This window comes from Sphaeramia orbicularis, chromosome 15 (genome assembly GCF_902148855.1).
Source record: "Sphaeramia orbicularis chromosome 15, fSphaOr1.1, whole genome shotgun sequence".
NCBI classification, from domain to species: domain Eukaryota; kingdom Metazoa; phylum Chordata; class Actinopteri; order Kurtiformes; family Apogonidae; genus Sphaeramia; species Sphaeramia orbicularis.
In genome coordinates this window covers 36,155,698-36,299,876 of record NC_043971.1, presented here as the reverse complement: position 1 = coordinate 36,299,876, position 144,179 = coordinate 36,155,698, and the positions used below count along the sequence as shown (strand labels likewise).

The window sequence follows — 144,179 nt, the reverse complement described above, 5'->3', positions numbered from 1 at the left end:
CCCCTGCCCACTCAATACAAGCAAGGTGATGTCAATAAACCAAGGAAAGAAACGGTTTCAGCGGTATGTTGATATTTTAGATGCTGAGCAGAGAGATATACTATTTCAATCATGCCAAAAGAAAGTAGTGGTAGTAAAAGCCTCACTACCTAAAACTTTATTAAATTCACCCCAAAAACATTAATGAATGACAGACAGACAAGATTTTATCACCCACACCAAAATCATTGTGAAATAATTTCTTTCACAGCCACAACTGTCCTTGACATGTGACATAGTTAAACACAACAGTATATAAACACAGTGTCAGTGAATGGCTTAGTTACAATGTAAGTATTTCAGGTAGAACTGATGAATTGTTCAATCTTATTTTACTGTCCACTTCCATCAGTGGCACTCAATCAAATATGACTAGGCATGCTCATTCATTGCATTTCTTATTTAAGCTTCTGTATTTATTCATTCATTCTTTATGTTCTTTGTGGACACCACATCAACGTAAGTTGATATTTCTGAATTGATTGCTGTCTGCATATTCCTTTTCTAAGTCCTTTCTCAGGAAGGACGGGTGTGTGTAAACTTTGTGTTAAGATATAACCTGTGTAAACCAATTGTATTTGATTTGCAACACTAGAAAACAAACATGTCCCAGGGGCATGGTGTTAAAGGGACATTACAGTGTGTGTTACAATGTGTGTTATTTGCTTTGAACAACTCTACATGTCTAAAAGTGACTGGCTACAATGTCTTAGACCCTTACAGTGATTATAGTAATTAAATTGTAGCTACAATCAAAATGAAATTTGTAGCAAACATCTCCCCTTGTCAAACACTAACTACTGTCTGTAAGAAACCCTCAAGCCTGTCCCCTCAGGGGACAATTTCCACAACACCTTAAGGAGAAGCAAGCTACACACTCATACAAACATCAAAAGAAACGGTACACTTGCACTCACCTTTACTCTGTGGTGAGAAGTTTTCAGTGAGCACCCTGCACAAGTTAACAGCAGAACACATGTAGCATTAGTGAAATATACACGGAGATCTTCCAACGCCGCAGACAGGTGACATAGTTCCAGTTGTTCTGCCGTGGCCAACACTAGGAAGACCCCTGTTCGACCAATCACGACATGACAACACGATCCACGAGGAAATGTTTGCAGGGTACAGAGGAAATATCAAACAGCCACTGGGGAACAGTTGCATTAAGAATTAATACCTGTTAAGGAATTTAGTAGATTTAACTGAAAATCTTAGGGGCAACATGTGACACATGAATACAATATGTGTTCATCCTTCTGCTCTGTGCAAACATAGGGCACTAGCCAGGTAGCGGTAGGTTACTTACTAATTACATGTAAGGTATGTTTAATGGCTTAGCAACATAGAGAGGTTATGAACTAGCTTTGGCAGAACATTTAACTGACGATATTTTTCCAGAAGATGTCAACGTACACATATTATTGATATTTACTTTCACTCACTACTGAACAATGAAGCTGGACGTTAACGAGCCGCTGTTTCAGGAAGTGTCATTTTAAGCTAGCTGACTAACGCCTTTTACCAAATTAGTTACACGTTGTGGTTAAGAGAGTGGTCAAGTTCGTCTCACCGGTTGTCTGCCTTGTTTTGGGACGCCTTTCTCATTTTGAGGATCAGACCGGAGTCATAAAATCTCAGTTAACGCCGGTAAATAAATAAGAAGCGGCGATGCTAAAAACATCCCACGAGCATCGAGATCCCGCCTGAGACGCATGGACAACGTATCACGAATTGCATTGTGGGACTTGAAGTGAAGTCTAAACGGATAGTCCACCTAAATTCCACTCAAACATTGCATAATATGACAAAACAACTTTGAGAATAATAGAAAAATGTATATTATTCAGTGAGCAAACATTATGGTTTAGGTACTAGTGCACCCATAACGTTACTTACGTTTCTACTATCTTTTACAGAAAGTCTGCAAACGAAACGTCACCATAACTCAGCCTACTAAAATATTACAACAGAAAGAACGTGATCATTTCAGTCTCTGTCATATTTTTGTTCACAGATGTGTAGACGAAAAATACTTGACTGCAAACCTCATCAATCCACAATTACTTAAAATTAAATAAATAAACACCTTGCATAGAGGAAATAAAAATGGTGGAAAAAACTTATATAGATCACACAGTAGATTTCACAATAGGATGACCATATGTCCATCTGTATGAGGGACTGCACTATATTTTTTATCATTTGTCCCATGTTCCACATTTTAATTAGATCAAAATCAGGTCGGTTGTCAATTAAATCTTAACTGAATTTTTAGAGAAAAAAAAAAAAAAGGGGGAATTTATCCACCACCGTTGTATGAGCTGCACAGAGCCTCTTTTGTTGTGCCTCTTTTGCTGGCCAGATCACAGATTATTTGCTCCTTAAATCAGAGAGAAGTTGAACAGCTTCCCTGCCTTTACCTAACTTTCATCTATTTCATTAATTTCAAACATCCCCATTAGAAACCCTTAGTGTTGACTGAATATTTGAAACTAAATTTGTTGCCTTGTTTGCTGCTAAACTTTAATGTTTTACAAGATAACATCTATTTTGTAGTTGTCAGCTGTTAGTGACATGTATCATGTGTCATATATAGTTGACAGCACAATTCAGATGGTATCAGTGCATTGTTTTTTCCCATTTGCTGCCTTTCCTTGTTTTCTACAGATAAGTGCCATGGGGCCACAATAGAAGGGCCCATCCCACTTTGTCTCTCTATAGACTAATATATACTACAGGTGTATCAGAAAAAAGGAGACTGCGAAAAAACAACATAAAACCAAAATGAGAAAACATTTAGAAAATCTGGTCACATGTGTTTATTGACCATGTAATTCTCCCTTGATTGACATCAGTGACCTGGGTCACTTATCATGCTTCAGTGAACAACACTAATTTGAATTGTGCATAATAAAAGTCTTTTGTGCATGCAAGTGTAAGGGTTAATATGAGATCTGCCACCATGGGTGACAAGTTCCATTGGTCGTTTACTTGCATACATAAAACAGGAAAAAAATGTTAACCCCCTACCATCAATACGAAGATTTGACACATCAGTGAGAAACTGAAAATTAATTGCAAAATTTGCTCAATGAGTCAAGATTTGGTTTTACACTTCAGGATTTGAACTGAAGGCACACACTTCCGTTACTCAAAGGACTCCAGCACATTTAGTCTTCCACATGGGCCCCATTCCTTCCCATGCAAATTTGTGCCCTCTTCAACGCCTCATCATGCCCCTGCCCTGCCTCAGGAGTTCCACTTCAGCTGTGATGATGCAATGAATTACATATGCTGACTTAAATGTTTAACATTTCAAATGGTCAGCTCAAAACAGGCTTAAAAAAATCCTCATCAGCATTAACCCCTTGTGTTTGGCATGATAGACTCAAACCTGTCATTAATGTGAAATCTTTCTTTCGATGGTAGGGGGTTAACATGTCATTATTTTTTTCCTGTTTTATGTATGCAGGTACAAGACCAATGGAACTTGTCATCCATGGTGAGAATCTCATATTAACCCTTACACTTCCATGCGCAACAGGCTTTTATTTTGCACAATTCAAATTAGCATTGTTCACTGAAGTATGAAAAGTGACCCAGGACACTGCTGTCAATCAGGGAGAACTGCATGGTCAGTAAACACGTATGACCTCATTTCCAAAATGTCCTCACATTTTGGTTTTGTGTTGTTTTTTCTGAGTCAATTGTAGTAGATTTGCCCCCCCCCCCCCCTTTTCTCTTCTGGTCATGGCAGATGACCATCCTCAAGGAGTCTGGGTCTGCTCGAGGTTTCTGGCCGTAAAAAGGAGATTTTCCTCGCTACAGTCACACTGAGTGCTTGGTCCTGGAGGACTCATTAAACTGGTTTTAGAAACTGATTGGTAGATTCAGTTGGACTGTATATTTTAAAAATTTGAAAAATTCATTAGATAGCTGTAACAAAAGTATCACTGGGTCTTTATGGGTCAAAAAATTACCACCAAAAGTTATAATCAATAAATCATTTTCATTAAAAAAAAAAAATCACTGAAAGTATCGGTATCGGGTAGTGAACAGGGTGATGTCAGCTAAACTTTTTGGGTAATCGCTAAGGAAAATTTTAAAAAGCAATGTATTTCACTGAATTTTTTTTTTTTTTTTTTGGAAATAAGGAATATTTTTGTGTAGAACTGATGAAATCAAATAGAACTGTTCAGGTCCTATAGCTTTTGAAACACCAGCTGTCCCACATGTTTCAGATGAGCTGTCTTCAGGTAAAATGGGCCATTTGTTCAGCTAAAATGAGCCACTGAAGTTGCAAAGCACAATAGAGTAATGTTTAACAGAACAATCAAATTAACTTCAATGTTAAAACACAGATGACAAATTATATTAACATATTATCATACTTCAGTCATTCATAATAACTTTATACTGAACTGAATAGTCTGATAACATTGTGAGTGTGTGGATATGAGGTGGTGGTGGGGGGGGGGCTCCTCCTCCACTGGTCTGCACTGGGGACTGGTTTTGACAGGCAGTCCTGAGAGACAAAGCCATTGGCGTCCATGCCCTGGGTTGAATACCCTGCATGACCAGCCCCTAATCTGGTTCTGTGATTCATATGGAAGGCCAGCTGTATGTAAGGCATGTAAGATATGCTCAAACACATTCATATATTATCAAATTAATGCATTTTAATGAATGAACCATCAAAATATTTGTTAAAACACAAGTCTGAGGGTGGCTCATTTTAGTTGAAATGCATGGCACAGTTTTTCTGAATACGTAAAGGTAAAATGAGCCACCTTCAAAAAGAATTTTTTCATCAAAGAACTTAAATAAGCAAAAAATGTACATTATATCGTATGCAGGCAATCACAACACATATGATGCATAAGTTTCTTTTATAGACGTACACCTATTTTCTACTGATTTATCAACCTGATCACTTCAAAGTCAGATTTGTCTGCCAGGCCACTTTCCTCACAGTTCTCCTCAGCAGGCTGGATGTGAGGCATTGATACACCCACCACAGAAAACACACTCCAGTCAAATCAATTCTTTTTTGTCAAGTACAGATGTGGCAACAAATCAGAGATAATTTGCATTCATTGGCTCTTAAAATTTAAAGAGCTAGGAGGCTCAAAACTTAAATGGCTCATTTTACCTGATATCACCCTATACATGCCAAATAAATGTAATATCTATGTCATCCTGGGGACAAGTAAAGTAACAGGGTTGTAATTTTTGTTTTTTTGCACTGAATATTTGTTCTTGTGGGAAAACAGCATGCCACCACCTTTTCTGTGTATTCAGGACCCTTTTATTATTATTTATTTTAAAGAATAGCCTTTGCAATGGACAACAGGACTGAGATTGACTAAATAAATCTTACATTCATCAATGTTTCTACCATTTTTCTACACAAGAAACTAATCTAGATCTAAAACTGAACATTTGACTGGGACTGAGCTTTTCTTGGCTTTGGCATTTTGCAGTTTTAATGACATATTTTCATGAATGATGCTCTATGAAGCAATTTTTCTTTGATACACACACATATACAAGCTACACATAATGCATTTCACTAGTATGTTGTATTTCATATAAAAGACATTTAGTAAATCCCCATAAGGAAAAAAAATGTTAAAAATGACTGTATGTCAACAAAATCATTTCAAACTACATGAAAATGCTTGTATTTTTCAAAAGACAGACCTTTTTTACCTTTAAAAATGCAGTATATGGATACATTTAATATGTATATTTCTTGTACTCATAAAACATAATGGTTGGAATGGCAGCCATATAGAGAAACAGATGTGTTTGACTGGATGAATCCTGAACAGTCAGATATCACTGGAAAGACCAGGATGTCCTCTACACAGCACAGTAGGTTGGATCTTTGTAGACAATTTTGTTTCTAAAGTAACCTTTTGTCCAATACAAAGAACACAAATGCATTGCTAGGTCTTATATTCAGCATGTGTGTGTGTGTTGACGAGTTCAGTCCATTGGTGGCTTTTATAAACATTACACAATTTAATGATAAGTATTCTTATCTATGACAACAGCCCCTATTATCTCAGGTAAGCACTTCTCATTTACAGTGCAGTCTAAGTGTGAGGCATATTTTTTTGTTTTTGCATATGACTAAAATCATTTTTCATATGTTCCCACAAGGTGGCGCTTGTGATTTAGAGCAAAATCAGACACGTTACAAGGAGGCAAGGTTCACAGAAGAGATATCATCACAGTTTTGGCTTTTACATACACTGATTGAGAAACTACATTCATTGACATATCTGTTGTTCTGTAAATTGGTTGTGATTTACATAGAATATATAAAGAATTCATACAGTTTTATAACCTATCTGATCAAACTTTGGATAATTCTAAACGTATTCCATCTTAGAAACATGGAGGCTGTGCTTATGGGCTTATTGTGAACATTCCCCAGATTTGTGTCTTCATATAATTGTCTCTTTGCTTTACAGTGGACCTTTCCTGATTATGTTCAGTGAATTCAGTAGATTAAAAAAATGAGAGATGAAATGTGCTTAAGACTCAAACTGTAAAGTTTTCAGACCTCTTAGGTTTTACACATTTTGTTAAGTTAACGGTCTTAAACAATTCAGCACATCATCACTTTTCTTAAATCTACTGAATCAGAAAAGCACATCACAAAGTCAAGAGATGTTTATGTGACGACACAAATCTGGGTAATGATGTAGGAAAATTTCAGCATTGGGAGAGCCCACATGCACGGTCTCCATGTTCCTCAAATTTAATATTAAAACAAGTGGTGCCAGGCACAACAAACCTCACCCTTGCATGTATTTCTCCCATTATAAATAAACAGGAAGATTTTCATCCTAAAAAATTTGACCTACCTTTCCCAAAATGTAATGACATCAATTCTTGGTCACTGGCAATCTATAACTCAATCTGGTATGAACTGAACCAATAGTTTTCCTGCTAAAGTGTTAACAAACAAAGAAACACACTGAACCAAAAACAAAACCCCTTGTGCCCCCTTCAGGGAGCAGGGTAATAGTTCTCCTTGATCTGTATGTAAAACTGAATATAGCTGGTCAGCCAGACAATTAAAAACCCTATTGATCAGTATGAACAAGTTCCTTGGAACAGCAGCTAAACACCAAGAGAAATAAAATCCTCCAGTGTGTGATAAAATGAAGGCTGAGTTATTTGGCCACTTTCCTCAACAATGTGTAAAGGGTGCCAACTTATTGTTGTCAACAGTAAAGTTGAGAACAATGAGTTGAATCAACTTTGAGTCACCTTTAAGTCAGCCTGCTGCTTAGCTATTATATTCACACAATTTTAGCTTCAACAAGTTCCAAAGAAAAGGTTGTTATGCGTCAAAGACCATCAACAAAAAATAATCACTAGAAATTACAGCAATAATAAGCAACAAATAAAATAAAAGAGCTGATTTAAATGTCTAACTAATATAAATAAGAAAGTAAAACTGAAGACAAAGAATAGACAGAATGCAGGCGTCTGAAAATGACAACTGTCAGCATTTAGTCTGAAAACAGGACAGAAGGACTAGGAGTCAGACTCTGGGGATGATCTAACATCCCCTGCAGCCAGAATCTTAGATTTCACCCTTAGGTTTCACTACAAACATCCACTAACTAAACTCTTTCATCCCCACAGCCATCCCACTAATGAACACCATTAGTGACAGGTAATACCTGCTCACCCAGTCAATTAAGCATTAACCATCTTATTAACTAACACATTTCAAATCAGATTTTATCCTTGTATTCTATGTTAATACTTACTACTACTAATAGTAAAGTAAAGTAAAGTAACTTAATGTAAGGTGAGTGTGTGGGCTTTATACTGAACTCAGTGGGCAGCATGTGGTCACATAGACTGATACAGTAATTTCTTTTGCCTCATAAGCCACAGATCTGTCCCAATGGGGGCACAAGCCTCAGCTGAACCTGTCATCTGTGATTATATTCAAACAATGTCATTTAGTCTGTTTTTAACACATTTATACAGCAAGTAACTGAAACACTTGCTGTAAATGAATTAGATTAATTCTTTGTCGGTGCTTAAAAAATAACTGCACATTTTAGTTGAAACTATGTACCTCTTTCTCTCTCACCTTAAAAAAAAAACACTTATAAATATGACTCTTAATAGACAAATGAACTTTAAGTCTTAAGTTTGTATGGAACATTTAATATTTATTTCAGTATTCATATTGTTTTCATTATTGGTGTGAATATGTTGAGTTTGTTAAAGCTGAGGACGTGCTGTAAGATAATGTATAAAGGGTAGGCAGAATAAGGAGAAAGCTTCAGCCTACTCCTTTTCAGCCTGACTGTATAAATTAATTATTTTATTAGTGACGTTTGTATTGTAAATTTTCATTTCATGAAGTGATTGTTGGATCTATGGATTGGATGAATTTGTGGACTGTATTTGTTCTTCAGATTGAAATAAAACAATTAAACTAAACAAACAGCTGGGCCTTGATTTTTACTGTGCATCTGAACATTCTCTCCATGTATAACACTATCCTTCACTTCATCCTAATTCTATCTAAAAATCCATCATGAATTCCTCCAGTGTTTGAGGACATATTGAGGACAAGGTAGTTACATCCAAACTTTTAACAAAGGCTGAGAGGATACCACCATGGCAGAGAAAACAGAGCAGTGTCATGTGAGAAGTTTACAAGATGACATGCCTCTTGAACAGTTCTGAATTTGTCTGTGTACAGTAGGAAAATTAATCCTCACAATATCTCATGGCCTATCGGCTGATGAGTTAAAAAACAAACAAGGAAGACAGGACACACCTGGGAGGAGTCAAATATGAAACCAGACAGAGATCATTACTACCATCCAACCAGTCAAAAAAGAAGCAGGTTCATCCTGTGGGAGTGTTTTTCTGAAAAAGGCTCTGGGAGATGATGAACACATTAAATACAGAGCGGTTCTGAGGAAACCTTTTCTTGAACGACAACAGCCTGAAGCATTTGACCAGCAGTGACCTTTGGAAAATGCTGTGAAACTCCTGCTTTGCTTTGAACTTGAATGTAATAGAGCATCTTGGAAGATATTTGTAATGTCTGTGCACTGGATGAGACTGAACTATTCGGGACGAATTTTGATGGAAAAGTGTGCCTCGGGTGTAGGATTCCTAAGACGACTCCAGGCTGCCAGAAGTGTTTCAACTGAATATTTACATGTGATTTTTTCATTTTTTTTATCATGAACAAACCACGTCATACTTTTTGCTCTGCTATGGTGGAGTACTGTGTAGACAGATGAGAAAAAATAAACTGAAACCACTGAAAAACCTTCCAAATGCACTGTAAAAATGCTCCATCCTATGCATTTGCTTTAGATAGTATATGGTTTCAGCTGGCATTGTGTCCCTTTTAGAAATCTTCAGGAAATGCCTTGTTGCACAACACCACAACTCTTCACAATGCCATCTAATTTAAGTGAAGCAGAAGTGCATCAGTTTCAGACTGCAGGGATGGCAGACTCACAGAGCAATGTGGACCCCCTCCTGCAGATTCTCTGGGACTGGCTGAGGAACCACCACAGCCTGTTAACGTCTCCATTTTTCCCTGTTTTGTTTTCACTCAGTGTTTATTTGAGCTGCTGTCTTCCTTATTTGTGTCTGGATATGCTCTGCTCCAGAATAGCTCTGGTACGTCGCTTCAAGATCCAGCCTCAGAGCCAGGTGACATGGCCAGAGGCTCGGAGCTGCCTGCGCAACATTTTCCACAACCACGCTTGTTTCATTTTCCCTCTGTCTCTCCTGCACTGGTTCTGGAAGCCTCTAGTTTGTCCAAAAATGGCTCCTGACACGCTCTCTGTAGTCGTGGACGTCCTGGCGTGTCTCCTCCTGTTTGACATGCAGTACTTTTTCTGGCATCTGCTGCATCACAACGTGCCCTGGCTCTACTGTTTCTTCCATAAGGAGCACCACTACTACACAGCGCCCTTCACGTTGACCACACAGAACACAGGGGTTTGGGAGCTGCTGAGCCTCAGCTTCTTCACCACACTGAACCCTGCACTCCTGGACTGTCATCCTCTCACTGAGATGCTCTTCTTTGTTGCAAACATCTTTCTGTCGGTGGAGGCTCATTCAGGCTATGATTTCCCCTGGTCTCCACATAGACTGGTGCCTTTTGGACTTTATGGAGGAGCTCGGCATCATGACCTCCACCACCGTCAATTCAGAGTAAACTATGCGCCATATTTTACGCACTGGGACAGACTTTATGGGTCACTGCAGGAAGAAAATATGAAGATAAAGAAATGAAGCACTAATGATGAAGAGTGACTTAAAGTTAATTTAATCCTTTAGCTCCTGACGTGTCTGTGGTGAGCGTTCTGAATGTGTGATTTATTTTAAATATTCCAAAAAATTCAACCGTTTGCTCAAAAGGAATGGGGCGCAAAACACAGAGCAGTGAGTGATACCGACTCACTGTAAAAATAGACAGTTATTTTTTTTATAAAAAAAAACAAAACAAAACATTTTTACACCGTTTTCCTTGTTTTTTGTTTTTACTGTTGTTTGTAGTGTTGTGGTGATTTCCTCTTTTTTTTTTACTTTACTGTTAATGAGTTTCGACCGTGTAACTGCTTTTTGGAGTTCAACCAGGTACCAAAAAGCAGCTGGATTGTTTTAGAAAAAAGAGCCCCAAAACAAAAACTACTGGACCAAAATACAAATACTTGTTGTATGTTCAACATCCTAAATCTCCTGATCTATTGATGTACATTCTGAGTGCCGTATTTAGTAAAAAAGTGTAAAACTTCAATTCTTACATAAGCACATAAGCACAACAGCTTTAATGACGCTGAAACAGACGCAAATTCACAGCATCACTGAAATAATGTCTCAGGGGTTAAAGGGTTCTCAAGACACATGCACAGATGTTGTTTGTAGAAAATTCCTTGATTCTGAGTATGAAACATATGCACATTATTCATTTGTTCATTTATTAACTAAGATGTGATTCTCACAAAACAAGGAAATGCTAATGTTTTTAACCCTTGAAGACCTAGAACTAATTTTATGGTGACTTTCAAGCTAGTCTTCTGTTACATTTAACTTATACTCAGTGATTTATCACCGTTTATTGCTGCCAATGAATGTTATTCTGTGCATTTTCATGTATATAAGTGACTGACCATGTAGATGTTCAGAAAAGCTTAAAGTAAATTCAAAGGTTATGATTTTTAAGAAGAAAAATTGACTTTTTCAACAAAATTTGTGTCTACACCCACTGTAATTTGTAAACCACTACTACTTTAAGAGGTAAATCAATGTTGCAGAACATGATGGTGCTTTCATGTTCACTACGGAGCTTCTGAACATCCAAAAAAGACACATCTGATGCTGCCATAAAGTTGAGAAACTGAATTTGATCTGAATTATTCAAATATATTGATAGGATTAGTGCTTCAGAAGTTATTAAACATTTAATATGAGTAAATGCTGTGGTTACCAGCAGCTGTTTATGTCTTTGAAGGTTCAAACCCGTTTGAGATGTAACCTACTGCTCTGCTGTTCATCTACATGTTACCAAATATTATGGCCTCATTCTGTTGTTACGCATAAATTATTTCCCTGAGAAATAAAATATGTAATAAAATACTTCATGTCTATGATAATATCATTATCAGTGATTACAAGTGAATCAAAGTCAGAAAATATCAGGTATCGCATGAATATTTTCATTCGTTCACGATGAGTCACAGCTGAAATTACTGAACACATACATAGTTTGTCTCTCTCTTTTTTTTTTTTTTTTAGCACTTTTTATTTAGATTTTTGCACAATATAAAACAGAACAAAACATCTGAGACAAGACATAAATAAAAATAAATAAATTACACCACATAGTATTATTATTGTTACAAATATTATACTACATCTATAGATACATTGCCAAATATCAAAATATTCATATATTTGTATACATATGCGCACATCTATATAAATACAAAACACCTCATGCCAGGGCTTATAAGAGCAATTCTCGTCAACAACCCAAAAAGTTTAATTATACAAATAGTATTCGACCATGTGCCATCTCCGCTTAAAAAGATCCATTTTCATTTGTAATGATGCAGTCATTCTCTCCATAGTGTGCACTTGTTTCAGTCTTTGTTTCCATTCTATTACCATTGGTGATTTGACACTCTTCCAATTTACTGTTACTATTTTTTTTCTCTCTTTTTTTTAAAGTTTTTTTTTTTATTAATTATATTTTACTATGAAAAGAATAATAAAGATTGCATTATGCTTCATACTTATTTCATTTTTTGACACAAAATAAGTTTAAATTTGCAATAACCGTGAGAATTTGACTCTTATGCACCTAATAAGACTTGTATTCTTATGACATATGAAATACATCAGCATCCAAAAGCAGAATATCACACAAAAGTATATTTTATGGCGCACACAGTTTTTCAGACTGTGATTTCGTTTTATATCTGAAACAACTTACCTACTTTACAGTAAAAATAACACTGAACAAGCAAAAGGAAAGCAGCTGTTAACCTGGCCTTCATTATAAAGTATTACCAAATGTATTTATACATTTATTTACTGAATTTAACAGTTATTACCACTTCAGAACAATATGGGGACGATATTGTTTCTCATAATCTCAACATGCATAATAGTCACTGATGTTGCAATTCTGGACTGAATGATGAGAAATGAAAGCAGACACAGTAATGAGCGGACCCAACATACCCAGACTGAAAAAGTTTACTTCCTTCCTCATGGATTTACTATAAAGCAACACAATGAAACAGACAAAAATCTACCACCAGCTGTATGCTTTTTTAATATGTCCTGTAAGATTTCACTATAAACTGCAGCCAAAATCCTGGTGAGGGTTGGATATTTCATTAGGGCACCTATAGTTTAGTGATTACGGGTCCTTGGTTTGATTCCCAGTCCCAACTGTCATCCTTCAGTTCTCTAGTGAATTAAGAAATAAAGGCACAAAGCTGCATTTATCCATATTGCATGTTGAAAAGGTAGTTTTTCATGTAGTTTTTTTTGCAGAGGCAAAGAGGTCAGAAAAAGAGGAGGAGAAGGTGATGATCAGTTGGCATTAAGATCATTAGTCCTTCATGTAGAATAGGTTTTAGTAACACAGGATTTTAATTAACCCATAAAGACCCAAACATCCATCACCAAACAAAAGTTGATCTAAACTGTTTAATACCTGTTGATCCACTAATTCTATCAATATGTGTAAATAATTAGTGTGAAATCCAGTTTGTCATCTTTTTATGGTCATCAGATATGACCCAATTGGACGTTCAGAGGCTCTGTAATGAACATGGAAACACCGTCATCTTCTACAACATTGATTCACCAGTAAAACTCATGATGTTGGGTCAATGACAGTGGATGGAGACACTGGGTATGTTCAGTTAATGATATATTTTAATGAAAAAGTCACATTTTCTTTAGTTTTTTGTGTTTTTGATAGAATTACCCTTAACTTTAACCCTTTCATGCACAGTGGTCACTCCAGTGGACAGTTATTCTCCAGCTGTTCTTTTATATATTCATGGGTTTTGTTGTTTTAGTTCCATATCAGCCAACACAGTGGATGCTTATGCATATGTAACTTTGCTGTTCTTGATAAACGTGATCTGCAGTAACATGTGTGAGTGTAAATCAATTGTTATTAGACTGTAATTATCATTTTTTCTTTAACAAAATGGTTTTTTTGTATATTATCTCCATGAAGTGAGTAATAACTAGTATTAGAGTATGTATAAATATGAGAAAACATCAGATTAGTAGCATTAAAAGTGTTTATATTTCATAGTTTTCACTGTATATCAGTAAATACACGTTTCTTTGCTTCAAAAATTAAACGCATCGTATCCATTTGAGTGGACATTTTTGCAGCTCCATGAAAAATAGGTTCATAAAAAGCTGTCAACTGCATTTTTTTTTTTCATGCCTAAATAGGAATAAAAACGGGGGGAAAAAATCATGATTAAGGTTCTCATAATTCATGCATGAAAGGGTTAATTTGAGTGTCAATGAACATATATACATGATCGGTAAATGAAATACAGGAAAACACCTGATTTTCACTTAAAAAAGCAAAATACAGAGCATAATATTGGAGTATATGATGATAAATTACATAAGAAAAGTTAAATATAGAGAAAAAAACTATTTTGGAATTGCCACAAAAGTAACACTGGGTATTTCTGGGTTAAATCCTCAGTAAGTTCTAGTAGTTGTACCAATCATCAAGCAAAACTAATCATTTATATTCAGAAAAAAAATGGAGGAGACACACAATCACACAATATCACTGTAGATGTAGCTGTTTTTCTCAAACTTTTTTTTGTCTTGTTTCTATTGTGGTGCCAGTTGTCAGAGTGAAATACATGACAATAGTATAATGTATTTTTTAATTAAAATAGAAGTGGGTTCAGAGGCTCCATAGTGAACATGGAAACACTGTCATCTTCTACATTATTGATTCACCAGTAAAACCCATGGAGTTGGATCAATGACGGTGGATGGAGACACTTGGTTTATGTTTAGTTCATGATTTATTCTGCTAAAAACAAAACAAAACAAAACAAAAAAAACGTCATTTTTTTTCTTCCGTTTTCTCTGTTTTTGATATAACCCTCAACTTTAATCTGAGCTTTTATGAACATTTTCATGATCAGTAAATTAAACATAGGAATATATCTTATTTATACTGACAAAATGCAAAATACAGAGGATAATATCATGAATGGTGATAAATCACTTAAGAAAGGTTTGATTTAGAGAAAATTTAATTTGGGAACTGACACAAAAGTAGTGCTGGGTTTTTATGGGTTAAGAAAAGAAACTCTTCATCACGTATCATATTATATTATTCTCTGTTTTTCTTTTTTTTACCCTGACAGTGGGTAACCCAATAAAAACAGTTCCGCAGCCCATTTTGGGACCATGTTTTTCCTGACCCTCAGTTAGAGGAAGGCAGCTCTAGAACACTTCTACATCCACCTCATCTGCACCACCTCAAGCATCTTCCCAGAGACTGTCCTCAAGCCCAGCCAGCAGAAATAGCACCAGCAGCATCTACAGTACCATGGAGGAGACCGACCCAGGTACACCAGGTACACTAGACACACCTGTATTCATCCCTTTCATAGACCCACTCCACCCACTTGACCCCCACTGTATTTACTGTGGAGTATACAGTCAAGGACAAAAGTTATTAGACCACCAAAAGTCATCAAAAACAACAGTTATGTAATCAAGTACTAACTCCTGTGTGTATCATGTGACTAAAACAGACAGAAAAGAAAACATGGAATGCCTAAAAGCATTGTTTTTGTCAGTACAATGCCATAGATATTGATGTAAAAACTGAAGTGATTTTGGTTATTATCAAGAAAACATGGAAAATGGATAGATATCAGCTCTGAAATTAACCCTTTCATGCATGAATTATCAGAACCTTAATCAAGATTTTGCTTTTCCTGAGTGTTTTTATTCCTCTTTAGGCATGAAAAAAACGTGATTGTTTTTTTGTTTTTTTCTTATGAACCTATTTTTCATGAAGTTACAAAAATTTCCACTCAGCTGAACACCATGCGTTTAATTTTGAAGCTCAGAAACATGCATTTACTGACATACTGTGTGAAAACTATGAAATAAAAACATTTTTTATCTTCCTGAGACCCAGCAATGCATTTCTGTCCTCTGTAGGGGACAAAAGTATGACAGTTTCACTTAAAAAATGCTGTCCATTGTAATGGACATTCCATTAAAATAAATAAATAAATTAAAAAAAAAAAAAAGTATCAAACAAACAAACAAACAAAAAAATAGTTGTATTATGCGGTTTCCAATCAAAACAATTGTTAAGTGGAAAAAAGCTAAATTTTTCACTTTCGTGGGTCTCGGGAAGTTAATGCTGCTAATCTGATGTTTTCTCACATTTGAACATACTATAATACTAGTTATTACTCACTCAGATAATATGCAAAAAAAAAAAAAAAAATTTCCGTTAATCACAGTCTAATAACAGCTAGCAATTGATTTAGATAAAAGAACAGGAAAGTTACAGTAATGGTTTGAATGTCAGTGTATGGGATGATGCACAAGTGTCCACTGTGTTGGCTAATATGAAACTAAAACAACAAAACCCATGAATATACAAGAGAACAGCTGGAGAACAACTGTCCTTACTCTTATGAGCTCTTTTTGTTGTTATCATTATATTTGTCCAAACAAATGTACCTTTACTTGTACCAGGCATTAAAATGAACAAGAAATTGAAGAAAACAAGGGTGGTCTAATAATTTTTTCCGTGACTGTAGAGTCTGTCTCAGTAAACTGATACAACTGACAGGTGAAACATCCCCAGTAGAGATGAAACGTTATGGCCCTCCAGCAGTTATGAAAATTGCATATGTAAATGGTTAATTCATGAGGATAATATAATTTACTTATGGTTTGCTAAAATTTAGCAATTTTGTAGCTAGTTCCTGTAGTTTGTAAGTATTTGTTATAATACTAATACTAATAAAACTACTAGAGGGTCAAAACACAGTATTCAAAATCTCTCTGACGGGACATTTTAGAGACAATTTGACAGATTAGTGTTGCTAAATGACCCACATTTTTACTTTTAACCTCCTAAGACCCACTGTCCACATTTGTGGACAAGAATTTCACAACTTTATACAAAAAAAAAAAGAAAAGAAAAGAAAACTGTCCACCACAAAGGACATTCCATAAAAACTGTGTCATAAAATGTCATAAAAACTGCATGTGAAACAACTGTTGCATCGTGATGTTTCAAATATAGGCACTTATTTAATAAAAAAAAAAAAACAGAAAAGCTTGTACTTTGCTGACATGTCCTGTGTCTTAGGAGGTTAAATTCATTTTTGCTTAAGTTGGACTATAAGGGATTATCCAAAACAAGGAGCTACTTTATATTGAAATAAATGTGGGAATGGCAATCAATTAAAGTTCGCTCTCTGATGGGACATTACTGTGTTTTGACCCTAGAACAGAACAGAATAGCTCTGTTGTCATTGTAAGGCAGATAATGAAATGATTGTACATCTGTGGATGTTAAAAACACAGACCCACAGACTTAACAGCACAGAACAATAAATGTGACCTGTAAAAAATAGAAAATGTACACTATACAGACGTCTACTACTACTACTATAAATATGCAACATACATAATCTGAACCATGCATGACCTTTTGTTGGTTTCAGGAGGATCGTGTCATGGCTGTATTTGTCTCCTCTGGTTAGACGATGGTTTGCCTCAAGAGGAAGCTGACATTTCAAGCAACTTTCACTAAAACACTTATTCAAGGAGGAAATTACTTAAATGAAAATACTTTGTCAAGTACCAAAATGTCCTCCGCTGTTTATTTGTTCTCTTCCCAGTACCTCGTCTCATTCTTATTTATCTTCCAGTAACATTTCATGAATTACATGGTAAACTTAATGACTGTTTTGTTGTGACCTGAATGAGCCATGACGACACATTCAACAACTGCTTTTAATAGTCATTTATTTAGTTCAGATACAGAATAAAAATCTGTCTTAAAATAATTACTTAACAGAACAATGCTATTCCATCACTTTTTAAATGAAAATGGTAATTGCACTCCTGTAGCATTATATAATCTTGGCAATAATTTCACATATTAAAAGGTAAATTACACAATCTATTTTTTTTTTTTTTTTTGCCAAACAGAAACAAAGAACAACAAGCCATGCATCAACCACATATCATCTGTATCAGGCAGTTGTATTACATTATACTGTAACCTTTAACTGGCTTCAAGTAAACAAGCATAAAAATCCAACACACATACTCTCACACAACAAATACATTCATATGACATTATACAATGTTGAATTTTACATCTTAAAAGTGAGAAATTAACCTGAGTTCAACTTAAAGAAAAATACATATAAATGTTTTGTAAACAATCTATGCCAATGGTAAAGACACATGACATTTTAAGGGCTTACTATGTACAATCATAATAATAATATATAATAACACTAATAATGTGGCTTAAACACAAATTAGTGCGTCAAATTGTATCATGTTTAGTTCAAGGTATTGAAGCAAAATGATGCCAGTTCAAGTACAAGCAAAAAGGCATACTAAATCCATATTTATACAATTAAGACATCATGTAAACATCCCAAACTGTACAATCACAGTAAAGGTTCATATACAGCAGGCAGACAATACTTCCTAATCAATGTTCACAACCTCAGCAGGTGGATGTGAGCTATCAGAGTTGCCAACACTTAATATTTCCATTACTCTCTCTGCTTTGCCCTTTTTGCTACTTTTTCTTAGACGCTGAATCAGTTTCCTCGAGGCTTCTCTCCCCTCTGCCTCTGCCCAGACCCCAAGGAGGCGTATTGTCCGCTCCTGACTATCTTGACGATAGTCCAGCTCAAGTGACTCAATAATACCGATCGGTATGTTGCTACCCATTGCTATGTTCCTCATGTCCGTCCATCCTATCTCTGGTGCAATGTCAGGGATGTAACGTTTCAGATTTTCATTGACTGTTGATATGAAATGTGGGGAAAGAAAGGAATTAATACAAAGAAAAACAGAAATGCACTGATCAAGCACAATTAAATAGGCTATATGTAGTATTTCTGCTTTCAAGTGTTACAAAAACAACCTAAAATTATCACTAAAGTGTTCAGAATAAGGAGCTATAAAGATAACTTTAAGATACTAATGTACTGGATCGTAGAGATATGAACTGAAATATTCACACCAACTGTCTGGTAGATTTATGTGACCACTAGGAGTAGTGAGTTACTCTGTGGGTGTCCCGTGGTGAGGGAAACTAACACCACAGGGCCTTTGACAAAAGGCTCAGAAAGTGACAAGATGGGATGAGAAGCACTAAGAAACAACTTTTAGAGTCAAAGAAAGTGACAAAGTAATAAAAGCTAGAAGCACTGTTGTTTTGACCACTGGACACAGCTGTAAATAGGGTTTGATGCTGAAATAACAGCGTTTCTTCTTCACAGGTGAGTTTAATTATGAGTATTATGAAGGTATAAAGTTATTATATGATGTTATCTTTCAGTTCACTGTTTGTTGATTCATGGTTCAGACTAAACTGTGATAGTTCTGACCCTGTTTGGATGATTCCAAACAGATCTTTAGTGAAGCTACTGAACACAAACCATGACAAGTGTTTGTCCTGGAGGATTCTGTTGGGTTCTGTAAATTGGCTTGAGAGCCTGGTTTTGACCAGCTCTATATGTAAAGTGTCATGAGAACTTTTGTTACGATTTGGTGCTATATAAATAAAATTTGATTGATTGATTGAAACCATACAAAAAATGGAGGTGATCTGTGGTTTTACTCTAGTGGCTGGTTTCTGTCTAAAACAGAGCTAAGTTAACAGAGCTAAACTATCTACTGATGCAGCATTTGGAGATTATAAGAGTGTTATTTATTTGTACAGCTGTCACTGTGGTGGCTATAGTGGCCTTCTTAATATATGTCCAAAAAACCTCATTTCAACCATTTCAACCTTGGTAATGAAGTTAAGTCTAGGTTTAGGGCCTGCAGTTAAGAACAGAGTAAGAATGGGCAGGGCAGAGTATTCAATATGCAGTTTTATGCTACGTTTCCGCTGCGTGGTACTGGCTCGACTTGACTTGGCTTGGCCTTTTTGCGCTTCCATTATGAAAAAGGACCTGGAATCTGGTACCCGGTACTAGAGGAACTAGAGGTACTAAACCGTGACGTATAACACTAAAGAGCACTGATTGGTCAGACAGTTTTCTCTGTGACCCGCCATTTTTACAAAAAACAGATACGGAAGTGGACAGTAAATATAGAGGTAGGTTAATCCACATGATAACCGCCCAAAACTACACCATGGTCGGTCGAGGAGATTCAGTCTTTGGTGGCCAACGTAAAAATTCAGACGAGTGAGTTTATCAGCAACTCTCTGAGCAGATGACACGGAAATAATGCGCCGCATTGCTATGATGTCCAGGTACTGTAATCAGTAGTATCCTGTAATGCAAACGGTCTCCAGGAATACCTATTTGAGCCAAGCTGAGCTGAGTTGAGCTGGTTCCACGTAGTGGAAACGCGGCAATAGTGGTCCATCTTCAAAACAGTTTCATAACAGCACTGTAACATCTGTTTAGTCAGATTCTCTTAACACCTTTCTAAAGCCATTAGGAATTCTGCTTCACATCGTTCCTTGACTTTATAACCTCTTACACTTAAGTCAAGGACAAATGGTTGAGAAAAATAAACAAACAAATGTGACAAACTCAAGCATAACATTTAGAGAAAAACATTAGTAGAATGACGGTGACAATAGTCTGTACACAAAGATACCACTTCACCTGACAAACTGATATTCTAAAGTCTTACCATTAAGATGTTCCATCTCCTGTAAGAAACAAATGCAAAATGTACATAAGTTTACATCTCCATGGGTGAAAAATCATCAAATAATTTCACACTGCACAGAGATATAACACAACGGTACCAACAGAGAGCATGCAACAGCAACAACACTGAGGTTTCCATGAACTAACCTGTTCTTCCTACAGCAAGGGAAAGCTATGCAATGTCAGAGGAGAAAGGTTCACGATACGTGCGTATGACAGCGAGTGTGTAGATGTGTGTGGGAATAAATATAAGACTGAAAAACAGACTAAACGTGTTGCAGCTCTTCAGAGTTTAAAAAGCTGGAGAAACACTTACCTGTTCATGGTGTACGACACCATTATTCGAGGAGTCTGAGTCTTTCTTTCCACAACATGGGACTTTAAACAAAGATGAAGAACATGATGATTAAACACAAGTCTGACTTAAACTGAATGAGAAATGGGCCACAGCTTCTAGAGATACAGTGCCCTCTAGTGGTGATATTAGAAACAGTCACATTGAAGTTAAGATACTCACAAGTTTTTCTTTTCATCCAAAGGAAAACTCCAACGCCAATGAAAGCAGGTAGAATGAAGAATATGCCCACTCCTATTCCAACATTATTTCCTGAAACAAAAAAACATAGACACAACATTTTACAACAGGTAAAATCATGCCACGTTTTCTATAGTCATTGAATTCATTGTGGTTTTCAATAATGGGAACAAATACCTTGTGGTTCGTTGCAGATTGTGTTATTGGTAGGTGAACACTTTACTTTGACACCCACACCTGGATCACATCTTGAACCAAAAACAACACAGAACAGGTCAATAATGCGACAAAGACATGTATAGTATTGCATGATTTATCTTTAGTAAGAACGTGGTTTTTTTCATGTTGTGGAACTTACACTGTACATGGCCTGCATTCCGTACAGGGATCAGTGTCACTGATGCAATAATGGTGGTCTTTACATTTACAAACAGTGTCGCTTGTACGAGTACAGTTAGTAGCCGCCTCCAGATTAGCTGAAAGACCCAAATGATTTATGTTATATGGTGTGAGGTAATCACATACAGTGCATTATCGTTTATTCACTTGATTATAGCCATTATACTGTACATTTTAAATGAGACAGACAGTGGAAGAGTCTCTGAAATTGTGCAAACTTTAACTGTGTTGTTCTGCTTGTACTTGACAAAAGACACTCCAAAAACATCTGTCCCACCGAGTTGTGAGCAGGGTCTGCAGGGTTCACAAGTCGTCAGGGAATTAGGGACGCTGCTGAACGTGTTGTCCTCGCAGAGGTCACATTCACTCTCAGTTCTTGGGGTGCTGCAGTGCTCCTTCAGCTTTAAGCCTACAACAGACCCCAGAAAAAGGGAAAAAGATAAAATCAGTTCAGGATGGTTTTACATGAGATCATACTGTAGTTTTTTTCCCTTCTACAGGTGGGTATGAATGGAAAAATCCGGGGAGCACCATTTTAAAGTGGACAAAATACTACCTGGATATATACTTAGATCTAGCATTCAGCACGCAGTAAAAAATAATAACCCATCTGCCATTCAGTACTTACCAGCACCACACTTACAACAGGTCCTTCCTTCATAAGTATACTCTTCACATGCCTGCCTTCTCTCACGACTTTGTTTACGTTGAGAAGAATGAATGGCCCTAAAACACATAAATAACAAGGCATTATACACAGTAAGAAGGAATAAAAATGTAAAAATTGCATAAATTCTCAATTACAAAATGTGATATGTTTATTTTTAAGTATGGTGAACTATCAGTGTTTTAATGTTGTAATAATCATAATAATGGATTACATTTCTATAGTGCTTCTATGCTCTCACACTCACACTCTGATGGTGGTAAACGATTGCCACAGCTGCCCTGGGGCAGGCTGACAGAAGCGTGGCTGCCAATTCACGCCAAACGGCCCCTCCGACCACCACAAAACATTCACATATGTGTGTGACACTGGAGGCAAGGTGGGTTAAGTGTCTTGCCCAAGGACACAACGGCACATGACTGGGACAGAGTGGGACCGGGACGAAGCCTTCAGTTATTGGATGACCCACTCTATCTTCTGAGCCATGGCCATATATACTGATGCAGAAGATATATTATTGGCCAAACATCCGTATAACCCTCTGTCAGCCTTGTTAACTGGCACTGGTATCAATAAATAAGATATATCATCAAAACTAGTGTCGTTAAATTAAAGACTGCTTCATAAACTTACATGATTTTATTTTTGTTCAAAGACAATATGATAAAGGCCTCAAGATATTATTATCTTTTTATATAATAATTATTTCTTTGGTTCCTTGTACAAAATACAGTACCACAAAAACAAAATTAACGAATAGGAAATAACAGTGACATCAGTCAAACTGGCCTTTCATTTACATGTTTAAGCTGCAATTTTATACTGATGTGACTGATGTGTATTTTAATTTAAAAAAAAAAAAAAACACCTAACAAAAAAACCCCCAAAACAACCTTTACCCTACCATATCCTCCTGAGACCCAGCAATGCATTTTTGTCCTCTGTAGGGGACAAAAGTTTGACAGTTTTACTTCCATTAAAAAATAAATAAAAATAATTCTTAAATGTATCTCAAAAAATGTTGCATTATGCAGTTTCCAATCAAGACAGTTGTTTAATGTCCAAAAGCAAACATTTTCACTTTCCTGGGTCTCAGGAAGGTATAAATAAATGGTAAAGAAAAATATTAACAGTACAATAGAACAGTCTGTCTGTAGGCCATCATTATGTCTGATATATTTACAAAACATAGTGAGCACACAAATGCAATTTTTACACCTTAATGATGTTAACATACAAGATAAAGGAAATACAACAGGATTCAGGCAAAAAAACCCAAAACAGTTTCTTCACATCAAAGGATCAAATAGATCCTGTAGAAGCCATTCAGTTCTGATATTTCGTGTATTGTTAATATTGAGCATATTTTTCCTTTTGTATGTGAAGTAAAAGAGACTTAGAAATAAGGTCCTAAAAACCCTGAAAACCCCCCACAAAACTAACTGCAGTCAAGCCAGCTGACTCTCCTTTTTGCGAAGTCAGTCCAACCGCTCTAACATTTCCAGTGCTCCCGTATTACAGACTTTACGGTATATATGTATTAAGCTAAAATGCTAACATTTACAATGTTCATTTCATTAAAAATAAGGAAATTTTTCAAATGTAAGAAAAAGAGGTGTAACTCAACCAGCCCATGTAGTACTATGATCCTGCACTGATTTTAAGTCAATAGGTCACATGACCCGGAAGCTACTGAGTTGAAATGCTAATATTTATATAAAAAAAAAAATCATGAAAAATAGCAACAGTGTTAAAACATCCCAAAAAAGACCTTAACTTGTTCAGCAAATGCCGTACTACAATCCTGCAGTCATTTTGGGTCAATAGGTCACATGACCTTGAAGCTATTGAGCTAAAATGCTAATATTTACACTAAAAAATCATTAAAAATAGCAACAGTGTTAAAACGTCACAAAAAGGACCGTAACCCGTTCAACCAGTACCGTACTACAATCCTGCAGTGATTTTGAGTCAATAGGTCACATGATCTGGAAGCTATTGAGCTAAAATGCTAATATTTACATTAAAAAAAAATCATTAATAATAGCAACAGTGTTAAAAAAAACACCAAACAACAGTATGGCATTGGCTGAAAGAGTTACAGTCTTTTTTTGTGATGTTTTAACACTGTTGCTATTTTTAATGATTTTTTAAATGTAAACATTAGCATTTTAGCTCAATAGCTTCCAGGTCATGTGACTTATTGACCCAAAATCACTGCAGGATTGTACCAGTACACTGGCTGAATGAGTTACAGTCATTTTTGTGATGTTTTAACACTGTTGCTATTTTTAATCATTTTTTTAATATAAATATTAGCATTTTAGCTCAATAGCTTCCAGGTCCTGTGACCTATTGACCCAAAATCACCGCAGGATTGTAGCAGTACACTGGCTAAATGAGTTACAGTCATTTTTGTGATGTTTTAACACTGTTGCTATTATTAAGAATTTTTTTTAGTGTAAATATTAGCATTTCAGCTCAATAGCTTCCAGGTCATGTGACCTATTGACCCAAAATCACTGCAGGATTGTAGTATGGTACTGGCTGAACGAGTTACAGTAATTTTTGTGACGTTTTAATACTGTTGCTATTTTTAATGATTTTTTAGTGTAAATATTAGCATTTTAACTGAATAGCTTCCAGGTCATGTGACCTATTGACCCAAAATGACTGCAGGATTGTAGTACGGCATTTGCTGAATGAGTTAAGGTCTTTTTTGTGATGTTTTAACACTGTTGCTATTTTTAATGATTTTTTTTAGTGTAAATATTAGCATTTCAACTCAATAGCTTCCAGGTCATGTGACCTATTGACTCAAAATCAGTGCAGGATCATAGTACTACATGGGCTGGTTGAGTTACACCTCTTTTTATTACATTTGAAAAATTTCCTTATTTTTAATGAAATGAACATTGTAAATGTTAGCATTTTAGCTCAATACAAGATAAACATTTATTGAAGAGATGGAAACAAAATGTTTTAATCTGTCCAAAGGGTCTGGGGTGTATCCTGAATCACCGCTGCCAGCAAACACGTACGGCAAGTCACCGCGGACGATATAATGGTTAAAAACCAGTGAAGACTCACTCTGACACGTCTGTTTATTGCCCATCAATAACCCACATTTTATTTTGAAAACCGGAAGATGGTCCACGCTGTAGCATCCTAGCGCTGACTTTCTCAACCACCTCCGTGTATTTACCGTCAAGTCTGTAATACGGGAGCACTTGAAATGTTAGAGCGGCTGGACTGACTTCGCAAAAAGGAGAGTCAGCTTGGCTTGACTGCAGTCAGAACTAAAGATGGCCTGAGACTTAAGTCATCATTTAATTATTATTTCATACATAGGACGTGCACTGTTTGTAAGTAAAGCTGAAAAAATATAAGAAACGGGAAGTGAAAGTAAGCTCATTTCCGTCACAAGAATTAACATCTTTTACTAAACGATAAAAAAAATAACGCTTGTGATATAACTTTACACAAACCTACTTGCTAATGTTAACCTAGCTATTAACTTAAGATAGCTCGATTTTAAAAGTAGTAGCTAGTCATCGATTTAACACTGGAGCTAACCGGTTAGCCTCGCTAGCACAGTGACACACCTAAGCCTGTCTACCTAAAGCTATTTGACATCTATATTAAACAGACCACAAATTAATCCTAAACATAGCTACGTCATTCCAAGTCAGGGTTTAGCTGAAACTTCTGTAGTTTAAGATAACTAAGTCCAACAACAGGTGACAGCTGAAGTTAACCTTGAAAGAACCACGAACTACTTAATAGTTAATAACATTTATTCAGTACAGTACAGTATTTATATGTGTAAAACTGGAGTTACTTACAATGACAGGCCGACGAAGATCAAAACAAAGGTAAATATTATTGGAATTCTGGACTTTTTTCGAGCCATCACGCAGTATAAAATAAGTGAGTTTAAGGGCGTCAAGACCAGACTCGTGTTTCTTAAGGACTTTCCTGTTTGTTTTTTTTTCGTCTGTTTTCAGTTTCGGTCTGAATCAATTTCCGGGATTTTTTTTTTTTTTTTTTTTTTTTTAACTACATTCAAAGTAACAGGCTACATCCATGAGTTCAGATAATGTAGCTTAACAAAAAAAAAAAAAAAAAAGAAAAAAAAAAGAAGGGTTTGACTTCTTTTTATTGAAATACAATGAAATGTTTGTAAAAAGATTAAGGAAAGTCATTAATAGCAGTGTTTCCTGTAAATATGTATATATATGTGGCTTGTGGAAACAGGGTTACATACAGGAACTATTGTTAAAAAAAAAAAAAAAAAGACAATAAAATAGAAAATGTGATATAATTCATCCTTTAGTGCTTGATTTTATTATTTACATTATGATTAACCCTTTCATGCAATTATGAGAGCCTTAATCAAGATTTTATTTTTCCTAAGTGTTTTTATTCCTCTTTAGACATGAAAAAAAAGTGATTGAAAAGTTTTTATGAACCTATTTATCATGGAGTTACAAAAATGTCCATTAGGCTGAACATCATTCGTTTAATTTTTTAGGCAAAGAAACATGTATTTACTGTCATACTGTGTGAAAACTATCTATCTATCTATCTATCTATCTATCTATCTATCTATCTATCTATCTATCTATCTATCTATCTATCTATCTATCTATCTATCTATCTATCTATCTATCTATCTATCTATCTATCTATCTATCTATCTATCTATCTATATTTTAAATGCTGCTAATCTGATGTTTTCTCACATTTTAACATACTATAATACTAGCTATTACTTAGATAATATGCAAAAAAAAAAAAAAAAAAGTTTTAAAAGACACTGTTCATTACAATCTAATTGATTTACACTCAAATATGTAACTGCAGATCAAGTTTATCAAGAACAGGAAAGTTACAGTAATAGTATGAATGTCAGTGTATGGGATGATGCATAAGTGTCCACTGTGTTGGTTGATATGAAACTAAAACAACAAAATCCATGAATATACAAGAGAACAGCTGTAGAAATACTGTCCACTGTAGTGACCACTGTGCATGAAAGGGTTAATATTACTGATCTACAGGTTGTTGTTTTATATACACTTCCAGTCAAAAGTTTGGACTCACCTGGTTTTTCTTTATTTTCATGACTGTTTACATTGTAGATTCTCACTGAAGGCATCAAAACTATATATAACACATATGGAATTATGTAGTTTAAAAAAAGTCTGACATAACTCAAAGCATGTTTTATCTTCTAGATTCTTCAAAATAGCCACATTTTACTTTTATTACTGCTTTGCACATTCTTGTCATTCTCTTGTTGAGCTTCATGAGGTAGTCACCTGAAATGTTTTCCAGCAGTCTTGAAGGAGTTCCCAGTGATGCTGAGCACTTGTTGTCCATCTGTGGTCCATTTCATGTAATTTAAATGAGAAGGTGAGTCCAAACGTTTGACTGGTAGTGTATAAATGATCTGACTGAGGGATTTAATGTGCTAAAAACAAATGTGTTGGTTAGCTCAGTGTTTTTCAACCTTGGGGTCGGGACCCCTCTTGGGGTCGCCTGGAATTCAAATGGGGTCACCTGAGATTTCCAGTAATTGATTTAAAAAAATTGCTAATAAAAACATATGATTTAATAATTCAATATATATGTCATTATAATTAAAACACCACACACTTTTCTTAACCCTTTCATGCATTGTGGTCACTCCAGTGGACAGTTATTCTCCAGCTGTTCTCTTGTATATTCATAAGTTTTGTTGTTTTAGTTCCATATGAACCAACACAGTGGACAGTTACGCAACATCCCATAATACACTGCAATTCATACCATCACTATAACTTTGCTGTTCTTGATAAACCTGATCTGCAGTAACATGTTTAAGTGTAAATCAGTTGTTATTTGTTAGACAAAAAGAGTTGTTTTTTGCATATTATATGAGGTAATAACCAGCATTAGAATATGTTAAAATGTGAGAAAACATCAAATTAGCAGCCTTAAAAATGTTTTTATTTCATTGTTTTCATTTTACTTTCTGATATTGGGTTTTAAATACATATTTCTTTACTTAAAAAATTAAATGCATGGACATTTTTGTAACTCAATGAAAAAAAAAACTCGATCGCAATTTTTTTTTAATGCCTAAGGAAGTATAAAAACACTCCAGAAAAAAAAAAATCTTGACTAAGGTTCTCATAATTCATGCATGAAAGGATTAATGAAAATAAAAAATCTGCATTATATACATTATATAGCCTAAAAGTTGTCTAAAATCGATGTTTATTTGGAACATAGTACAACAAAATATTAGCTATATGATCAAATGCAAATTATTTTAACAAAAAAAAGTCTCAGTTTTGAATGTCTGGGGTCGCCACAAATTTGTGATGTTAAAATGGGGTCAAGAACCAAAAAAGGTTGGGAACCACTGGGTTAGCTGATGTTTTCAGTGTAAATGACAAAGTGCTATCAGTTCATGTACATTCATACAACAGATTTCTAAGTCTTCCACTACAAAGAACCTGTAAAGTGAATTAATTGCAATATGCAGGCAGGTTCTGAAGTAGATTTAGTAGCTCTGAGACAAACATTCCCTTAGAGTAAAACCCATACTGTTATTTTCTCAGAATTTCACATTTTGACCCCAGACTGTATCTTGGAAACTACAGCCAACCAGTATTTTTACTCAATTTTTCTTTATTAGTGACTCAAACTTGGTAAAGTTTCGTTGTTTTTAATCTGAAGGCATTCTACTTGTAGACCAGTGAAACAGAGTATATGGTCCAAATAAAATAGTGGAACCTCACAGTTGGATAAACACAATGTTAGTTTGCCACTAGGGGGCGTAATTGCTCTTTTAAAACTAAGATGAATGAAGGCTGCTCAAACTCGTTTAATCCTGCAACTGCAACAACTACACTACCAGCAAAACTTGAAATAAAAATGTATAGAAACTAAAGTAGCCATGGTGTGCATGACTTTAAATTGACCTTAAATAAGAGTCGTTATTGTCATCTTTATTTACTCTGAACCCTGTAAGAGTGCAGTCTCAGCCCGAGTAGTTAACATCAAATTCTTTTAACCAATGTCCAGTAAAAATATTTGGCTTCAGACATAAAAATGTTAACTTGGATGGGATCTCCTGTGGGATTTGGTGGATTTTTTCATCCTCCTCATTCCCATCGAGTTCCAGTATCTACAAACTGTAAAATAAACACATAAAGGTGGTGAAGGAAACAATTGTCAAACTCATTTCTTTAAAAATATGATGATTTGTACAGTGGGCTACAAGCCCTGATCATGTCTAATTTGTGAAATTAAGGCCCATAAAACAATATTTGACAGTACACTTTCACCTTCTCAACCCATAAAGACCCAAACAGCCACCAGTGACCAAAACCATCTACTGATGTAAACTGTATAATACCTGTTGGTCCACTAATCCTATCAATCCATGTAAATAATTGGTTTAAAATGCAGTTTGTCATCTTTTCATGGTCATCACATATGACCCATTTGGACGTTCAGAGGCTCTGTAATGAACATGGAAACACCGTCATCTTCTACAACATTGATTCACCAGTGAAACCCATGATGTTGGATCAATGACAGTGGATGGAGACACTGGGTATGTTCAGTTAATGATATATTTTAATGAAAAAGTCACATTTTCTTTAGTTTTCTGTGTTTTTGATAGAATCACCCTCAACTTTAATTCGAACGTCAGTGAACATATATACATGATCAGTAGATGAAATACAGGAAAACACCTGATTTTCACTTAAAAATGCAAAATACAGAGCGTAATATTAGAGTATATGATGATAAATCACATAAGAAAAGTTAAATATAGAGGAAAAAAACTATTTTGGAATTGCCACAAAAGTAGCACTGGGTCTTTCTGGGTTAAATCCTCAGTAAGTTTCTAGTAGTTGCACCAATCGTCAAGCAAAACTAACTATTTATATTCAGAAACAAAATGGAGGAGACACACAATCACACAATATCACTGTAGATGTAGCTGTTTTTCTCAAACTTTTTTGTCGTGTTTCTATTGTGGTGCCAGTTGTCAGAGTGAAATACATGACAATGTAATGTATTTTTTAATTAAAACAGAAGAAGTGGGTTCTCTGGAAGAGTTTTAACATCGGCCATAAAAGACATAACAAGAAAATGACACAAAAGCTAAAACAAGGCAAAAATTAAGTGAAAAAGAGACTTGCGGGTAATGTTTTTTCATTTCATTTTCATTTTATTTTATTTTGCTCATCACCAAATACATGGTATGGAGCACAAATACCATGTCATAACAGAAAAAAAGAACGATATACATTCAACAATAACAAAATTTATTGAAAAAGAGGTAAAACCCTTTTCAGAAAAGTGCCCAATTTATGTATTTGACAATGTTAAGTTCAGTCAGTCACTATTATTAGTATTTATTAACATCTGAATTGTTTGTTTCATGTGTTTGTCTCTGTGTTGGTGTATTGATGACAACACATACCAATGTTAGAAGGGATTATTGATTATTATTATTATTATTATTATTATTATTATTATTATTATTATTATTATTATTATAATATTAGTGATTACTATTACTATCTTTATGTATGTGATTGATGTTGCACCAGCATACATTTAATTCAACACTGTCACAACAAAATTATTAGAAATTCATGATCTATTTTGTGGATTTGAGTCCTGAGGAGACATTGAATTGATTGATTTTTTTTTTTTTTTTTTTGACTGAAAAACTTTGGGAACCATAGACTTCCACCTTCACTTTATTTAAGGTTTATATGTAATGTAATAAAGGCATTTAAAAGACCAGACCAATACCTTCTTGTCTGCTGGTACCACAAAACCACTATGAGAGTAAAAGTCCAACTCACAGATTTCATTTCAAGACATTATCATCCATGGTCGACGTGCTCTGCCTTTCTGTGCCCTCGGGTCATATTCAGAATACAGCAGAGAAACAGCTCTGAAGATGCAGGGAAGGAAAAAAAATAGAATTATAACTGTGTTTGTTGTTTAGGGGAAGCTGGTGGAAAGGACTGGGTTGCAAAAACTCCCCAGGGACGCAGAAGACGAGGGAGGATAGGAGCTGCAGGTAACAGCATCTCTGTGAGCGGAAGAAGCTCAAAGACAAGAGAAAGGAGATTTCACTGATTGTTTCCATGTGCTTACATTCATTAACTCTGTTAGGCATTATAGTGTGTTTCCCAGATTTAGTTTAATGTAGCCTGGTGCACTTCACTTTGGTGTTTTTTTCTTGTTTGTTTGGTTTTTTTTGTTTTTAGAAATTAGGTCACCAGCAATGTAAAGTATAAGTGGAAACTCAAGATTGAATAGTGTTTAAAAAAGTGTCTGTAAAGGTAGCATTTAACAACGCTTTAGGAACTTTATAACATGTGTCTGTGCTTGAAACATTTCCTCTTCAGTCCATCATGCTTTTGTTAATGAAACATTTCTTTCGTGTTGTCGCTCAGTACTTGAGATTTTATTTTTACTGCCTTGAGGTTGAGCTTCCTCTTTAACTGTTTTATATAAAGATGAAGCTTTTAGGCCTGCAGGTAGTAATCATAAACCATGAATGCACAGAGTGAATTTTATAACTATATTTCTAAAGGGTCTGGCTTCACACTTTTAATGCAACTTTGACATTTAAATCTAACCACTGTGACAGTTTCTACTTTGTTCGTCTGCTGCTGAATTTGGAATCATTCATCTCACAGAGAGCCAGGTTGACAGGATGTTGTTACCCAAGCACACATGCTCAGATGCTGAAAAAGTGTAGTGGATGATGACAGTTCATGCAGATTATATTTACTTTGACAGCTGGCAGCATATATTAGAGGCAAGTCAGACAGCAAGGCAAAAGTTTTACTCCCCATCAAGCACTTTCAGATTCCTTGATGAGAGGACTGACACTGCTCACTCATGGACAGTAAAGGGTACGTGCAGCCTGCAGCTGGTTAGCTTAGCTTAGCACAGAGACTAGAAACGGGGAGCTCGGCCCAGCCTGAGGCTAACAAAAACCACTTACAGCAGCCCTTAAGATTACTATTAACACATTATATCCTATATATTTATTCAAACAAAACTGAAGTGAACATACAACTTTTATGTCTTTTGTGATGTTAGGCCTGCTTCTCAAGAGTTGCTAGGCAACCGCGTCAGTCTCCAGGGAGTCATTGTACCCAGACAACAAATAGTCCAGCTCATAACTTACCCTTAAATGGCATATGATTATTTTTCATATTTTAACTTTTTATACTGATAGAACCACATTTGGCTCACTTTGGAAGAAGGCTGGACTCACTGAGGGTTGTGATGGAGAAACCATGGGAAATTCAGACCGTCCGCTTCATCACTGTCTAACCAACGGAAGGAGTTTCTACAGTGGATGGCTCACCACACTGTTCTGCATGACCGAATGTTACAGAACATCTGAAACCACAACCATTAATTGATTAATAATTTACTTGTCGACTGCTAAATTACTCAACAACTGTTTCACTATTCGATAACTGACTTCTTAAAGGTGAATAACTTCTATTTATTTCATTCTCAGTCATAGTAAAGTAAATATCAGGCTTTGGGAAACACTTTTTCAACATTTTATGGAATTTTTTAGACCAAACAATGTATTGGCAATGTCAGTGTTATCAGACAGTACAGCACCATCATCAGTAGTAGGTAAACAGAATACTTAAACTGCTTTGACTTTTGTAAATAACATATTAATTACTTGCTGTAGTGTAATTACCTCCGCCAAGGAGGTTATGTTTTTGCCAGGGTTTGTTTGTTTGTTTGTTTGTTTGTCTGTCTGTTTGTTTGTCTGTCCGTTAGTGTGCAACATAACTCAAAAAGTTATGGACAGATTTGGATGAAATTTTCAGGGTTTGTTGGAAATGGGATAAGGAAGAAATGATTAAATTTTGGTGGTGATCGGGGGTGGGGGGGCCCACGGGGGGGGGGCACTGATCAGCCTTGGCGGAGGTCTGCGCTCTCCGAGTGCTTCTAGTTTCATTTAAGTTTTACTCCTTAGCTGGACAACTGAATTTCCCTCAACAAAATTATTCTCATCCAATTTGCATTTATAATTACACAAATTATTATTTTTTTCTACCTAACTGACCCCAACCCCATCCTTGTTCGCTTATAGACATGTGTTGAGAGCCACTCCTCTTTTCTTGTATCGTACTACCTATATTATTATTTTGCCCTTCTTCCCTTTTGAATAATTCACCTGTAGGTTGTTTAGTAGTATACAGTACATTAGGGCGTTAGTGACTTCAGATTTTTTCAGATCAGTTATTCGTCAATAAAGTTGAAGTCCAGTTGACTAGTTGTATGATGACGTCATCACATTGACAGCGGAGGAACAACACAGACACACAGCCGTTCAACAATGAGCAACTTGTACTAACGTTCACTGGAACATTAATGTACAGTAAAGAGCAGAATAAAAACTTGCAAGACACAAACATCAACAATCCTTCTCAGACATTTAACCAAACTAAACAGAGGCTAACACCTGGAATTTTCTTTTAAGTTGAAGTGAACAACATAAAGGTGGAAAAGGTTCAGACGGCGGCAGAAAAGATGCACAGCATGTTAGAGTAAAGAGTGCATTAATGAACTAAAAGAGCAGAATAATCCAAACCCACTGTCTGTCCACATTATTACTCAGTATTGGTGGTGCTTCCATGGTTCAGAACATTACTGAGACCACAGTTTTTCTAGATCACAGTCAGTTTATTAATCCCGTTCTGAGTCGTCTTCTTCCTTCAGTCTTGGCCTTGCACTAGTGATGCTCTTTGTTTGTTTTTTTCTTTTTTGTTTTGTTTTTTAGGCCCACTTTTGTGGAATTATTTGACCCGCCCCGCATATAAAGCGACATTTTTGGACCCACACCAACCTGACCCAGGTCTGCTGATCTGCATCACTACCTTGCGCTCCATGTTTTCATGTAGAAAGATGAGAGTATCGACATGTGCTGAATGAAGGCTCGCTCTGTCGTGTGATGGAAGGAAGAGAGAGAAGAACACACAACTAGTCGACTCCTCCAAAGTAACATCAACTTGTGCCACAGACGTCGATGCGTCGACAAACCGGCTTTTCTGTTAATGCCCTATACATAATCATCAGTCGCACCTAATGTTGAAGATATTATAACTTAAAGGAGTTATATGTAATATTGATATTCCAAGTCTACAGCCCATTGTTGATGCACAAGTGTCATATGGTATCATCAAGTTTTCTTCTTCAAAAATAGACTTGTTTGACAGTCAATCAAAATAACAGTGTCTTATCATCTTCAAGTGCTGCATCAGCTGATAGTTTACGTTAAAACCACAAATCACCTCACTTTTCTGTATGGTTTGTGTTGACAATAGCTGCTCTAAAGATCTGTTTGGAATCATCCAAACAAGGTCAGAACTGTCACAGTTTAGTCTGAAACATGAAACGATAATAACATCACATAATGACTTTATACTTTCATAAGCCTGAAATGAAATGAAACTCCCCTGTGTAGAAGAAACACTGCAAATTTCAGCATCAAATTCGATTCTCTTAATGTTGTGTCCTGTGGTGAAAACAACAGCGCTTCTAGCTTTTATCACTTTGTCACTTTTTTTGACTCTACAAGTTGTTTCTTAGTGGTTCTCATCCAAATCTCGTCACTTTCTGACACTTTGGTCATAGGTCACGTTGTGTTCCTTTTCCTCACTGGGAGACCGGCAGAGTGACTCACCACTCCCACTAGTTGTCACATAAATCTACCAGTTTGCGGGTATGAATAGATTCAATTCTTATCTCTACCAGTCCAATAGAACAGCACATAGTATAAATTCATATCTCTTTATTCTTTATTTTTTCTCTTCCTATCCAATAATGGCTGCTAAAAAAAAGTCAGTCCCTTGTTAGAGCCAGTGTTTGTCAGTTTTGGACTTTTTTGTAAAGGGGATAATAACTCTGGTCCACATCCTAACATAGTAGGTGACATTAACCCTTAAAGACCAAGTGCTACTTTTGTGGCAATTCCCAAATGAATGTTTCTCTGTATTTAATGTTTCTTATGTTATTTATTATTATTAATTTTATCATTATTGTAATATTATAGATAGATAGATAGATAGATAGATAGATAGATAGATAGATAGATAGATAGATAGATAGATAGATAGATAGATAGATAGATAGATAGATAGATAGATAGATAGATAGATAGATAGATAGATAGATAGATAACTTTATTGTCCGTTCCAAGTAAAATCAGAAATTTCATTTTTGTCGAGACTGTAAAGGCAAAGTTAAACATAACGTGCACGCACTTGAAAACCCTGGACCTGACTCATCAGTCGCACTACTGCCTGACTTACCAGTGCATGCCACAGTTTTTGCACATACGGACAGACAGACAGATGGACGACAAACTGATGGCAATTCCCTGTGGTGAGGGAAAAAACCACACTCTGTCATTAAAAACACAGTACAACAGATAAAAACAAGTAAAGCACATAAAATATCTAAAAACACTAAAAACAGTGCCAAAAATCTGGTATTTTCCTATATTTAATTCACTGATCATATAGATATTCATAAAAGCTCAGTTTAAAGTTTATTACACTGGGTTCCAAAAAAATGTTTTTTGCAAGTTGTCCAGGTTTTTTCAACTGAATTAGGACCATTTTGCACCGCTAAATCCAAAAATGACATCTGTTTTTCTCAATCAGGTCAGGTTTTTTTGCTAATTTGATTTTAAAAATTTGATCTTCTCACAAAATTGATTACATTTTTGTGACTTTATCAGTTGATTTTATTTTTTATAGTTCTTACCCAAATTAGGTTTTAAGAGAAAAAAAATCATTTTCCAACAGGATTCCTGTCAGGTACATTGGTGTATTCACCGCAGATGTAGCAGAATACATCAGGCTTATTTTTGCAAGATCTTCTAGTCGAAGCAATTTCATTCACCTGTAATATTAAAAAAAAACCCATTGATCATAAATTGGCAAAAGTAAAATCTTCAAAACTGGTTTATTGCAAGAAATATGAAAGAATTTTGTATCATATGATGTGAAAATGCCCATAAATGTAAGCAAAAATGTTTAAAAGTCAATATGTAGCAAAGTTCAGAAAATTGACCTGATTGAGCAAAATTAATGTGATTTTTGGATTCAGCACACCATAATTATCCTAAATCAACTCAAAAAACTTAAACAATAAATTTGTTGTTGACCAGTGTTATTATTTTAGAAATAGAGAAACCTGAAGAAAAAGTGACTTTTTCAGCAAATATATCAATAACTGAACATAAACCAAGTGTCTCCATTCACTGTCATTGATCCAACTCCATGGGTTTTATTGGTGAATCAATGTTGTAGAAGATGACGGTGTTTCCACGGTAACTATGGAGCCTTTAAACATCCAAATGGGTCATATCTGATAACCATGAAAGTATGACAAACTGTATTTTACACCAATTATTTACCTTTAATAATAGGATCAGTGGATCAACAGGTATTAAACAGTTTGCATCAGTAGACGGTTTACAGTCGGTGTTTGGGTCTTTATGGGTTAATGTATCTTAACAGTGGATACCACCCACCACAAAACAGAAGAAAGAAGAAGCCTGTTTTGTGCAACTGTAGAAACATGGTGGCGTAGCATTCTTAATTCATTTCTTTGTCAGAGTTACCCCCAAAAGACAACACTGTATCACGGCATTATCTGTTTTTATAACCACCACAATGCATACGCCCACTGGACACATTAGCATTTGACAGAGCTACATACAGGCTCCAAATCTGAAAGAAAACGAGCATATTTAATACGTTGAACTGTTTCTTAAAAGAAGCAGAGAAGCAGAAACATGTATAACCTAATGCTACCTACTGCTTGCCTGCCTTCTAACCTATGTCCAGTACAAAAGAACCTGGAACTAGTGGGGCAGACCTGATATGATGTCGCTTCACACACAGAACAGGAAGAGTCTTGCTGCTTTTCAACCACAGGAAATAACCTCAGTGCTGATGACGCAGGTCTCAGGGGAAAACTCAGCAAGTTGTGTTGAACTAAAGCATACTCTGTAACCGTGTGAGAACTGTGCAAGGCCCTGCAACATGTTGCCACACGGACACTCAGAGACTCATTTCTTTCACTACCGTTTTGTGCCATACATTGAAACGCTCAAAAACAAGTACAATATCTCCGTCTTTCCGCTCCCTCGGCTCCAGCTTACACACATACGCACAGACTAAATGAAAAGAAGTAAATCTGTAAATGCTGCCACTAGACAATACGTCTGTGCTGCGAGATTTCCTCTGCAACATGTCCAGTGGTCTGCCTAATTAGAGCTGAGCGTATCTGTGGGCAAGGGAGCCTGCATCTGCACATGAAGGGGGGATTTGGCTGGGAGTATTCATGTAGTGGGATGTCTGGTGGCCCAAACAATGGAGACAAGTGCAGATTGGATGTCTTGTTCCAAACTGTGAAGCGCTTTCCCCAGCTCAGAAGAATGACAAGAATAATGCCCGTTGAGTATCCCACGGAGATGGATTTATTGAGACTATTGGTATTGGAAAAATCCGGTTAGGGACTTAATCGGAACAGAGCGGCAGCAGGGAGAGGCTACGCTAAGCCTATAGGCTGGGCCATACTGATGTCGGTGCTGCCTGTCCTGTCCTTTACCTGTCCTCCCTGACCTCAAAGTGGGTCCACTGCATTGTATGAAAGGCATTCTTACCATCCTGTCCTCCACAACGACCCCTCTCTGTGTCCTTACTGTGGCTCCCTTGTGCATGCAAATATGTACAGTTTCATACCTGTGGTCCTTATAGGCTCCTATACCAACTACAAAACACACAGATGTAAAAGCTGCACAATCTTTTCATTTTGTTTTGATCTTTTGGAAAATACTCATAATGACAGTCATTGTGGAGTTAGTCACAAAGCATTTAACTTCTACAACTAATAAATGAAAAAAATTTAAAACCTTAATTGTGATTATTCATGTGTTACCATGTTTTTTTTTTTTTACATATATTTTTTCCAACTTAAGCAAATAAACTGCAAAACAAAATACTTTAAAATCCAGACCAGTAATGTAGCTAGGTTCATGTAGTATTTTTCCACTGCATTCAGTGTCAGTGAATCTTAAATATCACTAAACACACACTAGACCGTTAAATTACACCCTTTGCAATTATATAATTGCATAGGCTGAGATTGTGATTGCATTAGTGATTTAATTAATCATGCATCTCTAATGTAATTTGATCAAAAATATTAAATAACTGAGATAGTCATTGCCAGATGCATCACTGGAATCAAGGTACCACTGTATAGATGGAGGAAAGTAGATTAATGATAATATGTGAATAAAATAATAATACAGCATTATCATGTTTTATGTTCAGGTAATGATCTACTGCTAGTCTCCAAAAGGGTGGGACAGCTGTGAAACCACATAACACAGATACAGGAAATTTCTGGACCGTTTATGGTTTGATGTCAGCAAGATGCAGTGCGGGACCATGGGAGTTATTTTCAGCACAACTGCTGATGCAAATCTGTTTGACATGACACAGACACAAATCACATTTATAGATGAGCCTATGAAACATTTTATTTATATTAATGTCATGATGAATATTAAGGTTATACTAGGGCATTGGGGAACTGTGGGTTCTAGATCCTCTGATACGGTTCATTCCTTTACTTTCTTGGTAAATTCCACTGTGCATTTTCAGTTGAATAACCTCTTGGCTGGCATGTCTGTTTCTGCATATGAAATTTGACACCATGGCAACGTGGTCTATTGTTTATCTATTGCTAGGTAACCCACTTCAATGATGATTCTATTCTATATAGCAATGTGATTGTAAGGTTAATGTATTCCAAAATTACTAATATCTACCAAAGCATTGGTCCTATCAACTTGTCATATTTGCTAGTCTCTTCCTTGACCAAAAATACACAAGTATGACAAAGTGCAGCTGTCAGCTCTCTCTGGATTTTGTGTATTGCCTGGGACACACACACCGAGTCCACTTCCCTGTTAAAATATAGATTAGCCTATTACACACATTAAATTTAATGTTAATATAAGTGACATGCGGACTGAATGAAACTGGCCAAATTTTTTTATATTAACTAGGTAAAAAAAATTGTTAAAAAATTTATAGCAAAGTCATTTTAAAATATTTTAATCCAGAAATGTCACGTATTATAAAATAGCTTTGAATATCTCAAAAACTACTGGATTTACTGCTGTGAAACCTTGTACACATGCATTTATGGGAGAGAATTAATTTAAATAACTTTGTCAATTGGCCTTTGTGACCTTTTCTCTATGCAACAAAACCTCTCCATGCTTAGATAATAAACACATGCAACAGCTAAACATCTACTTGAAATACTGGCACAACATTTTGTACATACAGTATAGTCATTATGTGTTAAATGAAATGTCTTTTCATCTAGAACCTTTACTAGATAGAAAATAAAACAAAAGCCTTTCCATCATTTCAGCTCAACTTTACTTTGGGCAAATTAGCACATGCTGGTGTGTTATTGAACATAGTGAATGTTATACCTGCCTAATATCATCATCTCAACACAAAGTATGGCTATGGCAGTATCAAGTGTTATAGCACCCAAAGAATTAGCCATGTTAAAATATTCAGGCATGTTCACCCTCCTTTTGTAATGTTAAAACCTCTTATAACCTTTGTAAGGTCTCAATGTGTGACACCTCAAATGACAGGATTTGCATCACATAGTCTCCTGAACTGTTCCATGGGTTACAGTCTTACCTTCCACCCATTTTTATTCAAACTGCTGTTAAGACTTGAAAATTGCCACAAACATAAGTAATCAAATCTCTTTTATCATAAACACTTCAGTGAAAAAAAATGAGACACATATGAGAACATAGCAACATTTTACATTAAACGTTTCTGTTCACCCACACAGAAATATTCTATCAGGCACGAAACCTGTGCACACACACACACACACACGGCTCAGGCTAGTGTGTGTGTAATGTGAGTGTGTGCGCGTGTGCATGTGTGTGTGCAGAGCTATCACTTCCCACCCACCAGTTTGGAAAGTATTAACCTTTTCATCTCATTTCACCTTTTCGTCTTCACGCATCATGCTTGCATGCCTGCAGACACATGCCACAGTGCACACATGCACATTTAAATGGACTGTACACACACACTCGCAATGCACACATTCTAATCCATGTTCATTAAAAACATAGAGACACACATGTTTCTGCACAGATCTCAGAATAACATCAGTGAATTCAGGGAGTGGAGAGTCATTTGGTTAAATAGGACCAAACTGCAGGAAATGGGAATCATTGACCCTCCCTTGTGACCGAATTTACAATCTGTCCCTGAGATCAGTTGGAGGAAGAAAGAGAATAGAGAAAGTTAGCTGGAGAAGGAAATGTTTGAGAGACTAAAAATAGTTTGTTTGAAATGATTCTAAAAGACGTGCAGTCATTTATTATTCAGGCTCATATTGCTCTGTTTATTCCATAGTGTGAGGACGCAGTAAAGTAAGCAGCGATTACTCTTGACATGCAAGTGTTGTATCTGGCAGTAAGCCTTTTTTGTTGATGCTGGAGTGACAGGCTGTACAGGGTGCTTACGAAAGTAGTACTGTGTTTTTTAGGAAACAAACTGTGAACATTAGGTCACTGGTGACAATAGTAACAGTAACAGTGGTTTCACCTCTGTGTGAACACATGGCTGAGATTAGTCACTGCTAGATGAAATACTGCAATTTCCAAAAAACATTGCTGCATCAGAAAATATTATTGGTGATTGGGTAATCTGTATCCACACATGCACCACCCAGGATCCTAAACAGTCTTTGATCATGCAGCACCTGTGATACAAGATGCTTGTTACATGTGCTTTGTGCACTGTTAGCACCTGCAGACAAAGGAGAGCCTTAAAATACTCTGTGAGTCTTACAGTGTTCACAATTTTTAGCTCTAACATCAGCCACGATTGTAGTTGTTTGACTGTGTGGCATTAACAAAAACAAACAGTATATTGTGAGTACGAAGAGAAGAAATGTAGAGGTGCACAGGGCCTCATTCATAATTCAGAGGCATCGCAGCGATATGAGAGAGGAGGACGCATCTGTCTGCATTACGCCAGTGTTGCCTCTGCGTTGCATCACCCTCCCGGGTGGTTCGTTTTTTCGAGAGTTTAATACGCTCCCTATCAGTTGCGCTCTGGCTGTGGTCTAATTTCAGCCTGAGATAAGAACCTTTATTTGTCAGCCAGCTCCTTTGCCATGTCACACAGTCTCGAAGTGCCTTCTCAGTCTAAAATCTTTGAAGGAGTGCTGACTGAACGAGCTCTATATGTTACTTGTTCAGCACGCAGCATCACAAGTAGACATGAAGGATATTATGAAGCCTCAGTGCTAACTCAAAACCCATCCCCCATACACACACACATGTATAGCTGTCTCTCTACACAAAGAGAGGCGCATGTGCCTTATTACACACACACACACACACACACACACACGCACACACAGCTGGCTGCTGGTCTGTCTGACCTAGTTTATTTCTGTAGGCTGCTCTAATGGAGGGAGTGAGCGTGGTGTATTATCTGACTGCATCTGATTTGCATTTCTGCCCTGTCACTGGCAGATGGCACCAGAGGTCGAGAGCAGAGGCTTTACAGAGACCCTCACACACACACAGACACACACACACACACACACACAGAAAACCTCTTCAAATTCATGCTAAAGGGTAACTAACTGCAAGACGTGTGCTACATCTTACCACATGTACGCATTTTGTATGCCAAAGAGAAAAGCACAGGTTTTTGGCATGCAAACACACACTCACACCCACATACACACAGTACTGTACACTCATGCTGTAGATACCAAACTCATTTGCATGCATGCACACAGTGGGGTGGAGAACCTGTGTTCCTAACTGAAGCATTTGGTTTACACCCTCTGCTCTTGCACTATTCATGCTTAATAGGAAGGAAGTGATGAATCACACTCACTTATTTGTGGTAGTGATGAGTGTTGAAGTAAGGATAGGCCTCTGTTTCTCACTCCCTCTCTAGAAAATCACAGAGGAAGTGAACAGCATGAAACCTCAACACTTTGTCATTTTCTATCTGATGGAAGTCTCTGTCATGGTTGAAATCACTTAGAAAGAACGCAATACCGGGTTTAATGTGACACAGCAAAGGCACGCTCATAGCCTCGCCGTTGCACCTGGACATACAAGCAAAGATGCAAGGCGATACTGTGCATCTTTCCATTTATGTCATGCTTTTTTTTTTTATTAAATCTGATTAAATCTGGCCCAGTGTGTTGCTTAATAAAATACTCAGTGGCTTTAAGGTATATCCTCTCCTGATTTATCTGATGTCTTCTTGAGCTCGTGCAGGAACATCATCCTACCCTGCTGCAAGTGTCAGCTGAACAGGTGGTGTAGAAACACGTGTGTGTCCTGTTTATTTAAATATGTCAGTGGTTTTACATTTACACTACAGAAACCAACTGCAGGTTTTTTAATCATGTCACCCCCACATAAAAAAAGTCTAGATATGCACACACACATAAAGCATCAGGTTTTATTTGGAGACAGGAAATATCAGGGTGTGCTCTCTCTCTCTCTCTCTCTCTCTCTCTCTCACACACACACACACACACACGTTCAGCAGCTCATACTCATGCAACCGTTATTGAAGGGTGTGGGGACATTTTCCATGTGGTTTGAGTGGTTAAGTTTTGCAATTGTAAAGTGTGAAAAGATCAGCCAGATCTGCTGTATGCAAAGACACAAATGGCTAAAGTGGCGGTGGTTGGGTAGAGACCAATTAGTTTGAGGTCTGTTGAAATACTGGGCAAAAAATACACACTTGTCATGACAGAGATGAAATCAATAAAAAAAAAAAAAAAAAAAAAAAATCCTCATGCTCACAAGTTCAAGAGATTCACCGAGATAAGAGAATATTGTTATAATTTCTTTCCTCGTGTTTAGAATCAAGGTTCAAGTTCAATCAGAATGTGGCGTGTGCTTTAAAAAACCCTCTCTTTCTTCCTCCATCTTTTGGTTTTGCAATTTTCTTTGACATGACCATCTCCTCTCTGAGTCATCCTTCAGGTCTCAAGTGTATTGTGGCGAACCGCTGTCAAATTCACTCTTCTTTTATATCCTATTTCTCTCGCTTTCTCCCTCCTTCCATTTCCTTTTCTCTCTGTCTCTCTCCTTTGCAAAGGTCAAGTTCTAGTTCAGTGTAGATAGCTTTAACTAATTCATGATTGTAATAAAACATGAATGCGCTAGCATTTTTTGAAAAGAAAAAGAAAATTCTGTAAATTATATGAGATTTTCAGTCCTGTGAAGTGAAATATTTGAAAACTCGCAAGAAACAGCAGAGTGGGGTAGGGCTGAGCTCTTTCTGCATTTAATATGTTCTTCTGAGGTTTTTATGTAAGAGAAGACTAGTCATTACCTCACATGGAGCTAATTGTTGGGTTTGTGCTCCCTTTTAAAGAGGACGGAACAAAAATCGGCATGACCTTTGGGTGCTTCAGCTCCTTGATTGAACTAATGCAGGTTCATAAGGTCAACAGCGCAGGAGTTCGGCGTCTGTTCAGCCAATGTCTGAGAAGTTTCCAGCTTCTTGATGACTTGAGTGCCTTTTATTTTACTGTAAATTGTGACAGTAGAACAGTAGTGTCATCCTCACTTTATGTGGTATGTGTGACATCCTAAGAGATGGACGCATTGTGTGCTGTCTTTTCACCCCGGCAAATGTGTCATTTTCGTCTCAAAACCTGTTAGCTACGCAACAGTTTGGATTTTTAGTGTCTTTATAGCCTGAAATGGAAGCTAGTGGAACTGACATAAGCCGGTGTGTTTATCTGTGGATATCCACTGTGTGTGCATACATGTATGTTAGTGTGATTTTGGATGCTGTGAGTGGTGCCAGTCCATGCCACAGATGTGGATAATAGTATATATGTGTGTGTGTGTTCTCGCTGTGTTTCCATTTGATGGCTGGTCACTATCGGTGTTTGTTTGGGGTTAAAAGCCCCTGTCTCTGAGGGTGTTAGTGAGGGTCATCTAAACCGGATCTGCAGCAGAGTCGCTTGAGAGACAGAAGCATAATCTGTTGCTGGCTTTGTGCTCCCCAGATTAAAGTGATGATGTTTTAAACCTTTCTCACGGCCACAATATGCCTTTGCTTCACTCCCTGCCTCTGAGTGAGAGTGTGACAGCAGATCCACATAGTTGGGTTCAAGAAAAGGACACCTTCCTCGCTATTTATGAAACTGGGAGCTTTAGCTCATTATCTGAGACGACGCACGCATGTTCTATTCATCTATTAATTTGCCATCAGCTTGGTGTAGCTATAGCGTATCTTCTCCAGTGTTTGAGGGGAAACAGCTGCTAATCCTAATCCCCCGTCTCCCCCCACGGGATTCTGTCAAATCACAGGCCCTTTAAAAAGCTCTGGCTGGCTGGTTTCAGGGCTGGTTGAGTGGCAGGCTTTAAATGAGAGGATGGACCACGCTTACCCACTCCCGTGACTGACAACCAGTAGGCTTCCATAAAGTACTTGTGTTTTGTTTGTTTTTTTTTGGTACAGTTTGTACACTATAGAATATGTACATACTGAATATTACTCTGGTGGTATCTCCATCCAGAAAAACAAAAACAGCTTTGCTCATAAATTAACCAGTTATACACAAACACCTCATGTTAACTTAAATAACACTCCCCATACTGTAAAACATATTTTTAAGAGTAGCTGTTCAAGAACGCTTCATAGTAAACAAAGAAAAATACATACGATAATGAGAACAATTGAAATGCGGTTACATTTAAGATACTACTTCACTGACCAAACTAATTATCGTTCTACATTTTCAGCAGTATGAGGAAAATACTCCAGAGGCAAAGTTGGAAAATGTGGCAAAAATGAAAACATCAGGACAGACTAAAGCTATAGTATTTAACAGTGAAATATCAAAAAACAAATAAGTCTGTTTTATATATTAGGCTGACTTATGTACTCACTTTACAAGGAGGTAATTCATGCCCTGCCCTGTTTTTCTAACCCCCCCCCCCCCCCCCCCCCCCCCACACACACACACACACACACACACACACACACACACACACTTCCATTTAAAAACCTGATCTTTGTTTTACCAAATACCTCTAGCCACACTGCAACGCAAAATGAGTACAAATCAGTCAAACTATAGTTAGTCCATTTTTTGTGTCCATTTAAAACTGTGGATACTGCAGATAATAGTGAACACAGCAGATGCAGAGGCTGAGGTAAGGCTTTGACATTCCAAAGTATATTCTTTATATTATGTACTTTTCCATTCAACCACAGAACATTTTTCCATCTCCCAAATGGATCTGTGTTGACCTCAAGCTGCAGGTTACACACTGACACAGACGCCTAAATGACCTATATTTGATGTTTCAGGCGCATATTCATTACACAAAGCAACAATGGGCATACACAAATTGGGGTGAGATGCAATTGTTTTCTAATCTCTTCATTCTTTGTGTGCAGATGGATACACAAAATATACATTTTTAAAACATTTTTAAACATCTGTTTTTGTGAAAAACATTTTTTATGTGTGTGTAGACAAGACACACAGGCATAGCAAAAAAATATCTGTTTTGCAAAATATCTGCATAAGTACGGACAGGGTGTGAGTTTCACCATCTCAGTCCCTGATAGAATCAAGGCCACATATACATGTATTTATAGAAACACATATTTCTTCACTTCCATTCTGAATAATAATATCATACTTATCAGATCATTTTCTGCAAAGTTTTCATCTAAACTCACCTAAATGAATATGACGTAGAGCGCTATCATGGGGTTAGGATACACAACACATGTCGCACACATGATGAAGCATTTTTTTGTTGAATACTGTGATATTCGGGACCCTAAAACTCTGTGTCCCCCCTGTACACATGCAAGTACAAAAATTTAGTTTTCCAAAAATTCCACTTTGGCAAGAGTTTTCAGAAATAATCCTTTTCAGTGAGGTAAGCTAGAGTTGTCATGTTTTCCAGATACCCGGCTACATGTATACATGGCATAAGACTCATTATGCAATGTAATGTAGATTTACATCACTAAACATATTGTGCATGAAATGTAAATGTTCTCTATATAAGATTTGGTCTTGCTTGTGTGTTAAGGTGAAGTTTGTGTTGGAGTCAGTTTTAGGAGCCAGCACTTCTGTTACGGGAATATTTTATCTTTATTCTGGAATGACATCTGTGTAAACAAAATGGTAGGATCATTTGGCCCCACCTTTATCACAGCTCTGTAACGCCTCTGGAGGTAGTAACAGAGCTGTGATAAAGGTGGAATCATGATTCTGGAACGCTATGTAAAAGGAACACCTCTCGTTCCGCAACCAAGGTGTCATTTTGATGACGTATTGCATGTGCAAACCCTGGGGGGGGATTTAAAAATGAGCACAGGCCATGTACAGTAAACAAACATATCAACGCGACCAGAAAGATGTTGAACTGAGGAGACGCTGAGATCCGCGAGCTGTTGTCACTTGAGGTGGAGGACTCTATCCATGCTAACATTTGTAGAATGGTGAAAGACAGGCTGACTCTGGAGAGGTTAGCAACACTGCTATACTCTGGGCATTTCCGATGCGCAAGTTATACATCACACTATACGCTGCACTGTGTCACCACCCCTTTGATTCCAGAACATAGGTCCCCTGTGTAAAAGTCCAGCCTGTTTCACCTCTGTTACTCCTCTGGCTTGGCTGTGGAAATTGGTCAATGGTGGAAGAAAGGTGGGTTCACCATCTCACCTTTTTTCTGGGATCTCTGTGTAAAAGTGGCTTATGTTAGGATTCTCATGGAAAATCCCACAGGATCGCACAAATCCCACATATTGTAGGTGTTATCATGAATGTAGACGGTCAAGACCATTACCAGCTTGGTGATGGAGTTTGCTAATGTTAAATGATCAACTCCAGCGTGAAACAGACTCAAACATAAACTTCACGTAAGTAAAAAATATCCGCAAATCTCCCGTAGCACACAATAAATCCATTACCTTATCTGTAAACATGTTTTCTGTTTGTGTCACCTCAGATATATTAGCATCAGCTAAGGTTGAAAAAACTCCCATGATTCCATTCTACTTCATGTCACTACTAGTACATGTTTTGACTGAGAGTCTTCTATCAGGAGAAATAAATAATGTAAATTCAGCGACTACAAATGTGCGGCTGTTTCATATGAGATGCATTTAATAATAAAGTACCATGCATGTTTTGGTCTTGTGGTGAATAGAGCATGACTCAAATTCTCATGCTCTTGCCAAGGATCAATTCACTTTTTGGGGATCACCTCTATCGTTAAATAAATCTTAAAATTTGGGCTCTAAACTTTATGTACATATCTTGTTAAATTAGCAGGCTTTAAAGGTATACTATATAAGATTAGTACATGCTTGTGTGCTTATGTGAAGTTTATGTTGGAATCTGTTTAATGACGTTAATTCCATTTCAAAACAAATGTTGGTCTCAGTTGATGATAACAAGGACACTGCACTGCTTTCTATGCAGAGGCCAGATTTTCCATAAAGTACAGAGACATATAGTTCCACTACGGCAACTATGTGCAACACAAGATACTGATACTACTAGAAATGCAGTCTGCAAATGTCAGTCTAGCTCCTAACACAAGACTAACTCACAATCCTTACCTCAAACACAACGATGCACAAATCTGATGCAGAGAACCCTTAAATATGGAGAACAAACTTCAGTGGTGATCTTCAAATGGATCACAGTTCAGATCATGTGCTCTATCTGCTCCAGCCATTTGTCATTTTACTAGCTATGTAATGCACATCAGAGGCGATTTCTCATAGACTGCAAGGGAAGCCCGGCTTCCCCTAAAATTATGAAAATTAAATGGTCAAATATGTACGGTTGTGTTGACATTTCATTGACTACAAATGTGTTAGAACACGTTCATCTCAAAGACGAGTTCGTTCAGAATCAGCTTTATCACAAATCAACAGACTCAATGTTGTTCACTTCTCATACATTCCTGTTGCGCTGTTTTCTCATACGATCTATGGTCAGTGCATTTGCCCGTAGAAGCCCGATGTCCATGCACTTCAATGGGACTGAGTGGAACAGTTTTTTTTCATTGCCTCAAAACTGGATGGTGATTGGATAAATGTCACGATGTTGTCCCGCCCCTGGATGCTCGGCGTCTCTGGGGGTGAATGGAGCTGTGGGCGGAGCTCAGCTGGGCTGGACGCTGGGCTTCCACGTGCTGATTGGAGGATCAGTCAAAAGGCTGAATCCCGTTTGACTGACAGCTATTTTGAGATCTACTCCTTCACTGACACAGTTCAGTTTAAGAATCTGTTCTTAATTGCTTGCCTGGATAAATATAGGTTAAAAAAAAAAAAAAATACTGTCACGCATTCTGCTGTGAAATCGAGAGAGAAACCACTACGAAATTACTTGTTCATTTCTTGCGATGTAAATAAAACACACTCATTGTACTTCCTTGTTTCAATTTAACATAATTTCAACGTTTTCTTGTTTACTTGGTACGATAAGGTCACTGACCATTTTCTTCAAAAGGAATGGAGGGCCGAATTTATGTTTAAATAACTTGACTTTTTTTTTTTATATGTAAGCCAACAATGAGCTTCCCCTGTCTGAAAGACGAGCAGCCACCACTGACATATATGTCTCTTTAACTGAATAACTCATCTATTGCCAATACCTCATCTGTTACATCACTATGGCACCTTTATTGTCTTTTTATTGCATCCTCAACCCCCTGCTGTTTATAGTCGTATTCTATTTTATTAATTTTTTTTTTTGTATTTTTTTATACTATGTTCATTTTGCACCGTGGGCCTTAGAATTTTATCATTTCAGTTTCTGTATGTGATGTACATATGGCAAAACTGACAATAAAGCTGCCTTTGACTGTATCTTCTCCAAGGTCTGAAGATGCTCAGTAGTTTGTTATTGGATGCATGTATCCCATGCAAATGTCTAAAACAGGTTCTCCTCCGTAAAAACAAAAAATTCCACATCGCTTCTAAGTTTCACTCCCCAGCACAAACACTAATATCAGTCTTGTCCATCAGCTGCTCTCCCATCAGTCATTTCAGATAATGACTCTCAGCTGGGGGAGACAGAGAGCGGAGGGACTCTGAGGCTGAGCGGAGTATCAGCCGACATGCTTGCGTTTCTCTTTCTTGTTCTTCGTCTATAAGGATGAGATGGGGATGAGAAGTGCGCGGGTAACTATCAGTTATCAGCGTGAGGATTAGGGACTGTCATCAGCAGCCATATGCCTCATATTACCCTCCTGATGACACTAGATGGAGAGAGAGAGGAAGAGGAGGAGGAGGAGGCTCCGGGGAAGGATTACACCCGCTCTAAGATTTCAGGGTAAAAGTCAGGTAGAGAACAGAGCCTGTCAAAGTAAAGCTGATAAATGTACAGATTCCACCCCCTCTCCAGGAGGATGAGGGGCACAAATGAACACTTCTACACTCACACTAACTCATAGGCCTGTGTAAAGCCCTGCAGCACAACTCTTTTCACCACTGGTTTCCTACAACAGAAAGCAAAGTCAAACACAATGCAAGTTCCTGTTGTACAAATATGTGCCTGTTTGTACATGGTGTAAACATGCACACGCTGTATGTGTAGCGCTGTATGGTAAAGTTGATATGCTTCTTTCTAGGTTTTTTTGCCTCAAGCTATTCATGCTGACTATTATTCAGTACAATGGGTACATATGTGCTCTTCAGTGCTCTTCATTGATCACAAAAAGAGAGTGAGTGTGTGTGTGTATGTGTGTGTGTATGTATAGTGAGGAAGGGGAGGGGTCAGCGGCGACAGAAATACAGTAAGTGTTTCCATGTGCTCCTCTTATTCACGAAGACACTCATAAACACACAGTCTGACGTGCATGTTGGCATATTCATGTCAACAAAATCGCAAACACACACACACACCTCGAATACACAGAAGCAGAGCTCATGTGACTCATTATGGGTGACTCAGGTCTTCACAGTAAAAGAAATATCTGAAAACGTTTACCGTATATTCATTAAGAGTCGATCCAACTCATGACGAGAAACACTTTAATGGATTCGCATCACATGCACCTTGCCCATCATGCTGCTCCATATGTAGGCCACATTGCTTCTTCTTCTTCTTCTTCTTCTACTTCTTCTTCTTCTTCCCAGTTTCACTTCCTCATTTATCGCAGTTTTTATGTGCTATCACATGGCTATTTCAGTGAATTCCCACAGAAAGAGAAACCTGAATATTTGCACACAGCAGACAAACTAATGACACTTGTAAACAGAGCAAGAAGTAATATTACATATCGGTTATATTTGCATGAAGGTTTTGCTCATAATATGTCTTTCAGTAATCTGACAGTCACTAGTGAACTATAGTGGCCTTTACTTAGATAGTAAATACATTAAGTTTTTATAGTCTAAATCAGGAGTATGAGACATCCGCCCACAGGTCAAAAACCGGATCTCCAAAGGGTTTCAATTCGTTCCACGGGATGAATTTGCAAAGTGCAATTACACAGACGACACTGACAGTCAAGTTTTGATCATGACGTTAAATAGTATATTTTTGTGTTCCAGATGCCTGTTATTACATGTTTTGTGTCTTTGTAGATCCACTACGATCTGTAAGCTGTAATGCACATGTGTAAATGATAAGCTGAAGCATAATATTGTTAAAATTGCTCTTATTTTCCTTAAGAAATTTCAGGTTGTACATGGATGTTCAGGTTATTCACATTTTTTGTGAAAGGATAGTTGTCAATGTAAACATTTTCATACTGATATTTAACTTTTTTTTTTTGCACTAAAACAAAGAAAAATTTGGAGTTGTCATCCTATATTATAAAAGGGAAGTGGACTCTGTGTTTGTGTGTGTTTGTGTGTGTATGTCTCGGGCATCACACAAAATCCAGAAAGAGCTGACAGCCGCACTTTGTCATTCTTATGTATTTTCGGTCAAGGAAGAGACTAGCGAAAATGGCAAGCTGATAGGACCAATATTTTGGGAGATATTAGTAATTTTGGAATACAGCAGCCTTACGATCACATTGCTATATAGAATAGAATCATCATTGAAGTGGGTTACCTAACAACAGATAAACAATAGACCACGTTGCCATGGTGTCAAATTTCATGTGCCGAAACAGACATGCCAGCTGAGAGGTTATTCAACTGAAAATGCCAGTGGAATTTACCAAGAAAGTAAAGAAAGTAAAGGAATGAACTGTATCAGAGGATCTAGAACCCCAACGCACTAGTTATTTATAAGTCATGATGCTATTATTTTACTGGTACAGCCCCTTTGAAATTAAATTGGACTGTATGTGATACCCATGGTAAAAGGCAAATGCAAATAATTAAGTATTACTTTTTTTTTTTTCTTCAGATCCAGAACAAGTATTGCACAGCTATTGATCATTAGATATTCACTAAGTTGGAGAAATCCTAAAAACAAAAGAAAATTTTTAAAAATCTATTAAATTCATAGATTAATCCATAAAGACCCAAACTGTGACTGGCAACAAAAACCATCAACTGATCTAAACTGTCCTGTTGATCCACTAATCCTATCAATACATGTAAATAATTGGCACAAAATGCAGTTTGTCATCTTTTCATGGTCATCAGATATGACCCATTTGGACTTTCAGAGGCTCCGTAGTTACCATGGAAACACCATCATCTTCTACAACATTGATTCACCAGTAAAACCCATGGAGTTGGATCAATGACAGTGGATGGAGACACTACGTTTATGTTCAGTTAATGATGGATTTGATTGAAAAAGTCCCTTCTTCAGTTTTCTCTGTTTTTAACATAATAACCATCAACTGCACTCTGAGCTTTAATGAACATATACATGATCAGTAAATTAAAGGTAGGAAAATACCTGATTTTCACTGAAAAAAAACACAAAATACAGATGATAATATTACAATAAATGGTGAGAAATTGGTTAAGGAAGGTTAAATGTCGAGGAAAAATTCATTTGGGAACTGACTCAGAAGTAACACAGCATCCTTATGGGTTAAAAACAGCAAAAGTCACAGATGCTAAGAAGAAAAGTTGATGAAGGTCAAAGTCAGTGAAGTTCGCCTCATCGCTGTGTATTCATATTTTTGCATTTCTACATCTTTGGGCTGGGTTAAAGTACACTTAGACTCTGTTGTGTGATTCTTACTCACAGTTGTACATTTGATCTTGAAAATAGTCCGCATGGCATCTAATAATCTAAATTCCTCCATATTAGTTTAGTTACACTGGGATGCATAACACTGACTGAGCATGTTTGCTAGTGTTTCTCACCGCCGCCACAGCAGACCACCATGAAGACGAGAGGAGAGGCAGAGAGGCGCTTAGCATGTAAAAAGACCATATGTGTGAGCACGAGTGTGGGCACAGAGAAATGATATGCCTGCCTGTGGTCCTGACTGGGCTTATGTGAGTCTGTGGGAGGCAGAGTATGACTTTGTTCATACTGTAACATGCTTGTGTGTGCGTTTGCGAGCACCACTGGTCCACACGTATCGGTTTGTGCACTTTTTCCACAGGCCGTCACTGCTCGCTGAGTCTTTGGTAACTTACAGTGCTTATGTGTGTGTGTGTGTGTGTGTTTCTCTGTGTGTGTTTAAGCTTTTGTTTAATTTCTACTTCCTGTTTTATTCTTGGCCTAATCCAAACGCAACACAGCTGTGCAGTCAGCCAGAGAAAGAGGGCTTGGGGGATGGGTTGCCAGGTCCTGGTGAGTGCAGCCATGCTCTACAACTGCTACCAACAGATGGAAGGGAAATGGGGTTACCAGCTTGGGCTTATCTTCTCTTTGTAGGCCAGACTGACCCCCCCTTTATCCCCTCATTTGGTCATAATACTTTGCTTAAATCTCTGTATTTGGTGTTAGCTTTTTTTTTTTTCTTTCTTTCTTTCGTGCGTGTAAGGGGGTAACACCAGACAGACTGGAAGAAGTGGAGTACAAAGACTGTAAATTCAGCTCAGATATGGTGTCACATCCATCTATGGGTTCTCAAACCTAGCTTTGAGGAGTCCAAATATGACCTGATACTCAAGTGTACAAATAGACAACTGACTTTCCTCTAGTTGTTTTGTGACAGGGCTTTAAAAATTGTTCAGTTTGACCTAAATCATCCTGAAATACGGTTTAGTTGGACACATCAAGCCAATGGTCAGTCATGAGTAGCTTCATTTCTGTATAAAAAACCTTGTATTTGTCAAAAAATTGTTAAACAAGTGATATATTTGAACATAATTGACCACAGTTAGTTTGTACAGCAATTTTAATATTAGTGGGTAGACTAGCAACCGGTAAGTGCTTGTCCGCTGCATATTGGCTTTCCATCTAAATGCTAGGATTCCCACAGGAAGTTCTGGATCAATCAGAAGATGCTCACATGTACAAATACACAACTGACTTCTAGTTGTTTTTCCAATACAGCTTAAAAAAAAAAAAAGTTTATTTAACCCTCAATCAACCTGAAATAGGGTTTAGTTGGACACATCAAGCCAATGTTCAGTCACGAGTAGCTTCACTTCAGTATAAAAAACCTTGTATTTGTCAAAAATTAGTTAAACAAGTGATAGAGTTAAACATGTTTGACCACAGTTAGTTTGCACAGCAATTTTAATATTAGCTGCTAGACTAGCAACTGTTAAGTGCTAGTCCGCTGCACATTGGCTCTCCATCTAAATCAGCGGTGTCCAATCCTGGTCCTCGAGGGCTGGTATCCTGCATGTTTTAGATGTATCCCTCTTCCAACACACCTGATTCAAATGATAAGCCTATCATCAAGCTCTGCAGAAGTCTGATAAGGACCGTCAGGTGTGCTGGAAGAGGAAAATATCTAAAACATGCAGGATACCGGCCCTCGAGGACCAGGATTGGTGACCCCTGATCTAAATGCTGGGATCCCCACAGGAAGTTCTGGATCAATCAGAGGATACAACATATGATCTGATGCTCAAATGTACAAATACACAACTGACTTCTAGTTGTTTTCCAATACAGCTTTAAAAAAAAAAAAAGTTAATTTAACCCTCAATCAGCCTGAAATAGGGTTTAGTTGGACACATCAAGCCAATGTTCAGTCATGAGTAGCTTCACTTCAGTATAAAAAAACCTTGTATTTGTCAAAAGTGATAGAGTTAAACATGTTTGACCACAGTTAGTTTGTACAGCAATTTTAATATTAGCTGGTAGACTAGCAACTGTTAAGTGCTAGTCCGCTGCACATTGGCTCTCCATCTAAATCAATGGTGTCCAATCCTGGTCCTCGAGGGCTGGTATCCTGCATGTTTTAGATGTATCCCTCTTCCAACACACCTGATTCAAATGATAAGCCTATCATCAAGCTCTGCAGAAGCCTGATAAGGACCGTCAGGTGTGCTGGAAGAGGAAAATATCTAAAACATGCAGGATACCAGCCCTCGAGGACCACGACTGGACACCCCTGATCTAAATGGTGGGATCCCCAAAGGAAGTTTGGCTCAATCAGAGGATGCAACATATGACCTGATACGCAAATGTACAAATACACAACTGACTTTTCTCTAGTTCACAGGTGTCAAACATGCGGCCCAGGGGCCAAATCTGGCCTGCCAAAGGTTCCATTCCGGCCCCTGGGATGAATTTGTGAAATGCAAAAATGACACTGAAGTTATGAACAGTCAAGGATGTTAAAATCATTTTAGGCCAGTTCAATCTAAAAATAATCAGACCAGTAAAATACTATCAAAATAACTTATAAATTATGAAAACTGCAAATTTTTCTCTTTGTTTTAGTGTAAAACGTTTAATATTGTTAACATTGCACTTATTTTTCTTAATATTTACAGGTTGTTCATGTTATGTTCGAGTACAATTCGTAGATGTAAATTTTCATCACAGAATTTTCCTTCTTTCACTCAAAAGTAATCCTATTATTTATATTCTTTTACTGGTCCGGCCCACTTTATATCATGCTAGGTTGTATGTGGCCCCTGAACTAAAATGAGTTTGACACCCTTGCTTTAGTTGTTTTGTGACACAGCTTTAAAAAATGTTCAGTTTGTCCTAAATCAACCTGAAATACGGTTTAGTTGGACACATCAAGCCAATGTTCAGTCATGAGCAGCTTCACTTCAGTATAAAACACCTTGTATTTGTGTCAATAATTAGTTAAACAAGTGATATATTTGAATATTATTGACCACAGTTAGTTTGTATAGCAATTTTAATACTAGCTGGTAGACTAGCAACCAGTAAGTGCTAGTCCGCTGCACATTGGCTCTCCATCTAAATGCTGGGATCCCCACAGGAAGTTCTGGATCAATCAGAAGATGCCCAAATGTACAAATACACAACTGACTTTTAGTTGTTTTCCAACACAGCTTTAAAAAATGTTCATTTGACCCTCAATCAACCTGAAATATGGTTTCGATGAACTGTGACTCAGTCAGACATTAAGTCATGAGTGGCTTCACTTCTTCATACAATCATGTATGCCTATGCCGCTGAGTTTAGCTCAACATAGCATTCTTAAGTGTTTATGAAAGGAATTCCGTGCAAACATGAAGTTAGTTTGTACAGTACAGTTGCTTTAGTATAAGCTGATAGACTAGCAACTTGTTACTGCTGCACATTTCCAGATTTTATAGAATTCAGTAGACAATAGATTGTATTAATCATGTACTCCTTTAGTTAGAGCTGTTTTTTTTGCGTAATAATTACTTTAATCTATCTGTTCATAGCTTCGTATTCAGCTAAAATGCTACACTTCTCTGTGCACATAGGAGATGGTACTGATCTTCAGTTATAGAAGTCTTGACATGAAAATCTAACAATCAAACTATTCTTCAAGTGAGCCGATAAGACCGGGAACAACTGCCTCAAACTCAAGTAGCGCAGCCTTGAACAAATTCATATTCCAACATTTAAAGTAAATATTCCTCCACTGAAGCATGTCTTTAAATCCCCAGCTTTGTCTCATCTCGCCGAGAGGTGTTGAAGCAGAAAAACCAAACCGAACTTAAGAGGAGCCAGTGCTGGAATCATACAAATGAAGCTGTATATTGATTGGATTAATATTTCAGAAGCTGCTGTGTCTGTGTTTGTGTATGTGATGAGAAGGGCAATCAAAAGCAAGATGTGGACTCTTGAAGCTACTGAAGTCGGCCTCTCCGTTCGCTTCTTCTTCTCCTTCTTCTGTCTCGCCTGCCTGTGGAGAGCTGAGGCATCTCTCTGTGGTCTCTCACAACCCCAGCACAGCACATTCATTATTCATCTACCAGAGTCTCACTCCCTCCTTCTCGGCTCAGCCAATTACAGTTGGGCCCTTGCGACTGCTGCCTGTCTCATTCGTCGCTGCTCTGGTTGGCTTTGATGTCTCTATCAACGCCAAAGAGCCACGGTCTGAGTCTTAATAGAGCAGAAGGGGATTATGTGACTGCCTGCCTCTGGGGGTGGAACACTTTTTATATAAAAATATATGTTTAATTCATACTTTATTTTATTATCAGGAGACTTTGGGCCATGCAAAGAGTGGCAGCCGGGGTCCTGCCACTCTCTGCCTCCTATCACAGTGACATGGTGCTTAATCCTGTTACTCTTTCATTTTGGGAGTATGAGAGCAGAGCAGGCCTGTCTACCCGAGGCCTAACACTCCTCCCTCCCTCTGTGGCTCGAAGCCTTTCCTTCCTCTACTCATTTCATCTGGAGAACGCCTTCATTAACCATCAGGCAGCTACACACACTGCATGCAACGCTGAAGTTTAGGTATGAAGTCTAATTTAGTCTCAGATACCTTTTGCAGTATTTACCTCAGGAACTACGCAAAACATATCAATGAAAGCTCGATAATCACAGAGGAGGTGGTGCAATTTGTAGGAATCTAATGTTAATGTGTTATTTTTTTAGAGGGTGGGTTTATTTAAGTAGTGCCGCAAGCTTTTGATTGATCACCCAGATATGAAAGAAAGAAAATAATCTTCATGTTTGTGCATGTTTTGCTCTCACTTCAACCTGAGAAAAAACAAAAACTCAAAAATTGATGCTGAATTTGAAGCCTTTGAGTGAATATTGTAAAACTGTTTCAATACATGTTAAAAGTTGAACCTATAAACCGTCCATAACAAGGCCCAAGACCAGATTCCTCGCGATAATGAGCAACCAAATCAAAATGGAAATGAAGTAGACACTCTGCCGCTGGTCAAGTCTCTGTTATTTGTTTGAAGTGAACTCTTTGCCCTCAGTTGAACTCTGATAATAATCCTTCCATCACTTCCCTACCTCAGGTCCCACCCGCTATTTGCAGAGCTGACCTTTAAAAGCAAAAGTTACTGTTAACGCAGCTCCGACAGCTGGAGAGACACCCTGCTTTACAACATTTTTCTGGGAAGTTTGGTGCACCTTTTCCTCCGACTTTGCTTTACATGAACGGACTCACATGTGCTCTTTTTAAATTACAGCGTTTGGGTAGAGGCACTGAAATTACAGCCCGAGTCGACAGCAATGATGTCAAGTTAAAGACACAATAACTGTGCGGGCCTCACCGTTTGATGACAACTGCATATTACAAATTTCATTTTAATTCTGTGTGATTTTCATTAAGTACGAGCAGTGGAGGGGGTATTACATAAACCTCTGATGTAATTTTGAGCATGACTCAAAGCACTGGGGAACCCCACGCAGAAGACACATCTCAGAGCGGGTTTCTTTAAGAAAAGACAACATTGCATACATTTATTAGGGATGGACGCCAATTCCAATACATGCAAATCACCATTGTCCTTTAAATGTAGTGTTGACATTATTGCAAACACTTGTCTCCCTGCTGTTTTGTGTATTATATTTTTATTATCTTAGGATAAAAAAAACATTAACAATTACATGGGATGCCTTGTTCTGCATAATTTAACGTATACACAGTGGGAACAGGAATGGCAATGCTTTAGACATCATCACAGCCTCTTCATAACCCCGCCCACCCCCAACCCACTGCCCGCATGCAGTTTGCACTGCACAAAGGCCAAAAGTCACGTGAGACAGCCTGCAAAGAGCACAAGAAGCATTCACAGTAAAGGAGGATAGGAAGGATGGGGGGTGGAGGGGAGGGAGAGTAAAAGATGAGAGGAGAAGGGGGAGGAGGAGAAGAGGGAGTGAAACAAAGTGACTGCAGCACTGGCCTTGGTTTAGACAGGAGAAGGAGCAGCATAGTCCTAGTATATCATTCTAACTTCTCCCACACTTCAACTCCCGTCTCCTGATTGTGGTACTCTTTCCATTGTCTTTGACACAAAAAAGTTTGTTTATATATGCATGTATATATGTATATACATATACGTATGTATATATATATAAACACATTTTTATAGCTACAGCACCTTTTCCCATGGGGCAACAGTGTCAATACCTCGCACATGGTACATGGCCGTGCCAAAGAAAAAAAAAAGAAAAATAAAAAAACAATATATTGGTCAGGATATTTATCTTTTTTTTCCCTAAAATTGGCATTTGACATGATGATATTCTATTGCCATCTGGGGGAGGGAAGGGACAAAGGTTCTTCTTTTGAGTTTATATTCAAGTTTTCTCCTTTTTTTCTGCTGTATAATTTCTTCTTTTCCTGTTTTTAAAAAGAGTTCACACTTTCGTGATTTGTGTGTGGTGCTCTTCATCAAAAGGTTCATTTTCCGGGTCAGAGTCAGTGGTGTCAGAGTATCTGTAATGGTCTGGCTCATTGTCGCTAACGTCCGGGGTGACAGATGTCGAGGTGCTTGCCTCTGAATTTGAAGGCTCCTCCACCGTTTTTGTAAAGTATAACTTCACCTGAAAGTGGAAATGGATAAAACCAACTTCAGTATGTGTAGGCATCCCATTAAAATCATCACAAATCAGTCTTGGAAGTGTTCAAACATGCAAACTCAAGCATACAGATGCAAAACAGTGCTCGCCATTGTAAATTAAGCATTGAAACAGCATCTTAGTGACAAATACTGCAAATTGGTCACTCAGAAAAAAATAGGAAGCCCTGATGAAGACCAGAGGTCGCAACGCGTTGGCTGAATTCTAAAGAATGCCATGATTTAATAAAGGCATTTTAGTTTTACACAAATCCTACAGTGTGCCTTTGATATATTTTTTTGAAATCTAGCATGCTGATGCAGATTTTTTTTTTTTTTTTTTTGACTAAATAACCAGACACACCACGAGTTTCCAAAGAGCACCTGTGGATAATCACCAAGAAGATGACCCAGCAGCACTTCCACTTTGTTGGATTATAAATAGGAAGGGCGTCTAAACTAACTGGACTTATTTAGATTTAGATTTTTAGGACAAATTAACAATAGACTAAAATCATATCACTGATGATAAAAGTTCCCCATCTACCAGAAGTAACGAAAGGAAATAATTATCCAATCATGTAAAATATTGGCTCGTTAACATGTTCACCAGCTTCCTGTTTGTCAAAGACAAAGGAGAACCTGCCACTTTCTTTCAGTATGTGTGAACACGGTGGTCAAATCGCTCATTTCATCACCTTCTTATTACATTAATCCAAATCTCATTCATTTCAATGCTTACCTTGAAGTTTGGAGAGAAGTAGCGGTTAGCTTTATCTTTGTTGGCCTTGTCTAAGTCATTCTTAGTGAGCGTCAGGATGAGGTAGTCCCTGTCGCTTTCCCTGCTGCTGTCCCTGCGCTCGGCGCTCTGCTGCTGGCCCTGGCCCGGTCCTGCCTGCTGGCTTGATAGGCTGTCCACATCGTTTGCCACCGTCCCGTTCTCCATCTTCTCCCCACTTTCCTCTGGTCCAGGGATGAAGAATGTGTTCACCCAGAAGTGAAACATTTTGTCCTGCAGAGTAAAGACATAATGAGAAAAAGAAGCTTCAGGACTCAGACATGTTTGATTGTTCACTTGGTGTCAAAAAATAAAAAAAAACCCAAAAACATCTCCAGCTTAGTCTTCAGAGATAATGACTTTTGTGGAAATATTTTTTCTCACAGTCCAGAACTTAATATTATTCAGTTTATGAATAATACTAATTATAGGAGAGAGCAAAAAACATTAATATTTGAGTATAGAAGACACCAAAAACTAGTAAATATGGGCTCAGGAGACTTATAATGCACTGTACATTATGGAGACTTCTTTGTTCTCATGTTTTGTTATTCAGTTTATGAATTATTACCAGTTATATTAGAGACTGTACAATATTAACATTTGATGATAAAGAAGCCAAAAACCAGTAACATAATAGGAAACAAAACCTAAGTGATGAGGGCTCTCTTAACCCATGTGTTACTTTGCACTTCTCAAAGGTGAACCAACCTTCTTCATCATCTTATTTTGTTTATGGAAGAACTCCACTTTAATGTCTCCGCACACTGGCAGCGGCTGGGGGAATTCGAAAAACATGTGCTTGTCCTCACGCCGTGTGTGAGCAGGGTTCGACGTGTGAATCTTCACTTTCAGCTGGTACACCACAAACTGGGGATCTGCAAACAACGTCAGCGTTGCATGGGGCAAGTTTGTGAGGAGGAGGAGACAGAAAACGAGTAGAAGAGTGACAAAGAAGTGGGGAGTGAAGTAAGAGAGAGCAAGACAGGATACCAATGTTATTACCGTGGGTTTGACACAAATCAACACCACCTCCTCTCCCCTTTGAATATAGATGCAAAAAAGTGACAAAACACTGTATTAAAATTAAGGAGGAGAAAGGGAAAGTTACAGACCACAACAATTTTACACCCAAAGAGACCCAGAACCAGAGACATAGGACCCTATTCTGACAGACAGTCATGGTTTGGTCTTGGACCAGTGCAATGCGTTGCATCTAAAATCATTTTTAAACCTTTTCTCTGAGGGTGGAGGTGGTGTTGGGGATTACTTCATATGCCTGAAAGCTACAATTCTACCTCAAACTCCTTCTGCCTGGTGGATCTCTGGGGCCATATAAAAGCAAATACGTGAAATAATAATGGATGAAAGGCTCATTTACCCCAATGCCAATTCCCTTTCTTGAAGCCCTGAGGGGTCGGCTCGCTCCTGTTTTTAACGGTACTGTCCCCTTAGAAAGAAAGAAGGAGATTATCACAATCAGGGCCCAGCTGGCCTGTCAGGGGCTTGACAGCACAGCAGGCACAAACACAAAGACCTAAACAGATATGTACAGATATGTGCATCTACATGGCTTTCTAGAAGACAACATATGTGGCTTTAACGTGGAGGTGTAAACATTGACATGGGACCTGGTGTGCTGAGAAATTCACAAAGGGGAAGGAAGAAAGGGGGAACTTGACATTGCTGATACTGGTGAACAAATAGAGATATGCAGTGTCAAGTTACTTCTGTAAGATGTTCTCAAACCTCCGCCAAGGAGGTTATTTTAAGTCCTGATTTTGTTTGGTTTGTTTGCTACTGGGATTAAACCAAAACATCTATGACATTTAGTGAAAGCGTAGGGCAGAGGCCAAAGAATTTGGAAGCAGATCCTGGACTTTTTTCCCCCTATCAACGTAACATAGCACTATGGGGCCTTGGCGGAGGTATGTGCTCTACCAGGTGCCCTTCTGGTTCATTGCTATGATGAGCCAAAACCGCTAATGTGTTTGTGTGTACATATGAATAAGATGTCAAACTCAGAATAGGGCCTTTTTTTCTTTAAAAAAAAAAAAAAAAAAAAAGGAGATTCAGAAGGAAAAGAGCAGGGTTGATACAGTGAGGGCTGCTGAGCACAGTCAGGTGTTAGAGTGAAGATGCCACAGAAATAAGGAGCAAGCATGTTTCTGACCAACAGTTACATACAACAGATTCAGGTACCAGGAGAACACAGCACAGAGACACATTCAACAAGAACAAAGCAACATTTGACTAATTCAATCCAGTATAATATCACAACATTAAGACCCTAGGAAAGCTTCTTCGTGTGCTGGTGCATTTGTGTATTTAGAGAATGAAAAAGCCTGATTTAACAGATTGCTTTGATTTCATTAGCTTTTACAATAATAGGATGCCAATTTGTGAGTCAAACTGCTGATTTGACTGCATCACTTTACAACTGAGTAAAGGGACACTGTTTGCACACACACCATTTTACAATCCAAGTCACACCACTCAAGCTCAGAGCAAACATGCAGCCATGTGTAAATTGACTGAATGACTCAAACTACAGTAACTAAGAACTGAATGCTGTGCCACTGTATGAAGAAAAAAAAAAATCCCTCACGCAACATATTTGATTCCTCTATTGACCCTGACTACTTAAGAGTATTCAGGGTAGTTCTTCTGTTGATACTGTCCAGAATAAGGGCACAGCTAGTGTGCATTTTAGTTAAAGCAGCTGTTCCCACCTGATGACCGTCATACCTTAGTGAAATTATATCTTGAAACCGCGTGAGTGTTAAAGTATGTTTCTGTTACTAAATTCAACACCTTTTCTTCAAGTTGAGCCTTCTTTCTTCGAAATATGCTGGATACTTCTACCTTTACAGGGTTTACTCACGCTCACCACTGGCTTTAACAGTGCAGTGCAATTGCTCTAAATGCAAAACAAGGGGAAAGCACCTGCTCACCTAAAAACATACAAACGAATGCACACACAGCCCACCTCCTGCAAGAGCCTTCCCCTTGCGAAGTTAATAAATGAAATTGCTAATATATTAGCTTTCTGAAGTATCAAAATGTCTAAAAGCCACCAATTTCTGTCTCAGCCAGAGGTATTAAATTAAAAAACAAATTCAATGTTCATTTAATTATTTTTCTCTGAAAAGCTAAGATGTTGGCAAAAATAAGAGGGATTAATCGATAAAAGATGCCTTGTCTGAATAAATATTCAAAAATGCTGCATTGGACTGAGACTTGGTATGGCTTTAAAACCCCGGTAGAGGACGACGACTCAACTCTACCACAGATGACCTGTTCTACGGTGCTCCACTGTAGCGTGGGTGAGCCCTACAGTGCACAGCACATCGAAGGCTCTTGTTCAGTTTGAACAGCGGTATGCATGCCTACGCCCTAGTTTGGAGTTAAAGTTGAACATGAGTGTGACTCACTGCAGGTGCCCCCGCTGAACATAGGGAGAGTCTCGAACACCATTTTGTGGAAGAGCAGCGCCACCGGCTTGTACTCAAGCTGGTGGTTCAGTAAGTAGCTGTAGTAGTAGACGTAGCGGCGTTGGCTTGGGATCGTTACTCCCTGTGACGACGGAGACAAGGATTAGTGATCCTCAACCACAATATCAAGTCTGATGTTTACAACATAGCAAATACTTCTGAACTTCTCACCTTCTTGTCCCTTGTCCTGACTTCGCCATAAAAGTCAAGTGCTTCTTGGGCCTCCAGGAATTTGCGGCGATGGAGGAGATAAGCGCAGATCATCACTCCAGTGCGGCCTTTCCCAGCCTTACAGTGGATGGCCGCCACATGATTGTCATCCTCACTGAGCCACTGGTCCAGGTCTTCACAAAACGGCTTAATTAGCTCCAGCTGAGGAGGGTTGTGGTCTTCGAAGGGGTACTGTGCAACTGAAGCGTGACGGGTTGCAGAGCCACACCACATAGTATCAAAGAGAGAGGAAATATGACAACAGCAGACAGGTCAGAAAAGACACCGTGGATGTTCAGTTGAGATTTTAAGGACTTTGTAGCATGTCATCAGGCTTTTAGATGTCACACACAAAACCTGTATGTAACAGTGTGAAGAGGCCTACCTCTGCAGTTAAATTTGGCAGCATCGTAGTGTCTTTCTGCACAGCTGAAATGGGAAGAACAAGATCCAATGAGTGATCACGCAGAGGAAGTTAGTAAGTAAACAATGACCAGTTTATGTATGAACATGATGTAGTGCACTTACAGGTTGTAGATTTTGTAATGGTTTTTATGCTTAGAGTCAAGAAACCTGTTAGAAGAAAGGAGAATACACAACAAATACATCAAGATAATGTAGTCAAATGGAAACATTTTATAATCCTCCAGTTTTCTGATTTTTTCCCCCAATGTGAAGCAGCTACTCAACTCACCTTACAACGTCATCTATATTGTTTCTGTACACGCCTTCGAGTCTCTCTGCTGGAAATCCCATCGCAATTATGTTTGGGTAGATATCTATTCATGCAGGGGTCAAGGAAATGTACATTGTGCATGCCTGCAAAAATGAAGCCTTTTCTTAACACCAGATGTGTTAGTGAGCCACAATACGATACATCTTTAAACTCCTCCTCAAAGGAATGTTTTAGCATAAAAAGCGAAAACAAAATGCAATTACTTCAAATTGGAAAACAGTAGCTTTTTGAACTGTGCCTCCTTTACGAGAGTTTGCCATTTGAGTACAATTACCAGTAACAGAAACCAGAGAAGCAGAGCGTGATAAACTTTCAGCTAATTTCAATATGAGGGTGTCACTTGGGTTATGGATAGATGAGAGCTGCTGATCTCTCTGTGTGTGCGTGTGTGTTTGCTCCCGTGTTGTGACAGATGGCCTTGACTGTGAGAGGCAGGCAGAGAGGACGGGAGTACAGTGCTCCTGCTCGAGCCGGGCCCACATGTGGGTGCATGAGGAGAGTCTCCGCTCCCTGACCTGCATGTATTTTTAGAGCCCAAAGTTATATTGGGAGGATCGCAAATGTTTGGCTTATCTCTTTCGAGCTCAGCCCAGACCAATCTGAATAAATGCAAGATTGAATGCAGGCACCGTGAAGACGTGGTGTGAAAAAATGTTTCAATAAACACAAGCATCCATTATGATATTAGCTGCAGGCTCAACATGTCATAGAAAGTAGCTGTGAATCATGGACCTTTAGCATACAGGAATGGAAAAAGTAGAACTTTTTGAACCACACATTCCAGATTTCAGCACAGCTTTGATTCTGGTCTCACCACTTTTCTCTACTTGCAACTATGTGTACCTGCTTGACTGATCCATATTTATTTCAGTGCTAGAAAATGTCATGACTAGTTATATGGTGCCATACATACGGTCTTTAAGTCACATATCAGTGTCATGTTTCTGTGAAGAGAATAATTGAGTTGGCACACATGTTATGAAGGCTCAGCTGCAACGCCTACCTGTAACTGAAGTCTGCTTGTCGCCATAAGCTGTGGGATTTCACACTTTTAACCACTGACTAAAGGACAACCTTTTCTAACACTTCCTGTGCCATAGTGTCAAAAAATAGAAGTGCTGAATATTTCTAATTGGATGTGACTGTCTCATTTTGAGCACACCTTATTTTTTCCCAGAGTCAAATCACTTTTTAACTGGTCAGAAAAATTCGACACGCAGAGCTGATAAGTGCGGTATGAAAGGAGGGCTCCTATGGTGAACACGCCGCTTATAAATGCAAAGGAAATTTGCACCTATATGCATTACACCCACTTTTACAGTGTTCATGTACAGAGGCATTGTTGAATTGCAGAACTAGTGACTGAGGTCAACTATGAGGACTCACAATGCTAAATTCAGCAAAAAAAAAAAAAAAAAAAAAAAAAAAAAAAAACCTGACAAGTTTGTGTCAGACAACTGCACTAACACGTCTTCATGAGGCAGTGTGCTTTAAGGAACTAACACGTTCCCTAACATCCATTCAACAAGCTGAAGAGCAAATCTTTATTATTATTTGCATACTGACGAGATACTTCCCTGTATCTCAGAAGCAGGAGCCTATCTGTACATACTGTGCCATAATATCTTCCATTAATGCCTCAAAGACCTAATTAAGAACCAAATACAGGTTTTCTATGCTTTTTAATAGGCCACACTAACCCTTGGACCTATGAGCAGAGTGATCCCAGTCAGCCTATTCCGAGTGTTTTTAAAAAGCTCCAGAGCTCCCAGGAGAGCCTCAGCCCAGAGCATGGGGGGCTTGGTCTCTGCAGCTGGGAGGAAACGCACATACGGGACCCCCGACGGAAGCTGCAAGTAGGAGGAAGAAAAAAAAAAAAAAAAAAAGAAAGAAAAAAAATCTGCTGTTTCAGGCACGCCTTTTCTTTAAAGCCAACCCTGCCTCAGCTCTATGTGTACGCCAAATCCACAACTGAGAGCAAGAGAGGGGGGAAAAGGGAGAGTGGGAGCCGGCGAGCACTGCACGAGGAGGGGGTGGGGAGGACAGGAAAGGAGGAGAGGAAAGGGGGCAAGTGGGAGGGAGGGAAGGAGAATTAGAGTGGGAGTAGTGAAGAAAAAGAGCAAAGGAGAGGTGGTGGGTGAGAGGGTAAGCAAGAGACGGAGAGAGCACTTAGACAGCAATGCTGATACAAGATCACTGGCAACTCTATTTTAAGGGCAATTCCCAGAACTGTGATACTGCATTACATAACTGCAGAGAGCCCATATTGTTTTTAGACACCATGCCAAAAATGATAAAAGGGATAGCCGAAAAGAGCCCACATCTGAACACGAGCAGACTTCAAGCAATAGATGGATGCCACTTCTAGTGTCATGCCCCCCTCACACATGCACAAAGATGCAGAGGTACGCTGCAGAATCCTGCTAGTGACATGCACGACACTAACTTCACCATATATAACAGGTGAGAAAGCTTATGTTGTATCACAAAACTCAATCACTACAGATCAATATGAATTCATCTCAATATAGATTTCTATCTCTACTGCCAAGTTTACAAAGAGAGTCAGACAATCTTATTTTCCTGCACCTTAAGAAAAAGTAAACCAACTACAGCTAAAAAATGTCAGTCAAGTTAATCCTGATTATAATCATCTTTACTGAATGATATATCATGCTGCACACACACACACACACACACACACACACACACACACACACACACACACAAGTCCCACTTTTACTATCAAGCTTTAAAGAGATGGTCTGGCATTCTGTTACATCAACTTTACATCTACCTCAAGCCACAGCCCACTCTTTACACTGCCCTACATTTGAATTTGCATTTAGTTAAGCAAACCAGCTGTGAATCTGGTTTATCTCCAGCCAAATATGTATAAGACCCTACTTTAGTGGCAGCGATACTGCACCAGGGAACCAGGTCATCTATTATCAGTGTCAATAGATGAGAAATGAGTCCTGCAGAAGAACCAAAAATAGCAAATCTTAAATATGTAAAGAGAACAGATATCCATGAAGGAAATTAAGTGGATTAATTAAAATCTACCTATAAATATTCAGTAATTGAGAGAGACATACTTCCAAAGAGCAAACTAGTCTTTGTGTGACCGTGGACTTGTCACTAAAGATCAGAAAACCTGCAACACATTTAATATTCTACTAAATGGCACTTTAGTATAAAAAGAAAAAAAACTGGACATCATCTTCCTGCCTCCACAGCGAGCAATGTTAAAACTGCCAGCCCTACTAATGCTGGTAACAAATCCGTATCCTGGAAGTAATTCCACAGCCACGCATCTAGTATTTTCAGCTGAATCTCTCCCTTTTCTGATAACACACTAATGTCGAGTTGAGCGGGGTTTTCCAGCAATAATATGACTGTGACATTTATGCGTGCTGGTTTGACAGATCCACCATCTTTCAAACATGCTGGGTGACAGCAGAGCTACGCTGTCTGACCAACTAGCCAGTGAGCTAAGTAGCAGGAAAGCTAACTACCTCACGTTACTCCGCTGACATATTTGTTCCCAGTTTTACAAATCAATGCAATTATTAAACATTATTAATCAATTGCGTCCTAGATGCCGAGGACACAAGCAACACAGGGAAGGATACATGTTAAGTCCAGGTCGAACCCATCCTCTTGATATCTCCTTTTGTTCCGGCTGACCATTTCTTTTATAATCGCAGCCATTGTAGCAGGTGACAAGAGTTTATGTGGCTTTAATGGTGAAAACAGTTTTTTCTAATATTTGTGGTCTAGTCGTGTGTGTCGCAGTCTGTAGCTGTGCTCGCTGCTCTTTGAATTTTGCAGGTCCTCGCAGAGACGGGCTAGCCAGCAGAGCTAGCGGTGGCAGTCGATAGGATTAGAAAGGTTTCCTCTGGATCATAAAGACGGGCCTCGCTCCGCTCCTCTGTGCAGGCCCGACTTTCCCAATCCTGCAATTCGTCTTGCAAACACCTCCGTATAAAACACATGCAGTTGTCCTCACGAAAGGCCTTTACATGCCAGACACGGTCCAAGTCGATGGCCCAATCGCAGCCGCCGCGATGGACAGCGAGAGGACGGAGAACTCACCGGTTCCCGAAACCCGTATCCAGTCACTTAGACGTAGCTAGCAGGCTAGCTAACCAGCTAGCTAGCAGCTAGCTAGCAACAATAGCTAATGCTACCTCCTTTTTCGATCCAAAAGGCTCCTAACGATTCAACATTGTCATCGACTGATTGCCAAGAACACATCTGAAAAAAAGTGACAGGCTCCACCTTAAATGTATATAGACTATACAAAGGCTATAAATCTGCGGGGATTGGTTTGACAGTTCCGTCCCGGGGAATCATCTTCTTTTTCTGTCTCCTCTCTCTCCAGCTGAACTCTCAGGCTCCCATCATGGCCTCCACCGAAGGAAAAAAAGAAGGTAGAGCAGGCTGGGATTTTAGAACAAATATCCCACCGCCGTCACTGTATAGTCCCGCAATTTAACTAAAACCCGCGCGTCGCATATACGCTACGCTTACTCTAATTATTCATATCAGAGTTATATGAACATCTCGTGACGTAGATTGATGTTTAAAGCTTAAAAACTGTAATAACTGAGTAATTGCGTGCCTCTGGCGGAAGGATAAAGTGAGTTCGCCTGCGACGCTCCCTCCTGTCAAAGTGATCACGTGTGGCTGTAATTAGGGAAGTTTCCAACATAATGTCACTTTTCGCGGTTTAAACTGTCATTTCAGGCTGTGCAGCAAATATATCCCCTTAACCACTCAATCCGTTAGACATTTCTTACGATTAAAATAGAAAGTTAATAAAGTCTGCATGCCTTCCTGTACACATTCTGCTTTAATCAACCCTTAAATTAGATTGAAGTTGTTAATTGCATGAGCCTTTGACGTCAGTGCTGTTTTTTAACATGACGATTTGATTCATTGTTTAGTTTATTACATTAAAAATCCATGTCTATCAGTTTTCATTAGATCTATTCTCATACCGAGATGGCTGTAATCTGTGGCAATATATGAAAAAATAAAAATTAAAAAAAATCATGTATTAGTATAGCGCTTGACTTCACATTAGATGATTAAAAGAATACAAATAAAAGGGAAATGGGAGTAAATAAAAATCATAATAATAAAAAAGCATTATAACACCATCGACAACAATAAAGATTAATTATAATAATAATTATAAAAAAAGAAGAAGAAGCAAAATTAAAATCCAGACATAGGTTAACCTGTAAAGACCCAGAGGTCTTTTTGTGGTGATTTCCAAATACAGTTTTCTCTATATTTAATCTTGCCTAAATGATTTTCCATCATTTATTGTAATATTATTGTCTGCATTTTGCATTTCTCAGTCAAAATTAGGTATTTCCATATATTTATTTTATTGATTATGTAGATGTTCATTAAAGGTAGATATAAATTCAAATGTTATTGTATCAAAACAGAGAAAATTGAGAATAAGTGACTTTTTCAGCAAAATGCATCATTAACTGAACATAAAAACAAGTGTCTACATCCACTGTCATTTGTCAAACTTCATGGGTTTTACTGGTGGATCAGTGTTGTGTCAGAAGATGACGGTGTTTCTGTGTTCATCACGGAAAATGGGTCATATTTGATGACCATGAAAAGATGACAAACTGTATTTTACCTCAATTATTTCCATGTATTGATAGAAACAGTGGTTCAACAGGTATTACACATTTTAGATCAGCAGGTGCTTTTGGTGGCCGGTGGCTATGAAGGTCTTTGCAGGTTAATATATGATAATAAATCTGTCATTCATCACCAATGTTAGCAATATTAGTACCAATAATAACCATATCTAACTCCTAATAATATGTGTGTCTTTTGTCTTTATGATCATAAAAAAGTTTCCATGCACCAAAATGACCAAAATCCTATCATAATGTATATATAATATAAAATCTGAGCATCCTTTTGAGCAACTTTTAGCTCACAGGAGCAGACACATGCATACTCTTCAAACATAATTATTATAGGTCATAGACATGAGATGACTGCACCTAAAACAGAAATCTATCAGCATTTTAATTTGATTTCTTCTCATCATTCCTTATTACGCTTTTAATAATTTTGTTTTCAGACACATTCCTCTTTTTATACCTATTTATACACATCAGTAATCAACTTTGACCAGGTACAATGACTACATACTTAGTCTAGTAACACTTTATCGATCAAAAATAAATCACATTGTTACAATCACTTCATGAGAGGAAGTAAAAATATTTTATTCCAACTTTATGGGCAACAGTGTATTATTATTGTTATTTATCATGTTTTTATATCATACATTTTATTTCATCTTATTTATTTCTATTCTTTTTCTTCTATCCAGTGAGGAATGAAGAAATATACTGATTTATGAATAAATGTTTTTTGACAGGCATCATGCATACAGTCACATACAGAGGCAGGGTTCATTGTTACAGCACATTATTTGTTGTAGGTGGAATTTTTCTCATTCATTCATGGTCTTAACATCAACAATACAGAATAAATAGGGATAGAATTTCACATTATGGCTGGTGTGAGCAGATCAGCCTTTGTCTTGAGATAAGGAGGCCATTCTTGACTCTGTGCAAATCATTTGCAGACAAAATGATTAATTCAAATGTTCATATGCAGCCATGGCCATCCTTAATAAAGCACTGTTTTGAATGTATTTGGCTTGTAAACACCGTAGCATATCTAGCTTTCTGTAAAAAAAAAAAAAAAAAAAAAAGGGGTACTGAGAATATGGATTGGCTTTGAACATGCAGCCATTCTTGTGTAATTACAGTGACTGGACATGTGTTGTGGACTGCAGATGGAAAAAGTACTGAGGGTGCAGTTCAGCAAATTTAAATGGAGTAACCTGGAAAACTGCAGATTAAACAATGTGATCCCATGTAAGGCTAATTAGAAATCTGTCTCTCACAGATGAGAGTGGTTCTTCTCACAAAAGAACACTCATCTCGTAGCAACATAAGCTCTTACAGCTTAATGACTGGCAAAACTAATCAGTTCCCTTAACCTTCGTCTCATTTAAAAGCAATTGCAACCTCCTTACTCAATCTGTTATTAAAGATCACCTTTGCTTGTCAAGCTACTACTACATGCAGTGTTTTCTAAAGCAAACATGATAGTATGCAGATCGTGTTATGACACTGCTTATTGTTGACTGTAATTATTGCTGGTCTCTCACTGCTAAAATCCGCATTTTATTTAATAATAGGAGACATAAGAGTTCCTGTAAATTTAAGTATTATAAATATAATCCCCATGTCTTTACATAGACATTTTAATGAACACATCCTTCATGAGTTGTTCTTTTTGTATTTTCCTGTACTACATTGTGTCAGCAGGTGGCAGCATTGTCCTTTTAGATGTGCAGCTCCTCAGTCAGGGCCATTAAAGTGCTCAGTCATGATCACCCTTTAACCTTCAGTTGATAAGACCTGAAGTTCATAAAAGCTGTGTTGCACAACCTGTGTTACTTTGATAAAACAAATACAGGTATCACAAGAATTAAAATCCATATACTCGATTTAGGTGTTGGTTACACCAGTTCAAGTTGCACAATACCCCAGCCTTAAGCTATCACAAGAGATTTATAATAAAGGGCAAGTCATTTATTTTTGCATTTTCATCACTTGCTCCTTTTCTTCATACATTAACGCAAATGGCCACTTCACATCTTTACACAAACATTATCAATTTGTCATTTCAGGCAAACATTGGTGAGAAATTTAAACAATATACATGACATTTGAGAAAAAGGCACTTACATTATACAAAATTGCTTTTTGTATTTTCCCAGAAAAAGTGTAAAACACGATATAAATATGACAAGCTGATTAACATTCATTCAGGCACTGTAGATAGACATAAAATTGCAAGTAGCTTTCATTCAGGTGACACAAAAAACTAGGCCAGTAGTGATGTAATTGTTGTAAAGTGTCATAACTTGTGGGTGTACATACATTTCAGATATTAAATACAATGCATTAAACTAGTTTTTTATATTTTAGAAAGCACTCCTAAGCTTAAAATATTAAATAAAAAAAAAATCTCAAGTTACTTTCATTTTATTAACATATATATATATATTCATATACGCTAAGTTAATATGCATATGAACATACAATCACATAATCTCATAGGAATGTAAAATGTAATGCTGTAAAAGGCATTGTGATTTGGTGAAACCTGGTATAAAACACCAACTGCAGCCAGAGCAACTCATTATTTAGAGCAGTCTTCTCCTGTCACTAACGGAGCATTTTTGGAAAGAGAATATAAAAAAGAGAGCTACCTACAAAGGTTATATATTAACCCCTTCTTTTAAAACCAACCATATTTCATTACAGTATGTTGTTGACTTGTGTGCTGACTTGGTTACTTGTCCTTCTGGATAGAGTTGTAGTAATCGACCAAGACCTTCCAGGCCTTGGGAGCCATGAAGCCTTCTGGAGGGCTCTCTCCGCTGCGAGCTAAGTTCCTCATTTTGGTCCCGGAGATGAACTCAAACTCGGCATGTCTGTGAGGGCAGCAGAAAGTACTGATTGGATTAATATTTTATGATGTATGAGAGTGAACTCACTGAGTAAATACTCCAAGGTGGTTGTAGTCCATAAAATCTGCAGTAGTGTAAACTGTCAGTTATGGGAGTTAATGTTGGATTTAAACCTGTGTGCACCGCTAATGGAATAAGATGCAATTATCTTTGCAACAAAGCAAACGCACTCCATTACAAGTAAAAGTCCTGCATTTGGACTCTTACTGATGTAACTGTTATCACCTTTATGCAATTAAAGGATCAGATACAGAAGTACCTCTGCTCTACATAACTACACATAGATGAGGTGTATTTGCATGCAAGTACTTTGTCCTTTTTATTTGATGAAGTTTTATTTAGATGACAGCCGTCCAAGTAGACCACAGGGCACAACATGCAGGGCACAGTGGTTATAGTTGTTTTTTATAGGCCGTATTTAGACTTAGACTTCAGGAAAACACATTACAACAACATATTTTGCAACATATTTCCAACACATGTGAATCTCTTAGTTCTTATGTTCTTAATTAACCAAAAATGTTAGCTGGAGTTTATAATTAGAATCTGCACGTGTTTGCTCACCGCTCTGCATCATAGAAGTCCATGGCCTTCTTAGCCTTGTTGTATGCTGCGACTCTGAAGGGGATGATCTCCACGGAGGTCAGTCCTGGAGCCATGGTGAGGACCTTGCCTCCGTGGGTGGGATCATACAGGTCTTGTTTGGTTTCTGGATGTGGCAAACCCGCAGGATCCCGCCCAACGATGTAAAAGTTGGCTCCTGCAATCATTCTTGACCTGCAGTGCCACTGTACCTGTTGGGAAACAGGATGAGGTTCAGTTCCATATTCAGACGTAAGATGATGATGTTTAAGAGCTACACTGATACATAAGTTGATGCTACTCATTACCTCTGTAGGTCCAGCGTACATCATAGGGGAGGGAAAGATGGCAACAATGGTGTTTGCTGGGTCCAGGACGCCTTCATCCAAGACTGCAGCATGCTGCTTCATCCTCCAGTCCAGAGGAACGTCGTCGTCTTTGGTCCAGCCACCGAGCGGGTGCAGCAGGAGAACAGGATTCTTGTATCCTCGCTCCAACAGACGCCGTTTGGTGTCCTGCATCAGTAGAGCATGTCCATTGTGGACCGGATTACGGAGCTGGAATGCAAATATGGCATCTAAGGAGGAGAATAAGCAGATGTGGTAAATAACACAGCACAAAATGAAGACTGTTCTCATAACAACAGTATGTGCATTACACGACTAATGGGTGATAGTGCCATATACTGTGTCACAGCAGGTTTCATTAAGTTTTTTTTCTCATTAATGTGATCTGAAACTTCCTTTTGATTTGTGTAATAGTGCACATTACAGCATGCTGGCACCTGCATCTCAATGAAACCAAACAAAGGCAAACAATATTAAAAACTCATAATGTGTTGTAGTGACACTTGAAACAATCCAGTGCACAGCATTCGACTAAAACTGAAGTAGGGCACACAATGGTTATCACATTTCAGAGGTGGGAAAAAGATAGAAAACAAGATTTCAAGTTGCAAGTCTTAACTGACAAGTCAAGTTAGGGCGTCATAATACTTTGCCTTGAGCACTAAATGAGCCATAATGTACCCAACTCCAAATTAAAGGAAATTCTTAAACTTTATTTCCTGATGACCAAGTTTGCTTGAGGCAAATAGTTTTTCCTGGACTCAGGTTTGACATCTGCATATGAAATAACATTGCCTTACATGTCATTATAAACAAATATTAATATCTATGCTTGAGGAGGATATAAAGTCATTTAAGTCTTCATTTCTGTCCACTCTGATATTGTTTTTAGTCAAATCATGACAGTATAACTTGTACCTTTGGTCCGCACCCCTGCAATTCACTGTTCATCTGGTTAAGACATTTTTTCTCATTATCTACTGAACACAAATCACAAACAAAATCATGCAACTTTTAATTTACCACTTTTACTTTTTCATCCAGGTCAGCTGTCAAGTACCTCTGAAAGACAAATGTCATACTGCTAAACAAACTTGCCTCTGTCCTAAGTTCTGTTTTTTCAGCAGAAATGACATTAAAAAACTTTAACTGTCACACAGTTACACTAAAATCACATCAAATTGTGAGTTTGCTGACTGTTAGGATAATACTAACCTGCTTTCATGCCTTTGAACTTCTGCTTCAGTTCTCGTGGCGTCAGGCGATACTGGTCGAGTCCATCGTTCCATTTGATTCGCTCCAGAACCTCCAGGTCACCACCTACCAGCCAATCACCTCCTTCCATAACCATCTGTATGATCAGAAAAGGCCAGTTATCTCTCACTCATACAGCTCTTAGAATTGCAGTTAGAATAATATCTATATTCAGATTCACCAACACACAGTTTAACAATGACATAGATGTGATGATTTAACTCTGCGGTAAAATCCTGAGGTGGATGTTCAAATGACACCTGTGAGTGCAGGATATGTTTAATGAATGTAATCACCTTAATGTAAGGGTGTTGTGGGCATGTGGTGCCCCACTGTCTAGCACAGCGTTCCTCCTTGCGGTGTTGGTAGAACTCTGGATTCCTGAGAATAGCGACACGGGATCCCTGATACTCCAGAGCTATGGCTGCACAACCATCCAGTTCCTGCTTGGTCTCAGTGCTCACAGGAAGGACGATGGGCACAGTCAGGTTGATGGCACCACCTGAGAACAGCACACAATGTCATGTTATATTCACATTTTACAAGAACTATTTACAAGAACAACTATAACCAAACAGGAAATAAAACTGTCCACAATCAGTTGCCTATTTTTAATGGTAGATTTAGAGTAAATCTTGTGTCTTACTATCCAGTAGGTTGCCAAAGTGCAGGACCTGGAGGAACTCTCTCTCTCTCATGAAGCCCTTCAGCGGACTAGCCCAGCCTTCTGCCAAAACCTGCACCCACTGAAGATCCAGCTGCAGAAAAAGAACACAGTACATCCACATTAGGATTAACATGCATGGAAAATAATCCATTCACAAACAGAAATGATATGCAATCATGTTTGACAATTTTGGGCTGTTTGCATTCACAGGGTTCCAACAGGTTTCTGTATGTTAAATGTAAGACTTTTTAAGACAACTTAGAACAGAATTTAATGTCCATTTCACGGCCATACTGGCAAAAATTCCTGACTCCCAGAATTTAGGAAAATGTTTTGATTTACTCCAACGCCTTGATTCCCACCGTTCTGAGTCATTCTTCACCGGGGGCTGCAGAGTTAGCGATAATTGGTTCCTAATTTCAATATAAATTGTCGGGTTGGAACGTTGGAAGTAGACTAATGTTGCTTTCTTTGCAGTTTGGACATTTTCCAGACACATTTAAACAACACAGCCAACAATTTTATGGCAACGTAACTTAAGACCTACCATATGAAATGGAATACCTTTTAAAGACTTTTTTAAGGTATTAAATGCAGATTTGGAAATTCAAGACTTTTAAGACTTTTTAAGACCCCACAGGAATCCTGCATTCATTACTAGGTAATAAATGTGCTCAAATTACATTTATAAAGTAAAACAGACAGAGCAAATGTTCTTAATGATTTGACTCAGTTTTCGGGATTTCTGTATGGATTTAACATATAAATTCTATGATCATGTTATATACTGAGTTTTTATTCTACTAGAAAGCCTCATATCAGGATAATGTGACATGTTCAATGTGTAACATTTGTGAAGGAATACAGATGCAATAATCACTTTTTTCCTGGATCAAAATATTCTTTAAAAATGGAGAACCCTGCCTGAGTACAGCCCTAGCTATGATTAACTAAGAAACGGAGTCAGGTCATGTCAACAAATAACCAGCTCCTGGAACACAGACTCCAACAGTAACTTTGCATAAACACAGGAGCATGCTCAAATATTACCCTGTGGGTGTGTATAACTATGCTAAAACCTAACAAAACCCAACATCCTAGTTCATGCTGGAGGAACTGCGGAGCCCATAGAGCTAATCACACTCACATATTTTGGGTTTGTCCTAAGTAAAGTGTGTTTTGGAGGGAGGTGTTCAATGCCCTGAAGGAGGTTTTTAAAATGAACATCCCACAAAGCTTCACAGTGGCAGTTTTGGGAGTAACACCTGAAGATCTGGATAGAAAAGCAGAAAAATACCTTTTGAATATATTATTCACCGCTGCCTTAAAGTCTATACCATCACTTGGATGAAACTAGAACCTCCCTCATATAATACATGGATTCAAAAAGTTTGGGATATTTACCAGATGGAGCAGATCACATACTTGCTCAGGCTTCAGAAAGCCATATTTACTAAAAGATGGGAACCTATGTTACCTTTACTGCTGCAATAATATTTACTGGTGATGCAAGAATACTCCATGTTATCAAGGTGCTGTCATTCTACCTCTGACGAAGATTTATATCTACAGCCTTTTTTAATTATTTATTTATTTATTTATTTTTTGGAGTGAACATTGTTTGCTATAATTGTTATTGCTTTCTGAAATTTCATCATATGTGCCTGTGGAGATGTATGAGAATACATTTGCAGCTGTGTAGGGGGAAAAGAAATTAATTGAAATGTACTTGAATGTATAATTGTCCTGTACTGAAAAAAAGAGAAAATCTAATAAAAATTAAGTTAAAAATAAACTAACAAAACCACCACACACAAACCACTAGAAATGTATGTCATGTATAAAAATAACACACACATTATTACATATTAAACTTTAATGGTGCATACGTGTTTCTAATAAAAAAAAAATTACCTCTTTACTAATTTAGACACATTATTTTATAATATTTAAACAGCTTAGATAATACAGTTTAGGCTTCTATCTTCAAGGCAGGTATACACTCATATTTGTCAGCTTTACCGTGACTTGAGTAACTGCCACACTTTATGTTGCTATTGTAAATTGTGTTCATTCACGTTCTAGAAAACTCTTTATCTAAGCCATCTTCCCTAAGTTATCTAAGTAAAATCAACAAAATAATATCAAACATTTCAGTGTCTTTTAATACCACTTCACAAAACCTGTGTGTTAAAAGTGAGGCAGTAGAAGAATTCAGGTTCTTACAGAACACCAGTGTATATGAGAGGTAGACTTTATTCTTTTATTAGTGCTCAGGGACATCAGTGCAGTTTATTACCACATAGAGTCCAAACAGCGGGGAATGTAATAGCCATGTCTCCTGAAGAGCCCTTGTCCATTAGTTCTGTGATTTAAAAAAAAAAAAAAAAGTTTATGTACTAAAATGGTGTGTTACCTTGGTGATACTGATGGTAGGAAGGGTGCTTGCATCAGCCACAGCGAGATTCAGCCTGTTCTCCGGAACAAAGAGTTCATTCACCTCTTCCATGATCTCGCTTGGTACAATATTCTACATAAAAGCACATAAAACAGAGGTATGTATGTCGGATGCTGTTAATTCAGTAGCATTGACTGTTACAATGTATGTGGTTAAACAATAGATGATATTTTTTTGCTTGCTTTGCCTGACCATTTTAAACTGAAAATAGGTAAGCATGTCATACACAGTGGGAATCAGTATTTAAGAACAGAACAGTGTCCCATGTCGGATCAGATTACAGCATCATGTTACAAATGTTTACCCACTTAGACACACCTACCCAGCTCCGGGGCAGATTGACATTTAGACCATCAGATACAAGCTTTTGAGATAAAGCAAGTCTTAAAGATGAACAGAAAGACACTTATCTGGACTTAGATTCAGGACTTGAATATTTGCATTTTGCTTGCAACTTTTATTATTTCTTCTTGATCATTTTTGTCCCTTTATTCAACAATAAGAATAGAAACAAGACAGTGAATTAGATGACGCAAAGATACTCCATCATTTACATGGGATCATATGTGCCTGGGGTCGGTGTTCGAAAACCTGTTTACTGATTATACAGATGGAGACATCAAAATGTGAACCCCACTCCATTTTGCAGCTGCACATGGTTAGTGGTAGCCCATAGTGATTCTATAATGGGACTGTATACAGTATTTCTATTCTGCTATAAAATTTAAAATCAACATGATGTGAAATGTTCAATATGCAACATTTGTAAGGAAATATAAATGTATTAATTACTTTATCGCCAGTGTATGAATGAATCTTAATGTACTTTAAAATTTTAAAATCTTGCACAACACTACCCACAATTAGCTTACAAATGGATTCAGCTCCTGTATACAAATAACCAGCTCCTGGAAAACATGGACCCAAACACAAACTCAGAAACAGTAGATTGAGCCAAAAAGTACTTTAGCCCAACTTTCTTGACTGACTCACGTGTAACTCTGACGTAGCTGCACAAATCTTTAATCCACAAATGCATTTAATGTTCAAAAAAACACTTAAACTCCACTTAAATCTGTTGTCACTGAAAATACCTCATTTCAACACTGTTTTTTGATCCCCCTGCCAAGTACATTTTGTTTGATTGTTCCTTTTGAAGCAACATGTTCATGAGAACTGTCAGCTCCTCCCTGCACTGATTCACCCAAGCCACTGGGCAATGGCTAGGTCTGGTATGGCAACGTTAGCATGTTTTCAGTCTCTTCAAATACTGTACTCAAAAAACACATATTCAACAGAAGTTGGAATTAGTAAACAGAGTAGGGTAGAGTGGGGTTCATATTTTACATATTGCTGTATCTGCGGTCTTCATAAAATGACAAAAAATGGACTGTTAGCTTTTTTCTGTTGTTTATTGAGATACCCTGTACAATAGCTGCACATGCACATGCCATGCATTATTCCTCCCTGCTGCTGAATCATTAAACTGTTGCTGCCTTCCACAAGCTGACATCCTGAACCTTGACCATGAAAAACACCTTAGAATAAAAAACATGTTTGTTGCTAAGAAATTGAAAGGATGTTGAAAGAGCCTGTACCCTTTCAATGATATGTTCTCTTTCCCATTGTCTTGACTTTGTCCAAACCACAATCCAGGATGTTAATTGTTGATTTTCAAGGAGGCCAATTCAGTCAAACATTAAATATACTTAGCTTGATAACTAAAGTGGTTTGTTTGCATAAGGACATATCATTAAGTGTGCTTGAATATGAGCCATGTATTACAATGACCTGATTTAAGAATTAAGATTTGTGGGTTTGTTTGGTAATCTTCAGCAGATATTGTTGTGTGTCACACCCACCTGTTCTCTGAGCATCTCCAGCACTTGATGGAGGCATTCGTTTACTGACAGTTCTCCAGTTTTCAGAACCAAGTCTGGTGCCTCAGGACGCTCATATTCAGAGTCAATCCCAGTGAAGCCTGAAAAAATACAAATATCAACAACAAGGTGTATATGTAAAAATTGCTTTACATTCAAAATGTTTTTGATTGGAATATAACTAAGTAAATTATTCTATAATTGTAGAAAGGCTGTGTTGCATGTATAGCGTGTAAGGGTAAAATAATATAGCAGGAGGTATAACAATGGAAAATGTTTGATGCTGTGTCTGTTTCCAGACCCACCTTTAATCTCTCCAGCACGAGCCTTCTTGTAAAGTCCTTTTACGTCCCTGCTCTCACACACCTCAAGAGGAGCGTGAATAAAGATCTCAAAAAACGGTAGCCCAGCATTTGTATGGATCCTCCTCGCCTCATCACGATCCTGTGGGAGAAAATGACGAATTATATCTGTGTTTTTCAGACTCTTAATGCATTATTTCATATAAAACCCACATGAATCAACACCTGAGAGTTAATATTCAATGTCTTCGGACCTTGGTAAAAGGAGAGATGAAACTTGTGATGCAAACCAGGCCAGCATCTGCGAACAGTCTGGCCACCTCTGCAATACGCCGGATGTTTTCCTCACGGTCTACAGCGGAGAAGCCCAGATTCTTGTTCAAGCCATGGCGGATGTTGTCTCCGTCCAGTGAGTAGCAAGGGATAGCATGGGACACGAGGTACTCTTCCAAGGCAAAACTGATAGTGGTCTTTCCAGCACCAGATAATCCTGGAAGAAATTCAGTCATATTGATGTGGCTGTAACATGAGTCTAAATATACATTTTTTTCAGAGCTGACCAGGATTATTAATCAGCAAGGAGGTTGATAACTGATACCTGGAATAGTGTTGTTGAAATAAAATAAAATGAGAGGGGCTCCCAGACCTCCTCCAAGGTCAGTAATCCACTCTTTATCTCATCCCAGAATGTTATTAAACCACAAAAAAAACAGAAATGATGACCTTATATTTGTCCTCCTATGTTTACCGTAGCAATAAATTAGCTACAATAATTAACCAGACTGATTATATATTATATATATTGGTGTGACTTTGTGATGTTTTACCAGTAAGCCAGATGGTGCAGCCTCTGAAGCCTCCCCTGGTGCCCACAACCTGCCCTCTCTTGCTTCGACTGACATGGTGGGCCTGGTACACCACGTTGGTAGATCGGTTTAGGTCCTGAATTAGAGGAATACAAGATTATAGAGAAGTAACGCAAGACAGAACGTTGTGACATTTATGATGCAGATAGCTCAATGTAGAAAATAATCATAAAGGAAATTCGATTTTTTTTTTTTTACTTTAAGCATCACTGTACTGTTCTAAGGAGAAAACATGAGAATTCTTATATATTTACACAGTATAACACAGTTATACAGTATGTATAGCCAAATTAATTCATGTTTGTTCAGTGCTGACAAGTGTTTCAAGTTGTCATACGAGCCTGACAAGACTGTTTTCATTTACAGTCAAAATGACATATAGTAGCTTTTTTTTATTATAACCTTTATTTTACCACAAAGAAAGCTTGATGAGATTAAAAATCTCCTTTTCAAGAGTGTTTTCTTCTTCGCAAGGACAAAATAAATTATTATATAATGGGGGTAGGCTATAGGGCAAAAAATATGATCATGATAAAACTGTTCCATAAGTTGATATCTATAATTACAACAAATGTCAAAATCTTTTTTTTGTCTGGATGAAAATTGAAGAAACTAAATGATGATTTTCTGTATGATCAGAACCTCCCAACCACTTTGCAAAGATTGCAAAATGTTTGGACTAAGTTACACATTGACAAATAAAAAGCAACACGATGAAAAACTCAAAAAGGTAAAAATTCAACTAGAAATATTTAGTACAATATGTCCATTTTAATCGGCCCATATAAAGTGACTTTGCGGATGAATGGGGCTGCCTTGACTGCTTGAAGGGAGAGGTGGAGGAGGGGACATGGAAGGAGGGAGAGGACAGACTGGACAATGTGTCCAGTGTGCTGCCTGCAGCCCAGCGATGATGTGGCAGTGCTCATGCCCACATGTTCACCCTCTGCGCCCACACAAACACACACCCCTTTCCATACACCCACCCCATAGCTTTGCATTTCGTATACTCATCCTAATTGCATCACCTACTGCTTCTCCATCATGTCCCTCTGTGCCGATTACCTTTCAAAACTCCTGTACACCATCCATAGCTGTACCTCAGCGTATGTACTACAGTACGGACCAGATTTCTATTTTTCAGCCCACACACTTAAAACACTAACAGCTGAAATGACAGAACATGGGTAAAGTTGCATTCCATTCAAGTAAGCAGGAAGGTGACACACCCAGACATGTCTGTAAATGACTTTATAGATTGCCAAATCTTAGTGTGAAAATGTCATGTTTCGTATGGAAGTGATTGCAGAAATTTACAATACAGTGCTTTGTATCTTCCTGTTCTTTCTTCCGTTTCTGTGACAGTCACTGGAACAAATCTGACTTCAATATTAAAGTCATAGCACTTTGTTTTCAGGACTTTTATTTCATTCAGGAGAAATCTTACCTTAACAATAAATCAAAGTTTTGTATTACTCATATTTCATTTAATATTACTCATATGTCACAGTGGCAGACATCTGTCATCACTCATTTCATCACACTTACTGTTCAGTTGGAACTTTTTAAAGTGTTACTGAAAATTAAATGTACGTCATGCCTTGTCCTGCAGCCATCTATAAAAGTATTATTACTGTTCTACATGATGTTTTACAACTCTTTTCGCACTTTGTCCCACATCAACCCATATCTTATATCCAAAACCTGAATGGGTGTAATTAATTGCTGAAACCCAAAAAATTTTTCAGAATGGAGAAGAATCATGGCTGTTTTCCCACAGTTTTCTGGCATTTTATAGATAACTATCACACTATAAAGGAGAAAATGGTTAGGTCAGTAAATGACAGGGATGTGAAGGCTACACATCCTGTAGTAGGACATCTATAGATTTACATCTCAATTTATCAATTCATAACCAGAAATAGTGAAAATAATAAAACTTATTTAACAACACAACATCCAGCATGCAGTGAAGAGAGGTGATGTTATTGTGTTAAATAAGAATAACTGTCACACACCTTGACTGTATTCATAATTTTCATGCAAAAAAACCCAAACAAAACAGGTGTGTGCATGGAAATAAACACTGGCAGTTTCATGTACGTCAGCCTGATTGCTTTCTTACGAGGACCACCAATATGTTAAGCAAGTCTGCAACATAACTGCTCAACATTTCTTCTCAGCAGTCTGTCGTCTCACAGTGGCTTCTTTCTCCCTGTCTGCAGACGTTATGAATGGGCCAAATTGACATGGATACGCTACTACAACAACCGGCCTATTCACAGTCCAGTCATGTCTTCAACCATCACACCTGGACTGGACCAGAACTACAGACTGAAAATGGTGGCACAGCAAAGATTACAGTAGAGTTTAGTTACTGTCATTGGGGATACTCATAGTGTTTTTCTGGAGTAGAGCTATAAGATGACAGTGATAGATTTCAGTCGTGTAGCGGATTTTCACTTAAAGCTCCTGTGTTATTGTGCATTACTAACATACTTACATGAAGTTGTAAATCCCAGTTTACAAGATTCGGTGCACACATCACACTTAAGCTAATCTGATGACATTTTAAATTAACTTTCTTTTTTTTTCGTTTGCTGTGTTATCTTCAGATCTACATACCGTACGAAGCTTTTTCACCCCGGACATTTTTCACGAGTAGGAAAACACCGCCGACGAACTGTTGAATCCCGGGTTTGGACCGCTTCGTTCGCAGGCCTGGATGAGGCTTGTCTTGCCGTTTCGCTTGAGTTAACCTCAAAACTTTTGGCTACGGTCAGCGAAGGAGACGAGGGGCTTTTAAAAGGGACTTCCAAGACACGTAGCATTCCGCTGGCCCAGCCTCCAGACCTCCTCTGCATAATGTGCTGAATACCAGCCAATACTGGAGCATAACGACATGACGGGGCTGAACTCCGAAACCGGCAAGACTGGGACGGAGGTTGGGTAGGATTACAGCATTATAGTATTGTCACGATAGTAATGAAATCATGCTTACCTCTGCGTCTTTGCAGCTCAAGTTGCTGACATTAAATGACCCGTAAAGTGCTAGCTTAGCATTAGTAGTTTTCACCAAACAGCTAACTTGGTTTCACCTAAAAAAAAAGGACCTTATTTGCTTTCTAATGTAACCGTTAAATCTCAGACATATAATATGAGCAGGTAACGGCGTTAATATGCAAATATTACATTGAAATATGGTAATTTTCCTCATACTTTTCTCATTTCCGATCTGTTTCTATGTTTCTGTCTGTTTCCTACTCATTTCCTCTTACTTGTCGCTGCGTAAAAACTCAAAGTTTGTCACTTAGATGTACTTCATTTACATAAAATCTGTCCGCAGTTTCTCTCCGGCACTTTCAACGAAAACAGCTTGGAGCATAATGCACAGTTAAAATAATAGTAATAGATTAATGAATATATAATTTAAAAATAATAATAATCATGATAGTAATAATGACATAAATGAAAGCAAAAAATAAATAAATAAATTTGACTTTAGGGATTTTTGTGTTATTGAGTAAAGTGCTAACAGGTAATTCAAAGAGTTAGCCTTAATTTGGAACTAGCAAAACAGTTTCTATTTAAATTTAGTTTACCTCCTCAGTGGATATAACATGGAATTTATATGACAGACACTTAAAGGTCCATGTACATCAACCCAGACAAACTACTATTTTCCAAGTTAACATAATACTTTTCTAGTTAATTATGCAAGCTAATCTCCAATAGACCCGCCCTTCAATTTATTAAGTAACAAGCCATTTTATGTGCAAAACAATAACCAGTTATTGCAGTGCAACATAACTTGATATTTATTATTCCTCCACTGCATTTCTGTGGGAGAGAAAGAATTCCAGCACAAGCAACTCTTCTAAAGCTATCCCCTTATATAATATGCTTATCAGTAATGAAATGTACACTGCACAACAACAAACCTGTGATTGAAGAAACAGAGTTTGGACAATCACCTGAGAAATATTTATTCAGTATTACTCAGCACTTAGTTAAGATAGGCTTCACCCAAAAACATTAACATAAACTGCACTTAAAATGTATTAAGGTAGCCTTTGGATAGAAAGCCTTCAACTGCAAAATAGGACGAAATAGCTTACTTCTGTGCATTCTGAAAAAATGCAATGTGTACAATATTGCAGAAAGACATCGGAAAAACATTTAATTTATTTCCCTCTCTTAGTTGTAGGAGAATGTAATAATAACAGTAATAATACTGTAACGGTAAAGGTCAACTTAAATAGATGTACATTTCTGAAATCCATAATGTTTTATGTTAACATTTTAAATGTCCTGTTTTGGTTTGCGCAAAATATCCTGTACTTGCAGTGCAATATAGCAGGAGGTACTTTTTTTGCATAAAGTATAAGAGAAAAAATTCTAAATGCATCCAGTGCCCCACTTTGAATTAACCATGAAAAGGTAACATTACAACACTGCTATAATACCCTGGTCTCCAAAATCCCTGCTTGTTGCTGCTTAAATATCCCCGTCTCAAAAATCCACCCTGCTTGTTCAATCAAACAGCTTACACTCAGTCTCAAAGTCACAGCCTCCTAGCAGGTCTTTGTAATGCTCTTTCACATCTTGGTACAGTGGCATAGAGTCCTGTTGGCCAGTCAAACCAGGGAAAGTGACTGAGTGTTCATTGAGCAGTGGCTGCAGTCTCAGGTCACCTGCCCCACAGTCATACAGCACCAGGAGTAAGTTTGCTGCATAGGGTAACATGCGGCTGGTGCGGAAGGAGCGTTGGGTCTGTGTGGCGTAGTTTTTAGATGTCAGAGCATCATTGTCCTTGAAGAAGCCCAGGAGGGTCAGCAGTGGCAGGAGTGTCTCTGCATGGCCGACCTGGACTGTCACTACTTCACTCACCTGCTGGTCAGACCTGAAAAATAAACAGCAGACAAGTGTTACTGGCACTACTGGTCTATCATCAAAAAACAACTGTAGAAGATTTGGTCAATGACTTTCTAAACCAGTAGGTTAAGCCTGGATGAATCTGCAAATCATGAAGGTCACGTACTTGATCTCATTGACAGCTTTGTCCAGCCGTGCAAACAAGTCATGAAAGAGAATGCAGCTTGACTTGCTGTTAATATCATAACCATAAGCTCTTTTCCAGAATTGCTTCAGGTCATTTGCATACTCCAAAACCTGTTGATACACATAAAGACAGTGAGAACGGTGGGAGACGACAATAATCTAACTCCAGATAGGAATCTGGGAGTCTTTGATTATCTAAGGCATGCTACTTTTACAGGTTTCAGGCTACCTGAGTGTTAGGTCAGCTTGTAATGGAAGACACAAAACACTCTTTGTGACAAGGATAATGCCTGTTTTCTGATGAATGAATACTGTTACAACTTAGAGAAAGAAATGCATTGTGGTTCTTTGTCAGTAAGCAGGCAAGGTGACTGACTCTAGAATACATTATCTGATTTATATTTGCAGTATCAGTTGCCTATTTGTTTTTTAGCCAGATCACTGAGGAGACTACTTATTTAAGTCTAATACTAGTAAAGTGACTAAAATAACCAAAGTTTACATATTTAATTTTTTTAATAATTTGTATGATGCTTTGTTTTCTCTTCTAAAAGCTAAAATCAACTTGTGCACAATAACTTAACATGAATATAAATCACTCAACAGAATGTGAATTAAGCCATTTTATGGAACTGCCTCCATAAATGAAATGCAATATTCCAAGTTTATATCCAGTCATGCAGTGTATTATTTTTAGGGCTTTTATTTTAAAAAGTTATAACAGAAGTGCTGGATCTGTGTTCGTATAGTCAAGAATGCAGCCTGAAAGGGATGACAAGTGTCTGTAATATGATTAACAAGTAGTTTAGCTTGAAAAGAAAATAATCTTGGTTCATAATCCCATTATAAAAATGGTTGAACCAATTTCATCATTTACTTCTCAGGGTGAATTCAATAAAAACAGAGGCATTTAATGAATGAGCAGCATTAAATGTTCATTAATTAAATTGTTTAGGCTTGTACCTGTGCATCAACCTCATCAAAAAGCTGACACCATGGCGAGTTCACAGTCTTGATGGCAAACTCATAAGCACACAAGTAAAATGCAGCTTCAGCCATATCTGCTGGGGAAAGATTCACAGAAAACTTTAATAAGTATGAGACTGTCCCTGAATGCAACACCTTAACAAATAAGTAGGTAAATATAAACTTTATGTTTAGTTACTGCTTCATTCTGACATCACTGATGCTGATTCAAGCTACAGGTTACTAGGAACTCCATCGATTATTAACTCAAACTTCAAAGTACAAAACTGCTCTATTCTTGACCACAATGAGCACATTAACCTTCCAAATCAGAAAGACAAGATTTTAAGAGGTAAAATGGCAAAATATGCGTAGGTTTTGTATTAGCTAATATACAGTATCTGAATAAAGCTGACTTGGAAGAATGTGAGACAAATACACTACTCAACAGAAACGCATCATTTTCTCATTTTGATACTTGCTAAAAGAGGCCTAACCCTAACCATTAAAAAAAACGTTAGGCTCCAAAGTTAAGATCAATTTTGTCATTTTATCATTAATTAACATCTTGGTTAACATGTGTTCATAGGTCTTGAAATACAGTGAAATTAAATTTAATGTGCCTGTGACAGTACCCATTGGCCACAAAATACTGTTTTTAGTCCAACAACTAAACTGTAAGCTAAACCTCAGAATCAGCAGTTATTCAAGCTTTAAAAAATATGATTTAGTCTATGTGCTAGGATAAAGTAACAGTTTTAGGTGAGCACTCTATGGATAAGGAAATGAATGCAGATATGACCATCTGTGATTGTGTTGTACGGGACCCGGAGGCGATCTGCGATCTTCTGCTGCACCCTCTCCATCTCTGGTCCCTTCTTGAAGTTGTCGACCTCTGATAGAGCTGATGGGTTGTTGTCGACGTCCTCCACAAATTTGGAGCAATGGTCAAAAAACCTCATCAGGGCATCATTCTCTGCATGATCAAACTCCTGATCTGAGAAGAAACAGGACACAGGTTATAACAGATACACCTGAGTGATGAGCGTTGTACCTCGAATGACCCACAGCTCTACCAGTCCAGACTTAAAGCACAGGGTAAACACTAAATTATAATCCACTTTAGGGAGCTAATTTCCTGCAAAAAAACAACAAACAAAACCTATGTATTTTGATGCCTGTAGTGTGGTTTGCAAACCCAAAACATGTTTCAAGCTGCAGTACTTGATAGTTTTTTATTGTCACCGAACAAAAATGTAATTATTAACTTTAAGCATTTTGTAATTCAGGTGGTCTCAATGAAAATCTACCCTGTGATGCAGTTTGTCCATCACCAGTGTTTTCAGACAGGTAGGAGGGTTAAATATGTGACTGGCAGCTGTAATTACCAATCACTGTTAAGATTTCCTCAGACTCTAATGCTCTTCTTTTATGGCTCGACTTGGAGGCTTGGAAAAGTCAGTCAGTCGCACAAATTCTGAACCACTTTATCCTAGAAAGGGTCACTTGGGGGCTGGAGCCTATCCCAGCTACCTATGGGTGAAAGCGGGGTATGCCCTGGAGATGTCAGCAGTTCATTGCAGGGCTGATATATAGAGATGAACAACCAATCACACTCACACCAATGGGTAAATTTAGCTCAACCAATTAACCTACTAGTGCAGTGGTTCCCAACCTATTTTGGCTCGTGACCCCATTTTAACATCACAAATTTCTTGCGACCCCAGACATTCAAAACAGAGACATTTTTTTTTTCTAAAATTAATTTGTTTTTGATCATGTAATAGTTTGCTATACTATGTTACAAATAAACGTTAATTTTAGACAACATTTTGGTTATATAATGTATATTATTATGGACGGAGGCAGAAAAGCCAGGTGTAGATTACTGCACAAAGTGAGAATTTTATTTTCCTTGGTCAGGATATGTACAGTCAGTCCAGCTTGGATTTACAAGGCTGACAATTAATACTGAACAAACAAGAACTCAAACTATGAATTATGAAAGAGCTGCAGCATCTGAAACTGACCACAATGAACATTTGAAAGATAAACAGTACCACAGTGTTTCAGTTTCAGCTTCACAGTTTGTCATGTCTTTTATGTATTGGGATTATCTCTCTTAACTCACCATATATTTTTTATTAGTAAGTCTTTTTTTTTTTAATCAATTACTAGAAATTTCAAGAAACCCCATTTGAATTCCAGGCAACTCCATGTGGGGTTCTGACCCCAAGGTTGAAAAACACTGTACTAGTGCATGTCTTTGGATGGTGGGAGGAAGCTGCAGTACCCATGCATGCAACTTGGAAAAGTGTTGAGTGTATTTGCATAAAAGGTACATTAAATATTTACAAAACAAAGTCCATTGGTTTGTTAATCATGTTTTTATGGAAGTAAATCTGTGTCATCAGCAAGGTTATAATAGTTTTGGATTTTTCATTATAGTTTAGTTTTATTTAGTTTTGACTTTTTTCCCTCTAATTCAGTTAGTTTTAATTAGTTTTTAGAGCAGGTTTGATAGTTTTTATTAGTTTTCATCATTTTCTAAATGCTTAGTTTTAGTATAGTTTAAATTTTTTATATGTTTTCTCTTCTTCTCCGTCGTATTCAAATAAATCCTAGACAGGACTCTGCTGCTTTCTCCCAACTTTAGTCCCCATGTTTCCAGGTAGAGTGGGGACCAGAAGACGACTGTAAACCACAAGTGACCACAAGTGATGGACCATTAAATATCATATGGTGCCAGCAGCTAAAATTGCTTGAGAGAAATAAATTGATTTCATATCAATCCGACTTTGACAAAGACAAAAACGAAGGGAATTTTATCCAGAATTTTTATCCGTTTTAGTTAGTTTTGTAAACACACAATACAGTTTCAGTTAGTTGTCGTTTTTTTCTTTTAATTATACAGGGTGGGGAAGCAAAATTTACAATGAACATTTAGTTGTTTTTTCTCAGCAGGCACTACGTCAATTGTTTTGAAACCAAACATATATTGATGTCATAATCATACCTAACACTATTATCCGTACCTTTTCAGAAACTTTTGCCCATATGAGTAATCAGGAAAGCAAATTTCAGAGTGTGTGATTTGCTGAATGCACTCGTCACACCAAAGGAGATTTCAAAAATAGTTGGTGTCCATAAAGACTGTTTATAATGGAAAGAAGAGAATGACTATGAGCAAAACTATTACGAGAAAGTCTGGAAGTGGAGGAAGCAACAAAAAACGTACCAAAGCTTTTATTAAAGCTCTCAAATCCAAAATCCTAAAGGATCCAACCAAATCCATCCAGATACCAGGTATTGCCATGGCTTAAAGCAAACTACCCATATGGAAATTATGTATGGACATAGGATGGTGCTCCAGCCCACACAGCTAGAAAAATACAAGATTTCTGCAAATCCAACTTTAGCAATTTTTGGGAATCATGTTTATGGCCGCCTTCTAGCCCAGATCTAAACCCTCTGGATTATGCTATTTGGGGCGTTTTAGAACATGCTACTAACAGAACATCACACAGCAATGTCGACTTTCTTAAAGATACTATTAAAGAAGAATGGGAGAAGTTGTCGCCCGAATATTTGAGGAACACTTGCGCAAGTTTCAGGAAGCGTGTGAAGGCAGTTATTGAGAAAGAAGGAGGACACATAGAATAAAAACATTTTCTATCATGTAAATTTTCTTGTGGCAAATAAATTCTCATGACTTTCAATAAACTAATTGGTCATACACTGTCTTTCAATCCCTGGCTCAAAATATTGTAAATTTTGCTTCCCCACCCTGTAGTTTTTATTTATTTCGGTTAACGAAAATGTTTTTACCATTCTAGTTTTCGTCATTCCGTTAGTTTTCGATAATAACCTTGGTCATCAGATTTTGAATTATAAAGCAAACTGCACTGACTTATAGGGCATTGATTGGTTAAATTCTGGCAGGAAATAAGACACTCAGAAATACAAAAATTTACATTACTAACACATGGAAGTGCTAACAGTATCATTAACAAAGTAAAAGTGTACATTCACATGATATGTTAGAGAGTTTTCATCAGGCCAGGATGACAAAGGGGAAAATAAAGAGAAATAATGACAAAAACAGAAAAAAAGATAAGCATTAAGACTTGTATGCCAAATGAATGTTAGTTGTGTACCTTGAATGTTCCACAGCTCTGTCAGTCCAGACTTAAAGGCCAGGGTGCTGTTGACACACCTGTGTTTTGAACTGGTGATGAATTTGATGAGTCCACCTCTGAGGTTCTGCTCTGAGATCAGTGAGGGGAACAGCTTTGACAGCCTCATGGCCAAATGCCTGTGATCGTCCACCCCTTTCTGAACCAGTCTTCCATCCATGTCATCCGTGTACCACATCCTCCACTGGGTCTGGAGCTCGCGCAGCCAGCTCTCTTCACCAGACGCATTCCTTTGCACGTGCTCGTACAACTTCCGCATTTTTTTGACATTCTTAGTCGTTGGGTATCGCGTGCCATGTCTTATTATGGCTGTCAGGTGAATTTGACGACATTGCGCAGATGGAGGCCGGAGAGTAGATGTGTTTACAGCAAGTATGTCCGCTATGAGATACGGGTTCACTTCCTCATATCTACCTTTGGTGGTGAAGTATTTGGCGATTACCGGTATGTCGGAGTAATCCTCGACAGTCACGTGGTTACAGAAACAGCACGAGAAGCTGAAGACGATGGATAAGTGAACGAGCGAGAGTTTCCAAACAGTGATCATCATAGCACATCCCAAAAATGACAGTATGGCAGCAGGACCCCAAACTGGCTGACGTAGACGTAGCGGAAGTAACGGTCCAATCAGTTCATTACCCAGGGGTCCCTGCGGCACAACAACTCCTCCTGCTTACGTAATAGACTGTATAATGTGTAATGGACATTGGCCTTTTAAACTTTAACCCTTTCATGCATAGTGGTCACCACAGTGGACAGCTGTTCAAAAGTGTTCTCTCTTATGAATTTTGTTGTTTCAGTTCCGTATCAGCCAACACAGTGGACGCTTATGTATCATTCCATACACTGTAATTCATACCATTACTGTAAATTTGCTGTTTTAGATAAACCTGATCTGCAGTAACATGCTTGATTGTCACAAAATAAATAAATAAATGCAATAAAATAAAATAAAATAAAATGCTAAATGTTATTAAACTGTAATTACCACTTTTTAAAAAAAGTATATATATATATATATATTTTTTTTTTTGCATATTATCTCCATGCAGGTATTGTTAAAATGTGTGAAAACATCAGAGTAGCAGCAATAACAATGTTTTTTTCTCATAGTTTTCACACAGTATATCAGTAGGGATGTCCGATAATATCAGCCCACCGATACTATCGGCCCAATATTGGCATAAAAATGTAATATCGGTGAATATCGTTATCAGTGTTTTTGCCTATCATTAAAACCGATAAAATAATGCCTTGATTTCGCCGGCATTTACCGACACGTAAATGAAGCATTGTTTGTAGCTGAAAGAAATATGCAGTTTTCAAAATTGTACAGTAGAGTTGCCACACTGTAATAGACTCATGGAGAGAGGGAGAGAAAAGTGTGGACATTTTTGTAACTCCATGAAAAATAGGTTCATTTAAAAAGTTTGAATCACATTGTTTTTTTTTCATGCCTACAGAGGAATAAAAACACAGGGGGAAAAAAAATCTTGATTAAGGTTCTCATAATTCATGCATGAAAGGGTTAAACATACAGTCACACATCTCTGTCAGAAGTGAATCAAATCTTTCCGCAAATGTTTGTGTACATATAAAAGTGAAACCTGTTGCACAGGTTTTGTTTGTTTTTTTTTTTAATAGTGTAATCTCTGTTTCAGTGTTGTAATTGATTCATATCCTGCTACTGTACTGTCCTAGAGCTAACATTACATGTGTTGGTTTAGTAAAATTTTAGTGGCCACACATGTATCAGTCTCTGTATTAAGATTCAATCTATATATATTTTGTACAGAGCACAGAACAACTTTAATATTACATGGCTGGTAAAGCACATGGCCTTCCCCACCCATTTAGTTCAGTTTATATGTGTCTTTTAGGGTTGCAAACACATTCCCTGTATTTTCATCTTGTATCTGAAGAATGAAACAATACACCTAGAGGTGGCCTAAGACTTGTACACAGCACTGTATGTCACTTAAAAACATGTGAAACTGAATGATTTCCATGTTTCACTCAAAGTGAACCACAAGTCCCTAAAGAGTAACAGGTTAGAGGGAACCTACAGCCATACATGACCTGGATTACTTTTTAACAGGGTTTCTCCAAAGAAAATAAAATGGAAGTTGATGTATTTATCAGATCTGCATAAGTAGTGTAATACTACAGAGTATAGAATAACCTTGATCATAAAGGTAATCTAGATTTAAATTTGCGCAAATTATTTAATGCACACTAAGAAAAGACAGAATATGAATAAGCTATTAGTTCTAAATAGGCAGTTCATTTGTTAAATAAATCCTTCTTGATTTGTATTCATTTTTTTTTATTATATTGTAAACAAAGCCACTTCTCAGGAAAACAAAATCCAATGTATCATTACATGTTTCATTGTTTATTATTGATTGAACTCTGCATTCACAACCTTTTACACAAATAAGAGTTGTTATTCAGGCAATATTCCAATGTAGCAGCAGAGGCGATGCATGATGCTGATTTTTGTTTTTCTAATAAAACTGAACCAAGTCACTGCTGTTTGTTTAGCCTTGTAAACACACCGTACTGCTGACTTAACCTTCAGCAGAAGGCCCAAACAGCTTACACTCAGTCTCAAAGTCACAGCCTTGTAGCAGGTCTTTGTAACGCTCTTTCACATCTCGGTACAGTGGCATAGAGTCCTGTTGGCCAGTCAAACCAGGGAAAGTGACTGAGTGTTCATTGAGCAGTGGCTGCAGTCTTAGGTCACCTGCCCCACAGTCATACAACACCAGGAGTAAGTTCGCTGCATAGGGTAACATGCGGCTGGTGCGGAAGGAGCGTTGGGTCTGTGTGGCGTAGTTTGTAGACGTCAGGGCATCAGTGTCTTTGAAGAAGCCCAGGAGGGTCAGCAGTGGCAGGAGGGTGTCTGCATGGCCAACCTGGACTGTCACTGTTTCACTCACCTGCTGGTTAGATCTGAAAAAAAAAACAGAGGCAAGTTTTGGAGACCAGGGCAAGTTCACATAGTTTAACCCGTAAAGACCCAAACATCCACTGGCGTCCATAAGCATCCACTAATCTAGAATGTTTAATACCTGTTGATCCACTAATCCTATCAATACATGTGAATAATTGGTGTAAAATGCAGTTTGTCATCTTTTCATGGGCATCAGATATGACCCATTTGGATGTTCAGAGGCTCCACAGTGAACCTGGAAACATCGTCATCTACAACATTGATTCACCTGTAAAACCTATGGAGCTGGATCAATGACAGTGGATGGAGACGCCTGTTTTTACATTCAGTTATTGATATCCTTGCTGAAAATGCCACTTTTCTCTGTTTCTGATATAATTACATTACATTAAAATCACCACTGTCTCCATCCCAGCAGTCTCCTCATTTGAACATGTAACATACAAACTCCCTGGCCCCACCCCTCTGATTACTGCTGTCATTTACCGCCCACCCAAACCAAACCCAAAACATGAAGATCCCAACATGCACAGTCCAGTATAGGAATATGCACATCCTTGAGCTTAGTGACACTGAAAGAGATATTTGTTTTGCTTTTGTTTTTACTCTCCTGTCTGTGAAGATATTTATGTTTAGTTGTAGAACTGGATGATTACGACACACTTGAGTTGGTTCTCTTGTTGAAGTAGATTGTATTTGCCAAGAGAAGACAGACTATTTTCTTTGTAATCAAACTTTAAAAGAAAATGAGGTTTTGCAATAAATTTGAGTGCAACGATGTCACTGTTGTAGAGCTGGGCAATACGGGCAAAAAATATATATATCTGAGGTTTTTCATTGTTATGGATAATTTATGATTTTAAACTAATTTTAAAGCTAAATTCAACAAAAACAAAGCTACATGCCATATATGACGAGAAACACATGCATGAGGATTCAAGATATTACAAGAAACAAACAGGTTGCATTTTGGGTTTTTGTTGAGCAAGAAAGCTCTCAAGAGCAATAATGTTGATTTTGTGATATAGACATTCTTCATGATCTTAAAAAAGTAAAACCTTGATGAATCAAATTAATTTGATATGTTGCCCCATCCCTTTCACTGCAGCTGTATTTTTGTTGTTTATTGACAGTTGATTTAAGAGAAAAACCTCAAAACACATCACTTAACATGACTGATAAAATCTTATTCTGAAAAAAACAAACAAACAAAAAACTCTGACAGTAAATGTTTTTGCTGAAGTGTAATGTACAGTATAATGTGTATATGTGTTGTGCAGATCATTTAAGGCCCACTCACTTGTTCTCAGTGGCTGACCTGTCCAGTCGACTGAACACATCATGAAAGAGGATGCAGCTTGACTTGCTGTTGATATCATAACCGTGGCCTCTTTTCCAGTATTCCTTCAGATCATGCACATACTCCATAGCCTATCAGTGAAGAAACAACACAATTAGAAACAAAAAGAGAATCTGTGCCACATTAGGTGCATTTTATGTCATCTCACAAAAGACAAAACTCTACTTCTGCTATTGGCAAATGTTTCTTTTCTGTTTGTTTTTTTTATGACTTGAACTTTATTAACTTTTTCTTTAAAAAATAAAAAATAGGCCATACAAAATATACATTTCCACACCTTAAGCCAATTATCAATGCAAGTACACTGAAGACATGTGGACAATCTCAAACAAGACAAAACATAAAATAATAAAAACGATGCCAACAATACACATATATGGTTACAGCAGTCATTACTTATCACTAAGTCTGTGGTATTTAATATCGTGATTCTCATCTTCCCAAAGTATCAGTGGCACCAACTGTTTTCCTTTCGGATGTTTGGACAAGACTCAAGTGTGCGTATGTGTGAAAAGTTGAGCAATTTCTGGTCAGTTGTGTCTCGGGTCATCACGACCTGTAAAGTTGGTCTGGGGGTGGAAATCAGAGAATGTTCCCACCAAACCATGTTCAAAACAAAGTCAGTAATAAAATAAGGATGTGCAAATGTTGTGTGATGTTTCTGTATAAAACCCCTGTTGAATAAAGAATGGGGGAGACTCCCTGAGACCATCCCAAAGTTGTCGTTTCTTCGTTATTTTAGCAACAGCAAGTCCATAAGCAAATGTTTCTTTTCTAAACACCTCGATTCTTTAAGATCACATTAACAGTCACAATATTACATCTCTGTATTTTAGAATAAAGTATCACTAAAATATAGCACACTGAAGAAGAATAGAGTTAAATATAAACATGGAAAAATAAGACGATACAAGCAAACAAATCTGAAATAAAGTCTATTAGTGATTGTGTGTAATGCTGCTCGTGCTTATACTCGTGACCTAGATTATCTGGATTTATTGTTTGTTTTGCCTTGTTTGTGTTTGATGTGTAGACTATGTAACTCGGTACAGTTTTTTTTCATTCCTGTGCCTCCTGTACCACGGGTAAGATAGAGGGGTCTTCCTCTCTGTAAAGTCCCTGGAGACCTGCTTTTGAATTTGAGAACATGTTGCTGTTGAGAAAACATCCTGTTGCACACAGTGAGCATGTGTAAAATGACACTGAAGAGTGAGGAACGCTCAGATAAAGATGCAGATATTATGCAGGGGATGTTTAGGACACTGAATGCACCACTCTGTGTGGAATGCTTGAATAATATGAATACTGTAAACCAGTCATTGGGTCAAATTAGGGGATGGCGTGTCTTTTTCAGTCATAATATTACCTAAAGTCAAACAATATAGCAATACTAGAGAAAATGAAGGAAACAGAAGGGTATAATTTGGTTGAAATATGTCTGTCAACCTTGGTCTGGGGGATTTATTTTTTAGGGAAAATGACCTATGACCTCATAACTAACCTGGTGAGAAAGGTTAAGACCTAAATTTCTTCAACACACAGTATTTAATGATTTATTTTGCACATCCATAACACTGATCAAAGACATAATAAAACAGTAAAGCTGCAGGGAGGGGCAAAGAGCCCAAAATGGCTTGTTTTAAAACCTCCACCTTATAAATACATAAACATTATAACATTATAAAAGTTATGAGACTTCCATAGTCCATACACATTCAGAATTCATTAAAAAAGAAAGAGAATATGTATATCTCAATGCGATATCATAATTGATTTCCTTAAATATTTCTTAAAGGATATCTCTGATGTGCTATTTCCAAGAACATGTGAAAATTGGCTTCATAATTTATACCCTCTATACCAGGGGTGTCAAACATGCGGCCTGGGGGCCAAATCCAGCCCGCCAAAGGGTTCAATCTGGCCCGTGGGATGAATTTGTGAAAAACAAAAATTACACTGAAAATATTAGCAATCAAGGATGTTAAAATAATTTTAGGTCAATTTATTCTAAAGTGGATCAGACCAGTAAAATACTATCATAATAAACTATAAATAATGAAAACTGCAAATTTGTCTCTTTGTTTTAGTATAAAAAAAAAAGGAAAATACAAAAAATGTTCACATTTACAGACTAGTCTTTTACAAAAAAAGCGTGAATATCTGAAATGTCTTAAGAGAAGTATGTGGAATTTTAATAATATTCTCCCTGTTATTTAATATTTGGTGTATTTGTAGATCCACTGTGATCTCTAAGTTGTGATTCATGTGTATAAATGATAAACTAAGGCATAATATTGTTAACATTGCACTTATTTTACTAAAGAATTTTCAGGTTGTTCATATTTGTTAATGTTATGTTCAAGTACAATTTGTAGATGTAAACATTTTAATTACAGAATTTTAAGTGTATTTTTGCGTGTATTGTAGGATATTTACGCATATTTAAGTGTATTTTTGCGTGTATTGTAGGGTATTTAAGCATATTTAAGTGTATTTTTTATTTCACAGAATTTACTTTTTTCCACTCAAAAGTTCTTATCCTGTTGTTTATATTACTTTTACTGGTCTGGCCCACTTTATATCATATTAGGATGGATGTGGCCCCTGAACTAAAATGAGTTTGACACCCCTGCTCTATACCTAATACAAAACTAAACTGTTGATATGACACATTTAGGCAAATGAAAATGTTGAAAACAGGAGAGTTCGGATAAGCCTAAATGAATCAGTTTATGTTGAACATCTAACTGTAAATGGCTTCACTACATAATATACATGTTTGTGTGTTTTTAATGAGACACTATCTAAATCTACTCATCGATAACCAGTGTTAACCAACGCTCATACCTCTGCATCGTGTTCGTCAAAGAGCTGACACCAGGGGGAGTTCACAGTCTTGATGGCAAACTCATAAGCACACAAGTAAAATGCTGCTTGTGCCAGATCTGCAGGAGTGACATGTCCATAAATGTTAATAATTTGCTAAATCACCCAGAGCATCCAACGTTCCAAAAGAAACTAAAATAATCTGAGCTCTGTCAATGAACCACTCAGGTGAACTATTACCCCTCTTAGTCCTTTATTTCCTCATAAAAAAAAAAAAAAAACTCCATCTGGTGTTTACATCTTGTAAACTTTTTTTCAGTGCTTTGCCCATTAGTATATGCCACGTACTGCTGATGACTTTTCTTTTTTTGCTTTAAAAATCAGGTCTGAAGCATCATTCATTAATATATCACACAATACGGTGTACAGTTGTTGATAGATCTGATTGTTTTGCTTAAACCCTTGGTCTGTTTCAGGCTTTACAGACCTGAATCAATATTTTAATTCAAACTTCATCTTGTTGTGTATATCAAGTAACACACCTTATTTCACATACAGTTATTATGTACCAGAAACTCTGACAATGTAATAATCAAGGATAACTAAATGCTGGTAGCACACTCTGAAGCTTCAACCCCTAAAAAAATGTTTAAAAGTGTGTTTTGTTTTGTGTTTTTGCAGAAATGACCATATGTGATGTCACTGTGTGGGACTCTGAGACGGTCTGCGATCTTGTCCAGGACCCCGCTCATCTCAGGTCCACTCTTGAACTTGTCGACCTCAACCACAGCTAATGGGTTGCTGTCGACGTCCTGTAGAAACTTGGCGCACCGGTCAAAAAACCTCATCAGGGAGTCATTCACTGCATGATCAAACTCCTGATCTGAGTAGGAACAGGACACAGGTTATAGTAAATACACATAAAATTACAGACAAGTTATTAGAAATGCATCTAAGAGAGGATTCATTGTGGTATGGTTATTATTATACATTGGTGTGGTTTTATATAGACAGCAAAAAATTGAGAGGAAATAAGAAATGGGAAGGAGAATTGCTCTCTATGGTCTTGACAATATCATCTTCCTGGCAACATATTACATAAATGAATTATATAAATATAGTGTACACAATTTCTTTTGTATGTATCGAGAATTCTAGACAAAGTAAAAAAGTACAAACATCAATAAACACAGTACCTGACAACAATACCACCTATAACCATGTAACACTAAAATATAATAAATTTTATGGACTTCCTGCTAAAATATATCAAACACACCAAAAGTTGTCATATGATTCCAGTAGCATGCAGTGCTTGATAGTTTTTTACTGTCACTGGACAAAAATTTAATCATTAACTTTCATCATTTTGTTATTCAGTGAAAGTCTACCCTGTGATGCAGGTGTTTTCAGACAGGTAGGAGGGTTAAATATATGACTGACAGCTGTAATTTTGAATCACTGTTAAGATTTCCTCAGACTCTACTGCTCTTCTGTAATGGTGCGACACAGAAGCTTGAAAAGTGTTGTGTGAATTTGCTTAATAAGTACATTATGTATTTGTAGAGCTGCAACCGATTAATCGACTCAAAAAAGTCATTCAACCACAATTCTCCTTCTTCCTTCATTTCTCTGCTGTTAAACATTGGTTCCACTGTTGTGTTTCACACGGACGCTTATTGTGATGCACAAAGAAGCTTCAATTCAGGAAAACTGCAATAGAATATCTCCCTTCAATCAATTCGAGTCGATTAATCGTATCGGGACTTTTTGCATTGACTTCAAGCGCCTAGTCGATTAATCAATTGCAGCTCTATGTATTTGCAAAACAAAGTGCATTGGTTTGTTAATCATATTTTGTATTTGCAAACTGCACTGAGTTATAGGGTGTTGATTTGTTAAGTTTTGGCAGGAATTAAGATGCATAACTGAGTCAGACACACTCAGAAAAGCACAGCTTTACATTAATAACACATAAAAGTGCAAAGTATCATTAACAGATTATAAGTGTACATTCAGATAAGATAAGATAAGCTAAGATAAGATAAGATAAGATAAGATAAGATAAGATAAGATAAGATAAGATAAGATAAGATAAGAGTTTATTGATTCGACCATGGGGAAATTTCACAGTTGACAGCAGCAAACACAAAAATAGAGTGCAGGGAAGACAGAAAACAGAGAATATATACTTGTGAATAGGGATGTAACAATATGAAAATTTCATATCACGGTTATTATGGCCAAAATTATCACGATTATCATTTTTAGCGTGGTATTGTTGAAATTGTACTCAAACTGTTCAAAAAGTACTAATACACACATTGAAATAATTCAACCAAGTTGTATTTTGAAAAAACAACAACAACAAAAAAACCCAAATAAAATAATAGGCACAATGTACCTTCTGTTGCAGAAACATTCAAATATTAACCCTTAGTGGTCTGAGCCTATTTTGTCCGTTTTTCAGTACTTTTGATTTTGCTTTTATATACTATATAAACAAATGTTTACTATACCCATGTTTGGGATCTGTTTTTTCAGCACAACTTCATTTATATCAATTGCCTATTATTTTTTTCACTTTAACCTACTATATCACCATGAAAGGCCAGAAAACACAAAAAAATATATAAAATCTGATTTAAAAATGTGTATAATTTATTGCATAAATAACACAAAGATGCTTAACGAACCTTTTCAAAGACTTTAAAAGTGAATATTGGTTCCAAATATTAGGTAAATAAAATTAAAATTATAATAAATTAAAACTATACTCAAATATTTAACATAGAAGCAGATCTTTACATAGGCATTTTCTCTGGAAAAGTGCAGTCATCAAACACAGTTATCATGATAATTAGAATTTAAACGGTAATAGTAACTGTTGTCAATTTTACCATGGTTTATCGTTATACCGGTAATCGTTACATCCCTACTTGTGAAACAAAAAAATATAAGTAGAAAAAGAAATCTGCATCTTATCTAAAAAAAAAAAATCCACAAACAGTTGTAAAAGTAGTGCAAAAGTTACAAAATATGCACCCCTAGGTACACAACTCTTAGGGAATTTAGTGAAGTTGAAGAAAAGAGTGGAAAAATACAGGTGAGTATTAAAAAAAAATTCAAAAGAAAGGAATTCACAAGAGAGAGCTGCTCCAACCCACGACCACTCACATAATCTGATATGTCAAAGAGTTTTCATCAGGCCAAGATGAAAAAGGAGAAAATACAGTTAGATAATGACAAAAACATGCCCAAAAAAAAAAAAAAAAAGATCATCACTGTACGTGAATAGACTTGTATACCAAATGAATGTTAGTTGTGTACCTTGAATGTTCCACAGCTCTGTCAGTCCAGACTTAAAGGCCAGGGTGCTGTTGACACACCTGTGTTTTGAGCTGGTGATGAATTTGATGAGTCCACCTCTGAGGTTCTGCTCTGAGATCAGTGAGGGGAACAGCTTTGACAGCCTGACGGCCAAATGCCTGAGGTCATCCACCCCTTTCTGAACCAGTCTTCCATCCATGTCATCCGTGTACCACATCCTCCACTGGGTCTGGATCTCACGCAGCCAGCTCTCTTCACCGGACGCATTCCTCTGCACAAGTTCATAGAGCTGATGCATCTCTTTAATGTTTTTCACCGTCGGGTATCTGGTGCCGTGTCTTATTATGGCAGTCAGGTGAATTTCATGGCATTGTGCACTTGGGAGCTGTAGAATAGACCTGTTTGCGGCAAGTATGTCCTCCATGAGATACGAATTAACATCCTCGTACCTCCCTTTTGTGCTGAAGTATCTGGCAATTGCTGGTATATTTGAATTATCATCACAAAACACAGAATTATATCCAAAACATGAGAAGATGAAAAAATAAAATAAAGGGAATTTCAAAGGAAAAGCCAACATGATGCATCCAGATAGGAGCACGGAACAACTGTTGTCCACCGACTTTTCTAATCACAAGACATGTGATGTTTTGTTACCGAAAATGGGACAGAGCAGAGTCCAGTTCATTGTTGACCATGGATAGAATACCCCAAAAAACTTTAGTAAACATGTTACTGCTGAGCTGTTTTCACAAATATGGGGAAATTAACCACTACAGACATATTTTCAACTATACAATCAGCTTATTCCTCTTTATATGTTCTATGTTCTAGATCAGGGGTGTCAAACATGCAGCCCGGGGGCCAAATACGGTCCACCAGAGGGTACAGTTCGGCTCCTGGGATGTTTTTGCCAAGTGCAAAAATTCCACAGTCTTGAATTGAATTAAGCAAAAAAAAAAAACACAAAAAAATTAGCTTGAATTAAGGAAAAAATCTTGACTTAAGCCAAAAAAAAAAAAAAAACAACTTCAATTAAGTAAAAAAATATCTTCAACTAAGCCAAATAAAATCTCACATTTAGCAAAAAACCTTGAATTAAGTAAAAAAAATCTTCAATTAAGTAAAAAAAATCTTGAATTAAGCCAAAAAAAAAAAAAAAAATCTTCAATTAAGTAAAAAAAATCTTCAATTAAGCCAAAAAAAAAAAAAAAAAAATCTTCAATTAAGTAAAAAAAAATCTTCAATTAAGCCAAAAAAAAAAAATAAAAAAATAAATCTCAAATTTAGCAAAAAAATCTTGAATTAAGCCAAAAAAATTCTTCAATTAAGTAAAAAAAATCTTGAATTAAGCCAAAAAAAAATTATCTTCAATTAAGTAAAAAAAATCTTGAATTAAGCAAAAAAAAAAAACCCAAAAATTCTTCAATTAAGTAAAAAAAAAATCTTGAATTAAGCCCCCCCCCCAAAAAAATCTTCAATTAAGTAAAAAAAATCTTGAATTAAGCAAAAAAAAAAAAAAAAATCTCAAATTTAGCAAAAAATCTTGAATTAAGCCAAAAAAATAAAAATAAAAAAATCTTCAATTAAGTAAAAAAAGAATCTTGAATTAAGCCCCCCCCAAAAAATCTTCAATTAAGTAAAAAAATCTTGAATTAAGCCAAAAAATAAATAAATAAATAAATAAAAATCTAGAATTAACGACTTATTTTCTTTTTCTTTGTTTTAATGCAATGAATAACATTGAATTATGAAAATACTGACATTTCCAAACTATCCTGTAACAATAAAATGTGACTAACCTGAACAAATATGAACAACCTGAAATGTCTGTAGAAAATCCTGCCCAGTTGGAACTCTTTTCTGCCTGTTCCTCAGTGTTTAGTGTCTTTGTCGATCTGATCCATGATGCACATGGACAAATGAGAAGTGGAGGCAGAATATTGTTAAAATTGCACTTAATTTTCATACATTTTTTAAATTTAAATTTCAGTTTTCTAAGTTTTTTTTTTTGGATCGTTTATAAAGGTAAATATTATCATAATTTAATGTTGTTGTTTTTTTTACACTAAAACAAAGACAAAAATTTGGTTTTGTCATTATTTATAGCTTATTATGTTATTATTTTTCTGGTCTGGCCCACTTCAGATCAAATTTAGCTGAATATGGCCCCTGAACTAAAATGAGTTTGACACCCCTGTCCTGTTTTAAAAATTGAAAACATCATTTATAGAGATCAGAACAATGAGTCAACTATATGTCATGCTCAGTCTTCACCAATAGATGGCCGCAGATGAGTAATGTGGAGTCAGCCCTGGTTCTTCCAACAGCACATTTTATACGTAGTTGTCACTGTTGGTTGCATTCAAGTGCACCTCATGGACTCGAAATTCTCAATATTCATATGTTTTGATATGGAATTGGAAGAGTTATTGTCAAATTCGGAAACGTCTGACATGAATACTGCGAATATTTACAGCAGGGGTGTCAAACTCATTTTAGTTCAGGGGCCACATACAGACTAATATGACATAAAGTGGGCCGGACCAGTAAAATAATATAAATAACAGGATAAGAACTGATAAATAATATCAACTCCAAAGTTTTTTTCTTATATTTTTGAGTGAAAAAAATCAAATTCTGTAGTGAAAATGTTGACATCTATGAACTGTACTCGAACATAACACGAACAAATAAGAACAACCTGAAAATTCTTAAGACAAATATGTGCAGTTTTAGCAATATTGTGCCATAGTTTATCATTTACACATGTACATCACAGCTTACAGATCACAGTGGCTCTACAAATACACAAAAAACTTAGTAACAGGCAGAATGTTGGTAAAATTCCACATGCTTCTCTTAAGACATTTCAGATTGTTCACATTTTTTTTGTAAAAAGGTTAGTCTGTAAATGTAAATATTTGTGTATTTTTACCTTTTTTTTTTACACTGAAATAAAGAAAGAAATTTGTGGTTTTCTTTATTTATAGGTTATTATGATAGTATTTTACTGGTCTGACCCACTTTAGATTGAATTGACCTAAAATGATTTTAACATTATTGATTGTTAATAACTTCAGAGTAATTTTTGCATTTCACAAATTCATCCCACGGGCCACATTGGACCATTTGGTGGGCCAGTTTTGTCCCCTGGGCTGCATGTTTGACACCTGTGATTTACTGTGTCGTTATGGACAGTGGTATTTAATCAGACTGTTTAAAAATCAAGGCTACTAGTTTCAACATTTCTGCTGTAATATGAAAAAATTATCTTTGCAGGTAAATACTCATCAGAATTCAGAATTAGTTAAAATCTGTTATGGCTTTTCAAAATGTTTGCACACAGATATGGCAACTGGGGCAATAAAACCTGTTTAATATTAATGAAAGTATCTGTTTTTCAGTCAAAGTCTAGAAGTCTGCCACAAACATCAGCAAAACTCTGCAATAATCTAAAAATGTAAAAAAATATGAGTGCATGTCTAGATAACCCTAGATCCTTCAGCCTCCGAACAACAACCACACTATCTAAGTCCTCCAGAAAACAAAGGAAGTCCTTGTTATGTCTGTGTTTATATGGTCTCTGTATAATAATATTTATTAACCCTCAAAGACCTAAACAGTCGCCGTCAAACAAAAACATCCACTGATTTAAAACTTTGAAGTACTAGTCCTATCATGTAAGTAATTCAAGTAAAATACAGTTTCTTAGCTTTTTTTTCTTTTTAATGTTCAGAGGGTCCATAGTGAACATGTAAACACTGTCATCTTCTGTAACATTGATTCACCAGTAATTTGACAAATGACAGCGGTTGCAGAGGCTTGTTTTTGCGTTCAGTTTTAGCTTAAAATGTACTTTTTATATAATAACTTCTATTTTACTCTGAGGTTTTATGAGCATCTTCATGAAGACCTCTTTTAACCCTTTCATGTATAGTGGTCACTACAGTGGACAGTTGTTCAAAGGTGTTCTCTTGTATATTCAAGGATTTTGTTGTTTTAGTCCCATATCAGCCGACACAGTGGGCACTTATCCATCATCCCAAACACTGCAATTCATACCATCACTGTAACTTTGCTGCTCTAGATAAACCTGATCTGCAGTAACATGTATGAGTATAAGCAAATGGCCCCCCAGCCACAACCTTTGCACCCCCAGTTGCCCCTGCACCCAGATTTGGGCAAATCTTTGGGAAAATTCGGGCAACGAAGAAATATGAAAAATCCGTCAATGAAAGCGTACATAACACATTTTGATACACTTATAATACAACCAGGCAGACGAAATGTAAAGCAAAGAATTAGCACGAGTAGCATAAGGACTGTTTTGAACCCACCTATTAATTACAAATAGTTTTGTTAACTGTTCAGGTCTGTTTTATCACTCAATTTAAATGTCTGCTAGAAGATTATACCAGTTGGTATGAAAGTGTCCTCAGCCTACAGATGTCAGTGATTACATACATGTGCATGTAGTGGAAGCCATTGTATACATATGTTTTGTTTGATTAGTTGGTTAGGCTATTAGTTTTATTTTGTTTTCAACATTTATTAACTTGCATACATTGGCATTGCTGTTTGTTTTCTGCATGTTTTTCTGATGTGTTTAGAGAGACATATGTGAAAGTAGATTGTACCTATTAAATAATCATAACAGAAAGTCTGAGTTGTTCATGCTGTAGTTTTTAACAAATACCTTGAATGCATTAAGTATTACCTGATTTTACCTAAAATTGCCCTCTACATGAAGTGTAATGGATAGGCTATACATTATATATATATATATATATATATATATATATATATATATATATATATATATATATATATAGATAGATAGATAGATAGATAGATAGATAGATAGATAGATAGATGTAGATGTAGATGTAGATATAGATATATAGATAGATATAGATATAGATATATAGCAGCCGCTAAAGCGCAAAGCGTTAATTTCACGTAATGTGTGAAATTTTTTGTCTGCCCCCCCAACATTTTCTTTGCCCTCCAGTTGCCCCCCCACTTTTAAAATCCTGGTGCCACCACTGGAGATCACATTGGTCTGGATGTGGAACCTGAACCAAAATGATTTTGACAACCTTGACTGTTCAGGTTAATTTTTGCAATTTCATCCTGCAGGCCGGAATGGAACCTTTGGAGGGCCAGATTTGGCCCCCAGGTGGCATGTTTGACACCTGTGCTCTAGGGTTTTTTTTTTTTTTTGTTTGTTTTTTACTTCAAAGGGTTAACTACACCTCTTCCAAATGAGCTTGGTTGAGTGTTTTTTTTTTTTTTTAAATTGCTTTATTCAAATATTCAGTGTACAAAAATGCACAAACATTGCACAATTACATATTTGTTGTCCATAAAGGCACAGACAATGCGCAAACACCAACTGAAGTGTACAAAAAAAAAAGACAGACATATGCTCTCAACAGTCGAATAAATAACGAGAAGACATAAATCAACATAAAAAAAATAAAAAAAATAAAATAAAGAAGTTCCAATTAAGTAAAAATAACATTAACTCTCTTCCTCTTTAAACCACATATAGTATAGCTTGACAGTTTTTATGCTCTTCATTGAATCTAAATATCTCAATGCTTTGATGTATTCCTTAAATTCACAATTAAAACGAATAAAACAGGGGGTTACTTTGGACACTCTACTTTTGTGCATGTGAAATTTCCCAAACAAAATTAATAAATTAAGAAAAAAATTCAATTCTGTCATTATTGTGATCAAAATAAGTGATAATGTTTTTCCATTCTATCTTCACACTTATTTTCATTTTGCACAGAATATAACTTTCTAATCGTGACTAGAACTCACTTGAACGTACACAGTAAGCTTGGTAGAATGTTTTGAGGTTTCGTACGGGCCGTGAACGCATCGCCGCTGACGGTGTGAAGGGAACTCCCCGCTTCTCCAGTCAGATACCGCCTACCTATGAAAACACCGGAGAAATTCAACACAGGACTTCATGTAATCACATTGCAGCGGTCACTACAACGATTACGAGACAATATTTACATATATCGACGACAAGGTAAGTCCATAAGAGCCGGCTGTAGTGTCCTGTGTGTGAAAGCAGACGGCCTGGAGTCCCTGTGTGTTGTCTGAGGAGCTGTGTGTGTGTATGTGTGTGTTCAGTTAGGTTCGAGTCGTGGTAAGATAACTGTTAGTTGTGTTGTGCTTCCAAGTGCCAGCGAATACAACGCTATGCTAACTCCCACTTAAACACCGTTCTATGCTAAGCTTTCTGGCTCCCTGTGTGTGTGTCCTGTTAGTTTACCGTCCTGCAGATGCTCATAAATCGCTGCTTTATTGGCCTTGTGTTCAAAACATTTTATCTGTTGACTACTAAACGTCTCCGTCCGTTAATCCTGACACAACATGATTTACTGCAACACGGACTTTCTTAATGTAACCCCAGCTCCAACCTCCTGTGCATGTTGAATATTTAGGCTATAAATTCAGCATATCTTTAGAATTCTAGTCCATTTCTGTTAAGATACCCCCCCTCCTCCCTGCCTCCCTCCCCAAATAGCGCCCAGGAGCTGTGTGTTTTAGCTTCCTTGCTAGCTAGCTAGAAATGCGCTAAAGACGCCAGCCTGCCTATCTATTTTTAGGTGGCCGGGCTATAAGCTCTTAAGCCACAACCATACAGCGGCTGTCGAGGCCTTAATGTGAATGAAAGCGATGTTAATAGTTGGTTAAGCCACCTGTGTCATCCATAGTTCTGATGTGGTCATATCTCATAGGTGTGCCTAGTGTTAGTGTCAGGGAAAAGCCCGACATTGCTATACAGTCTATCCTTAGGTGGTCATTCACAATGTTTTTCTGTTGTTAACTATTAACCTGGAGTATTGGCTATATTAAAGCTTTTGTTTATTTTCACCGCTGTTTTTCTGAGTGGCATTTAATGCTTGATTTGCCTAGTTTAATCGCCCAAGGACAGGGCGGTTTTGACCTGGTTTCGTGGATATAAAAAAAAAAAAAAGAAAAAGGGGACAACCTGGAAAACACCCATATCCTGCTTGGGTACACATCCCACATGCCACTAGTTAGCAGTTTTATGTAGAAGATCCACTTTTTCAGACGTGATTATCCATAAAGGGATAATCTGCTGAAATGTACATGAACTAAAACATCAACATTAATTATTTATGCTTGACACTGGTTAAATCTACATTTAAGAATCTGGCAGGATAGTGCATACTCTTTATAGGCCCGATAGAGTGTCAGAACCACAATTTTCCACAGGAGGTCCCACACAGGGGCGTGCCCATTCAAAGCCTAAACAACAGAATCTGAGAATCTGGAAGAAGTTACAGACACTATTTGGTGTGTTTTCCTGCAGCCAACCAGAGATCTTTTGTGCCAGTAGTAGATTAGACAAGGGGAAATGATCAATGACAAAACCATGATTCATTATTGCTGCAGAAGCATTACCTAAAAGATTGTCACAGATGTAAAGATAGATAGATGAACAATAAAGAGACTGTGATTGAACTAAACACATGGCAGTGTGAAGAAACCAGGGAGGAAACAAATTTACACAGACAAAAACACTGTGACTGTGAACTGTGTTGAGGGGACGAAATGTTAAAGTGAGTCAATGGGGTTATTTGTTGTCACTGCATCGAGCCAGTTGCAGAGGAAGCCTTATTGCCAAAGCAAAGCATGTCAGACTATCAAGTGGTGTGTATTCGGCAAGAAGTGCATAGCAGCGCTTTTTGTGTTACATAGGAAACAATGAGTTTTCTGTGGCTATGATTCAGCGTTGGATGGAACAACTGTCCCAGCTGTCAACCACACAGTGGCCAATAGTGGCTGGGATCATCATTTTCTGTTGGACTTGGAAAAAGCAATCTTTTTTTTGTCATGAGCTGATCTTCATTGGGATTCATTTGTTAATTTAGACAGTAGATGTGCATATGTATGTTTCCCCTAATCGGAATATACAATAAAAAGGATACTGGTTTCTTTTTAACTCTATAGTGAGGAGACATTTTTATGGATGATCACAGCTGGAAATCCTTAGAAAACTGCACAACTGAACTATCAAAGCGGTTAGATGTGAGAGTATCCAACTGTAAATCACATCAGGGTTTTCTTTAACATTATTAGGACTGGTTGCAGCCCCCGAGCCACTTTAGGAACCACCAAAGCCAAATTCATGCTGCATTAAACTAACTTAATTGAATTCGCTGATCTGATGAGTCCACTTTGAATAGTTTTATTTTTCTGCTTTGTGAAATTTTTGAACAATAAAAATGGTTAAGAATGATTTAGAAAACATGCAGAAGGACCCCACTCAACAATGCAATTTCCCACAAATGTAGGGTAAACACTAGTTTACATCAGTTTTCTTGTTTGATTTAGAAAGAGAATGGGTAAGAAATGGCTAGACATCCACAAGACAGGAGTAATACACCAGAAGCTGGATGAAATCATGCACAGAACAGACACAGAAACAGCAGCTGATGAGAGAAAATATAGTGGGAAAACATGGAAAAGACTGGTGCCATACAACAGTGGGATAATTTAATAATCACTCTCACTGATCATCATATTCTGGAACTTGAACAGTTAAAATCCTCTTCACTCTTCCTGTTGTGAATCACTCTTCCTCAGCTAGCATAATTAGACTTCATATTCTCTCAGTAATGACTATTGAATCATTTAGGCTTTTGTCTCCAGATCGATATGCTGAGTTTTCTCTTGTGTACCATTGTAATCTCTGTTCTTCCCTTCTGTATATGTAGCTATTGCAATCCCTAACTGTAATCTACTGTAAGCTTCACATTATTTTAACCACATTTTTGCATATCATTATCGAGTTAATAAAATTTGCATCCCCTGTCAGTGCTGCCTTATAAACCTGCCTGACAAACCTGAGAAACATTATATTTTTTCACTGAATGTAGTTATTACGCATTAATAACTAATGGCAGCATATGAGCTGCTATATTATAGTCATTAATTCAACCTTAACTTATCTAATGAGAGCATTTTGGCTATTTTTTGCATTTACATCCTGATGGCAAACCATGATGTAATAAAGAGGATGCACTGTGAAGAAAAAGATAAGAAAAAGCAGAATGGCAAGAGTAACTGTTGGTAAAACCTAGAGAAAATAGAATCAGTTAACTATTAACATATAAATAGATAACAATAAAGATGGAATAAAAGTCAACTGAACTATGTTTGAGGGGAGATCAAGCCACTGTTTGGTTATAATGCTATTAGCTGATGACTTTGGCCTATTTTTTTTTTTTTAACTTGTTTTGACACTGTAATGTTGTTTCCATCCACCATCAGTTGTTTGATTTGCATCACACCATAGATTTGTCTCCACAGAAACAATATATGCCAGCTTTGATCCTGTTTTTTGCCATAATTAGGAACACATGAAGCTGTACACCACTCACATGATGTCCCAGTTTCCTGTGGCCTACAAATGCTTTTTGGAAAAGTAGGCTAGTAGCACTTTTATATAGCCTACTTTATATATATCGGAACATTCATAAGATACATGATGAGAATTTAGGACTAAACATCGGGATAAATGAAGGAGCCACAAACGCATAGACTTCAGATGAATTTAGCGTTATCCAAACACACTTTCTGTGTTTTTATAGATGTGTAGAAACCTCGCTGAAATTGTGTAAAATATATGACGGCAGTGAAGAGTACTTGCTGAGGAATTTCAAGTAATCCGAGCTGTCTCTTGAGAAGACCCGTTTTTTTTTGTTTAGAATGCTATTGTCCACATGTCACAGGGCATCCCCTTGTCCTGACTTGTTGAGAGTTACTCTGTCATTCTGCATTCCAGTTTTGTTAATTCACATTTTCCAGTTCATCACGTGTTGACAAATTAATGTCTGAGCAAAGCACGTCTGTCCCTATTTTGCCTAAGTTTGGCCTACTTTAATGGCATTGTTGAGCTATATGTCGTTCAGTAAAAGACAGTCTGCAACAACATTTATTGATATTTATAAAGCAGCAGCAGGAGGAGTAAATCAGTAATTGGAAATGCATAGCTTTAAAGATTTCCTTTTCTTTTTTGTCATACAGATAAAAAAGTTTATTTTTACCTTTACGTGTTTCGGCTACACCTGTAGCCTTCCTAAAACAGCTGACAAGACACGTCACAGTAACGTCACATGACCCTTCTCAGGAGGGCTACAGGTGTAGCCAAAACATTTAAAGGTAAAAATTGACTTTTTTTTATCTGTCTGATAAAAAAGAAAAGGAAATCTTTATAATTTCAGTAGGCAGCATGAGCCCGATCGAACTAATGCGCACCTTTCCTCTGCAAGCGCTGTTCAAAACTCAAAATCCTTTTGTGCCATTAGACCATCACAGTTATAGGAGATGCCATGTTATTTAAATGATAAGTCACAGAGTAGAACAAAGAGTTGTGTTTGACAGAATCCTGAGTGTGATCAGTGATTATAACCATCAGTCACATGCCTCTCTGAAAACACCTATTATCAACTAAAATCTTATGCTGTAAATGTTCAAGAGGAAGTGCAGTAGCTTTATTTCCTTTTTAGCCACTTAAATTACAGTAAAGCTGAAAGGTAGTTATAGAATTGTTGCCTTGTGACACCAAAAAACCATACAGCACTGGAGCTTTACATAAATTATCAAGCACAAAACCTGCTTCTCCAATTTTTTTGCAAAAAATATATTTCTTGCAAAACAAACTCTGACACTAGATTATAGTGACATACATTTTATTATTTTCCTGACATATAAAGCAGCGTTATAGGAGCCACCGTGTCCATCTCCTCCTCCGTCTGTCTATCATGTAGTGGTTTATCAGTTGTGATGAAATGTGTTATTCTCTATGTTGTTCATTCATTTTATCAGTTTCCCATTATTTGGTTTTAACTGCCATTCCAATTCATTTTCTGTATTCATTGTTCACCAAATGAAGATGCTATTTCCTGATACTACTTCACTCCTCTGCTGAAACTGGTACTAACTCAGTGAAACTTGGCTAACATCAGCAACACCATTTTTTCCACCAATGGCTGATGTTAAACTTCTGGACACATGTATTTTGTCCAATGAAGTTAAGAGGGGATCAACTGTGTTTAACTTAGGCCTTGCCTAGAGGATTAGCCATAGTATTTGTGCACAAAAACATGTTTGTGCCATAATTTGCATGGTCATTGTAGGTATTTTGGGCCGTTAGTCTTGTTGACACAGACAATGTGTGAACAGACAGGCTCAGTACTGTGTTGCACGCTAATTACTCCCAGGTGACGACAAATTCCTCTGTGTGCTCTTCTAGATAGAATTTCTAATGTGTTTGCACCACATGCAGTGGAGCAGACACCAGGCGTTTTGGTCCTGCGGGTCTGTGAGGACCTGACATCCTAATCAGTGACTCATAAAGCCACAGGTGGGCTTCTCATTAGCAGATAGCACCTTTATGTAAATGCCTGTTGTGCTGTTCAGTTCAGTACTCAGCGATTTACAGTGCACAGTGTTATGAAAGTTTTATAATCATTTCAACTTTACCCTATGCTAATTAACAGATAGAAAGTTTTGTGATAACAGAGTCACTAAGGCAGTGTTTTTCAACCGTGGGGTCAGGACCCCACGTTGGGTCGCCTGGAATTCAAATGGGATTGCCTGAAATTTCTAGTAATTGATAAAAATTAAGAAAAACTTACTAATAAAAAATGTGTGCTGAGTTGAGAGAGACCATCACAATACATAAAAGACATGACAAACTGTGAAACTGAAACTGAAGCACTGTGGTACTGTTTATCTTTCAAATACCCATTTTAAATGTCCAAGATGCTGCAGCTCTTTCATAATCCATAGTTTGAGTTCTTGTTTGTTCAGTATTAATTGTCAGCCTTGTAAATACAAGCTGGACTGACTGTACATATCCTGACCAAGGAAAATCAAATTCTCACTTTGTGCAATAATCTACACCTGGCTTTTCTGCCTCCATCCATAGTAATATACATTATATAGCCAAAATGTCATCTAAAATTAACCTTTATTTGCAACATAGTATAGCAAATGTTTACATGATCAAAAACAAATTAATTTTAGCAAAAAAGTGTCTTCGTTCTGGGGTCGCCAGAAATTTGTGATGTTAAAATGGGGTCACGAGCCAAAAAAGGTTGGGAACCACTGTGCTAAGGTCTGTATGTGCTTGGTCAAATTTACTATTACAATCTTTTTTTTTTTTTTCTTTTTTTTTTTAAACTCGCTAACTTTTATATTTTGTGTTATAATTTAATTTAGGGACAAAACATAATTAATTGATAAAGCTTTAATCATGATTAAAACATTTAAAATGCTTCCATTATGTATTTTAGTTGTTCTTTTGAGTTTACGGATGAAGCCAGTCCACAGAAACAGCTTTGGAAACCCAGTCTTTTCAGTGAAAAGTGAATTGTCTACAGTTCAATATGGGAAGTGACTCTGTGTACTTTACCAGCTGTGGTCTGCTATGTCTCATAATTGGAGGTACGTGATTAATATGTAACGGCTGCTATTAAATGTTTTGGTTTAGAGCTGTTGAGACTCGTACTATGATAAAAGAAACAAATAATTAGCCAACCGCATTCCTCTTCCTCATTCTTTTATTGCTACTTACTAGGTTTTTACATTTGACACCCTGGCTATTTTGTGCAGTAGACGGCTGTGATGTTACACCCATTGTACATTTTACTATTCCCGGTCAAAAGAATTATCTTTCTTCATGGGGGGTATGTAAATATTGATTTTTCTCAAGGAACGTGCCAGACGTTTCAAGCAGTGGCTTATTGTTATCTGAGGTCACAAGAGGATTGTGTTGCGTTAGGAAGTTGTGGAACACGATGTAAATCCTGCTTGGCTTTTGAACATTTGGCAATAGAAAAATAAAATTGAAAGTATGACGTGAGTTGCTGTTTGTTTTTACGTTGTGGTCTTGGCTGTACGTTGTAATATTGATTTGATGTTGTGTAAAGTCCAAGTGTCAATGTTATCTTCAATTATATTCTCGCTGTATTGATTTTAATTAGTTATACTCACAGTGGGTTAGGTTGTAGCGTGAGAGTCTGTACAGTCATGTGTGTGTGTTTTATTGATAGCCACAATCTACACCTTAGGAAATGGAGCACCTGAACTGTAATGAAGTTTTTAGTGGAGTTTTATAGCTGTGTGAAGTACAAAAATGTTGTACAGGTCAAAGACATTGCAACATCGATGACATGGCTCAAAATGTAAAAATTGTATCTGTAGAAGTTTCATATTAGAGCTGCAACAGTTTATGATTTACATACACAAACTACACAAAGGTCGACCGATATGGGTGTTTCTATGGGCGATGCAGATTTTTAAAAAAAAATTTAGTCACCTGATGGCCGAAATCTACAGCCGATTTTTGAGACCAATATTTAAGGCCATTTTTAAAAAAAATTTAATTTTACTTTTTTTAAAGCACATTAACAGCGAAATACAATTGAAACACTCAGATAATGAAGATTTTTATGCAGCAACGTAAATGAAATTATTAGCCCAAAACACGTACACATAGTACTCTTGTAACATTTACTGAACTTCAAGTGCTGCCCATACAGGTGCCTGATCAAATATCTTGTAACATTTTTACCACTGATCAAATATTAGCTTCAAAAAAAAAAAATAAGGCAGATATTGAAAAAGAAGCAATATATCAGTTTACCTCTAACACAAACTAAACAGGGATTTCAGGTGATCTCAGGTTTTCCCTCCTCGACAGATGGTTATGAAAGCTGCTGTCACAGATCTTAATGTGCAGAACGTAAGTTATGGATCACTGAGGGAAGAGGAAAAACTTGTTTTGGAGTTCAGATAGATTCAATCATAATCAATATAAATGATTTTGGTTGTAGTTTGTGCAATCAGTGCTAAATGCTATCAAACATTGTCCTATGATATGCAATTCTGAGGCTTATTTAGTATCTGGACTAGAACTTATATATGCATCTCTGTTTATCTTTAACATATTCACTAGTTTGCTAAACATCTTTGTAAAACCTGGCACCTAAAATGCTCATAAATAATCAACATGTTTAGATACCACAAAAGTGACAACACATTAAACATGGAAATCAAGTATTAGCATTTGGTAACTGCTTACAAGGACAAGTGAAAAATGTACTTTTGGCACTTGTTGAACACAGTAGTTGAATATCTTAAATATAATTTGGGTTCAGCTGAGCCTTAAATGAAAAAAATTCCAAGCATTTTATTCATTCACCAAAACAAAGCATCTTCAGGATCACTGAGCTCATGTTTTCCAAATAGTTTAATTTCATTAGTTTGCAGTGTTTTGTTGAAGTTTCTTGTAGATATGCACAGAAGAAGATTTCCTGTCCCTTAATCGGTCTTACTCAGTTTAAGGTTGCGTAGGAATGACAGAATGATTCACCACACCATACGTCATGAAGCTCAGTGTTAACTCCTTCAAACATTTAGCTACTGTGTGATCTCTCAGCAGGTGCCTACAGTTAATATTTAACTGTAACCGGTAGACCAAGGTGTGTAAATATTTGTGCATTGTTGGCTGTAGGTTATTTGTAAGACGGGTGTAAGTGGATACAGGTGAGATTGTGTATTTTATCATTGTATGTTTGTCTGATCAGATAAACACACCTGTAAAATAATACTCTTCTACTATGTTCAGGGAGGAGGACAAAACCCAGAGGACATAAAACTGAGTGAAAGACGAACAATGCAAGCATTATTTTGAGTGGAAATCTCATCTTTTTGGCTTTTGTATGGCTTGTATTGTATCCTGGTTGTGGGATGTCATGCCTGTTCAAAGATTTGACCTATATGAGAAGAAGCCACTTAAAAAATATATCTCATTCACATGCCCCACTTAAAAGCAACGTGAGCACCCAACACAGAACAAGTTTCAGTGAAACTGTGGGGATCTTGTTTTTTTTTTTTTTTTTTTCTTTTTTTTTTTTATTGTCTTCCGTTGTTCCTTTCAGAGCTTGATCAATAGCACGGTGGTTTATTTATGCTGGTGCTTGGCCAGAACATTGTTGAATCTTTTTGTAGTGTTTTACCTAGTATTTTGCTTAGTGGAACTGTGATGTACAAGAAAACGGAAGAAAGAAGTTTTGTGACGGTGAGACATCTGCAGAGGTTGTGAGCCACCTTTACCAATGCGTGACTAGATGGCATAGCCCTGTTGTGACATGAAAGAAGTTAGGAGATGATGGTACTTTTGATGGTTAGAATGTAAGTTAGTAGCTCTTCCGTTCCGTGACTGATATAGCCTATCAGGCAGTTTTTTCTTGCTTTAGGGCCTGGCCAAGCAAAAGTGAACATCAGAGTCAATTTCTTTTTTCTCTAAAACAATATTTTTGAAAACTCAGCATGAAAGACATATATCTCTAGTTTCTAAAACTGTGTTTATTTAATTTGTACCTGAATTACAACTGAGTATATATGAAAATATATTAGAATACAGTTTAAATTAAGAACAGTAAAGGTTGTAAATGAATATTCAGCATAAATTCAGAATGTAAATAACAATGTGTAAATGAATATGTTCAAAATATATGCCTGAGTCTAATCTTATATTTCATAATAATCAAATACTATAATGATTTTGAATGTTATTTATTATAAAAAAAAAAAAAAAACAGCAGAAAGGTGTGTATTAAATATAGTAATGAAACATGTCACCAAAGACTGATAATTTCATAAGTATCTTAATAACATCTTTGATTGTAATTATTATGGTGCATCACACTGAACAAACACCTTACTCAGTTACTTTTTTGGATTCTCACTCTGCTACCTTGAATTAATGTCATTTAAAACTAAAATAAAAATGATATCAGTTTAATTTTTGGATATAATGTACTCTCATATATTAAGAAAAGTGTGGTATGCTAAATATTAGCACTTTCCTAGAGGAACAGCATTTTTTGGCATTTTTTCCAAACCTTGAATAACTGCTGTATATTTTTCCTCACTTTGTTACTTTGTCAATGATGATAAATTTATGTTTTTATTAAATATTCACTTATTATTCCTTAATGGCTTGTTAAAGTACATGCTTAGACCTAGCATTTGAGCTATTATGGTTGCTGCTAAATTATTTTTTAAAAACAGATATGGAATGATTAGTATTGCTGCACAGTGCTTTTTCACTCCATTACTTGCTTGGTCAGGCCCTCTTGTTACATGAATTCTTTGTCAGACACGGAAGAAAAACATCTAAACTCTTATAATCTCAAACAGGGTTGACAAAGAACATTTTTACTATTTTCTTTTTATTTTTCCGTGAATGTATAGACATGAAGGCCCCATTTGCAATATAACTAAGAAAACTCAGAGCATTTATTAGTGGTAAAAACAGTTAATCATGGGGCCAGTAAAAACCTCACTAATAGAGTTTAAATGGATTACACTCAGAACATGGGTATTTTGTGGTAATAAAAACAAATGATAAAAGATGACTCAGTGAAACAATTAAACCCAATTAAAATCCAAATAATTTGATACGGGAACCATTTTTCTTAAAATATGAAGATATTGCTGGAGGGATGATGTCTCTCAGTTGGCATGGCAGCGCCTCGGTGTCCTAGACGACCAAGAGGAGGTAGCTGAGTAGAGGGAAGTTTGGGCTTATTTGGTCAGGCTTCTGCCCCGACCACCTGGACCTGGATAAGTGGAAGACGGTGGATGGAAATTGGTGAAATTAACAGTTTTAAGGGCTCTGAAGATACAGCTTTTCTGTCTAAAATTTAGATTTTACAAGATCAGTAAAAACAGGTGGCACTCAGCAATAGCCTTCCACCGATTCATTCATTTTCTTAACCTGCTTCATCCACAGAGGTGACCAGAGCCTATCCCAGGTACCTATGGGTGAAGGTGGGGTACAACCTGGTCATGTTATAAGTCCACCGCAGGCCTGGCATATACAGACGAACAACCATTCACGCTCACATTCATGCTTATAGGTGATTTACATTGACCAGTTCAACATCACAACTCTTCTTGCTGTTGCAGCAGTCACTGTAGTTTTATGAGGTGACTTTCTTAGAAGTTAAGATAAAAAGACCACCTCAAGCACAGGTCCCTTGTTGGGGAGAAAAGTCCTTAACAGCAAAGTCCACTTGACATGATAAGACTTGGAGGATTAAGTGTGACATACCTAAAGCTGACTCACCTGCATATGTTTGATTTAGTCCCATAAGCACAGCCTCAGCCTGTGTATTTTACAAACTGACACTTATTGTTGCTTGCTTGTTTGAAAAAAGGCCAGCAGCAACACTAGTGTTTATTTTTCAGCATTAACGGAAAAAAGCGCATTATTGTGATATCAGAGGCAAGAAACAAAAGTGCAGCAATAGATCTTTTGCAAAAAAAAAAAAAAGAAAAGAAAGACAATCAACAGGGGGTGGCTCAGAATAGGTGGAGTTACATCAAAGACTTGAGCCTTGTTTCAAGAAGCAGGTTCAACAAACTCTGAGCCAAACCCTCATCCTTCAGTTGTTAAACCCTGAAATGAAAAACTCAGTTTTCAGTTTCATAACAGCTGATAAGAGTCAGTTTAGTTTACTCTGAGTATGTTCAATCTGAGTGAAACACACGTCAGGTGAATGGAAAAAAAGCCATTATAAATGAAGCTAAGAGATGATGATTCACAGTGGCAGCAGATATTCAAAGGGCTAAGCTACCATGTTATGTGATGTCTGTTGAGGTGAATAAACAGCATGCATGGGCCTGTGTTGATGGACTGTCTAAAGAGTTTGTCTTTATTAGATAAAGCTGGGTCATCTGGCCAAAAGAGCATAAGACATTCTTTTGAGGTAGAATCTCAAGCCAAGATCAGAATAATTTTCTCACTTTGGATGCGGGCAAGTTTCAGCCGAACTCTAAATTCCCTCTAGTTATACTCACAAACTAAGGGACACGTATGGTACAAACCCACAGGATAATGCAACCCCCTCTGTAAATACCATAATTAAACTGATAAACGGGCCATTGAAAATGAATGTTATTTAAGGAAAAACGTTTTGACACAGCTGTTAGTTTATCTATTTATTCTAATGTCATGAACTTTACAGTCCTTCTGAAAAGTAGATAATATGATAAATTGAGATTGCGAAATCGTCCAGTTCAATACAGTTCAAAGAACTTTATTCATCTGTTAGAAACTTCATTTGTGTAAGAAAGTATTGGTGCAACCACAAACAACATTCACATACAATCATACATGCATGGCATACATGTGCATCCTTTCCATAAATGTTTTAATATGTCACTGGTAAGAATAACTAGAAAGATGAAAAAGAAAAGTGTTCCTGAATAATTAACAAACAAGGAAATACTTGGAAATATTATATAAAATATCTAATTTTATAGAAAGAAATTCATAACTTATTTGCTGCTGGTCATTGATTCATCATTTGCCATTTACCTCCTTAGTGTATTAGATTTTATTTTATTCAGCTCTAACCAAACCTTATAGGAAAAACTGACAGGAGGCACCAGAAGGCCATGAATTCACTTAAACACTTATGAGTCTGAAATATACACATCACCCTATATAACATATCCTGTACGATACAAATCATTCCATAAGTACAACTTTGCATTTCATGATAGAGGTGATTATTGTATGTGTCTACACTGGAAGTTGTCATACAGGAAATAAGGTTGATCATCTGTAAAAAAAAAAAAAAAAAAAATTCCATCTACAAGAATAGAATGATTATTCAGAGTCCATGATGTGCTCCTGTTCCATCAGTAGACCTGGTCTGTGCAGTGCTGGGTCAGTGTCTTCACTGCAGTGCCCACGGGATGGGCGCGCACACTGTGAATGCGCGGCCTCTGCGAATTTTCCGTGGACATTTGAAGTTTCATAGTCCATATAATTATCATCGTACATCATCTTACATTGTGTGACACCATGTAATTGCACCTGTATGAGTCCCACCGTCATAAAAGCTGAGCTTTATGCAGACCTGTTTAATCCAGTTCACCTGACTTCCGGACTTTTATCTCCATCTTTCACTAATCAGACTCCCGTTTGTTGCCCTCAGTTGTCGTTTCTGTTCATAAATCAGTTTATTCCCTTCCACCTGTGCATGTCAGTTCTATCCAAACACATCCTAGACAGTAGACTGTGGTCAGTGACAGGAGAAGCAGTGCGAGTGAAGCATCAGATTCAGAGGGTCACATATCAGATGCGGAGACGGCGATAATGGATCGGATGCTGGACAGCCGTAATGGATGATTGACAGGAGGTTCGGCCAATTATTTCATTCGGACTGACTAAAATGATTGGTCAGACTTTTATTAGAAATATATGAGAATTAAACATTTTTGAGTTTCAATACCTGGTGGATTTCTTTTACATTTTAGTTTGACACACACTTATTAGGAGCATTTTAAGATGTCAAAAGAAAAGTGTAAAAATGCCACATCATACGGTATAGCTTTAAAAGTAGCTGCAAAAAAATCCAGCTTTAGTTTTATTGGTTGGTGGAGGTTGATATGAACATGCATCTAGTACATGTCTAATATGTAAACCCATAAAAGACCGCTGAAGTTTTAAAGATGAACTCTGAAGTTTTGGAGGAAGTTGGGTATATACCACAAGATTACTCAGAAAAGCACATTCTACGCAAGTGAGTGTAGTTATACTATGTGCAAACAGAGATCACACCAAATACTGACATTTCCCTGTAGAAGCCATCTAGTTCTTCCATTTTGTGCGTGTGTATTTTTGATGTTGTATGCATACTTCCTGTATTTCTTGTTGTGTTCTAATAGAGAATCATAATGCTGAAGCTGAAGGTGGGCTCAGGGCTGTATGGCCGGTTTAGAAACAACAGAACAAACAATGGAGTTGCTTAGTAATGTCACAATAGGAAATATGTCCTGCTGTTCACACTTGTAGAATCTGGCTGCATCAAAATGCATACAAGTAGTTAATTCACATGAATACCAAGTTATGTCTAAAAGGCTTTTCCACATCTTTGTGATTAAGTCTCTTGGCTCTAGTCTCAGTCAAGAGTTCTCAGGGAGGGAGGGGAGCTGCCTAAAGATGGGCTTCAGATGGTATGTTTACGTTTGCGTCAGTGTCGGCTTGACATATTGTCCCTGGGTGGGATCTTTTTCTGGTGATGTCACATGGTCTGCCTAGTGCTAAACCAACCTTCCCACTTCAAGCACATCAAACAGTCACAGAGTGAAAGATCTACCACATGCAGGAGTAAGTACAGTTTCAGTTTGTCACTTTTTCCAGCAGTCGTAATTTCTGCTGTCTTCTCATTGTAGTCGGCAATTTTTTAGTGGCAGACTCGCATAAAAAAGTCCTTTTATTGCGTGTTGACTTGTTGACATGTTGTTTTGACTGAATGGGAATGTAAAATGTGAAAAGCATCATGTAAATGAGTGCTTTATTTGGTAACGCTGCTGTCAAAAGTGAGTGGTAAGCTTTAACTAGACTGCACCCAAATGGACTTAATCAAGATAAGAATCCCAATTTTCCCAGTTTCGGCAACAGCTCAAAAGTAGTGTCTACTATGGGCTGTGTAGATGTGCGACACAATTAATTAATTTGACAGAGAAAATGTTCTTCTGCATTGTCTGCTCTGCTTTTCTGGACTGCAAGTCCAACAAAGTCATTACCTCCGCCAAGGAGGTTATGTTTTTGCCAGGGTTTGTTTGTTTGTTTGTCTGTCCGTTAGTGTGCAACATAACTCAAAAAGTTATGGACAGATTTTGATGAAATTTTCAGGGTTTGTTGGAAATGGGATAAGGAAGAAATGATTAAATTTTGGTGGTGATCGGGGTGGGGGGGCCCACGGGGGGGCCCATTTCCAACAAACCCTGAAAATTTCACCAAAATCTGTCCATAACTTTTTGAGTTATGTTGCACACTAACGGACAGACAAACAGACAGACAGACAAACAAACAAACAAACAAACCCTGGCAAAAACATAACCTCCTTGGCGTGGGGGGGGCCCACAGGGGGGGCCACTGATCAGCCTTGGCGGAGGTCTGCGCTCTCCGAGTGCTTCTAGTTTAAATATGTCACTTCAGGCACACAGAAATCTTCTGACTGGTACCTGATTTGATTAAAAGCCCTAAAAGTCCGAGAAGTGACTTATGACTGAAAAGTGTCTTGAAACGTTTGCATTAAATTTGGGTCGGTTTTACTGAAACCTAGGGTGACAATGATATTTGCTTCTGTGTGAGCAAACCGCAAACCTGCAAACTTCCTTCCTTCTTTGTTTTCTGTTTCTTCAACCATTATCCTTACCATATTTGTGAAAGAAAGCCAGCAACACAAAAAAACTAGAGCAGATAACAAAAAGCCAAAAACCACTCCCAAAATGCTTGAACGTAAAACTGATGTCTACAAAGGACTGAGCATTAGATCTCAGAAATTTTTTTTTGATCTTTTCCAGACTGATTCATCTTGTGCCCAGAATGGCTTTAGTCCTAATAGTGTAACTAAAATGGGCCAAAAATCTTCTAAGTTTTAAATTGAAAAGAACAAATAAAATTAGCGGCACTGTGCACTTTCTGTTTGCATAATCATTTAAATATATGGTCAGTACTCAATAAGCAAGTAAACTCACACAGTTTATCCTCTGTTTTTACTTCTGACTAAGAACGACCTTGTGTATTATTTAGTGCTGCCACTAATGACTAATTGTCTAACAATTAATCCTTCGACTAATTTTTTGATTAGTTGACTAATTTTTTTTTTAAATCAAGTGTTTGTTATTTTGTTGTGGACATTTTATTTTGAATACAACTCAAGGGCCAAAACATAAAATGTCACATGTACCATGGTAAATGTAAACAATATAAATAACTTCAATATTACCAAGCAAAAAATTATATAGCGGGATGTTTTCCACATTCCAAAAAAAAACAAACAAACAAAATTGCACAAAGTTATTCAAGCAAATGGCTAGCTATATCAATATAAAACAAAATATTAATACAATAGGCCCTTACTTGCTTAACAGTGCAAATATATATGGTGCAAATCTCATATCTCTGCCAATCATTGTCAGCCGGCATGGATTCCCCAGGTGCGTGGCCAAAAATAAATAGACTAAAAAAAACTTGCTGTCGACTAGTATTCATGGTTGATTATGTTGACTAAATCGGCAAATCATGGCAGCACTAGTATTATTCACATAAATACAAGATGCATTAGTTTAAATGAACGGTTCTCAGTCTTTTTCTGTCGGGCACCCCTTTGGAGGACAAAAAATCTCCAGGCCCCCCCCAACCCAGGAACATCGTAACAGTGGTGCAATTATAAGTTTTATTGAAGGAAACGTCAATATTATAACAATACTTTTTGCTTTTCCTTGAATAATTTGTTGTTCAAATTAAAAATAAGTTAGATTTTTGCTTAACACAATACAAACTAGAAGCACTCGGAGAGCGCAGACCTCCGCCAAGGCTGATCAGTGGCCCCTCCCGTGGGCCCCCCCACCCCCAATCACCACCAAAATTTAATCATTTCTTCCTTATTCCATTTCCAACAAACCCTGAAAATTTCATCAAAATCTGTCCATAACTTTTTGAGTTATGTTGCACACTAACGGACAGACAAACAGACAAACAAACCCTGGCAAAAACATAACCTCCTTGGCGGAGGTAATAAACTCAACCAGACTGCTCCAAGACAATATTTTTCCAAATAAAAATTGGAAATGCGCAATTATCTTACAACTATGACAATAAAGTTACTTTTTTTAGAACAACAAACAAATTTTGGCAATAAAGATGAACATTTTAACAATATCAGTGGCTGCAATGAGCCCGTTTCCATTGCACATCTCAGAACATTAAAGTGCAAACTGTACAAACTGTGCAAAAACAGAAACATTCCACATTTTTCTTTTCCAGTCCAGTCCTTGTCCATTCTCCAAACCTAAACTCTTTATCTAGTCTAGTGACAGATCACCATGGCAGTAGAGTTGTTTGTTGTACGTCCCTAAAATGAGTCCAGGGTGCTCCAACACTAAAATATTAGTTTCACCTGCTACATGCTCTAACCTGAAGGAGAAAAAAAAACAACCACCCAGGAGAGATCCCATGCCCCCCCCAGGCACGCCTTCACGCCCCCCCTGGGGGGCCTGCCCCACACTTTGAGAAACACTGGTTTAAATACAGAGGAGTATAGTGTTTCTCCGTTTGGAAAATTTTTACCACCAGTTTGAGGACAATCAGATTTCAAGTGCCCACAATGTGGTAGTTGGACCACTTAACCATGTAACATGTTATTGTGTGCAATGAGTCGGTAAATCTGCAGACACACAACACTTATAACGGCAGAGCAGTGACACGTAGAACTGAATGTTTTGGTTGACACTAACAAACTTTTGGTAATTTGACACAGCTGGTACTTTCCTCCATCTAATGTATCTACATTATGCAGGCGCTAAGAACAAAAAGTACTGGGTGTGGACTGAAAAATGAACAGTCTCTCAATACTCAATATCACCATAAACTAAACTTCAATAGGTTATAACAAATCTCTGCAGGACTGTCACTTCCTTCCACTGTGTTTCCAAAACATCCCATGCTGCATGCTCTGGCTGCGTTTGGGAGACTGGCACTAGGTTTTGTTGATGCAGGACAGCATTTTCTGTGAGTTTTACTTAGATAGATAAATAGATATACTTTATTGATCCCAAACTGGTAAATTGTAGTCATCAAAACGGTAGCCTAATAGTAATTATTGGAATTTTACAGAAGTTTGATGTAAAAATGGTGTCCAACTTAAACCCTAGTGATGACCTTATAACAAGCTGAGACCTTGACATGCCTCATTTACAACTATAACATGCACACTTATTGAAACTACCCAGGGTCATATGGGTGGCTTTTTAAAGGTCAGTTAAACACCAGTATTTTGGTGTATGGTATGAAAAGCCAAAATCTGATAAGTGGTTGATATCAACATTTCTGTCTTTATTGTAATGACACTTATTAGCCTATTAGATATTTTGTTTTTGCAGACTGTTGGTAGACCCAAGAGCCAAAAGTGCATTTAACTCGAACTGCAATTTTCTTTGATACTAAGGTAATAGGTAATCAACTATCAGATAAACAGTCTCCTACCATCCTGCATTGCTACTGAAAACCTTTAGGACGAGAACAAATGAAACCACTCGTGTTTCCTGGTAGACTTTGAAATACAGCCACTCAAGAATGGGAAAACACCAGTGTCTTTGCACCTCTAGTATTCATCAGTTTTCTCTTTATTATCCTATTTATCACTTGAAATGCAAACATAAGACAGAGAGGTACTAGAGATGTAATGTTATTTTCCAGAGCTCCCACTGAATCTCTAGTCTCATTATCAAGTCTCAGATGTTTATGCATGGGGTCTATGAGTCTGAGCTTCTCACTTATGTTAAGGCAACTTGTCTTAACACATATCTGTTAGTGACCACAGAATAGACAGTGATGTCAGAGCCGCAAGTGAGAGTTGGCATAAATTAGGTAAACACATAACAATAGAACTCCCTCAAAGCTTCCTGCACAGTAAACACACTTCAGTTCCTAAAATTAAAAGCTCTCTGTGCACAATTCAGGCACATACAACAGTCTTATCCCCTTGTGTTATCTTACTCTGGTGTCAGCATATTTCAAAGTTTCAAGAAAGATGAAAAAAAACATTGTATTTCCTGCCTTCCTCTGTTTCTGAAGTTCACTCTCCTCAGATGGCTCTGCCCCATGCTTGATCAGATCTTTGCCTGTTTTGCCGCTGGCACCGAGATTTGATCAATTCCTGCCTTTACTGTATGTGAACCTTGAAAAATGTCTGTTGCATAACCTTGTGTATTTACCAAATATGAATGAGTCATATGTTTTAAGACTATGCTTATAATAGGAGCAGATGGCTTCTAGTTCATCAGATATAAAAACAATAATTGCAAAGAGTGTGTTTTTTTTTTTTTTAAACAGATCTGGCATTTTTCTATGAAGTGTGAGAACAATGCTTTGCTGTTTTTTTTTTTTTTTTTTAACATCTCATAGAATAAAAGATTGATCATGAAAATCCTCATTAGTTCCAGACTGATGAGGAAATTTCTGTATCAAAACCATTTTCAGTCAGTTAGCTGCTGCACTAATTGCATGATATTCTGTTAACATTTCTTTATTAGACATGTATATATTGGTGCAGCGAACAAAATGTGAACCATAATTTCGCATTTCTCAGAGTTCTGTAACAGTAAACAAAGTTCAGTTTAAAGAAAGGATTAGTTTGTTTTTTCCTCTTTACTGTTACATTTGAGTGTGGCTATTCTTTCTTCACTCAGTACCCCATAAGCTGATTCACAGACCAAAGGTCCACAGCACACAGCTGAGTCAGTGACGGCTAATCTCTGATCTGACTCAATTGTACGCTGCTAACAGATTGATGAGTGCTCTTTGTCTCTCTGTTTGTCTTTATCTTCACTAAATAGCGTTCTCCTTTGCACATGTTACAGTTCAACAGCTGGCTTGTCACGTAGCTAAGATGTTACAACACAGTCTGTAATCTCTCGCTACGTTGTTTCCATAAGTTTATTTTCTCTAACTTGCTCTGTGGTGTTTGTATATAGGGTTATTAGGTCAAACTGTTCTCCAGACCTCAGCAGGAGTAAGTCTGAAGTCACATGTTCTCCTGGCCCTGTTTTGCTGGCCTAAATGGAGCTGTGAGCTGAACGGAGGTGAGCTGGGATGAGGTACTGATGTTGAGTGCAGCCAGCCGTCCTGTCAGTGTGTTTAGCTGCTATTGGCCCTCGCCGAGCTGGCTGTGCCGGGGCCCGACTGCTGGCTCATCGCCCTCGTTACAGGGGTGGGGCCGTCTCACTGCTCAGCGCTGACCTTCAATCTGATTTATGAGTTCCTCCATGTGCTTTGTTTCCCTCTCCTCCTCCCTCTTTTCCTCCTATCCGTGCAGTAGATCACAACTTGCCTCCAGCTGTACCTCGCACTCCCCCAAACACAAGCAGAGCCATCCTGTGTCCACCGCTGACATCGTACTCTGTAAACAAACGCAAGATATGCAGCAGATGTGTAATTTAATCTCCTTGTTGGCTTTGGCTGTTGCCTAAAGCCTGGATCTGAAATGTATACAATACAAGAATAAATTTCACAGTATGTGTAGATCAGAGTTGGATCTTTGATAGTAGGCTGTGCTCTATGGCCAAAATCTCTCCCAGTGTGGGCTAAAATAACAAAATATGATTATTATTGTTAATTATTTTTTAAAAATGTGCAGACCAAAAATGACTTCTCTGAACTGTTAGACCTTATTCTTGCATAGTTGAAGAGAGAGTGGTTGTTAGTTGTTGTTGAGTGTGTTATGGGGACTGGTCTGTGACATAATTTGCAAAGTATGGTTTTGTAGACCTGTGTCAGGCTTTTCATATTCAAACTATATTCATGCAACACCTACATCACATTGAAGAACTCAACACATCATCCAAATGGTGAAACACGTTTTCTCTATGGCCCTAAAGATTGTGATTTTTGACAGTGAATAAATGACAAAGAATCGTAAATCGTAGAACCAACTCTGAAGCGGGGTACATGCATAAGGATTTTCTAAATCTGAAGAGATTTTTTATGTGTTTAAAAAAAAAAAAAAAAAGTCAGACATTGAACAGCTGTGATTGTACTGTGTGTGGTGTGCTCTGATAATCTCAACACAGCACACCACACGCATTACGATTCTGTCCCACCACCAATCTAGAATTTAGTCCTCCAAGCCAGAAATCTTGCGTGATCAAAAATGAAGAAGAAGAAACATGGCAACAACCGGAAAACAGAACACGCAACATGTCGTTTTGGTTGTGGTACGACTTGGTGGAGACTTTGAATAGACATTCTTGGGCTTCCCACAGCTCCACAAGCTGGTGCTTCATATCTGAGGTCCACCGGACTTTACGTTTCAGGCTGGCCATGCTTGCTTTTATTTACACCTACTTCCTTGTTCCTCAGTCAGCTTGCTTCTTGATTGGTCACATTCTGTTCCATGTCACAATTCACGGAGTCATGGGCTTTCCCCACACACATGAAGATTTTTGGTTGTAAATGTTGGACAAGGTTAATATTTACAATTGTCGTCCTCCACCCGTTTCGGAGCCGATTATCGGGACAAATTCACTCTTAACGCACCTCAAACCACAGGATAATCTTATAGGATAATCTTATAAGACAGTCCAGCCCAGTTATCTTTATGTGTGTACCCCTCTTTAGGATATCACCGTCTGCTACCTTTTAGAGTTTTTGAACTTTATTTTTGTTTTACATGATCAACGGTATCTTGAAAGTTTACACAGTGAAACTAAAGAATTAAAGATTTCTGTATTGATTCGAAAAGTGAGCAGTTTTCTTTTTTCATCATGGATCCTTTTTCTCTCGGCTCACCTTTATTTTGGTGTCTAATAATGAAGCTACGTCATATGATAGTGATTTTCCACTACTACTTTGGTTGTTTAAAACCATTACATATGGCTCTTGTGTGAAAGCTTATCCACACAGGATGTTGCTGCTGCTTAAGGTTTCCTAAGATCAAAAAGCAAAAAGGAACTGATTCACTGTTATTGTTCTGAAAGCTTTGGATTGATGTGAATAATTCATACTCTCTTTCATGTCTGTGAAATGGAGCTTGAGTGATTTTCAGGAGTTCTGTTAGCAACCTGTGGCTAATGGCTCTAGTACTCTATTTGCATGCTAGCTTCCTGCCCTGACTAAATGCATATATATGTATATATATTCACTATTCACACTTGCATGAAACATCTTGAACACTGTTTTGGTAAAGCCTTTGTGCATAGTCAGGTTTACACATGATCTGATGCCTCCATTCACTGGCAGATGATCTCTGAATGAATCTGGATCCGCAGCACTTTTGTTGCTGACTAACTGTTGAGAAGAAAAGACCTAAATACACTCACTAGTGTACAAAAAATCTATGATGCAATGCTCTCTCTTTATTTACACTGATCCTTGGCCCATTCAAATGAATATTAGCGTAGTAGGAAAGCTTTGACTGCACTCTTGTTAATTTCATGACAGCATATGTATGATTTTTCTGAAAAGCAGATCATGTGGGAAATGTACCTAAGATTTTCCATGATATATGTTCATCTGATGAGACATAGGTGGAAATGGCCTTGAAAGTCATAACTTTATTCTGAATCACTGTCTTTTATTTGCTTTACCATGGGTGGTGTAGTTATGGATGTGGTAGTCATGGCTGCATTCTGACTCACTGCATTTTATTTTTCCTCTGACAGGGCTGGACTGTAAGGGGAAAACCAATGAGCTGAAGCAAGCCAAAGGATTTCTCACAGCGTTTCACCTGCTAGCTGTTGACCCAAACCCTCTCCCTCTTCAACACTTCAACAGGCAGCCGGGGTCCCTCTGGGTGCCCCTGTTCCATGCTTAAGAAACGCAATGTGCCAAAGCTGGAGAGGACTTACCACTGCCCCATAGAAAGCCAAAACTCCTGTAGAGCTTCCCCCTCCAGCCTGAGGACCTCCTAATCCTCCACACTGCCTCCACAAAGACCATGATGAAGAAGGTAGGGGTGTGGTCAGAGGAGGATGTCTCTAGCTGGTTGATCGAAGAGGGCATGTCAGAATATGCGGACGCTCTCCGTGGGACAGATGGCCCTGCCTTGCTGAGGCTCACGAAGGAAGATTTTAAGAGGGCTCCCCTCTCGCTGGTCTCGTCTGATGGCGGGCAGCAGTTGTTGGAACGTGTGGAGACATTGCAAATAGAGAACCACATGGAGGCTCATAAAAACGGTCATACAAACGGGCACGCCGGTGGGCTGCCCAACGGGACTACCAAACCCCAGAGGAATGGCACCCTAAAGGACTACAGGATGGAGATGGTCCACATCCCCATCCCTACAAAGGAGGCTGTGCGCACTCCATTCCCTGCAGAGTGGGGGAAAACGGGCATAGCCTTTGTCTACGCAGTGGTGTGTTTCGTCACCACCACTGTTGTAATTTCTGTGGTCCACGAGAGAGTACCGCCAAAGGAGCACACCCCACCACTACCCGATAAGTTCTTTGACCTGTTTGATAGAGTGGAGTGGGCCTTCTCTATCTGTGAAATTAACGGTTTGCTGCTGGTGGCACTGTGGTTACTACAGTGGCTTCTACTAAAGTACAGGTACAGTAAAAAAAATGTTCAAACACTGTAATCTCAGTTTCAAGTTTGTTATTGGCCTTTCAACTTTGACACTTTTTTTGTTCCAGGTCAATTATAGGCAGAAGGTTCTTCTTCATTGTCGGCACACTTTATCTGTATCGGTGTATTACAATGTATATCACCACTCTGCCTGTTCCTGGGATGCACTTCAAATGTTCCCCAAAGGTAGAACACATTCACACGAGTATGATTCACTGTCTATTGTAGCTTGGTTACAAATCGCCAGAAAGGCTTATTCGACTAAAGTAGTTCCCTTTTGTAAGTGACAGTATCTGAGTGCTCTTTTGTAACCACTCAGTAGAAGAAACGCATCAACAGTTTTGGACAGAGAAGCTGTGAGCGGTTGCAACATATTCAGTACATATTGCACAGTGCTGCATGTGCTGTTCCACAATATGTAACATATAATAAATGTATTCATGCTTTTATATGTTGTATTGTATGGATGTTTTTTAACCACTTAAACATCTGCTTGGCTGTAGCTTTCAGGAGTTACTCCACTTCAAATACTGTCACAGCAAGAAATAACTCGGTGTACTTTACACACTATATTACTCCGTTTCATAGTTCAGCTCCATTGTATTTAATAGGGAATTATTCTACTATTACAGTCTGTTCTTCTGTTATTTGACATTGTTTAAAGGTTTCCATCCAAAACATCCAGCACAAACTGTGTTACACATTTAACAAACAGAGCATAAAACTAATGACATTACTTGGTCAGTTTTGTAGCAGAAGTGTAAGCATCTTGTACAAAACTTGAGAAAAACATAAATCAAACAAAGAATTATACACACAACTAACGCCTATCTTAATCATCTTAACTCCCATCTGTATTGTGTATGTATGTCCTCAGGTGAAATGTTATCAGTTAGATGTATTTACATCAGTTTGCATCAGTAATAATGTGCACCAATGTTTTTGTTTTTTTTTGTCAGCTCCTTGGGAACTGGGAGGCACAGATGAGAAGAATAATGAAGATGATTGCTGGTGGTGGCCTCTCCATTACCGGCTCCCACACAATGTGTGGAGATTATCTATATAGTGGCCATACAGTTATGTTGACACTAACATACCTCTTCATCAAGGAATGTAAGTATCTGTGACAGCATCACATTTTCCCTTTAAATGAACTTATTTTACATTTTCTGTGTTATTTTTAATATCTTCCATGAAATTAAAATATTCTGTTTGGTAGTGGTACCGTTTGAGTCCTTTACGTTCACTGCTAAACAAATTCAGTCACATGTCTGTGAGTTTCGATTAGATTAGATAGAACTTTAGTGATTCTTTGGGCAGAGCTCTCAGGACATTGAAGTTCCAATAGCAGCACAACACCAAATGTACACACATACAAGAAATACAGCAAGAAAATACCAAAACAATAACTCTAAAAAACAGTAGTGAAAAAGACAGGCAATTGCACATTAGAAAGTACTAGTAGAAACAAAAGTAGCAAAGTTTGACTTTATTATTGTGTTTGCAGAGGTTAAGCCTGTATTGAGTTGTTCTGTGGTAAAGCACTTTATCTGACTTTTATTTAATCCTGGATTACATTGAGGTTAAGGCCTCATTTTCAATGTAGTGTGTTTCAAATGAGAGTATGTGTACAGTAAGGAAGATAGTAAGATGATGAAATTGTGGCAAGATTTAGTGGATAATTTGTCGCTTTTCACATGTAAGACTAGTTTTGTAATCATCAAATCCTTGTGTTGTCTTGTTTGTGTCTATCAGCTCATGTTTCTTTCAGATTGTAATTTTCTCATTATTAAAGTGGCATTTTAATACCACACAGCCATCTGCATCCTTGCCTCACCAGTAAAGTAAATGTTTTCATAGTATTTCTTTGAATTGTATCAGGAAACGTGCATGTAAATTGCATGTAGAGGAAATGAATGTTGGACTATATCTACAGTCACAGCGACGTTAGTGCCAGTAGTGCCAGATGTCTTGCTCAAACACACTTTCAGTTCCTCAGTGTGTGTTCAGTGTGTGTTTGCTGACCGTCTTGTACATGCACCAGGAGTTGGAGTTAAACTGGTCCACCGAGATATATATATATATATATATATACAGATTACACATTGTTCATTAAAGGTTTGAGTAAACAGTTTTTGCCTTTGCTACATCACATGATAATGCAGAGGTTTTCTGGTAGGTTTGTATCGACCCACCTGACTGGTACAGCAGGGACATCTAGTGGTGAAAAGAACCGAGTTTAACAAATTTACAGCTTCAGCTCATGGGGCTTTGTTTAAATCAGATCATCCAGGTCCACAAAACATCAATGAGAAAGAAAACATTTGTGTGCAAAGGGATTCACCTTGATAGAAATAACTCATAGACATTTGCAAAAGTAATCAAACAGGATCACATGTCACAGTGGGGATTCTGACACTGTTTTTTTGTTTGCTTTGGTCAGGTACCACACTTTAGTACTTTTATGGCACCTGCTGTAGTGTTTAGATACTGCAGACTGTTGAAAAATGTTTCATTTGCTAATCATACTTTCAGGGCTGCAACTAAAGATTATTATTAAACACTTATTTACTTGAGTAAACAATGAATTATTTGGGCTATTAAGTGTCATAAAAAAGAGAAAAAGCACTACACAAAAGTCTCAGATGACATCTACAAATGCCTTGTTTTGGTCCACAGCACTAAGATGTTGAGTTTATTGTCATAGAAGAGGAAAGCAAACTATGTGACATTTAAGAAGCTGGAATTGTTATTAATATGTTTATTTTTATGCTGTAAAATGGCTCTGAGTCGAAAAATGCCAGGGAGCACATACCCAATCAGTCAATACCCGATTTAGATGATTGCCGTAGAAATGGCTAATGAGAACTTATATCACATCAGTTAAATTAAATAAATGTAATAGGTACATCCCAGATGTATGTACAAAATGCATGGAGATGAAGGGGACATTATTCCATTGTCTGCAGCACTGCAGTAAGATAAAATCTTTTTGGGAGGAGGTTAAAACGAAAATAGAAAAAATATTTCAAAAAACGTTCCAATGGATCCTGTACTTTTTGTTTTAGGACTTTATACAAAAGGTCATAAATATGACAAAAGTGAACAAATATTGATAGGTATGTGTCTTTTACACACCAAAAGATCCATTGCAATGTTTTGGAAAAAGATCAGCAGGCCAAGTGTTCCATACAGGGTGAGGTAAATGTTGACAACTTTTCCTATGGAGAGACTGACATACATATGAAAAGGAAGGCAGGATATGTTTGAAAAAATATGGGAACCTTTTAAAGGTGTTTGTTAAAAGTATCGATTTAGCAAATGACAAGGAGGAAAGATAAACATTCAGTTGTGTAAACCTTACAACAGGGTTAATGAATTTAAATACCGGTAATTGTAACAGGGCATTAAGTTGGGCACAAATGTTTATGGCTGAGAAGTTTGTGATGTGCATGTGTATTGTTTATTTGTAATTTTTGTTGTTTTTTTGTTTGTTTTTGTTTACAACATTTGTAATACTGCAGGTGCATTTCTTAGTGAGGTACAGGTCTATATATTTGCTATAGTTGTGTGTATATTACAAGTGTATGTGTGTACATAAGAAAAAAATGTCAATAAATATATTGTTTAAAAAAAAAAATGCCAGGGAGCTGGAGGTATTAAAACAGACAAGTTAAACCATAAAGAAAAGTTGCACGGTATCAGTCATGTTTGAAAGTGTAAAAATGTGAAGAGCCTAAAAACATGAATGAAAAACACTTGTAGATTCATTGTTACAATAGAAAACTGGTGTTAAAAACAACGTTGTTTAGGGACTGGTATCAAAAACAAGGTGTCACCATCAGTATTCATTGAATTTTTTTTTTAATATATATATGAATTGGTGTTTCCTTTCACATCTTAATCCTGCTGTTTGATTGACAGATTCCCCCAAGCGCTTCTGGTGGTACCACTGGCTTTGCTGGATCCTGAGCGCTATTGGAATTTTCTGCATCCTTCTGGCCCACGACCACTACACTGTGGATGTGGTGGTGGCGTACTTTATCACTACACGCCTCTTCTGGTGGTACCACACTATGGCCAACCAGCAGGTGAGTTAGCATAACTTACAAACTATTTATAGATATATTTTATTTTTGCATAGCAGATTTTTTTTAAACTTATTTTATCCTGTTTATTTTTGTGCTTATGCTCTTTTAAAATCTGTTTTTATTAGAGATTATGCCATATAAATACATTTTAACCTGAACATTAGTCCTCAGACTCCACTTTATACCTAAATAGTGTTGCCAAGTGATATTAGCTCACAAATAATTTATTAGGTCCTGATTAAAATATCCTGAGGGGAAATATGATCTTTATTTGAATGAGCCATTCACAATTAAAGTGAATTAATTTCAGATTTCAGAGACTGGATTTTTTTTCTTTGATATATACTTTTTTGATGACTGACCAGCAGTAGAGTTTTGTTCCTTTTAGTTACATCTGCGCTAAAGAAAGCACTTTAGGAGGGTCATTATTTCTATCTATCTATCTATCTATCTATCTATCTATCTATCTATCTATCTATCTATCTATCTATCTATCTATCTACCTATCTACCTATCTATCTATCTATCTATCTATCTATCTATCTATCTACCTACCTACCTACCTACCTACCTACCTACCTACCTACCTTATTATTTATTTATGGTAATGGGTTAAAATGTATTTGTGTGACTGAAATATCACTCACTGAATCAATAAACCAAGATTGGATGTATGAATTGCACTTTATTATTATTATTATTATTATTATTATTATTATTATTATTATTATTATTAACCTTTATTTAACCAGGAAAAAAAGCTCAGTAAGATTAAAAATCTCTTTTTCAAGTGTCATGGCCAAGACAGCAGCAGCAGAAGTTACACAAAATGGAAATCACAACCATACATCCACACTAATATACATAAACACAATGAAAGTCAATACTAAAAACAAATTTACAACTGATAAGAACATACATATAAAACTTGAAATAATATAGGAAATCAGTGTTGATCCATACCTATAATCTACGTGATTTGATGTTTTAACAGTTTGCACTATATCGTATGTTAATCTAGATCTTTTCATTTTGTTTTTGTTTCAGTCACTAAAGGAGACGTCTCAGAGTAATCCTTTTTCCCGGGTATGGTGGTACCGATTGTTCCAGTACTTTGAGGAAAACGTCAATGGCACAGTCCCTCGTAACTATCAGCTGCCGTCGTGGCGAGCGTTTCAGTGGAGCCGCGGTGTCAAGTACAGCAGACTGGACATCCAGTGACCCCTGCTTCTGTCCAAGCAGGCGAGGACTGGGACTTCAAAAAGTGCCGTTTGTTTTTCTCAACTCCACAAAAGACGGCTCTGTTCATGTAGCGCTGTCCTCTCACCTCTATTAAAAGACACCTCCCTGTCCAAATGGTATCACTGTGACCCACCTAGTATTTTTTTTTTTTTTTCTGTTTATGTACATATTCGTATTTTTAAGTTCTCTCGCGTCCTCTATCTGTTATTGTTTGTCAACACAGAGCACTAATTTATATCGGTTTAGTGTCTTGTCCGCTCTCGGGGCCACGGTGCAGTTTCTGCTTCCGTAGCAGATCTATGAAGCATTTCAATAAATATATCAATAATCAAACTTCTCGCTTTGGCCACAAGGACACAATACTTTTTTCTCGCAGCACAAAAACTTATAATTAATGTCTTCGTGTTCTTACAAGATTTTTTTAGTGCAAATAGTGTCAATCGAACTCTTATTTGATAACCAAAATGCCATAAGCATTTTTTTTCCTTTTTATAGCAGATTACTTTTTGTAAACTGTACTTGCTAAAATGAGTCAAAGGTGCAAAAAATTATTTTCTAAGTATGTCAAACTTTATTTTTCAAAAACAAATGATGTCCAACAAAAAGATTTTTAGATTTTTACCTTTTTCAAGATGGATAATGGAGAGCATACAAATCTAACGTGGTATAGCATTATTCTAGTGCCTTTCTTAGCTTGATTGTAAAACAGTTCAAGTCCTACGTGTCTTGTGTCCCTCGGCTGCTGGTGTGTGCACACGGCCGTACGAGGCAGTACCTTACGATAGTTGACAGTCTCGTTCCCATGAATGTAAAAGCAACTACGCCAGCCTTACCAGAAGATTGGTCTTCCCAAAAATTTCAGTGCAGTGGGTGAAACGTCCCATTTTCTATATGGATGCTTTACGATGTCAGTTTGCTCTTGATCAGTTAATGCTGTGCTAACAACAGAAAAATGACTGTTAACTGTATTTTTTTTAAAAGTCTGTATCATTTCATTGTTTATTACTTAACCACCAGCCATATTTAAGGTATGTCTTTCCTGACCACTGATGTTTTGTCCATCGTGATGTTATCTGCTAATTATAACTGTTTAAATGGAAAATTTAGATAAGTGATGCGGAGTTAACTTATACTGGAAACTTGTGCATCACTGCTGCATGTCTTGCTCCAGAGATAGAAACTATCTCTTGTTCCTCACTTTAAAACCCACAATGTTTTCATCACTGACTCGTACCTGTGTAGAGACAGGACTGAAGAATCACGTCCGCTGTCGGTTAAGTTGCCATTTGTTTAATGGGTCGATTATGTTGTATTTAGGAATGTCAAAGAGTGAAAAACAGAAGCTTTAGGCAGAGTTTCTGAGCATGTCTGTAATGGTTCTGTTTGTGCTTTTGTTGTATTTATCATGTTCGTACTATACCAAGCTGCTACCTTTATAGTTTGAAGACAGTGTATGTTCTACTTTGCCTCCAAAGTGCAATGCAAAAACTTGGTTTAACAGTAACAAACACAATAGATATGTGAGGGGGAACAAACGAAAGCATAATGCACAGAGCTGGTGATATATTTGGCCATATGTATGCAAATAGCATAACTTTGATTTCCATGAATGTGAAAATGCGTCCTTGTTTATGATCCTAATCATACATGTTGACTTGTTTTTGCTCTTTTTCTTTGTTTATATATGACTGAACTGTAAAGAATAAATATTATACAAGTTCATCTGTAGGGAAGGACTTCAATATTTTTCAAATGTTCAACAGATTAGCTTTGATAAATAAAAACTGCACTAAGCTTTAGATTAATGAAATCCCAAGTTTCTAATAAAGTTGAGTCATTTCTTTAAATGGTGTGAAATGAGGTGGGAAAAAAATAACCTTTTTAATCTAAGTTTATGAAGCTAACATGTTTTAGGGTCTTATTGTATGACTCAGAGGTGAACCCACCTTCCTGTAGCATTGTCCAAGTATTTCACCTTTATAGTCAGCGGCATTCTTTACCCTTTAGACAGCAGGTTCCTCAAATACGGCCATATTTTATTTTATTTTTGTTTTAATTTGAGATGTGTTGAAGTTATGCAACTTCTTTTCACATTTGAGGACTTCGAAACAGATGAAGGGTGGAGTTTGACGCTCAAGTTGGAATATTGTTTTGTCCTCTTAAGAAATGAAAGGTGGCTCTTTCTGTATGTTTCTCCGTTGACTGTTTATCCAATTTGTCCCTTTTGTGTGTACGCAGATGTTTGTAAGATATGAAAAAGGATTCTACTTGGGACGCTTTTGAATAAAAAGATTTTACTATAAAGTCAATCATTTACTGCTGTTGTTGCTGCTTTTTCTTTCACTCTTTTTCGTACTCAGTCTATTACACTAGTCTACAGTTTTTTTATTATCTACCTTATTAATTGTACTAAGTCTTACATACTTTAATAAGATGAATTGGGAAACAAATGATGAAATTGCTGGTTATGTGATGTTTTGAATGTATATAATAGTGTTGCCTCACATATTGGTTTATTTTGGAATATATAGGGTTGTATCAGGTAAAATGAGCGACTTAAGGTTTGAGCCTCCTAGCTCTTTAAATTTTAAAAGCCAGTGAATGCAAATTATTTCAAATTGCCACATCTGTATTTGACAAAAAAGAATTGATTTGATTGGTGTGTGTTTGCTGTGGTGGGTGTGTCAGTGCCTCACATCCAGCCTGCCAAGGAGAAAGTGACAAGGATGATACATAGAAAACAGGTGTACATCCATAAAAAAAAAGAAGCATCATTTGTGTTAGTGCCTGCATAAGACATAATGTAAATTTTTTTTCTCATCTAAGTTCTTTTTTTTTTTTTTTTATGAAAAAATCCCTTTTGAAGGTGGCTCATTTTACCTTAATGTATTCAGATAAACTGAACCATGCATTTCAACTAAAATGAGCCGCCCTCAGACTTGTGTTTTAGCAAATATTTTGATGGTTCCATTCATTTAAATGCATTAATTTGATAACATATGAATGTGTTTGAGCATATCTTACATGCAGCTGGCCTTCCATATCCATCACAGAACCAGATTATGGGCTGGTCATGCAGGATATTCAACCCAGGGCTTGGGATGCAGAAACCTGAAGTCCTGTCAGCTGCAAGGGCTGCAGGACTCAACAGACTAATGCTCATGCAGTGGTTCCAGGATCAGGAGGACCGGCTCTGCATGCTCAGCCTTGGGGGCATTCCATCTCATCTCTGGAACTACAATGAGTCCAGTCTCCGCGACCAGTTCACATGAGCTAAGGAGGTCAGATAGGTTGGACACCCATGCATGGAGGTCTGCTCAGTTAAAAAGGGCAAAACATGCTGGAACTAACTAAAATGTGTCACTTAAAAGACATCACACATGACAAATGTTGTACATTTAACTGATTTATTGAGAATACATTTTGGTGGTCATTTTTTAACCCATAAAGACCCAGTGATACTTTTACAGTTGCCAAATGAATTTTCCTCTCTATTTAACCTTTCATAAGTGATTTATCACCATTTATCATAATATTCTAATTATATTTTTATTTTATTTTTATTATTATAGATATAATCATTAATTATTATCCTACATATTTTGGGCTTTTTCTGTGAAAATCAGATATTTTTCTGTATTTAATAATCGTATCATGTAGATGTTCATAACAGCTCACAGTAAAGTTGAGAGTTATTTTATCAGAAATAAAGAAAAGTGCAGAAAAAGTGTCTTTTTAAGCAAAGACACTTAAAAAGACACACCTACATCAGATATGGTTTTATCTACATTGAGGACAAAAACCTCAGTGAGTTTAATTCTTGAATAAATGACTGAATGCACTTTTAATTTTTAACCGAGAGTACTTTTTGGTTTTGGTTCAAATGTTCCTAATTTAGTGTTAAAGGGAATATTTCCCTCTTTAGCATAACCACCTGTTGGTCAGTTTGGTTTATCATTAAACTTGTCGTCCATTCCCACTCCCCAGTCGTACGTAGGTGGTAGTAGTAATATGCTGTAATGCTTAAACTCTTGTATGTTGTAACTGTGTGTTATTATGCTGCATTCCATGCAGGTTTTTGAGCCTGTAAGTTACGACTTCAAACCACAACTCACGACTTTGTAACTTTCCAGGCAAGTCATGCCAAACTGCCTGAGTGCAAGGAATTGTGGGAGTTAGATGTAAACAAACCAGCATGGTGGACCGTATGGAGCTAATGTTCATTTACTGTCATTTATATCCCAGAGGTGTTTGGTCTTTGCTTATTTGAGGGAAACAGAGGAAGAAAAACAGCCTATAAGGCAAGAGAAGCTGTTATACCTTTTATGTTACATTATTTTTATATTTGGATACATATTTGGTGTTAATTTATTCTTGTCCTAGCGCTACAGTAGCTGCTGATTATGCGGAACATTTGCAGATAAATAATGTCAGAGCAATACCTTGTTTTTATAAACAATTTGGCATCAACACCACATCCATGGGGGCCACCATTGTTGTTTCGCGGGCTACGGGTTAGTGTTGGAGCTCGGAACTGCTGGTACGAATTCACAGGTGGGAAGTCAATGGTTTGACTGCCATTCCAGTGCATTTTCACCAGTAGAAGGTTGGAAAAACACAAGTTACAGGTTGCCTGGAACGCAGCATTACTGTGTGTTGTATTTCATGTCTCTTGGCCAGGATGCCCTTGAAAAAGAGGTTCTTAATCTCAATGCGATCTTTTTTCCTGGTTACATAAAGATATAATAAAAATAAAAACAAAAAACACCAGGCATTTTACAGCATAAAAAAAGACCCAAAAGTTTCTACTAGTGCTGGGCAATATCACACTTTTATGATTCGATAGGATACCAATTAACCCTTTCATGCATGAAATATGAGAACCTTAGTCAATATTTTTTCTTGAGTGTTTTTATTCCTTGTTAGGCATGAAAAAAACAATGCAAACTGAAATTTTTTATGACCCTATTTTTCATGGAGTTACAAAAATGTCCGCTCAGCTGGACACCATGCATTTGATTTTTGAAGCAAAGAAACATGTTATCATTATCAGAAAGTGATACACTGTGTGAAAACCATGAAATAAAAACATTTTTAAAGCCACTAATGCCGTTTTATCACATTTTATCATACTCTAATACTAGTTGTTAGTCAATTCATGGAAATAATATGCAAATAAAAACCCCAAAAACTTTGGTAACACTTTACTTGAAGGTCTAGTTTATAATGCATTAAGCACACATTCATAAGACATTATAATGCATTCATAATGCATTATAAAAGTCATTACAACAGTTTATGATCATGTACAACAACTTATACCAAGGTTAATAAAGTATTATAAGTGTAGGCATAATGTATTATAAATTCAGCTTTCATAATGTTTTATACATCCATACCAAAGCAGTGTGAAGGAATTTATTTTTTTTGGTGAGAAACTTTTGTTAGGTTTTGTCACTGGTGTCTATACCCATCTATTTTAGGGATTTCATATTTATTAAAAAAAAAAAAAAAAGTATGTGATTGAATTAACAAAGATTTAGAGCTGCTACATTATTTTTTATTTATGTATAAAGCAACATGTAACACTTCAATTTACTGACTCTGTTCTTTTAATGTTTTGTTTTTGCAAAATAAAGAGTTATTAAAAACACTTCGATGTATAATTTTTGATTTACACTTTACTTAGAGCCAGCAGATACTGCTCATACGTCATCATACTTGTGTTATAATATCATCAGTCATCCTGTAACTTATTATTGATGTTTCTAAGGCATTATTCAGTTTCAGAAACTACATGTCAGAGCAGTTCTCTGTGTCTTTGTAACTGGCTACAGTTATGATGGTTAGAATGTGTTACATAACCCAGGACATGAGATTCTTCCTTCAAACACTGTTGTCACTTTGGTATGGATGTATAAAACATTATGACAGCTGAATTTATAATACATTATGCCTACACTTATAATACTTTATAAACCTTGGTATAAGTTGTTGTGCATGATCATAAACTGTTGTAATGACTTTTATAATGCATTATAAATGCATTATAATGTCTTACGAATGTGCACTTAATGCATTACAAACTAGACCTTCAAGTAAAGTGTTACCAAAACTTTTTGATTTGGAAAACTATTAATTACAATCTAATAACAATTTGCAATTGATTTACACTAAAATATATTACTGCAGATCAGGTTTATCAAGAACAGCAAAGCTTTTTTTCCCCATTTTATTTATTTATTTGGACAAGGACAATGCACAATATACATTAATCTTAAAAAGGAGAGATGTAGTGTACCAGGTTGTAGCACTAGTGTTCATTTCCACCTGTAGTCTCTGAACAGGCTGATGTTCTCATTAAAAAAACAGACATTAATAAAAACTAAAACATTAAAAAACAGGAAAAAATACATTTCTATAACTCCATCTAAATAAAATATTCTTTCACATCCAACCATTCACTCTTATTCATCCCACTGCAGTCCGTCACACACATTAATGGTATGAATTACAGTGTATGGGATGGTGCATGAGCGTCCACTGTGTCGGCTGATACGGAACTAAAACAACAAAATCCATGAATATACAAGAAAACAGATGTAAAATAACTGTCCGCTGTAGTGACCAGTATGCATGAAAGGGTTAATTATATGCATTTATACAATAGTTTTGTAAATGTTCCCGTATAAAGAACCTGTAAAGTGAATGTGTTTTAATGTACAGACATTGTTTTGAAGTAGATCAAGTAGTTCTGACACAAACACTCTTTCTGAGTAAAACCCATTCTCTCACTAATTCTCAGAATTTCACATTTTCATCTCAGACTGTATCTTGGAAACTGTAACCAACCAGAGTTTTGTACTTAATTTTTTTCCCATTCAAACTCGGTAAAGTTTCTCTCGTTTCATTCTGGAGGCATTTTATTTGCAGACTTGTGTTACCACTATGGCAAAATATGACGTCATGGCAGAGCTGCGTTCTGCCAGCAGATGGACACATTGAGTTGTATGAAGAACTGAATAAGACCAGAACAATGAGGGCTGGTCTCTCCTGTCAAATTGTTATTGTCTTTTTTTACATAAGTATGTATTTCCACACAGTGCGGACCACAGCTATGTCTGCTGCGGTCATGTCTTCCATTAGTCTGAAGTCTATTTGGAACACAACTTGTCACTCGTCATTGTTTGCTCTCCTCTTATCCGCCCTAGTTGTTTATACTCAGCCACTTTCATTAAACTTATGCGCATGATGTGTTTTATTAAACGCACACCACCTACACACAAGCAGACAAAGCATGCGAGCCTGTGGTGGGCTTTTGAGAGATGCTCTGGTATCAGGCTTTTACTGCTTCTGCAATGTTACTGACAAACAATGGGATGGTTTATCAAAAACCTGCAGGGAAATAGATAAAGAGTTAATAAACTGTTGACTAAAAGTATCTGTTTAATACCCTCTGTACCACAAATCCTATCAATGTGTTTAAATAATTCAGATAAAATACAGTTTTTCAGATTTTCAGTGGCATCAGACATGTTTTATTTGGACATTCAGATGCTCCGTAGTGAACATGGGAACACTGTCATCTTTTCCAACACCGAGTCACCAATAAAATCAATATTTG

General features: G+C 37.2%; 8 protein-coding genes across 9 annotated transcripts in view; 2 read left to right on the top strand and 6 right to left on the bottom strand.

Annotated features, from left to right (window-relative positions):
- The window catches only part of washc2c (WASH complex subunit 2C), a 40,251-nt gene extending 38,497 nt beyond the window's left edge, over positions 1 to 1,754 (bottom strand). Inside the window, exons 1-2 of the mRNA XM_030155444.1 lie at positions 1,613 to 1,754; positions 957 to 991 (exon numbers count right to left, since the gene is read on the bottom strand). Coding sequence (XP_030011304.1) covers positions 957 to 991; positions 1,613 to 1,647 — 70 coding nt within the window. The 5' untranslated portion in view covers positions 1,648 to 1,754. The remainder of the gene's footprint in view (positions 1 to 956; positions 992 to 1,612) is intronic.
- A 7,668-nt stretch (positions 1,755 to 9,422) lies between these two features.
- Positions 9,423 to 10,353, top strand: ch25h (cholesterol 25-hydroxylase). Its single transcript, XM_030155443.1, has one exon. It carries the CDS (start codon positions 9,472 to 9,474, stop codon positions 10,351 to 10,353), a length of 882 nt encoding a protein of 293 aa, XP_030011303.1. The 5' UTR covers positions 9,423 to 9,471.
- Positions 10,354 to 17,743: 7,390 nt separating this feature from the next.
- On the bottom strand, positions 17,744 to 26,118 carry fas (Fas cell surface death receptor). Its single transcript, XM_030155207.1, has 9 exons — positions 25,978 to 26,118; positions 22,094 to 22,191; positions 21,743 to 21,874; positions 21,425 to 21,542; positions 21,244 to 21,314; positions 21,049 to 21,138; positions 20,848 to 20,909; positions 20,512 to 20,530; positions 17,744 to 18,659 (listed from the first exon to the last, which is right to left on the bottom strand). The coding sequence occupies exons 1-9, from the start codon at positions 26,043 to 26,045 to the stop codon at positions 18,337 to 18,339; spliced, it is 981 nt and encodes a 326-aa protein (XP_030011067.1). The 5' UTR covers positions 26,046 to 26,118; the 3' UTR covers positions 17,744 to 18,336.
- A 31,881-nt stretch (positions 26,119 to 57,999) lies between these two features.
- LOC115434040 (phosphatidylinositol 3,4,5-trisphosphate 3-phosphatase and dual-specificity protein phosphatase PTEN) lies at positions 58,000 to 68,784 on the bottom strand. Of its 2 annotated transcripts, XM_030155698.1 has the most exons (10): positions 67,984 to 68,783; positions 64,307 to 64,391; positions 64,141 to 64,185; positions 63,998 to 64,041; positions 63,574 to 63,812; positions 63,343 to 63,484; positions 61,290 to 61,358; positions 60,620 to 60,786; positions 59,873 to 60,142; positions 58,000 to 59,116 (listed from the first exon to the last, which is right to left on the bottom strand). In XM_030155698.1, exons 1-10 carry the CDS (start codon positions 68,060 to 68,062, stop codon positions 58,931 to 58,933), a joined length of 1,326 nt encoding a protein of 441 aa, XP_030011558.1. In that variant the 5' UTR covers positions 68,063 to 68,783; the 3' UTR covers positions 58,000 to 58,930. The 2 variants fall into 2 exon arrangements, with proteins under 2 accessions (XP_030011558.1, XP_030011559.1); XM_030155699.1 differs by lacking the exon at positions 61,290 to 61,358 and having other exon boundaries at positions 67,984 to 68,784.
- A 3,207-nt stretch (positions 68,785 to 71,991) lies between these two features.
- LOC115434214 (bifunctional 3'-phosphoadenosine 5'-phosphosulfate synthase 2-like) lies at positions 71,992 to 84,280 on the bottom strand. The gene is made up of 12 exons (XM_030156020.1): positions 83,932 to 84,280; positions 81,268 to 81,382; positions 80,695 to 80,930; positions 80,444 to 80,582; positions 80,121 to 80,239; positions 78,217 to 78,330; positions 75,780 to 75,891; positions 75,430 to 75,635; positions 75,095 to 75,230; positions 73,841 to 74,109; positions 73,515 to 73,744; positions 71,992 to 72,914 (listed from the first exon to the last, which is right to left on the bottom strand). Exons 1-12 carry the CDS (start codon positions 83,956 to 83,958, stop codon positions 72,773 to 72,775), a joined length of 1,845 nt encoding a protein of 614 aa, XP_030011880.1. The 5' UTR covers positions 83,959 to 84,280; the 3' UTR covers positions 71,992 to 72,772.
- Positions 84,281 to 85,268: 988 nt separating this feature from the next.
- minpp1a (multiple inositol-polyphosphate phosphatase 1a) lies at positions 85,269 to 92,137 on the bottom strand. Its single transcript, XM_030156021.1, has 5 exons — positions 91,491 to 92,137; positions 88,136 to 88,330; positions 87,331 to 87,428; positions 86,348 to 86,478; positions 85,269 to 86,209 (listed from the first exon to the last, which is right to left on the bottom strand). Exons 1-5 carry the CDS (start codon positions 92,077 to 92,079, stop codon positions 85,840 to 85,842), a joined length of 1,383 nt encoding a protein of 460 aa, XP_030011881.1. The 5' UTR covers positions 92,080 to 92,137; the 3' UTR covers positions 85,269 to 85,839.
- Positions 92,138 to 93,977: 1,840 nt separating this feature from the next.
- On the bottom strand, positions 93,978 to 128,980 carry LOC115433885 (multiple inositol polyphosphate phosphatase 1-like). Its single transcript, XM_030155441.1, has 8 exons — positions 128,836 to 128,980; positions 128,002 to 128,058; positions 107,883 to 107,951; positions 102,002 to 102,628; positions 99,360 to 99,554; positions 98,693 to 98,790; positions 95,786 to 95,916; positions 93,978 to 94,484 (listed from the first exon to the last, which is right to left on the bottom strand). Exons 1-8 carry the CDS (start codon positions 128,978 to 128,980, stop codon positions 94,100 to 94,102), a joined length of 1,707 nt encoding a protein of 568 aa, XP_030011301.1. The 3' UTR covers positions 93,978 to 94,099.
- On the top strand, positions 107,918 to 138,864 carry LOC115434129 (phosphatidylcholine:ceramide cholinephosphotransferase 1). Its single transcript, XM_030155869.1, has 6 exons — positions 107,918 to 108,053; positions 130,319 to 131,204; positions 131,291 to 131,408; positions 132,182 to 132,335; positions 135,147 to 135,313; positions 136,361 to 138,864. The coding sequence occupies exons 2-6, from the start codon at positions 130,594 to 130,596 to the stop codon at positions 136,532 to 136,534; spliced, it is 1,224 nt and encodes a 407-aa protein (XP_030011729.1). The 5' UTR covers positions 107,918 to 108,053; positions 130,319 to 130,593; the 3' UTR covers positions 136,535 to 138,864.
- Positions 138,865 to 144,179: the final 5,315 nt, after the last annotated feature.

What these genes read in the sequence shown, in the direction of transcription:
- minpp1a (XM_030156021.1), bottom strand. Translation starts at nt 92,079, where the DNA reads ATGATGATCACTGTTTGGAAACTCTCGCTCGTTCACTTATCCATCGTC. An exon ending in AGAGCTGTGGAACATTCAAG is followed by an intron (nt 88,331 to 91,490) that starts GTACACAACTAA and finishes GTTTCTTCTCAG; the next exon opens with ATCAGGAGTTTGATCATGCA. An exon ending in TTGATGAGGTTGATGCACAG is followed by an intron (nt 86,479 to 87,330) that starts GTACAAGCCTAA and finishes GTGTATCAACAG; the next exon opens with GTTTTGGAGTATGCAAATGA.
- fas (XM_030155207.1), bottom strand. Translation starts at nt 26,045, where the DNA reads ATGGCTCGAAAAAAGTCCAGAATTCCAATAATATTTACCTTTGTTTTG. An exon ending in ATCTTCGTCGGCCTGTCATT is followed by an intron (nt 22,192 to 25,977) that starts GTAAGTAACTCC and finishes TATGTGTTTTAG; the next exon opens with GGCCATTCATTCTTCTCAAC. An exon ending in GAATGCAGGCCATGTACAGT is followed by an intron (nt 21,315 to 21,424) that starts GTAAGTTCCACA and finishes TTTTGGTTCAAG; the next exon opens with ATGTGATCCAGGTGTGGGTG.
- LOC115434040 (XM_030155698.1), bottom strand. Translation starts at nt 68,062, where the DNA reads ATGGCTGCGATTATAAAAGAAATGGTCAGCCGGAACAAAAGGAGATAT. An exon ending in CATTACAAAATCTACAACCT is followed by an intron (nt 64,042 to 64,140) that starts GTAAGTGCACTA and finishes TTCCCATTTCAG; the next exon opens with CTGTGCAGAAAGACACTACG. An exon ending in TGCCAAATTTAACTGCAGAG is followed by an intron (nt 63,813 to 63,997) that starts GTAGGCCTCTTC and finishes GTCACGCTTCAG; the next exon opens with TTGCACAGTACCCCTTCGAA.
- LOC115433885 (XM_030155441.1), bottom strand. Translation starts at nt 128,980, where the DNA reads ATGGCCAGCCTGAAACGTAAAGTCCGGTGGACCTCAGATATGAAGCAC. An exon ending in TTGACGAACACGATGCAGAG is followed by an intron (nt 95,917 to 98,692) that starts GTATGAGCGTTG and finishes CTTCACTGATAG; the next exon opens with GCTATGGAGTATGTGCATGA. An exon ending in AGGTCAGCCACTGAGAACAA is followed by an intron (nt 94,485 to 95,785) that starts GTGAGTGGGCCT and finishes TTTTTTTTTCAG; the next exon opens with ATCTAACCAGCAGGTGAGTG.
- ch25h (XM_030155443.1), top strand. Translation starts at nt 9,472, where the DNA reads ATGCCTTGTTGCACAACACCACAACTCTTCACAATGCCATCTAATTTA.
- LOC115434129 (XM_030155869.1), top strand. Translation starts at nt 130,594, where the DNA reads ATGATGAAGAAGGTAGGGGTGTGGTCAGAGGAGGATGTCTCTAGCTGG. An exon ending in ACTTCAAATGTTCCCCAAAG is followed by an intron (nt 131,409 to 132,181) that starts GTAGAACACATT and finishes TTTTTTTGTCAG; the next exon opens with CTCCTTGGGAACTGGGAGGC. An exon ending in ATACCTCTTCATCAAGGAAT is followed by an intron (nt 132,336 to 135,146) that starts GTAAGTATCTGT and finishes TTTGATTGACAG; the next exon opens with ATTCCCCCAAGCGCTTCTGG.
- LOC115434214 (XM_030156020.1), bottom strand. Translation starts at nt 83,958, where the DNA reads ATGTCCGGGGTGAAAAAGCTTCGTACG. An exon ending in GGGTGAAAAAGCTTCGTACG is followed by an intron (nt 81,383 to 83,931) that starts GTATGTAGATCT and finishes CCTCTAATTCAG; the next exon opens with GACCTAAACCGATCTACCAA. An exon ending in CTACCATCAGTATCACCAAG is followed by an intron (nt 75,892 to 78,216) that starts GTAACACACCAT and finishes CTTTTTCTGCAG; the next exon opens with CTGGATCTTCAGTGGGTGCA.